This window comes from Centropristis striata, chromosome 19, assembly GCF_030273125.1.
Source record: "Centropristis striata isolate RG_2023a ecotype Rhode Island chromosome 19, C.striata_1.0, whole genome shotgun sequence".
NCBI classification, from domain to species: Eukaryota; Metazoa; Chordata; class Actinopteri; order Perciformes; family Serranidae; genus Centropristis; species Centropristis striata.
Window position 1 is genome coordinate 29,446,212 of NC_081535.1, and position 141,818 is coordinate 29,588,029.

A 141,818-nucleotide genomic window follows, 5' to 3' on the forward strand; every position below is an offset into this window, starting at 1 on the left:
TAATTTTCAATAACGTACCCTTCAAAATTGCATGTAATGTGTGTAACTTAACCCATTTTAAACTGAGAACTATTCATTGTTTTTGAGACAAACTCACACAGAAAATGATTTTTATTGAGCATTTATTGAGATTGGTGAAAAAGTTGTGGAAGGAAGATTGTCAGTAACTGATTGGTTTGTTGTGTTGAATCACTGTACAAATACAAAGACGGCTCATATGATCCTACGGACCAAAGTCCATCAGAGATCATCAACATAATGTAATATATCCAGATAAGGAAGCACATCGATCAAAGGCGAGCTGCCAGAGTCACTGACCTGCTCCACATTCACTTTAATAATATAAAACCCTGTTTAACAGTCAGTCAGTCCTGCTCAGCTGTAGTAAGTCCCTCCGTTCTTCCTCACTGAACTCACTGACTGGATTTTCTCTCTCATCTTTCGCTCCCAGTCTGTGCACCAGTTCGGGCTCCGCTCCAGGTTCTGGTAACGAGTCGCCAATTTGTCCAGCGCCAGCACGGCCTCAGGTAGGTCAAAGGTCAGGCCGGCCCTCTGCACTGCTGCCTGGAACTTGGCTGGAGACGCTGTTGCTATATAACACCTGCAACAAAAAATTAAATATGCATTTAGCTCAAAGCAATGTTGTGTCAAAGTAGGTAACAAAGCTACAGAGGTCAACAGCAGCCCCTATGTTTGTGTTCTGGTTAAAATCATTCATGATTAGTTGCGTTTTGGAGCTTTTCAGAAAGACTCATTGATTTATTTCTTCTTCTGGTCCTTTGCACTTGTTTGGATCTCTCTTTTAGCAGCATAGTATCGCGATATTTCGTGTGGCAGAATTATATTGATTCATGGCCTCCAAATATGGATATTTAGCGTTGCAACGGCCGTCAGTATTTTCAATTTTTTTTTTTCCTGGAGGCTTACTTTTATGAATATACTGGATATACTGGTGTCATATAAAACTAGAAGATCTAAGGAATCTAAAGGCACCTTGTGCATTAGGATATTGTGTTGGGAAGTTGTCGAAATATAGACTTATTTTGTTGTTTCATAAAAATAAAAAAAAATCCAGAGCAGTGAAGCTTGTTGTTTTTGAAAGTTTAATAAAATGCTGCAGTTGTTGCCGTCCATACATGTTTGATATCAGTTCAGTTCAGTTTGACTGCATACTTTGTTGGTCAGTCTGTAGGTTTGACTCTCATTGTGGAATTAAACAGTTAAATCGCAATATATTGTATTGCAATAGTCACCATATGGCAAAATGCTTAAAATCTCAATAACATCGTATCGTGACTCAAGTATCGGGATAGAATCGTACCGTGGGGCTTCTGGGGATTCACACCTCTACTTCTACATGTGGTGAAATAGATAAATAGAGCATGTCTGACCTGTTGATCTTGGAGCTGTGAGGACAGTGGTAGTGATGCCAGACAGCCACAGCTGTGTGTGGACACAAGACGTACTGGTTCTCCTCCCAGCAGCTCCTCATGGTCTCCAGGATCCCTTCATCACTCACCGTTCCAGACGATAAAACTTGTGATAACTAGAAGTAAAACAGCAGGAGAGATCAAGCAGATCAGATATATAGAAGATAAGCATGCCTGTAGAATTGGTGCAGTTAATCATTGGTACCAGTTTGCGGTGGTTTTCGGGCAGAGAGTGTCTGTGGGACTGTTGAAACTCCTCCATCATGTTCTTCACTAAAGCTCCGTCTTTACCCAGCAGCAGCCAGAACACTCGCTCCATGTTGTACGGGTCCTACAGGACACAAACCAAGCAGTGAGACACACGGTGAACATTTAAATTTATTTATTTTTATATTATATAGTCTGATAATATGAATAAGATACCCTAACAACAACTGGCTAGACTGACATTAAAAATGATAAGTACGTTTGATGAATGCTGAATTATTTGGTCTATCCTCTCGTGCAACAATTGGACCAAAATTCGCACTATAAAATCTGAACAACAGGCGCTAAAGACTCAGGGTCAAAATGTGAATTTTTCCACACAGAATAGGCAGATCAATATGAAATATGGTCAGAGGTGGAGTGTAACTCAATACATTTACTCAAGTACTGTACTTAGGCTCAATTTTGAGGTACTTGGACTTTACTTGAGTATTTCAATTTTATGTAACTTTATACTTCTGCTCCACTACATTTAGCTGACAGCTTTAGTTACTTTTCAGTTCGAGATTTAACCCAAAAAACATGATCGATTTAAGTGAAAAAATGTGTTTCATTAAACCACAAAATCTATTAAGTGACCCCTACTTTTACAAAATTAAATCTGCTTACAAAAAGTTAGTAACTTAGTTACTATGCTGCATTATGAGTACTTTTACTTTTGATATTTTAAGTACATTTTGATCCTGATACTTTTGTACTTTTACTTCAGTAAGTGTTGAATGCAGGACTTTTACTTGAAGTGGAGTCATTTCACAGTGTGGTATTAGTACGTATAATGCAGTAAGGGATCTGAATACTTCTTCCACCACTGGTTATATACTGTATATTTCCATAGAAACTCCCCAAGTCACCATGAATAAGCACTGAAACCTTTACAATCTTTAAGACTTCTAAGAAAACACACACACACACATATATATAAGCAGGTTATTCTTGGTTTTGACTTTTCAGGTCGAGATTTAACATTAAACATGAACAATTTAAGTGATAAGAAAGAATTTTGTTTAATTAAATTATATATTTGGAACATTTAAAACAATCTCGGTGTGTTCATTCTGCATAAAATTAAACCTCATAACAATATATTAAATTGTTCAAATGAGCCCTATCTTGAGAAAATAAACCACTGCTTAAATAAATGCACCAATAATAATAATAATCTAATAATATATATTTAGAATATATAAAACAATCTGAGTGGGTCCATTCTGCATAACGAGTACTTTTACTTTTGACACTTTAAGTACATTTGGATGCCGATACTTTTGTACTCTTACTTCCGTAAGTTCTGAATGCAGGACTTTTACTGTAGTGGAGTAATTTCACAGTGTGGTATTAGTACTTTTACTGCAGTAAAGGATCTGAATACTTCTCCCAACACTGACTATGGTGAACATGTTCATGTGGAGCTGTCAAGAAATAGTAATAGCACAAGCTTCTCCTAAAATATGAATTAAAACACACTGAAAAAATAATAATCATTTTTCAAACCATGTTTGAATGAACAACGTCAAGATCTTAACTAAATGCAATCTTCACACTGAGATCATTAAAACAGTTTTTGATAGGAGCAGCTGTACCTATCAGCTGTGTGACTGTCTCACCTGGATGTCTATGGCGGGGGCCAGAGTTTGTGTGACATTGCCGGCCATGGAGAAGTCCCCCGTGGTTACCGTCCTGTGCACGATGTCATTAGAATTCACCATGGCAACCAGTTTCAGAGGCAGGCCCATCTGCTTCACAATGTAGCCGCCTGAGACACACACAGACAGGGAGAGGGGAACAGCATCTAAAGGTTAATACAGGTTAAGAACAGATAAATTTATTCTTGTTCTGGAGGTGGCAAGAACAAGAAAAAAAATATTTCTGGCCAGGACATTTCATAATTCACAAGAAACTCAATTGCAGAACTCCTCCCAGGGCCCTCCCACTGCAACACACATCACATTCAAATTTCTGTCCAATCACACAATAGTTCAGAACAAAGTTCTGCCCAGGTGATGTGTCAAGATCAGAGAAATGTGTTCTCTCTGCCAGGCTGCAAGAATAGAATGATGTCATTTTGGCAACCGTGTACCTATATTATTATTATTTTTTTTAAATTATCTTTTTTATTGATTCCACATATCAACATTCCATCGACATTTTACATGTGCTGTACAGTTTTCCAACAGCAGTAGAATATTCGCATACTTCTCCACCATGGAGCAGAGACACAAATTATCAAGTAAGGTTACAGTAGAAGTAAAATGAAACCTTTTTCCACTACTCTCCTTATTTTCATATACCTCTCTTGCATTGTCCCTTTTTCTCCCGTTGGAGGGTAAACATATCAAATAAACATATGAACAATGAACAAGTTTGTAGCCTGAACCAAGGGGGTCAATAATCTACAATACACAGTGCCCTTACTGTACAAAGTCTGCTCTCAATGGAGACACAAAATCAACCCATTTTTTCCAGTATATTATAAAAGTTTGTTTTTAAAAGTCTGTTTTTAGTCTAGTTGAGAAAGTCAGCTTCTCCATTCTATATATATCCAGCATTACCTCTCGTGTACCTGTATTTTATTGAAGCCTCCTGTAGAACGGCACCATTAGACAGAATATGGAGAAGAGATGTTTCGAAATTGGATCGTTTTGACTGGACTGATATGAATCTAAAGGGTATCAGGGTCGGTTCCCAGTCGACCCACCTGCGATGTTCCCCGCCCCTCCAGTCGGCACCACCACCTCCAGCTCCGGCAGCTCCCCGTCAGCCTGGGCCTGATCCACTCCGCTGAGCTCCAGGTAGGCGAAGATGAAGTGGGCCAGCTGGACCATGACTCTGGACCAGTTGACTGAGTTGAGGCTCATGAGGCCGTGAGACGTGACCAGCTCCTGGTCGGCAAACAGACGGCGCAGAGGCTGATCGATGTCGTCTGAGCTGCCGTCAGCTGCAGGAGTTAGAACACACCACTGGGTTTGAGTGGGACTGTTTGTTTGTTTCTGGAAGAACACACAGTGGCGTCCGCTGGTTTACCTGCAAACACATGGACGTTATCCTCCAGGCAGGTGATCATGTGTTTCTCTTGGACTGGAGTGATGCGTCCTCGGGGGTAAACCACCAGCACATCCAGCCCACGGAGACCTTTAGCACTCTGGATGGCCGAGCCACCCGTGTCTCCTGAAGTACCTGCAGAGGAAAACCACAGACTGACTGATTCAGACACATTTAGTGATGCTACAATACTGTCCTGGAAAAATTAGGCAGCTTGAGAGCCCCTGGGCCAGATGAGTCAGACTATGGGCCGCCCAACTTGCCAACAACACATGCACCAAAATCTTCCCCAAACACTAAGACTTAAAAATGATAGAGGCAAAAAGTAGCAATCAATGCCCAATACCTGTTGGTGCTCTCTGTTCTACAAAGAGCTGAAAGCACAATCAATCACCATTGCTTAAGCCTTTTCGTTTAAACCAATAGCTCCATCTAGTGGGCTCAGAAAATAATGAAAATAGGTCATGATGCTTAATTGGCACATCACTAAACAGCATTAAGACTAAATCCACTACAGCCTGACAAATCATCTAGTGAGCTGTGAGAACTTTTAAGAGGTTAGGTTAGGTTTTCTTCATGTTGTAGACCAGATAAGAGTTGTGTCAGGTCTTACCTACAACAACAGTAGCTCTGCGGTTCTGTTTTTGCAGGAAGTAGTCGAGGAAGCGTACGGTGCAGGTCATAGCCAGGTCCTTGAAGGCCAAGGTGTCTCCATGGAAGAGCTCCAGGACCGACAGACCGTCCTTTAGCCGGGCGACTCTCACCACCTCTGGCACAGAGAACCCCGACAGGGCTTCAGACACCAGGACTGGGACAGAACGATGAAGAGAGGAAGTCATTAGCTTGGTGTTTTCTGCTCATCTTTAATAGAGTAGGTATTTGTTTTCAATTTCTTTTTGTGAGTCTTGTGGGGTTTTTTGCAACTTATACAGTGAGTATTTTATCATTTTAATCATGTTTACTTCTGGACCAGTTCTGAACACATTCTCTGTGCAGTGGAAACCAATAATATAACCGAGACTAACACTCCAGTAACGTTTTCAAATAATAATAAAAAAAAATACTATTTAATTCTGCATTTTTATTAGGATTTGTACTTATTTCTAATAACATTTTCTAATTTATCACAGTCTATTTTTCTGTAACTCAACACAAATTTAATTTAATTGCCCAAATAAATATTGGGCAAAAAAAAAAAAAAATTGGAATAATTTGATCTATTTCCATGTAATATTTGTTATATTATTTTCAATTGAATACTTACTGCATATTTTCTTTTTAATAAACATATATTTTAGATTATTTAGTTAGTTTTGATACATTTGATACATTTTTAGCAACCCCTTATTATTAACCCCACGATATGATTTTATCCTGATACTTGAGTCACGATACGATATTATTGTGATTTTAAGCATTTTGCGATATGGTGAGTGTTGTGATAAAATATATTTCGATTTAACGGTTTAACTGAATTTTTTTGTCCACAAAATTAAATTCAATCAAGAATTGTTTTGTCCAATAAGAGAAAATTCCTATTCATCTCACTTCAAGTATTCAGTCAAACTGAACTGAACTGATATCAAACATGTATGGACGACAACAACTGCAGCATTTTATCAAACTTTCAAAAACAGCAAGCTTCACTGCTCTGAAGTTTTTTGAATGAAACATAAGAAAAAGTCTAATTTCTTATTTTTTCTTGTGATTCTACTGTTTTTCTGGTAATTTTGACTTTTTTTCTGGTAATTTATCCTGTTTTCTTGTGATTTTGACCTTTTTTTCCTTTCTATTCTAATTTTTAGTGAAGGACGATTAACTGTTTTTCTTACAGTAAAACTTAAGATCCGATGTAAAAATATATTTAAAAAAATAAATCATTAAAATAAAAAGGTAAAAAACCCCCAAAACTTTAGCCGAACTTTGCAGCATTGTTTCAACAACTTCCCGACACGATATCCTGACGCACATGTCGGCAATAGATTCCTCACATCTTCTAGTTTCATATGATACCAGTATCTCCAGTATATTCCAAAAAATGTGCCCAATACTGAAAATACTGACGCTGCTGGAATGCTAAATATGGATACTTGGCAGCCATGAAATGATATAATATTGCCATGCAAAATATCACGATACTATGCTGTGTATATTTTGTGTCTGTCTAATTGACATGTTATGCTAACAGTGAGTATTTCAGTGGGCTCACCCTCCAGGTCCTGTCTGGGGATCAGCTGGGTGGGGATGAACAGTGAGGCGACCTCCACCACCAGCTTGGTGTAGCTCAGCCCCCTCCAGCCCCTCAGGGTGTCGGGGCTCAGCACAGGAATACTCTCGGGCATGAACATCCCCCCGTCTGGAGCGAAACCTGAAAACAGCACATCCCTGAAGTCCCATCCACGGACCCCGCCCCGAGTACTGCAGTACTGCATCGGACAATCCTGTGGACGGAGACAAGAATTATATACACACACACAAGCTTTTGACATTTCTATGCACCTATTCTCACTGCAGCGTATACTTCTACTGCATCTACAGATCTTACCCTTCATTCCCCCAAACCCCAGGTTAGGGTTTGGTAGATGCACAAAATGGACAATATTCTAATGATCACTTCAATCCGAGGTCTAAGGTTTGAAAAGAGACTTTTAAACTAACTTGCTTTGGCTCCAGTGCATATCCTGCAGGGGTCAATTCTATGAGCCATAAGTCATTCTTCCCTCTCACATTCACAGTTTTACTGCTCACATTCACATAAAATACCTCTCACATACGCAATTTTACCTCTCACATAACCCAAAAATACTGTAAACCTGTGAATGTAAGAGGTAAACCTGTGAATGTGAGAGGTAAAATTGTAAATGTGAGAGGTAAAATTGTGAATGTGAGAGGTACAATTGTGAATGTGAGAAGTAAAATTGTGAATGTGAGAAGTAAAATTGTGAATGTGAGAGGTAAAATTGTGAATGTGAGAAGTAAAATTGTGAATGTGAGAAGTAAATTTGTGAATGTGAGAGGTAAAATTGTGAATGTGAGAAGTAAAATTGTGAATGTGAGAAGTAAAATTGTGAATGTGAGAAGTAAAATTGTGAATGTGAGAGGTAAAATTGTGAATGTGAGAAGTAAAATTGTGAATGTGAGAGGTTTTTTATGTGAATGTGAAGAAGAAGAATGAATTATGGCCCATACCCCACCTCATACAATTCCATCTCTCTCTTTATTTCTTCCCTAAAGGCATTCAATTCTACCTGCAAATAGAATTTACTACAGCAAATTTATTTTGGAAAGCAACAAAGTATGTTTGCTCTAACTTTTTTTGTTATGTTAATTTGTACTTATATTGCACTACAATTTAGTATATTACATTAACAAGTAACAGCTATAGTTACTTTTCAGATCATTATTTTATGACTAAAACACCTTTAATAACTATGAAATAGCTGTGTTATAGATTAGAATACCCAAATTAATAGCTTCATGTTGACATTAAACATTTGCTCAATGCTGCTTACATGTACATGTCAGTAATACTTATGAACTTTTACTTGTTATGGAGTATCTTTACATTATTGTGTTGCAACTTAAGTCAAAGACTTAAGAACTTTACTCAAAGTCAGACTGTCACTCTGATCAGTGGTGGAAGAAGTATTCAGATCTGATTTGATCTGAAATTATTCCACTACAGTAAAAGTCCTGCATTCAAAACTTACTGAAGTAAAAGTACAAAAGTATCAGCATCAAAATGTAATTAAAGTATCAAAAGTAAAAGTACTCGTTATGCAGAATAAACCCACTCAAGTTGTTTTATGTATTCTAAATATATTATTACGTTATTTGTATTGTAGCCTTATGTAAGCAGTGTTTTAATTTTGTAAAAAATAGGACAATTGAACAACAACATACTGTTATAAGATGTAATTAAGTCTAATCACTTTAAATTGATCATATATTTTATCTTAAATCTCGACCTGAAAAGTAACTACAGCTGTCAGCAAAATGTAGTGGAGTAGAAGTATAAAGTTACAGAAAATGGAAATACTCAAGTAAAGTACAAGTACCTCAAAATTGTACTTAAGTACAGTACTTGAGTAAATGTACTTAGTTACTTCCCACCACTGATTTTAATGAACATTTAACTGTCAGTGTCAGAAAACCACCATCTCTCTCTCTCTCTCTCTCTCTTTCACACACACACACACACACACACACACACACACACACACACACACACACACACACACACTCAGTTATAACGTTATATACGTTCACTATAGGTTGCCAGGTCTGCATCTTAAGTTAACTCAAGTCACACTTCACCTCCCCGGGTCCACCTCCGTCCCTTTACCTTTAATAAGGAGTTAAACCAACCGTCCACACTGGAGGAACTGGGGATAAAACTGATGTCGTGTTAATTAAAAGTATCCTGAAATAAATGACACGACCCCGACATATGTTGTCAATAATAATCCTCTCAGCTGGAGAAGAGAGCTGTGAGTTGTTTGTTATGATTGGTGGAGCTCTTCTTCTTCTGCTCTGACAGGCTGACTGCTGCCTGCTGCCCCCTGCGGCTACTGGCCAGTACTGCAGGTAGCACAGGTGCATCTCAATAAATCAGAATATCATAGAAAAGTTGATTTATGTCAGTTATTCAATTCACTATACTATATACTATACTATACAGATCCATTACATACAGAATGAAACATTTCATCTTTTTTTAAAGATATTTTTTTGGCCATTTTTGGGGTTTATTGATAGGACAGAGTGAAGGGGGAGACAGAGGGATAGTGCTCCGAGTCGGATTCGAACCCGGGCCGCCCGCTTACGAGGACAATGCCTCTATGGTACGCGCTCTACCAGGTGTGCCAACGGAACGCCCCACACATTTCATCTCTTAATTCATTTAATTTCTTCTAATTATAATGATTATGGCTTACATTTAATGAAGACTTAAATTCAGTGTCTCAAAAAATGAATATTAAAAAGACCAATTTTAAAAAGTATGTTTAATATGTAAATGTTGGCCTCTGAAAAGTATGTCCATCTATATGACTCAATACTTGGTTATGGCTATTTGACTTGAACTACTGGATATTGACTTTTCCATCATATTCTAATGTATTGAGATACGCCTGTATTAGCATAATTTTAGTCCGCATAAAGCTACAATCTGGAACAACAGGTATATTTTACATAATTTACAATATTTATCCAGGCAGCAAAGTTTTAAGAATGAGGTTTGATTTAGACAGTAATGAATGTACATTCTGTCATGCCAATATTGACTCTCAAGAAGTCCACAAGTAGAGTGGTTAGTTAAAAAAACATGTAATACCTGCTTAGAGTATCATATAATAAAATATGGTGTGTTTAAAAAAAACAAAGAGGAGGAATTTTTGTGCAATAGTATTTTTATAATAACTACATTTTTTATTCACAAATGTAGATTTTTTAACTTAAACATGTTTTTCTGTCTTTAGGAAAAGTGGAACAAAGTTACTGAGTTACTGGAGTTATATTATATTTAAAGCCTCCTTCCCAGGCTACTTATGTACTTACTTGTTTATCTATTTATTTTAAATTATTTAACTTCAGTTTAGGTTAACACATTGTACCAGCATACTTTGATGTCAAAATGCGTGCCTGCTACACTAAACACTACTACTGCTAAATGCAACCAGGTTGGTTGGTCTGACAAAGGAGTTAAAACAACTTCCCCTTGAGCAGCTTCAACAGTGAAATGCTGCTTATAGAACATTCAATTCAAACAATGAACATTCAACCCTGTTAAAATGTCACTTTACTCTCATACCTGCTCAGTCACCAGAGATTGTCTATTAACACAGAGCATGTTCAACACTTACCACTCTGCAGTATACTAGATTTAAACAGAACCCTTCCTCTTCAGTTTACTTTGAAGTAACAAATTGACACACAATGACTGCTCGTTTATGCTGCCACACTGCCGACTGCCACCAGGAAGATCAAAGTCGGACCTGAACTTTGAAACAACCAACCCAAGGAACTGGTTAGTTATTATTAAGAAGGTTTACTGGCTTATGTAAGATCTCATGTCCATTAAGTCAAAGGTTAGCTTTTAGGTTCCCAATATTTTGTATTATATTGTTGCTTTTATAAACGCATGGTGTGAGCTGTCAGATCATGATCATATTCTACCATTCAATCTTAGAAAGCATCGTAAGATATGGGCCATAATTCATTCTTCCCTTTTACATTCACAATTTCACCTCTCACATTCACAAAAAATACCTCTCACATTAACAATTTTACCTTACATTTTTACTCTCAGATTCACAATTTTACTTCTCACATTCACAGTTTTACCTCTCACATTAACAATTTTACCTCTCAGATACACAATTTACCTCTCAGATTCACAATTTTACCTCTCACATTCACAATTTTACCTCTCACATTCACAAAAAATAACTCTCACATTCACAAAAAATACCTCACATTCACAATTTTACCTCTCACATTCACAATTTCACCTCACATTCACAGTTTTACCTCTCACATTCACAAAAATAGGTTATTTTTTTGTGAACGTGAGTGGTAAAATTACTGACTGAGCTGCATCTCAAATCATTCTTCAGGTTCACAGCTTTCAGATGATGTCACCACTTCAATGTGGCATTTATTGTTGACCTGCTATCTCCCCCTAAATATCCACTGCCCACAACCACCAATTCTCAAAAAAAGGACCTGAAATGGTAAAGAGGTTATCCCACTTTCAAAGATATCATTTAAGTTTAATATCAAATTAAGTTATATTTAGAGCAAGGCCACTTTGCCAAATAAACATTTATTGTAGCATTGCAGTCAAAACACAGAGCACAGAGGCCAAAACCAATGGTGCAAACAGTAAATGAAAAAAACTACATTTTATTAAGACAAAACTACATTTTATCAAGACAAAACACCTTGACGATTACTGTGATTATTAAAACTGTAACTGGATGTTTCATGATGATGTTTCATCATGTTTAACTTCAAAACATGCACAACAAGATCAACCATTTACTGCAAACAGCTGTTAGAAACAGACAGTCAGCCTGATCAGACACCTTCAATCATCAAAACAAACACACACAATTAGACTGGAAACCTAAAACGGAAACTACCTGCAGCATCTGTGCAAATTATAATGCCAACTCGATTTGAGAAACACGACATATTAGCAGCGGCTTACGTTTCCAACAACTACAGAACTATAGAAACAGATAAAAGGCATCATATTTTGACAGTTTTCTGGAAATGATGTTGTGGATTCTGTGATCGCTCCATTGTGCTCTGTTTTTAAAAGCAACAGGAAGTAATTCATATGGATGAACTTGTTGTTTACAGTGACGTTTGTGACCTCTTCTATGGCGCTCGTCATATCTAAAGCTATATGGTGTCGGCAAAGACACAACCCACAACATGTCAAATTCAACATGAATCCAATCCATAAGGGCGATCTGTTTTCTGCTCTCACTACAACATATGTTGGTTGGTGGATCAGAAACATGCTGAATTAGAGTTTTTTCGCGGGTTAACCTGTTCTACTGTTGAGGCTACTGATGCACAGACATAGCAACACAAGTTGTGTATTAATACTAATAGTGCACAGTGTTTAGCTTTTTGGAATTAACACAAAACTTTGGTTGTTAACTCATGTCACGGCTACCAAACCGTGTGTGCAACAGTGTGTTTGGATCAATTCTTTTTTTTTTTAAGATATTTTTTTGGCCATTTTTTGGGCTTTATTGATAGGACAGAGTGAAGGGGGAGACAGAGGGGAAGACATGCGGGAAAGGGCTCCGAGTCGGATTCAAACCCGGGCCACCCGCTTACGAGGACAATGCCTCTATGGTACGCGCTCTACCAGGTGTGCCACCGGAACGCCCCCAACATTTCATCTCTTAATTCATTTAATTTCTTCTAATTATAATGATTATGGCTTACATTTAATGAAGACCTAACTCAACCAGGTGTGCCACAGGGAACGCCCCTGTTTGGATCAATTCTGATCAATTGATTCTGATACAATTAATATAACTTTGTTACAGCATCATTAACTTTATAATTCAATCAATCTTTAAGGCTTTGACACTTTTTAAGACTTTTTTAAGGCCTAAAATTCAGATTATTGGATTTTAGACTTTTTAATGGCCCATGGAAACTCTGCTGAAGTCTAATGTTGTAAAAGTGGCGATGTTTCACAGCTGCAGTATGTGTGAGCTGGAAGTGACTAATTATGGCCGAAGCAGCTGAAATAAAGCACCAGAACATCTACAATTTTTTTTGGAAAGATTGGAAATCTTGTTACCCACAACTATGATTCTCTCAAAGTGTGTTTTGTCACATAATAACACAGCTAATGTATGTAATGTATGACTAGAAAGCTTTAGAGTTAAGGTTATTATAGTCAACTAAAACTAATGAAATAACAGAAACTAGTATTGAAAAAAAAAAGTTTGTTAACTGAAAAAAATAATAATTCAAAACACCCGGAGCTGCAAGATTTAATAACCTTATTGGGGCTGAGATGGATAAGGCAAAGGGAATAAAGGCAACATTTATTGTGACCTTTATGAATCTCTCACCCAACAAATACCCCATTACAAAAAAAACTAAAACTAATAAAAACTAAACTAAAACTAAGCATTTTCACTAGCAAACTCACTCTAAAACTGATTAAAACTAACTGAAATTCAAAACAAAACTTCACAACTAATGAAAAATCTCAAAAACTATTATGACCTCGCTCCAGACAGAGTAAAACAGCTTCAAGCGTTGTTTTGGTCGACAGCTGACATTTAGGATTCATCATCTCAAACTGCATTTCATCTCAAACTAACTTTCATTACTTTTATGTCCTCCTTAAAGCACCCCCCCCCCCCCCCCCCCCCCCGCCCAAAAAAAAAACACACAAAAAAACAAAAAAAAACAGCAAAGTCACTCTAAAAGCTAGTTAAAACTAACTGAATTTGAAAACAAAAATCACAACGAAATTAAAAGTAAAACTAATGAAAAATCCGAAACTATTCTAACCTTGCTGCTCAGGTTAACTAAGAGTTTAGTTAATCTGTAATGTTTGGAATGTGAACTCAGTTTGATGCTTCATTGGTCAGTTTATCATTAAAAGGCTACATAGTAAGGATTAAAAGTGCAACGATCAATGACTTTTGTACCTATAACTACAGGTGCATCTCAATAAATTAGAATATCAAAGAAAAGTTTATTTATGTCAGTAATTCAATTCAAAAAGTGGAAATAACACATTATATAGATCCATTACACACAGAATGAAACATTTCATGTCTTTATTTGTTTAGTTTCTTCTAATTATAATGATTATGGCTTAAATTTAATGAAGACCTGAAATTAAAAAAGTTAAAAAGTATGTTTAATATGGAAATGTTGGCCTCTGAAAAGTATGTCCATCTATATGACTCAATATTTGGTAGGGCTGGGCGATATATCGATATAAAAATATATCAATATATTTTTAAATGTGATATGGAATTAGACCATATCGCATATATCAATACTGTTCAATTTTTTTCTTTCTTTATATATAAATGCTGCCGTTACTTATAAATATATTTATTTCAGAAAAAGATATATTTTATTTAAATGTGCACTTTATGGAGCTTTGACTACTTGTGAAAGTAAAACTACTTGTGACATGTCATATTTGACTATGACTGAACATTTTGCCCAAAAAATATCAGGATATATATATATATATATATATATATATATATATATATATATATATATATATATACATACACATATAGGATAGAAGTTTTTGGCCATATCGCCCAGCCCTAATACTTGGTTGGGGCTGTTTGACTGAATTACTGGAAATGGACTTTTCCATCATATTCTAATGTATTGAGATGCACCTGTGTATTAGAAGAGGTAGGTGGTAGTTATGAATCAAGTGTTTAATTTAAATCAAGGCACGTAGAAATAATCTGGTCTCTGCTTGTCGGCTGTCGGTACTCTAGACATCGTAGACGTCGATGTGAGCTCCTGAGGTGAAGCTGTCCTCCAGCAGCAGCTTCATCATCTTGGAGCAGGAAGCCTCACAGGTGAGCAGCTTGCCCTGAGCGAACATGTCTGAGAAAGTCTTCCTGAGGTTCGGGTGGGCCGTTTCTGATCGGGCCACCACCTGCATGGCCGTGTCCAGAGGTCCTGGAACAATACGGAGACAGAGATAAGAGAGGTTCAAGGGTCAGAGGAGCAGAACAAACACATGAAGAGAGTGTTTGTTACTGGTTAGTGCACGACAGACTGCAATGTCTGAGTCTGAAGCAGGGTTATAATAGTTTTGGATTTTTCATAGTTTTAGTTTTAATTTTGTTGTGAATTTTTGTTTTCAAATTCAGTTAGTTTTAGTTAGTTTTTAGAGTGAGTTTTCTATTTTTAGTTTAGTTTTTATTAGTTTTAGTGTTAGTTTTAGTTTTTTTGTAATGGGGTATTTGTTGGGTGCGTGATTCAAAGAGGTCATAATAAATGTTTCTCAGCCCCAATAAGGTTATTAACTCTTACGGTTCTGGGTGTTTTGAATTTTGGTTCTAGTGTAGACATCCCAGTCTCAGTAAACATATTTACCATGTGTTGCATGTTCAAATAAATACACTGAAAATGAAAATGAAAATAGTTGACAAAAACGAAAACTAAGGACATTTTAACCATAATTTTAGTTAGTTTTAGTTAGTTTTGTAACCACACAATACAGTTTCAGTTAGTTATCGTTTTTTTAAAAAACTCTAGTTTTTATTTTTATTTCAGTTAACGAAAATGTTTTTTCAATTCTAGTTTTCGTTATTTCGTTAGTTTGCGTTAACTATAATAACCTTGGTCTGAAGTATGTCCTTTTCTCCGCATGTTATGTTTGGAAAGTCGTCTCCGGAAAACTGATTTCAGAGCTTCCCAGTTGGACCAATTTCAATGTATGTATTTAGCAGTAATCTCAGAGGATAATGTGGAGAATTATCAAGGTAACCATCCAACCAATTTAATTTCAATAAACATCACTGCACTGTGTGTACGGAAGAGGTTTAGGGCCAGGTAGGAGAAAAAAATCAACCAGACTTTGAGAAAAAAGTCTAAACACAATGTTGAGAAAATACGTATATAATATACAATATAATACAATGAATGTCTAAAAAAAATCACATCAATTACAAAAAAGAAGATTTTCTCCTACTTTCTACTACCAAGAATATCTCATTTATATGTCGGGGGATTTTAGTTCTACTTGACCCTTAGATATTGTAGTTATTGCTCATTTTATGATATTTATGAATGTCATCATTTTTGTCATAATATTCTCTGAAAACAATGTTTCTCTAAGGACTTATTGACACAAATCTGTGAGTATCTTTCCAACTTCACCAAAAAACAAAAAGACTTTATTCTCGTTATTTTTTCTCGAACTGCATAATGAAAAAAAAAATCCTCCTTTCATTAGTTTTTTCTCCTACCTGGCCCCCAATGCCCTTTGGATGTGTGTGTGTGTGTGTGTGTGTGTGTGTGTGTGTGTCACCATGGATACCAGGCAATTATACATTGCGCATGCAAGTGAGTAAGGACGGGAAAATGGGAATAAGATTTATTATTCCATTTTGTTTTCCTTGTTAATTATATTTTCCGTTTTGAGCTGAAAATAGGAAAACAAACACCAGTTTTATTAAAATAAAATAATACATGACCTAATAAATGATCATATAAATCAATACATACAAAATACCAATATATAATATAAATATAATAATATATACAATATAACCAAGACTAACACTACAGTAATAAAGTTTTCAAATAATAAAATTAAAAAATATTATTTTATTCTGCATTTTCATTATGTTTTGTACTTATTTCTATTAACATTTTCTATTTTATCACAATCTATTATATCTATAAATATTGGGCTAATTTCCTTTTTAATGCACATTTATTTTATTTTATTTTATTTAGTTTTCATACAGTTTTAATCAACCCTCATTATTATTATGGAATTAAAAATCAATTATTATTTAATTTTTAACATCTTGCATGGTTCTTCAGGCCCTCCATATTTTCTCAACCTTTAAAAGTGTTTGACCGCGTTTCCAGTTAGAGCCCTGTATTAAAAATAATAAGAATCATAATCATAAGAATGCTTATTCTATTATTAGACTGCTCAGGAGCATGAATATGTCAGGAGGACCTTCAGGCTCGGGGTGAGTGCTTGGACTGTAATGAGCCCAAACAGACAGTAACAGACCTGGAGAGTAGCTGAGCACCCGGAGGTCCGGCTCCTCTTTGGCCAGCACCCTGAACATCATCTCCCGGGCGGCCTTCCCGGTGCAGTACAGCACCCAGGAGCAGAAGGGCTCCAGGGCGCACAGCGAGGTGACGTTGACCACGGTGCGCCGCAGACCTGTACGCTGAGGGAAAGCCTGCAGGACTCTGGCTGTGAGGCACAGAGAGGAGCTGACGTTTAGAGACAGGTAGGAGTCCACTTCTGCCATATCGGTGAAGCTGTTGAAGTAGCGGGAGACGTCACCCAGAGTGGCTGGAGACAGAGGGAGAGAGGGAGAGGGGGGGGGGGGGGGGGGGGGGGGGGATTACAGTATTGTTTTAATGCATACAATGGCATGTTGTATATCTGTAATAACCTATTTCATGTTATCTAACCTTATAGTCTGTATGCTTTCAGATTTTTATTTTTGTTTCATTTGCCTATTTATTTGTTTGTTTTGCTCGTTCAGTTTTTCAGCCTGTCATATAAAATGTGCTGTATAAATAAACTTGACTTGACTTGCTCTAGGGTACACCTGAGCAAATTAGCTAATAGTAATAATAATAATAATAATATCATTAAATCTTGATTGTGCCATAGAAAAGCATTTTTAAATTATGCGTTTCCCAAAATAACAATTAAAAACAACATTTTGTCTCATTTAACTCTCTATTTGTATCTTTTCATACCAGTTGTACTCTTTTTGTTTCCAGATACTGATGTCTCTCTATAAATATCAATTTAAGTTTTTGCAGTATTTGAAAAATGAAATATGAAAACTCAGCAGCAATATATCTAGGCAGTAAGAACTTGCTGTCAACTGTTTTTATTCAAACTCTTTGTACTGAAAAAAAACTCCCTATAAACAGCAGACAAAGACGCACTAAATTGATGGTACAGTGAATGAATGACATGAATATATGAATATACTAAGTGGCGAGAGAATGAGAAGGTATCTTTTCTATTTACTATTTATTGAGATGTGATAAGAATGTATCTTGTTATTTACTATATATTATGCTTTTTTATATGAGTCCAGTACCTGAGTGCATTGAATTTCGTTGTATTTCTGTGCAATGATAAATAAAATCTAATCTAATCTAAAGAGAAAGAGAGAGGGAGAGAAGGGGTTAATAGTGCATGTCTCCATCCTTCTAGTTAGTGCAAATATTCTCAAGATGAAGCTGCAAGAGCTTACATTCAAATCCTGCATGGGGGCCCCAAATTAGCTGAGACCTATCTTTCTCTCAGGTAGATCATCAAGTAAAGGATTCCTTATGAGACCAAGAATAGATTCAAAATCAGCTCATGGTGCTTTTTGTCTCTCGAGAACTTGAGGACAGAGGCTTTCAGAAATCTGCTACTTTTTTCTCAGAGATTTGCCACTTTTAATATCATAAATCTGCTACTTTCTCTCGTTTTAGCCACTTTTTTCTCATAAATCTGCAACATTTTATTTTAGTTTTGCCTCTTTTAATCTCATAAATATGCAACTTTTTTCTCCTAGATTTGCCACTTTTAATCTCATAGATCTGCTACTTTTTCGTCATTTTAGGCACTTTTTTTCTCATAAATCTGCAACATTTTTATCTTAGTTATGCTTCTTTTAATCTCATAAATCTGCTACTTTTTTCTCATAAATCTGCAACATTTTTATCTTAGTTTTGCCTCTTTTAATCTCATAAATCTGCAACTTTTTCTCCTAGATTTGCCACTTTTTTCTCATAAATCTGCGACATTTTTTCTTTGATTCTCCACTTTCAATCTCATAAATCTACTTTTTTCTCGTTTTAGCCACTTTTTTCTCATAATCTAGAAACATTTTTATCTTAGTTTCCAGATACTGATGTCTCTCTATAAAATATCAATTTAAGTTTTTGCTGTATTTGAAAAATGACATTTGAAAACTCAGCAGCAACATATCTAGGCAGTAAGAACTTGCTGTCAACTGTTTTTATTCAAAGTCTTTGTACTGAAAAAAAAACTCCATCTAAACAGCAGACAAAGACGCTACTATTGAATCATTCAGAAAGCTGTGTGCTCCACTAATTCACTTACTCTCACTTCAATTGGTTTTATTGCATGAAATGTTAGACAAACAACAGTGCCAAAGCCTCAAAGTACAACACAAAACCATTGAGACAACACTGAAATGGATTTGTGTTATATATAGTTTGTTTTCTGCATGAATTTAACAGTAATCTCAGAGGATAATGTGGAGAAACATCAAAGTTTCCCAAAAATGCTTTTTTTCCCTCTTTCTCCTACTTGCCCCAATGCTCTTCTTCGATTTTTCTTGTAAATTTGTAAGTTTTTTTCATAAATTGTGATTTTTTTTCCCCCTCAAATTTGTGATTTTTTTCTTATAAATTTGTGATTTTTTTCTTATGAATTTGTGATATTTTTTCTTGTGAAACTGTTCCTTTATTTTCTCCTAAATTTGTATGTTCTTTTCTTATAAAATGTGAGTTTTTTTCTTATAAAATTGTGTTTTTTCTCATGAATGTGATTTTTTCCCCGTAAATTTGTGATTTTTTTTTCCCTCTTAAATTGAAAAGTGATTTATTTTACTCGTAGATTTGTGAGGGTTTTTTTCTTGTAAATTTGAGGCAAATCTGTGATTTGTGATTTTGGGCTATATAAATAATAATATATAAATAATAATAATTAAAAAAAATCCTATAAATTTGTGTTTTTCTTTTTCTTAATTTTTTATTTGTTCTCTCAACTTTGTGTGTGTTACATATTGCATTCCCTGTGTAATAAGCATGTCCCTGCCAAGGTTATTATAGTTAACGAAAACTAACAAAATAACGAAAACTAAAATTGAAAAAACATTTTTGTTAACTGAAATAAAAATAAAAACGATAACTAACTGAAACTGCATTGTGTGGTTACAAAACTAACTAAAACTAACTAAAATTATAGTGAAAATGTCCTTAGTTTTCGTCTTTGACAACTTTTTTCATACATAATTCAGTGTTTCTATTTCAACATGCAGGAACACATGGTAAATATGTTTACTGAGACTGGGATGTCTACACTTCAACCAAAATACAAAACACCCCGAACTGTAAGAGTTAATAACCTTATTGGGGCTAAGATGGATAAATGAAGGCACATACCCATTACAAAAAAAACTAAAACTAACACTAAAACTAATAAAAACTAAACTAAAACTAAGCATTTTCAAAAACTAAAAACTAAAGTAAAACTAGCAAACTCACTCTAAAAACGAACTAAAACTAACTGAATTTGAAAACAAAAAATCACAACGAAATTAAAACTAAAACTAATGAAAAATACAAAACTATTATAACCTTGGTCCCTGCTGCTGCCTGCTGATGAAACTTTTCCCCGGTGCAGGTTTCTCCTTACCAGCGTTGTTGACCAGTATAATGTGATCCATCTCCTGAGAAAAGGCGTCTCGAGCTGCTCTGATGATGCTCTCCAGTCCTTCCGTCTCACCCACATTTGCCACCACACACTCCACCACCAGGCCGGCCGGGGCTGCCTCCGACCCGGCCAGCTCCGCCTGCAGAGCCCGCAGGTCGTCACCGGAGCGGGCCGCCAGGACGAGCGCCGAACCCGGCTGCACCACCCGGGACATCTCCCTCGCCACAGTCCGGCCGAAGCCCCTGGAGGCCCCGGTGATGATGCAGAGCGCCCGGCCCAGGTGCGGAGACTCTGTGGACGACATGGTGCTACTGAACGCTGCACAGGATCCCGGACTGATCCAAGGAAGGCAGATCCCTGGAATGTTTTCTTCTTCTTGGATTGTAGTGGTGAAAATCCACTTGTTGCCCTGTCGCCATCTCCGGTGCCACACTAATCCACACGCATGATGTAATAATGACTCAGCATATCCGTTTCATAATCCATTCATCTATCTCTCTGCATATATTTAAATACATTTAATCATTGATGTTCATACCATTAAATGCAGTGGTGGAAAGTAACTAAGTACATTTACTGAAATACTGTACTTAAGTACAATTTGAGGTACTTGTACATTACTTGAGTATTTCCATGTTATGCAAGTTTTTACTTCTACTCCACTACATTTAGCCGACAGCTTTAGTTAACTTACAGGTCAAGATTTAACATTAAAAAAAACCCCACGATTTTTAATTAAAACTCATAACAGTATATTGAGTAGTTAAATGAGCACTAACTTTTATTTCAGTAAGTTTTGAATGCATGATTTTTACTTCTAATGGAGTAATTAGTGTAGTATTAGTACTTTTACTTAAGTAAAGGATCTGAATACTTCTTCCACCACTGACAACATGCAACAACTTTAAAAAACCCCAAAAACAAACTATATAAAAAATATATTCTAATAATATAAAATGCCAAATAACAAAGATGTATAATGTGTAATATGCTTTATTCTGTTGCTATATCTCTGTGTCTGTATCTTCAGCTGCTGTGACAACTAAGTTCCTGACATGCAAGATAAATATATATACAATATAATATAGTATATATAATACACCTTATCTTGTCTTTATCTATCTATCTATCTATCTATCTATCTATCTATCTATCTATCTATCTATCTATCTATCTATCTATCTATCTATCTATCTAATCTATTGTCCATCCGTCCGTCTATCTGAATCAGAAAATGGGAACATGAGCAGATGCTTCTTGTGAATAACAAACTCAAAAAATGTTTTTTACAGGTCAAAGTATCTCTAAACCTCACTCAAATCTTGTTCCATTGATTGGACTCCATATCTGCTAACTGTTTCGTGGGTGTGTTCAATAAAGACATAAAATATTATAATTGTTAAAAGTAGACATATGTGTAAAGAGGAGACTTTGGGTACCCATAAAGCTCGGTTTCATTCAGATATCATGATACAAGAAGTATGTAGTTGAGACAATACCGTCGTACCAATATATAATACCTCTTGATGTTGCCTGAACTTTGGGCTGCTGTTTGTTACGGCCGTTTCAGATTTCGGATTGCAGATAAAGAGCAGCACGACATTGTTTGCAAAACATGCCGCAGAGAAATTGGGAAGGGGGAAGGTTTTGAATTTGATAAAGTCTTTAAATAAAACAGGTTGATGACGATTACTTGTGACATTGAGTTAAAACTAAACACTTTTTACGTTTTTGTTTAAAATACCAACATATATCGCATATTGCTATTTGGCCTAAAAATACTGGGATATGAGTTTTGGTCCATATCGCCCAGCCCTAGACAGAGGTCCCATAACTGCTGCGAATATCTAAACTAGATTAAAGTTTCCATAGAGGTGGTTGGTAATTGTCTGGAGGTTCATCAGTGCAAGTGGGCCATTTCACATTACATATAGTAATTTCATTTAATGTCATAGTAATTTAATGATTACAAACGCTCGTATATAAATTTACATCCAGACAGAAGTTAATATTTTCCCATTTTTAGGTCAACATTTCCTCAATGGAATACATCATTATCTGCTTTTCCCATATTACTAGACCACCTGAAAAACAGGGTGGTTTGAATCCTACTTGAAGGACAGGGACTACTTTGTGTCAATAGGTAATTACACATCTGAATGTGCAAAAATGACATGTGGAGTTCCCCAAGGCTCCATTCTGGGGCCTCTTCTGTTTAACATCGACATGCTCCCACTGGCTCAGATCATAAAAATCAACAAAATATGTTACCATAGCTACGCAGATGACACACAAATTTACTTAACAATGTCACCAGGAGACTATAGTCCAATACAACTGCCACTGCCTTTCAGTAATGCTGCACTGTAACTTATAATCCTTTGATATTTGATGTTTTAAAAAAAATATCTTTCGCTTTCAATTTTAACATTTTATATTTAAATGTCATTTTTATATTTTTTCTAAAACATTTTATCTGCTTGTTTACAGTCTTAAAATGTTATATTTGAATGTCATTTTATATATGTCACTTCCGAATGCTTGAAATGTTTTGTGTGAAGCACTTTACAGTATGTACATGTTTACTCATGTTTGCTCAGAAGTCTTCTCCCTTTCTGGCCGTCCTCTAAGAATTTTAAAAACAAATCATAAAAAGTATAATTTGAATGTTGAGAGTCAAAAAACAAACAAACTACACAGTGTCACCCAGGGCAACAGTCTGGCTCAGTGATGTGCTTTTAATAAGAAGATAAATCATGCTTTAATAGACACACCAAACTGTCAATCTGTGAGCCTGTACCACTGAAACATAAAAACCACAAATGCATGTAATAACTTGTAACAACCACAATATTAACCTGCTAATGTTGTGATGGTTAAAATCAAAATATAGTATTTTTCTTCACATTATAATCTTCAAAAGCTCCGTGGTTAATATTAAAACAGCAGTTTTTAAATCCTCCATCCAGCACATATCTAACCCTACTTTCACCTCCATGTCTACACGAGGTGAGAAGTTAAAATATTTATTAAAGTAGTAAACATACAAAACACTTGGTCTTATTTGAAACAAGCTGACAAATAAATATACTAAACAATGTCGTCATTGTGATTTGGGATGAAAGAGGAATGTAAGAAATTCACTGTTATAAGGACATGATAATAAAGGAATGTCAACAAATCAAAAGATGTGAAATAATGACAACAACACACAATAAGGTCCATTTTCCCCAAACAGAACTAGTTGTAAGTGCTTCTACATGAGGGTTGAACTACATGTTTGATTCACTGTGAGCACGTTTGTCATTTTCAAAATCACTATCCTGGGAGATGAGCTTGTAGGGTTTCTTCCTCTCCCTCTCCTCCAGCACAGAGTTTCCCATCTCTACGTCTTTGCTGCGGAGCTCGTGTCGAGACAGGAACTCCACGATGCCGGCTCCGATCGAGTCCCCCAAAACGTTGGTGGTGGTCCGCAGACGGTCTCTGCACCACAGCATGAACAAGAAGAATAAAACGGCAAAGTGGGAAAACATGCTGCATACAATAAGGTGAATTACGGCCAAGTATGAAAAAAAAATGGCGATTAAACACACAACAAAAATTTGATTAAAAGTGGCAAATCTAGGGGGAAAAGTTGCAGATTTTTTACATTGAAAGTGGCAAATCTACAAGAAAAAAGTTACAGATCTATGTGATTACCGGTGGAAAATCTAGGAGAAAAAAGTATCAGATTTATGAGATTAAAAGTGGCAAATCTGGGAGAAAAAAGTTGTAGATTTATGAGATTAAAAATGGCAAATCTGGGAGAAAAAAGTTGTAGATTTATGAGATTAAAAGTGGCAAATTTTGGAGAAAAAAGTCACAGATTTATAAGAATAAAAGTGGCAAATCTACAAGAAAAAAGTCACAGATTTACAAAATTAAAAGTGGCATGGATATAACCAGTATTTGTAGTTCCTGATGCAGAAAAGTTCTCACTTCATCCAAATTAGTACAGTGTTTTCTTCTGAATAGGCCCAATTCACAGCAATGTCTCGTCAGAGTCCAGATACTTCTGATAATATGGTGATTCTGGGCTAAAATCACAAGTATTTCCTTATAGCTAAATCTGATTGTAAAGTTCAATCTGATGAGGTCTTCCCCTGCAGACGTAGTACACAGCATGCTGTAGCTTCTGTGGTGATAAATCTGCTACTTTTTTCTTGAAGATTGGCCACTTTTTTCTCAAAATATTAACATTTATTACTAATATTATTATTAAGTGCTAACCAGGATTTAAAAGTTAGAATTTCAGTGATACTTATTTCATACTGTTTTCAGCTTACCGTTTGCATTATTTTTATGTTACTATATAGCCTGTTATCGCCAAAAAGCATGTGAATAACATTCATTTCTTAAGTCATTTTGTATGTTAACCTTATGACTTTTTACTTTTTTTAGTTTTAATTTAGTCTTTACAGACTGATATTGTGCAGGAAAATGCTCAGTCAGGTGATGTAGAACAAAGAGTGATAAAGTCCGCGTAGGGAGGAAGGTGGAGAGGCTAAATGGGTCAAACAAACACAAGACTTTCATCCTGGAGACAAATGTTCTTATTTTAACCTAGACCATTGTATTTTTTGTTGCCTAAGCATAACCAAGAAGTTCTGTGTATTTAATAAAACTGCTGCAGTAGTGGAGTTTCACTTGTGTAGGGCTACCGAATGATTTCCAATTAATCACTTCTCTCAAGCATAACCTGAGCATACCATGATATGTTTACCTGTAACAGTACAAATTGAAAAAATTAAGAAGTTTGGGTACTGTTCTTGTTGGCTTTCTTGTTGAGAATTAGTTGAGAGGATGTGTTCCCTCCCCAGTGGACTTCTTTATGATTCATATCATGAATCTGGCATAGATTTATCTTAAGAAGAAATCTGAGACAAAAAACTTAAAATGATGTTGGGCAATGAAGTCCAAACATTGTTTGAATGATTCTTGTTAAGGCCAAGGTGAAGCTTAAAAAACAGCCTGTCTGGTATCTTAGGCCAGACTTCCAAAGCTCCATTATGAAACATAATATTCTGAAAAAAGTCTGATTTACTGGAGTAAGCCTGATTCACTGATAATCTTCCTTCATAAAACACACTCTACTTTCTTCTGTTCACTGTGAGTGGAGCCTGTCTTCATGCTGGAAGACTCAGATTTGGTCCATCCTACTTAAAGGAGAGAAGTTTTTTTTCTTATTACCCCAGTTAGCAGAGTAATTTCTGGGAAGGGTATTCTAATTGAAACGATTAATTTGGGAAACCTAATTATGTTTCTATGTTAAAACTCATTGCAAAAAATATTCAATACAAAAGGGAAGATGTAGAGCGAGACTCCAGGGAGAAAGGGGAAGTGTGTCACTAGGTGGTTGTAGATACAAATCTGCTTTTGACCTTTAAGATGACAGTGAAGATTCATGCAGGGATTTAAATTCAAGTTAAAGCGTTTCACAGAGCAGCATGTCTCACACGCACGTACGCTTCATACTCACAGGAACCAATCAACCGCAATGATGAGAGTGATGTCATCAGTAGGGAGTCCGACAGAGGTCAGTACAATCACCATGGTGACCAGGCCGGCCTGGGGGATGCCCGCCGCTCCGATGCTCGCTGCAGTTGCTGTAATACTGGATTGAAAAGAAGCAAACACTGATGATTTTCTCTCTGTAAGCTCTACTAGATCTATTTTGTTTCTACAAAGCATTTTTCAGGCATTTAAGTAGAGGATCAATCATCAACAGAAGCTCACAGTTCTGTATAAGGGGCCGGATAGGTCATAATTCACTCCTCCCTCTCACATTCACAAAGAATACTCTCACATTCACAATTTTACCTCTCACATAAACACATTTTTGTGAAAGTGAGAGGTAAAATTGTGAATGTGAGAGGTGAAATTGTGAATGTGAGAGATTAAATTGTTAATGTGAGAGGTAAAATTGTGAATGTGAGAGGTGAAATTGTGAATGTGAGAGATTAAATTGTTAATGTGAGAGGTAAAATTGTGAATGTGAGAGGTGAAATTGTGAATGTGAGAGGTAAAATTGTGAATGTGAGAGGTAAATTGTGAATATGAGAGGTAAAATTGTGAATGTGAGAGGTAAAATTGTGAATGTGAGAGGTAAAAGTGTGAATGTGAGAGGTAAAAGTGTGAATGTGAGAGGTGAAATTGTGAATGTGAGGGGTGAAATTACGAATGTGAGAGGTAAAATTGTGAATGTGAGAGGTAAAATTGTGAATGTGAGAGGTGAAATTGTGGATGTGAGAGGTAAAATTGTGAATGTGAGAGGTAAAATTGTTAATGTGAGGGGTAAAAGTGTGAATGTGAGAGGTAAAAGTGTGAATGTGAGAGGTAAAATTGTGAATGTGAGTGGTGAAATTGTGAATGTGAGAGGTAAAAGTGTGAATGTGAGAGGTAAAAGTGTGGATGTGAGAGGTAAAATTGTGAATGTGAGAGGTAAAATTGTGAATGTGAGAGGTGAAATTGTGGATGTGAGAGGTTAAATTGTGAATGTGAGAGGTAAAATTGTCAATGTGAACAGCATAGGCTAACATTATCCTCTTTTGTTCATTGTTACCTGATGGTGATGATCTGACCAAAGTTCATCTCCATGTTGTTGACCTGGGCGATGAAGATGGCAGCCAGAGCCTCGTACAGAGCCGTTCCATCCATGTTGATGGTGGCACCCACCGGCAGCACGAAGCGTGTGATCCGCTTGTCAATTTTGTTGTTCTCCTCCAGACATTTAAAGGTGACAGGCAGGGTGGCTGAGCTGAGAGAGGGATGGAAAGAGGTTAAAAAAAGCTGTCCAAAGGAGCAGTCTTACATTTAAGGAAATATGCTTCACAGGTGAATTATTTCATTCTGTTCGGTTGACAGTCATAATCAGTCGTTTTTTACTTGTGTCACTTTTTCCTGAGTTAAGCACTGGTGGAAAAAGTATTTAGATCCCTTACTTAAGTAAAAGTACTAATACCACACTGTGAAATTACTCCACTACAAGTAAAAGTACTGCATTCAAAACTTACCGGAGTAAAAGTATAAAAGTATCAGCATCAAAATGTACTTAAAGTATCAAAAGTAAAACTAAAAGTAAAATCTGAAACTGAGGACTGAGAACTCAAAGCTTACCCTGAAGCTTTCATTATCCACAAAAGCAGAAAGGCCAAAAAAACATTTAAAAGATAAAGAATTAAAAGTAAAACTCAGATTGTTATATATTTCAAATGTATCAATGCATTTATGTAAGCAGTGTTTTAATTTAATAAAGACAGGGCTCATTTAACTACTTACATTTAATTAAAAAAAATGTCTAATCACTTTAAATTGATCATTTTTTCATGTTAAATCTCGCCTGAAAGTAACTAAAGTTGTCAGCTAAATGTAGTGGAGTAGAAGTATAAAATTATAGAAAATGGAAATACTCAAGTAAAGTACAAGTACCTCAAAATTGTACTAAGTTACTTTTCACCACTGGAGTTAAGTAAACACATCTCATTCAAATTCACATCATATCAGATTTCAGTCTAGAGGTGTTCAGTGCATGAAATCCTCCAAATCACCTTCGTCACTAACCAAATCAGTAGAGCTCCTCACTGAGACAGTACACTACATTTAGTTCAGTACAAACGTAGGCCCATAACAACTGTTGTTAAGGTTAAAGGCTCAGTGGTGAACTCACTGGCACCATGTTATGATATATGTCACCAAAAGCTACTGATTCAGTTAGTGGTGATGATTTAACAGAGTCAGTCAGTCAGTCAGAGTCAGCCTGCCCTTAAACTCACATTCAGACAAGAAAAACGACTTTTGTAGTCGACCATGTAGTGCCTAATTTAGCACAGACTGGAAACAGGAGGAAACTGCCTCCAGCAACCCCAACACTGTCTCAGTCATACTGTATTTAGGCCAAATAATAATAGTAAAGAATATAGAATAACTGTGTATGTAGGCTATTGGGAAACCAATGCAAGAATCACAGATTTGGCTCCATCAATACACAGCCCAAATTTAGCAAATTACCCAAATTGCATGAAACTCAACAGTAAAACACCTTTGCTGCGATCTAACTACATTCCCCATTCACACACCGACTGAGATGCTCCACAAGTGAAAACACAAACTAAAGCATGGTGAGTTACGTTAACTTGAGTAGCTCCAACACAGCATTAACACAGCAAAACTACTACATTTAGAAGCATGCCGCCATAGAGAAAGGCATGAAGTTATAATCATTCAAATGGTGCCACTAGGGCACACTTTGAGATCCCTCTCTCTCCTCACAAGCATTCAGAAATAATTTTGTGAAAGGAGTTCATATCTTACTTTCACACAAAAGGTGTTGGGTTTATTCTGATGAAGCATGCTATCACTTTTAGCGAGGGTATGCGGGTGGATTAACATCTCAAAGAACTAAATGTCCTTGCTTTACATAACTTGTTGAGTTGTCTGTGACTAAACCGTCAACCCCATCAGGTTTAACTGGATGAGGAGGGGGGTGGACACCCAGCAGGACAACAAAAAAATCAAAAAAGACCTGTCAAAGGGCGGATGAGCTCATCAGGAGTCAACGGCCATCCATATCTGGAGATGAGATGGACACCACCAGATTATCTTGTCTATAGACACACTTATGTCACACTTATAACTTGTCTATTGACACACTTATGATGATCACACCAGAGGACCACAAACCGGATCTGTCGTGGCCCGGGTTAACAATGACCCCATCCTCCTTTGCATCGCAGGATGATATTGAAATATGACGCCGCATAACGCAACAAGAGCTGTAGAAGATCGATCAAATGGAAAGAACTGGTGAAAAATATCATAGTTCACCTACGGCCACTTGGCTACTGATTATGATGATGATAAAGCATGAAGAATAACTGATATGCAGTTATATATTCTACATATATTTCTATTGGGAAACCAATGCAAGAATCACAGATTTGGCTCCATCAATACACAACCCAAATAAGCAAATTACCCAAATTGTATGAAACTCAACAATAAAACGACTTTCCTGTGATCTCACTACAATCCCCAATCGTGCATCTGTTTTCAAGCCGTTCACAAACCAACTGAGATGCTGCACAAGTGAAACCGCTTTAGAAACTTTAGCAGAGTGATTAATGTTAACTTGAGCAGCAAGTACCAACTGCTCCAGCTCCAAGACAGCAAAACTACTACATTTAGGAGCATGCCGCCATAGAGAAAGGTGTGATGTAATAATCATTCAAATGGAGCCAACGGTGCACACGTTCAGATCTCTCTCTCCTCACAAGCATTCAGAGATAATTGTGTGAAAGAAGTTCAAATCTTACTTTCATGGGTAAACAATGACCGCGTCCTCTATTGCATCGCAGGATGGAAGTGAAATATGACACCGTTTAACGCAACAAGAACTGCAGAAGATCGATCAAAATGGAAATAACTGGTGAAAAACATCATAGTGCACCTACGGCCACTTGGCTACGGATTATGATGATTATGATGATGATGATGATGATGATGATGATGATGATGATGATGATGATGATGAAGAATAAAGTATAACTGATATGTAGGCTATTGGGGACTCAACAAACTCAACAATAAAATGCCCTTATCTCACTACATTCCCCAATCGTATTTCTGTTCCAAGCTGTTCACACACCAACTGAGATGTCAAACCACAAACTAAAGCATGGTGAGTAATTTTAACTTCAGGCACCCAACATCTCCAGCTCCAACACAGCAAAACTACTACTTTTAGAAGCATGCCGCCATAGAGAAAGGCGTGATGTTATAATCATTCAAATGGAGCCAACAGGGCACACTGTCAGATCTCTCTCCTCACAAGCATTCAGAAATAAAAGGTGTTGGGGTTCTTCTGATTACTAGACAGGCACTTACTTTGAATCATGCTCTCATGTTTAGCAAACAAAGCAGGTTTTGGGTAGTTTAAAGGCCTGTTTTTAACATTGGACAAAGTTAGATGTTGCTGTTTCCACCTGCATCCAGTCGTGTTAAAATTGAAAAAGCCTAGATAATCATCTAACTGTGGCGGGAGCATAGTTTCCGAAAAGCAAGACTGTTAATGTTGGACATGACCCACCTGGAGGAGGTCCCCAGGGCCGTAACCAGAGCCTGCAGGAGCCCAGCGATGAATATGAAAGGGTTTTGCCGTGTGATAACAAAGTAAAGAGTTGGAAGAATGAGAACTCCGTGGATCATTAAGCCGATGATGACTGTGATGGTATACATGCCCAGCTGGCCGCCCATCTGGGTCAGATCATCCATCTCCACGATCTTTCCTGCAATGAGGAACAGGATACCGATAGGAGCGTACCTGAGAGGAGAGGAGGAAGGGTGAGTTATTGAAGATAAGCGTGACACGAACATGAACCCCTGTGACTGAAGTGAAGTCTTACCACATGATGATGGCAACCAAGCGCATGATGGCTTCATTGAGGCTGTCAAAGAAGTCCCTCAGGAGCTGGCCCTGCTCCTTCATGCTGCCAATAATTAGACCGAAGCACATAGAGAAGACCACCAGCCCAAGGGCATTAACCCCGTTCACCTGACCCGGCACTGGGATCACCTCCTCCCGGGTGATCTCCATCACCTCCTGGGTGCCGTTGGTGGAGTTGAAGAGGGTGTCGTTCACTGTGACAGTCACGTGGACTGTTCGCTTTCCATATTTGGTTTTGAACTGGAGAATGAGAAAATTAAGGGATTTAGGTTATACCAGTTTCATAGAGGTGAAATAGACCACTGTACGAATGTCATATTACAAAATCGTACTGCACCAGAAACAAAGTTCTATACGGTATTTAAAAAAAAAAATTTGAATAGTTTTGAAGAAACAGTTTGGATTGCTGAATTTTCAATAATTTTAGCTCCAGTTATCCATGGTGTACAGACAATGGATCTCAGATGTAATTAGAGACCCAGTGACCTTTGTTAGTACAGTATAATAAATAATAATAAATACATAAAATAAAAAAACTTGCTGGATTGTGGAATTTGTTGTAGATGTTGCATGGCTTTCATGGCATCCATCCTCTCAAAATCATTCATTTTTGCCATAAGGCCATGAGGATATTGACATATTCATCCTGGGTTTGAACTAATTTGCGATCCATACTGTGGCTGATGCAGGTTTAATACATATTATCGACAAGTTATTTGTTTAAAAGTATAAATATGTTAATAAATTAATTCACTAACCCAAGTTGTATCGGGAACACTGTGGTAGTGTTTTGGTTGAAAATGTGATGCTATATGCTAACTCGTTAGCCATATTGCCCTCCAGTATGATTTTCTCGCTGTAACCTTTTTTCCATTCTTTTTCTACAAAGCATTTATCAGGCATTTCAATAGAGGATCAATCATGAAAAGGAGCTCACAGCAGTGTATGTAGGGCCGTATAGGTCATAATTTACTCTTCACCCTCTCACAGTCACAAAAAATACCTCTCACATTCACAATTTTACTTCTCACATTCACAAAAAAATGTGTGAATGTGAGAGGTAAAATTGTGAATGTGAAATTAATTGCATATTTCGGCATTTTGATTTCAATAATAAATGCCCACTACTCCATAGAAGGATTCAGTGTATTTTAGATTATTTTGGCTCTGATAAATCCACTGTACACTAAAGATCAGACAGACACAGCTAGAGACTGGCTGCTGAACAGAGTGGAGCATTTAAAGAGAAGTCCACCACTTGGACAGAAACTTGGCCAAATAAATGCTAATGTTGCTCAGTGTCTGTTGTATGTATAGGCAGGCTGTCACCATTTAACAACTTTACTAGGTGATAATATGTCAATGTTGTGTTTTCCGCTCGTTTCGATCTACCCCAAGTAACCAAATCAATTAGTGCTGTTTCAAGCTTTAGATTGCAAGTTAAACAAAAAGCACACAGAAACAAGAGCCAAGAATCACAGACCTATGATACGGTCTTTAGTTTATAAGGAAACCTTGTATTAACAATACAAAACATTGTATAAACTGATGATAGGTCAAAAGTCTGCACCTCAGGGTAAAGGGAGGGAGACTATAAAGAATGTTGCATATCAACAGACTGGCTTTGTGTTCAAGTTGAAGGATGAAAAATGAAAAATGTTCAGAGCTGCAGGCCTCAGCTGATCTGTGGCCTGCAGAACCAACTCATGTGGAGACACTCTGGGGCAAAAATGTCAAGCCTATAAAAGTTTTCTATTCTTGACTTCACTATTGACTTTTCATGTCTCTGTCATGGGGGGGAATGAACACTAGCACACTGCAAAAAAAGGAGTGTCTAAAAACACTAAATCTGAGGGAAATGATCTTGCTGCATGGACAGATAATTTCACTTGACAAGATTTCTTAAATTAAGATTGTTAAATCTAGAAGTAAGCATGTTTGCAACGCTTAAAATAAGAAATTAACTCTTAAAACAAGATAAATTATCTAACACTTCTAAATCTAAAGTTTTTTTTATCTTGGTAAGAAACAGATAATTGTCAGTGCACTCTGCTCGGGCCAGTTCATTGCTGCTTGCAGCTTTAATTTATCTTGTTTTAAGAGTTAATTTATTATTTTCAGCATACAACATGCTTATTTCTAGATTTAACAATTAATTTAAGAAATCTTGTCAAGTGAAATTATCTGTCCATGCAGCAAGATCATTTCCCATTTTACCATTTTACCATTTCATCTTGTTTTTAGACACACCTTTTTTTGCAGTGCAGCTTATCAAAGGATTACCTATTTTAAGACTTCATGGATACACAAGATCAAAGTATACTCACCTGTTGTGTGCAGGCCTGGACCAAGTTTGGTGGGAACATATTTCTAAAATGAGAAATTACAGTGATGAAGAGACGGCCAGCTTCAGTCAAACTTTGGTTTAAACTGTGACTGTTGTTATGCATGGTACCTGATCAGATCCAAGAAGGCATCAGCAGGACTGACTTCTGCTATCTTCTGCTGCTTTCCAAACTCTTCCTTTGATCCTTTTCCCGGGTGGATGATGAGGACGATTATGATGCCGATGAAGACGGCGATGAAGGTTGTGGTCATGTAGTAAATCACAGCTCTCATGCCCATCTTTCCTGAGGCTTTGCTGTCCAGAGCTGCCATTCCTAACGGACAGATGGCGGAAATACAGTTCATATCTGAGTATTAACACATATTAAAAATGTTCATTACAAATTAGAGCCCTGTCAGCGCCTGTTGTTTTCTGTCCATTAAGTTTATTCTTGATCAATATGCAGATTGTGAATAAATTATCTATAACATCTTTAACCCTCCTGTTACGTTTGTTTCTCAGCAACAGAAATAATGTTCGTGGGTCAATGTTTAATTATCCAAAAGTGTCAGAAACCAAATAATCCCAATAAATATTGTTTATATTTCATTATTAACTCCATTACTAAACATTTTAATCAATATTTAGTGGAACAGCGTTGTTTACCTCTCACAGATCAAAGAGGTTCAATGAGGATAATTCACTCGTTTTTCATTTTAAAAAATGCATGTTAAAACTTTTTTATGTACATTGGAAATATCTGAATATAAAAAATAATGGTTATACACGTTGATTTTTTTAATTTAATATTTTTCTTTTTATGAAAAAATACTTTTAACTTTTTAACTGCATTATAAACATTGAGGTCCATGGTTGGAAGAAGAAGAAGAAGAAGAAGAAGAAGAAGAAGAAGAAGAAGAAGAAGAAGAAGAAGAAGAAGAAGAAGAAGAAAATTACTTTATTAATCCCACAATGGGCAAATTCAACCTCTGCATTTAACCTATCCTTTTTTACACACAAGTGAACACACCATGCAAGGAGCAGTGGGCCACTGACTGCCCCCAAATAAATAATAGAAATATGTTTGATATCAATTGATTATTAAACTTTTATTTTATTTGCAAGTACAAGTCTATTAAATTATTAATTGTGAAATTTTTAATCCAAAATGCCCCAATTATGTTTCTGCTTTTTTAAGAAAGATCTAACAAAGGAACTTGCCGTGCAGATATAGCGACAATGCTGAGATAGGATATATTTATAAATTGTCAATTTTGTAAGAGAGCATTTAAGGGGGGCTGAACGTGACATTAGGAGTAAACAATTGTTTACTATATGAAGATAAAGTGGAGTAATGGTGACACCATTACATAATTCGAGCTTCTCTGTTCTTGACAAAAAAAATCTGAATTCCATGTGCAGCCACCTCAACAGGGAGAGCCAGACTGGTGACTAAAGGACCTGACTGTCAGGATCTGAGCCTGGCAGCTCCTCCTTCCCTCTTTTGTTTGTTGTTGTCTTCCCTGTTTGTCTGACCCAGCAACCAACCCTCACAGTATAAAACCCTCAACTTCTCTTCACTCATTGCCAGATCGTTTCGTCACCAAGCGTGGTGGATCCTCAAACCTTGGCCTCTTCAGTCTGTTTACTATCTCCTGGTGTTTATTAGCTTGTATGTTAATTATTTCTGTGTTTTCTGCATTGCTTTAGATCACATGTGTCAAACTGATCCAGGAAAGGGCCAAGTGGGTGCGGGTTTTTGTTCCAACCTAGCAAGAGCACACCTGATATGACAAATCAAACAAGGGAAGACAGCCCAGGTGAGAAAAAAGTTGCTAGATTTGTCGCTAGTCGCTTTTTTGAAAAAGCGCCTCTAGAGAGGTCTGGAAAGTCGCTTAATATAACGATAAAGTCTCTAAGTTGGCAACACTGCTTGCTGCGTTGGTCTGTATGACATTTGAACCCCATTGGTTAGCTGCTACGAAAGTACCTGTATGGAACAGAGGCTGAGGGGAACTAACTAGTGGGCGGAGCCAAAACACTTTGAGTACTTTCCAAAAAGTACTCAGTGGAAACACGTCTTTAGTTCTGTGACCCTGCACCTCACCTGCCACCGTTGGATCCTGGGAAGACACAGATAAAAGACTGTGGTTGCACTGATACTGGCCTTCTGAGTCGTGCATTTGGGTCCAGACCTCATGTGGTTCTAAACACTGAGTGTAAGTCGGCTTAGTGGAAGGCAAAGTCGTGATATTACGGGAAATGTGGTGGTGAGACCAAAATCACTTTTTCTAATTTGGAAATCGTTCATATCCCGTGACTTTTTCTAAATGTTAATAGCAGAGGGCACTGCCTTGGTAAATTTGAGGTTCAGTGTTGTAAACCAGGAGGAAAGACTGTGCAGCTGAAGGCCACAAGAATGAAGCACCTTCTGTAACTGATCTGAAATAAGTATTCTCAGTAGGGGATCTCTTTATCAGCAGTCTGGGGGTGAGGGGGGCCTCAGTGTGGACTTGGTTGTAATCATGACCTCCCTGTGAGCTGCCTCTTTCGCAGGACCAGTCCAGTCCAGTTTCCATGTCGTTACACCCATCTGAGGCACTTTTGATCTTTTCATAGTGTAACTAATACTCATTACCATAGTTCTACTTTGGTCCTCTGGTTTATGTATAGTATCTATCACCAATACATTCAGTCACAGAGCTAAGGATCTGTTTTCTCCACCTTCATGTCATGTGTTTACTTTCAAAGTGTCATTTTCTGGTATCAGATAAAATCACATGAGCAACTGAACACAGAAATGACTCGTTTGTTTTTTGCTTTTTGCTTGACTGCTTAGTCACTATGTCATTTCTAAATGAATTGAAACTGCAGCGATGCAGCGCAGTTTCTGATAAAACACGACACTGTAGCGTCGTTCCATTAGAGTCGAAGTGAATTTTGAAGCAATATTTTGAAATGTTGCTTTCAAGAAAATGCAAATTTGTGAGTCTCCATCAGCTGGTTTAGAGCGAAAAAACAAAGCTGCAGTAACGTACTTTGGTCAGAAGATGGTAGTGTGATGTGTCACTGTAGGCTAATCTGTCAGTAAACCGGAGAAGAAGAAATGAGAAAACAACAACATAAAAGAGAATGCTAATCGGACAACTTTGGCAACCCACGAGAGAAAATGGAGAGAAGACGCCAACAGCAGAAACAGCTGATCAGTCATATGAGTTAAATGTTCGATAAGTCAAGCTTATTTGGAAAAAGCTTTTCCGTCTCCCATTTAGTGCATTTACTATTTTTCTAAAAAGAAAAAAAAAACACCTCAAGCGAGCATAAAAACTTTTATGCTCATTTTTTAAGAGTTGTATAAAATGTTGGTGTTTCCATCGAGCTTTCCTTGTGTGAATCCTCAAAAAACACATTGAAATATACTGATGGAAACACGACTACTGACTGATCAGATAACCCTAGAAGACTAGTGAAGAGAAACTGGATCATAACCTGAGAAAACATTAAAAAAAAATGCAAACTAGTTGTATCTGCTGTCATAATGAGTGACTATGTTGTAGAGGTGTGAATCAGTGTATTTGCCCCATGATACACGGGTCACAATGTGATACTATTGTGATTTTAAGCATTTTGTCGTATGGCGAGTATTGCAATATTATTGCAATAAAATCAATCAAGAATTGTTTTGTCCAATAAGAGAAAATTCTCAGTCTATTCATCTCACTTCAGTCTTTTTATTTCTCCACAATGAGAGTCAAACCCACAGACTGACCAACAAAATATTCAGTCAAACTGAACTGAACTGATATCAAACATGTTGGACGACAACAACTGCAACTTTCAAAAACAACAAGCCTCACTGCTCTATATGTTTCTGAATGAAACAGAAAAAAGCCAAACTTTGCAGCGTTACTTCGACAACTTCCTGACACGATATCCTGACACAATATCCTGGTGCCTATAGATTCCGTACATCGTATAATTTCATATGATACCAGTATTTTCAGTATATTCATAAAAGTGGCGAAAATACTAACGGCCCGTCGGAGCGCTAAATATCGATACTTGGCACCCATGACTCGATATAATATTGCCACGCAAAATATCGTGATACTATACTGGAGCGATTTTTTTTCTCCCACCTCTAATGTGTTGTACCTGTTATTAGACTGGAGACCAGTAAGGGCAGGACGAGCATCTGAAGCATCCTCATCAGCAGCTCTCCGGGGAAAGAGAAGTACTTCACTTCCCGATAGGTCATCTTATACGGACGGAGCGCGAATCCCAGAACAATACCTGCAGAGAGAGTCACAGTGTGGGTCTGTGCATTAAATATCTGTGTCTCAATGCAACTGAGACACAGACTGAATGAAGTCTGAGACGTTTCCATTTGAGGCATACTCACCTACAATCACTGACCCAACTGTAAAGAGCACGAAGGCGTTCTTCTTGAGGAAAGCCTGCACGTCCTCTTTGGAGATCTCCTCCACTTTCCTCTTGGCCTTCATTGTTCGTATGTGAATGCTTTCCCTGATTCGCTGCATCCTGCTGTTAAACCAAAACATGTCCATTAGTTCAAACATCATGTCTTTAGACTTCCCAGGCAGGCTAACAAATTCATATCAAGCCCAGGTGGGTTTTTTGCAGTATTTATCAAGGATCTTTTGGTTTGAAAAAAATTGATTTTTATCTTTTTCAATTTTGACTTAACCTGTCCTAAGGGTAAAAAATGACCCACCTTCACTAAACCCCTTAAATTAAGCAGCTTGATTGAATTTTAAATACCAAATCTATATTGCATGAAGAAACAACCAGTCACTCATCACAACCTTAAATATATATATCAGGATTTCCCTTTTACAGTGCAGAAAAACTGGATTTAATCAGTGGAATTTTTAGCAAGTATGCATACGTACGTGCACACATGCATGCTTGGGGTTTTATGTTTTTTGTGGTATGCAAATGATTTTTATAGCTGCCTAAGACCAGAATTGTCCACTGTTGGTGTTCAGGAGTCATTCTAGGAAAAGTCATCAAATTTCAATTTGAAAAATAGATCATTAAGGGGTGTTTTCCTCCGCCATTAAACACAATGGAGGGTTGGTGTAATGTCAGAAGCATTGAGAATGAGAGGCAACAACCATCTGACCTTCTCCAGGACCACATACTGCACCTTTAAGATAACACTCAAATGTACATTATTGCAAGTAGTGGGCTGCATTCAGGTTGGGCCACCGTTTGTTTAAATGCAATTACACCTAGCCTCTGTGCTAAACAAACTCCTATATACAGGGGTTCTCCATGAAATTGAGAGTGAAATACAGCAAAGCAATGTGTAAGTGAAGTGGTTGGATGCTGTGTACGTGTGCAGGATATGGGAGTAGGAGCAGCTACAGCACCATCTAGTGGCTGTAGTGGGGAAACAGATTGGCCAACAGGGTCAAGTCAAGTCCAGAACAGCTGTCCCACAGAGCCTGTCTGTCTGTCTGTCTGTGGCCTTTGTGGTTCATCAGAAATAAAATCTGATTAGCGCAAATACAATCATTTATTACATGGGGGAAAAAAGCAAAAAACTTGAAACAAAATACCAAAGAAGAGTGCAATAAATGTCAAGTAGGAAGGAGAAAGGTGGCTGGGAAACATCAGAAGAGAAGAGGGCCAAGAGGCATTAAAATGGAGAACGCTTACTGAGATATTTAGTGTTGAACCACCTAGTGAGACTGTGGAGGACGGCCAGGAGGAGGAGGAGGCTGAACCTACAGTTATTAGGGTTCTGTTGCTATTGACCGAACAAAATTACTTTTGGGTTTTGGGGAGCAAACGTGCTGTCAGTCTCTCTCTCTGTGGAGATCTCGTCCAGTAGGCACAGGGTTTAGTGTCTTGACACGCTGGCAAGTGGTTATTTAAACATGTAATTGGTTGTGGGCCTAAAATTTGGAAAAAGTCCTGGGCCTTCTTTGGTCCCAGTCCGTCCCTGTTAGCCAGTAAAGGTAAAGAGTAAGTTTGTTAACTAAACTTTGAACATGCTCTAATTAACATGCAGGGCAGTAACAGAGGATTGTCTGCAACACGTGAAAGTAACAAAACAAGGAGCTCTAACACATTTACACCTGATTCCATGACAACTTCACCAGATTATACTGAATACACAGTATATATATTGTAATGCTGAACCAGTTTCTGCAGAGGAGGACGCAGCAATAGGAAGTTATTAAGTTCACGCTATTATGGTTTTAAGTGTTAGTTATCAATAAGAAAAATCTCTAAAATTGCTTTAGCTGTATTGAAGGAATAAATATTTTCACCAAGATGTACTAATTAGTTCAGCTGGAGGTCTGCTCCCCTGTCTGACAAGTGGTGTTGGATGTAAACACTAGAAGTAGAATCTAAAATATTGGTACTGACAAAAAATTAATATTCTGAAACTGATATTGCATAATTATGAATAATTGCCAACAGTACTACATCTCATACAGGCCACCAGAAAAGACAAATACAGCTTCCAGTAACTCTTTAAATGTACAGATGTGAGGATTGTTTTAGCATATAGGCTTGAATAGAATCAGGACCCAGCAGCAACAATAACTTATAATATAAAGCAAAATTTGATAAAATACAGATATTGTTTTCGCATTTCATCAAAAGTAGAACATTACTGATATTAAATTATGACATTATAAATTCATGGTAGGTCTAGATAGGCCTTCTGTATTTTTCCTATATTACATATGGCATATTCCACTTATACTATACTGTGTACATCTCTGCATATATTTAATATATTTATTCATTGATGTTCATATCACTACATGCAACAACTTATTTAATCTATTTAACAGGCTAAAATATATTGTCTCCAATGTGCAATAGCTGTAAAATGCAATCAAGAAAACAAACAAACACAAATATGTATTAATGATAAATGCCAAATAGCAACAATGTATGTATAGAATGTGTATAGAATGTATGTATGTCTTATTTTTTATATTCTTTATTCTGTCTTTTACAGTCATGGAACAAATTATTAGACCACCCTTGTTTTTTTTCAGTTTATCGTTCATTTTAATGCCTGGTACAACTAAAGGTACATTTATTTGGACAAATATAATGATAAGAACAAAGATAATAAAATCTTATAAATAATAACCAAAATCATTATCAAGAAAAACATGGAAAATGTCTAGATATCAGCTCTTAAATTAAACTCTTATCAGCTATCTTTGTTGTTACCATTATATTTGTCAAAACAAATGTACCTTTAGTTGCACCAGGCATTAAAATAAACAAGAAAAATTGTGGTCTAATCATTTTTTCCATGACTGTGTATATCTATTTGTCTGTATCTTGAGCTGCTGTGACAACTAAATTTCCTCACTGTGGGATAAATAAGGTCATATCTTATCTTATCTCATTAATGGATATAATATGTACAGTCTACAACATTCATTCTGCCTTAAAAAAAAAACACAGTTTAAGGGGTGAATTAAGCCCTATAAAAAGACAGATATATTTTTTTATTGTTTCCAATAAAAGAAATGTTATCAAAATTAGATCACCAACTTCTAACACTCACTGTAACTATAAGAAAGACTGTCCCAGCAGGTTATTTGTCACATACCTCTTTGGATTGGTGTTTGTTGTTCAGATGCAGTGCGCGGCACGTCAGTGCTGGACCTGGACCTGGACCTGGACCTGGAGCTGGATCTGGCTAGCCTGTGAAGCAGCAGCAGAGGAGGAGCAGGGCACTGGAGCTTCTGGAAGAAGCTTCAGGAGAAGTGAGGGATGGGGAGATGGAGCTGGGAACATGAAACACTCGGAGTGTGTGTGTGTGTGTGTGTGTGTGTGTGAAAGTGGAACTGTTGTAATTAGAAGACAAGGGGAGGGGAGACATCCAGAGGAAAGACAGAGAGATGGATGGAGGGAGGGTATGAGACGGAGGAGACAAATTAGAAAATGGTCCTCCCATAATAACACTGTTAGCCCTGTGACACAGTTTTAGGTAAAGCCCAGATTTCTGAAAAACTTTTCTGAGACGAAGAAGCAATACAATTGAATTATTCATCAAATGTTAGATATAACTTCTTATATATAAGAAGTTGATATAGCTTCTTTTCCTCATCATCTTCTGTCTGTTATATCTTTTAAATTCTGTGCATTGTATGGACACATAAGGAATTGTTTCGGGGCGTAAAAACAATAACCAGGTTTAATTGATACACATCAGCTCACTCGGGACGTGTTATAGTTCGCCGTAATCCCACAGAGTAAATGACACACCACAATTAGCTAAAAAAAGGAGAGCTCGTGCAGTAATAAGTGACCTCACTGTATGGAAAAAATATTCCCTGGTGAAGTTGAATATAATTAGTGAAGAATACCCCTCGAATCAGGTCACGTAGCCTTTTACAAACACTATTCCCTACTCACTGTCACACTGATGAACGAAACACTTCTGGAGATGTTTGTTAGTGAGCCAAACAATCAGAAATACTTGTGTTAGTACTTAAACTTGGTCTATTTATATCTACAAACTGGTTTATGAAGAGCTGGATTAAGGTTCTGGTTCTGTTTGGACCCCAAAGTTTATTGTGCAGGCAGGTAGCTTCTTGTTTATAATACCAACAAAGATCAGAGCTGGATCAACCTTAATCCCATGCAATCAAAACATTGTTGTCTTGATTATCATCAAGTGGCCATAACAAAGTAGACATCTTAAACAAAGTCAACTTTGCATTGAAAGTGTCATAATTAATTGAATAACTCTTATTGACAGCAGTCATAAAACTTCAAAAGACTTCATGATTGTGTAACGTCAGTCTCATGCACAGCCCTTTAACCAGCAACTGCTTCTATCACCTAATGGACAGGGCGGTCCCTGATAATGTATTGATATTAGTTTTACAGAACAGTTGATGTAGTTACGTTAATAAGCACATCTGATAATGAAGATTACATTTGCTGGTTTGTGGTTTATGACATCAAGACATTTTCCAGAAACAGTGTATTAAATTATTGGATTTGGCTGTGGCGCTTTATGGCTGTCAAGATGCTTTTTTGCTTCCATTTTCAGGGACCAAATTGATAATTTTGACATAATCTGCTGATACAATAGTGAAGTCGGGTAATATCAATAATAGTCCCAGTCTGACACCTACTCCACATATATTTAACAAGAATTGCAACAAACAACAAGTTAAAAGTCACAGCAGCCTTGTGATGTTTTCAGATTTACAGGATTTATTGTGTCATATATTTAACAAACAGTCACAATTACAGCTCAGTGTACTGCTGCACTATTGGTCCATCCATCTGTTAGCCTTTACCGAGTATCCGAACTGGGGTCGCAGGGGGCTGGAGCCGATCCCAGCTGACATTGTGAGTTTTGGTGTACCACATGGCTCTATCCTTGACCCTTTGTTATTTTGCATCAACTTTATTACCTCTTGGAGAAATGATTCACAACTACAGCATTGATTTTACTTCTCACATTGACAATTTTATCTCTCACATTCACAACCCATCCACTATCCTTAACCGCTTATCCGAACTAGAGTTGCTGGGTCTGGAGCCGATCCCAGCTGACATTGGGCAAGTGGCGGGTCCACCTTGGACAAGTCTCCAGACTATCACAGGGCTGACACATAGAAACAGACAACCATTCACGCTCTCATTCAGTCCTATGGGCAATTTAGAGTCACCAATTAAACCTAAGCTGCAGATTTTTGGACTGTGGGAGGAAACCAGAGGACCCAGAGAGAACATGCAAACTCCACATAGAAGATCTGCAGAAACTTTGGTCCATTATACTGTATTTATCACCAGGTTTAAAGCTTCTTCAAGTTAGTCCAGTACTTCATTTTCGTTTTTTACATGGCGGTCTCCAGTGACACATACAGACTGCGTTCAGTAAGTGTAAGAAAGGCTTAATATCAATTATCAAGTAAGGCTGAAAGGAGGGCTTTCCTTCCATCTGTCCTTCATCTTATCTTGCTAGAAAAAAAGGACCGCAGCAGGTTCAACTTCTGTTCAGATCGACGACTCAGCACCTCAATACAAACCAGAGTTGACCTAAGGATGGAACCTGGGTCATGTGATCGGCCATGAGCCAGCTCAGTCTGCTGAATAAAGATGTGGATGGAAGCTTTGTGAAGCCTGGAAGTGTCGGCTTTGAGCTCCCGTGCTCAGATGTCGACACGTGGGTGAACCCACTTTGTTCCACAGCAGATTGTATCGTGCCGTCAGCAGCTTCTTGTTAACTATGGGGAGTAGTGGGTTGGGGTCGTGTGATCAGGACCAGGTCTCGCTCTGGAACTGGCCCCTCCTCTCCATGGCATCCAGCATCTGCTCAGCCTCCTCCTTGGACATGCCTCCCTCCTGCTGGAACGCCTCTTTCAGAGCGTCACACACACTGGTTGGCATGTCTTTAGCACTCCTGCATAGAAAAAAAACAAGGTTAACACTGTTCACTAGCAAAGAGAACCTCAGCTACATGGTGGATTTATTTATTGAGGAGTGGAGCCCCATTAAGTTACTTCTCAAGCTTTAGTGAATGTTTAGCACAATTACGTCTTGAGACACGACATATGTCTCTCTAAATGTCAGAAAGGCATCAGATATTCCATTTTATTTTTGTCAGACAATCCCACGTGCAGAAGCAAATCCACAATGAATATGTCTACTAACGAACAATATGCATCAAAGCCTGATATATCTTCTTCCTCTGTGCCATAGAGCAGAAAACACATGAATGAGCCACAGTGTTGCCCTGGGTAACATTCTCCTTCATGAACCATGAACACACACACACTAGTTTATATAATTTTGAATCCAGACTAGGATCAGGGTCTCTGCAGGTTTCAACAAGTCAAATTTAAGACGTCCTCGAAAACATTTAAAGGTGAGACTGAAGTTTATGCATTTGTTCTAAATAAAAGTAACCTTAATACATTTTTAGGACCTTTCAAAATCGTATTTGAAACATTTTGAGATTTTAAGAGAATTTTAGACATTTTAAGGATTTAAACTTAAATTATTGGATGGGTGGATGGATGGATGGATGGATGGATGAATGGATGGATGGATGGATGGATGGATGGATGGATGGATGGATGGACGTATGTATGGATGGGTGGATGAATGGATGGATGGATGGATGGACGTATGTATGGATGGGTGGATGAATGGATGGATGAACGTATGGATGGATGAATGGATGGATGGACGTATGGATGGATGGATGGATACTAAAGAATCTCAGCCTGCAGAAGCGTCATTGCCTGATATTAGTGTCAGATAAACTCTGAATAATGACTCCTCTCTTCCTTTGGAACCTCTTCATGAAAGTATCGCTTAATGTCCAGTACAAAAAGGCAGAATGATCGAAGATAATATGGGCAACTGACTGCCGTTTGGAAAATTGTGAACCTATCCTAAACACCCAGACTTGAACAAAGGGAGAGGTTTTCTGATGGTGCACTGAACTTACCCAGCAATGTAAAAACAGGCACTTCTATTGACGATCAGGTCCCACAGGAGCTCAGCGTTCTGCCTCACACGGTGCTGCACGTACACCTTCTCCTCCTGAAACAAGACGTATATGGAGTAATTGCAATCCTCTGTCCTTTCCTGATCCTTAATATGTGTATGGAGTGAGTGTGTGTTACCTGGTCTCGTGAAAAGGCAGTAGAGAGGGTCAGACGTCCAGCCTTTACCATGTCCTCCCACTCAGACCTGAAGTAGAAGTCCTTGGTCTCAGAACGACAACCGAAGAACAGGACGTTGGCTAAACAGCAGGAAGATAGAAAGCAGAAAGTGTGAGGCTTTCAAATCTTCTACTCTACATAGAGTATCACCACTTCAACATATTGAATTAAAAGAAAATTGTGACAATGCTGGACTATGAAGGAGCCCTTTCCTGCATGAAGAGAATCTGAACTGCTCTTTTCATGGCTGCCACTTTAAATATTTCCAGGTCATTTCACTCAGTTAGAAACCTTTCTGAGCCAAAGGACTATTTGACGACAGCCCAATCAGAGAGGTAAAGGTCTCACCATGTTTCCCCTCAGCACTCCTCTCCTGTAGAGCCGACCTGAAGGGGGCCACTCCTGTTCCAGGCCCAACCATTATCACAGGGGTGTCCTTATCTTTGGGGAACTTCATTGTTCCCTTCTGCACCCACAGAGGCACAAACACCTCCCCTACAGTACAACACACACACAAAAAATTGTCATATAACCTTTGTAATGAGTTGGAACTGAGAGTCAACTTTTTTGGCATGTGGTGTTTTTATAAAGTGTGGGACTGTTAACATTGGGGTTATTTACCATGTCAGCAATTACAGAAACACATCAAAATGTACACCCCATAATTTTTTTTAACTTCACTGTAACTTGACTTAACGTAATCATCTCTGTAGAATTGTGCTTGTACCTTAGACAAGACTTGGAAGTATTAGAAAATTGGTGAAAGGAACAAATTTTCTTGAATCACTTGGATGTGAAACTGAAGAGCGACTCTGTTTGTACGAGTGGTTCTTGTGATAAAACGTCTATTTAAACAAGAGGGGAAACACGGACATAAGATCTGTAATTCTACTGTAATTAAGTAACGTCTGTGGCTGGGTTCAGACCACTTGTGCGCTGGTGAGTGATAAGAGACCTTGTGCAGGGTCCAGGCTGGATAACCAGGTGGAGCAGAGGCCTCTTCGTGGTTTATACAACTTGGTTTTGTATTGAACCACAGCGACCAGGATCTGCAGCCTGTCTGGGTGAACCTGTGAGGAATAAGACAACATTCATCCTTCATCTGTCCGTACTACTCAGTAGAATTAATGTACAGGTTTCCTTGTCATGCAGTTGAACACGCAGCATATTTTACCTGAAGAGAGGAGGCGATGGAGAAGGAGCGAGGCTGGATCTCAGGGAATAGATCCATGAGATAGTCAGCTTTGAGTTCAGCTGTAGTGTGGGGGAAATCTGCCAGGACCTGGAGCAGCAAAAGCACAGCATATTTTGTTTATTATTGATCAGTGTGTGCACAACTAAACTGCAACTACTTGCTTTAGCTCTGAGTCATCACCTCCAGCGCGCTGCGTCGGGGCCGGTTGCAGTAGCTGAGCAGATCATCCTGGCCTTCTGCCGAGCTGAACTCCAGCAGCTTTTCCTTCTCCAGCTCGTTGGTGGCAAAAGTGGACAGCAGCTCAAAGAAAGAGCGGCGAGGCACGGCGGCGATGTCCAGGAATCTCTCCACCAGGTGGAGCACATTGCAGGGCTGAGGGAGCCTGGCTGGGACTGAGCACACAACAACATGGTTAACCCTCTGAAATCTTCGGCTATTATGTCCGTTAAAAAATCTGTTAAAAATCTTCACCATGCCATGTTGGTATCAGTTTTTTCGTCATTACCTCACCTGTATGTCCTGATAACTGATGTTTAACTTTGACTTACTTGATCAAAATTTTGAACCCAAAGGAAACAAAGGAAACATAAATTCTGATCTTGAAAATGATGTTTCACACGCAGAAATGTCGATGTTGCAAATATGAACACAGGTTGCATATATAACATATACCAGGTAAAATGAGGATAATATCTAGTTCTATATCTTTACACTAAATATATTTGACATTATCTCCAGTACGGAGTTTCAAGCCAGAAATTTAGAAGGAAGCTGATGGCAAGACTCCAAGTTGCTTCATTTTGATGTCTTCAGGTCATGAATAAGTAATGTGCAGGTTGATTCATGGACTCCAGAGGGTTAAGGTGTTTCCTCTAGGATTTTTTCCAGCAGCGGGGGTGAAGGGTTATTTGTCCCCTGCATGGTGTGCACATGTAAGTGTCAACCAGCAATTAAGAAAGTATAAAAATGACTGCAAAACAAGCTTTATAGAACCAGTGTTTCCCACAGGATTTTCCGAGACTATGATGGTGGGACCCAAACAAAGTAGGGGGTTCTGTTGCATGCTCCCCTTGGGAAAATTTTTGCCTTAAAAGCTTAATTTTGGTACCTCTTGCACATTCTAATGCCACTATTCCATCTTAATAATTGCATGTTTTAATGAATTGTTGCAAAGGAGAATAAGGGTTCCTCTTATTTAAGCGACTGAATGAATATAGCGGAAACCCTGTGGTTAACACTCTATTCAGACTAGGTCATTATGGTTTTTAAAGTGGGAGTATGCACAAAGCATGTGAGTGCACTTTTGCATAGGAACATGGAAGTTCTACGGATAACAAAAAGTAGCGCCAAATGAAACGTCTGTGGATGGAGCTATTGGTTAAAGAAAAAGGCTGAAGCAATGGTAATTGAACATCTAATGGGCTCAGAAAATAATGACAATGGTTCATGAAGCTTCACTGGTACACCACTACTGAAAACTAACACTGCTGAAACTTCCCATGTATCTCAAGTCAATTGAAGACTGGGATTTGGTAATGTAATGGATAATGCACGGAGTGAAAACACACACACACACACACACACACACACACAGCCTACCTGAGGCGTTGCCTGTGGGCCTGAGGGTGAAGCTGGCCTCTGGATCTAATCTCAGCAGCTCACAGAATTGCTGAACGTTATCTGAAGTGTTGCATGGATACATCATCACCACGTCACCAGCTGCAAACCTGCACAGCAACACCACAACTAATGTAAAGAAGAAACTCATCACAATGCAGCTCCAGTCTGAATGTTGGTAGTACTGTACCTGTAAACTTACTTAATGTTGGATCCAGTGATATCGAACTCAATGTGCCTGACATCCTGAAAGTGTGACACGTCCGTGACTCTCCTGTTGAACACCAGTCTGGCAGGAAAGGGGAGGGACTGTGTGGGGACAGTTTGCTCTGTGGGAATCCTCAGCCGGTCATCTGTCTTCTTTTTCACATCATCCAGTAGGTGGAAGGTAAATGTTGGAGGGAGTCTGCCACAGGAATCGAGAAAATATGCAAGGATTTAAAACACAACCCAAACAGGAGTTAATAACAGGCTTTTGAAGAACACAACCAATAATTAAAATACACTCACCGGCCACTACATAAGGTACATATGTTCAACCAAATATCTAATCAGCCAATCACATGGGAGCAACTCAACTTTAGGCATGTAGACATGGTGAAGCCTGAGGGGAGTTCTCCGCCTGAGGGGAGACCTCTACCTGAGGGGAGACCTCTACCTGAGGGGAGACCTCTGCCTGAGCGGAGACCTCTGCCTGAGCGGAGACCTCTGCCTGAGGGGAGACCTCTGCCTGAGGGGAGACCTCTACCTGAGGGGAGACCTCTACCTGAGGGGAGACCTCTGCCTGAGGGGAGACCTCTACCTGAGGGGAGACCTCTGCCTGAGGGGAGACCTCTACCTGAGGGGAGACCTCTACCTGAGGGGAGACCTCTGCCTGAGCGGAGACCTCTGCCTGAGGGGAGACCTCTACCTGAGGGGAGACCTCTGCTTGAGGGGAGACCTCTGCCTGAGGGGAGACTTCTGTCTGAGGGGAGACCTCTGCCTGAGGGGAGACTTCTGTCTGAGGGGAGACCTCTGCCTGAGGGGAGACTTCTGTCTGAGGGGAGACTTCTGCCTGAGCAGACCACAGTGGAGCATCTTCTGATGGCCACCTCCAGCAGGATAACACACCATGTCACAAAGCCAAATCCTCTTAAACTGGTTTGTAGAACAGGACAATGAGTTCCCTAACTCCAGTGGCCTCCAAAGTCACCAGATCTCAGTCCAACAGAGCAGCTTTGGGATGTGGAGGAACGGGAGATTCACATAATGGATGTGCAGCAACTGTGTGATGCTATAATGTCAATATGGACCAAAATCTCTGAGGAATGTTTCCTGCAGATTGTTCATTCAAAGCCACGAGGATTTCAAGCAGTTCTGAAGGCATACTAGCAAGGTGTACCTAATGAAGTGGCCGTGGTTGTACACAAACACAAAATTAGACACTGTGTCAAATCAACAGGATACTCACAGTTCATCATCCCTCAGTGGAGTCACACTGGCCAGAGACGGGTGTAGAGCAAACACTTTCTCCCAAAATGATTTGCACCAAGGGTCAATGACAGCGTCGGACCTGGTGCAAACACATGCAACGTCCATGGTTCAGTTTCAGCAATATGAATGTTTAATGCATGTCATCCCCCCTTTCTTCACATATCACGTGTCTGGACTCACTCTACTTTGCAGATACATTTACATCCCTAAAAAAACAGTTTGCTGCTCTGATTTTTGCTTCTCTTTTAATTGAGAGTCAAACCCACAGACTGACCAACAAAGTATTCGCTGCTCTGAATGTTTCTGAATGAAACATAAAAAAAGTCTTGCAGCGTTATTTCCACAACTTCCCAACACGATCCTGAGGCACAATTACTATATTTTTTCTTGTAATTTCTACTTTTTTCTGGTAAATTTGACTTTTTTCTGAAAATTTTGACTTTTTTTTCTGGTAATTCTACTTTTTTTTCTGGTAATTCTACTTTTTTTTGAAAGGGAGATTAACTGTTTTTCTTACAGTAAAACTTTAATTTAATGTGAAAATATATTTTTTTTAAATCATTGAAAAAAAGGTTAAAAAAAATGCAAAACTTTAGCCTAACTTTGCAGCGTTACTTCGAAAACTTCCCGACACAATATCCTAACATACATGGTGCCTATAGATTCCTTAGATCTTCTGGTTTCATATGATACCAGTATCTCCATATTCTTAAAAGGGAACCTGCTTTTTTCTGAAATTAAAGATGCAATATGTATTTCTCTTGCAGAGTTAATAAGGAATGTCCACGTGCTGTCTCTTACCCCAGGTCGTGCTGGTCATCTGCCAGCCCGGCCGCCAGCAGCATGTTGGCTCCCAGCTGCAGGAGGCGCTTATGAAGCTTCTTGGCCACAAAATTGAACCTATGAGTGAAAGTAGTTGATGCTTTTGTTAAGACCAGGAGCCATGGTGAGTGTTGTATTCTGTGAGACTTGTAAACCTGAAAAAGACTGACTTAGGATAGGAGGAGTCTCCCAGGCCCAGGACGGCACAGTCCAGGCGACTCAAAGAGCCAACAGGCAAAGACTTCCTAAAGATAAACCTCCAGAAGCTCTTTGAACAGAAAACCACAGTGAACAGAGTGAGACCGGTTTTCCAATGCATTATATGTGTTTTGACCAATCCAATACGTCTGCTATCTTATGGTTTAACACAATTTATGTAAAGACTTTTTTATGTTTTATTACCTTCATGTTGTCTGGAGGGTCTCCTTGACCAGTGGTGGCACAAACAAAAACAACCAGAGACTCTGAGATCAAGTTGGCCTGAGAGGAAACAGAGTTTAAATGTGATTTATGGAACTTATCCGAACAAATATCAGCCATCACTGCAGAGAGTTTTATCAAGGTTTCAGGTTCTTTGATTGGAAGCCCAAGATCAAACCCAACTGGAGAAAAAAGACTGGTCTCAATTAGGGGTGTTGAAAAAAATGGTGTAATTGATGCATCGCAATCCATATATGGATGATTCTGCATCGATGCAGTGACAGTCCATAATCGATAATCAGACAGATAATTTGGGTAGTAGACAGACTAGGCCTTTACTATTTAGTTTGGTTTACAGATTTTTTTTGTTATCAGGAATGTCCTCAGAGCAGTAGGAAGTTGTTAGGAGTTACAACTTGACTCCAAAAGTCGGCTATACATTTTGTAAAGACTTTAAATAATAAAAAAGTGAACCCACATGTATCAAACCTGTAGTTTTAAATGATGGAAAAGTAACCATGTGTTGAAATGTAAAAAAAATCGAGGATGTAATGCAACGTGATGCATCAGGTAATAGAATCAAATCCAATCATGAGACCAGTGAAGATGCACAGCCTTAGTGTCAATGCAAGCTTTTTATTTAGGTCACAGGTAGAGTTAATCAGATCCCAGTCAGAATGAGCCCCGATTGCTGTAATAATTCACATTTCATCTTCGACAGAAGTTGGACTTACAAGCAACCGAATTCTATTGGCCAGTTACCTTTGATATGGACAGACCAACAGCTGTTCAAGTCTGTTTCGAAGGTTGTGATACATAATATGTGTGTGTTGTTCTTACAGGTGCGTATCTATGAGCTACAAAGCCTGAACATGATATCACAAACTGTCTCAGGTCTGTCTGTGGGAAAAGCTACAGTGGATCAAAGCACCTTAGCTATCTGCCTTCTTATAATTATTCAAATATAACAGTTTAAACTCCAGATCTGATCCCCTCTGCTCACCAACACCACACTCACCACGTTGTAGTGATCCAGAGGCAACACCTGAAACTGCAGGTGTCTTCTTTGTGCCTGCCGTGCGATCCTCTGGGCCGTGTCATGGGCCGTACCAGTCTGGCTCCCATAGAGCAGCAGCACCGTGGGCTTTGACATGATCACTGTGAGAAACAAAGTCACAAATTCTCTGTTATTTTAGAAGAAAAGGGACTAGTAAAGTAAAAGAAGTAAAAAAAAAAAAACTCACTAGAATAGAATAGTCTTTATTGTTATTGCACAGTGTACCACAAAACTATGGGTGCTGGACCCAATCAGTGCATAGGACATTAAATAGATAAAGATAAAGGTGAATTATATATATAATAAAGACAATACTGTAAAAAATAAGCCTAAGTAACATGAAGTTTCCCTCTTCCAACTAATCTGCTGCTAAACTAACTCCTCTCCTTTTCCATGTAGTGTTTTGTACCCTGTCAGTCTTTACATTTTTTTTTTCAATGATGTGTGCTCTTTTTGGAGTGGCGCTACATGTTTCATGAGGGTTTTAAGACATTTTTATACTCTATTCTGACAATTCATCAATTCACACCTACAGTTGTGTTGGTTGATGATTGAAAATAATCGGTATTGGCTTTAAAAAACCTGAATGGGTCGACCACTAATAGAAAGTTTCCTACCTTAAGCCAAGATGTTACTTAGGTAACTTCCACTTTCCGTAACAGAACTTAAAATTACATCATGACAGTGTGGCCAGCACAGTTAACTGCGACTCTTACTTTGAAGAGGTGTGGTCCCTATCTCTTCCTATTGAGTGACGTGCTTTCAGTGTTTTGAAAACAAATATTCATTTTACAGTTATTCACCGACCGTTCGTCCTCTTATTTTGTAAATGGAAACTTCCGGTCGCAGAATAGGAAACAACGGGCTTTTTTTTTATCATAACTAAAATCAAATACATTTTTAAATGTAATATATCCCTTTCTGACCCTGATACAGAAAAACGGCTTGTATTTCATTTTTAATGTTTGTATTTTGAAACGAAAACAAAATAACTATTGGTTGTTTGTTTTAACGGAACTTGACATAAACGTTACATGACAGTGCGGCTAGCTACTAGCAGGTCACTTAGCTGCTGGCTTGAATGGCCATTATGTTAGTCGGTATTTATTTTCCTACTTCATGAATCAACATGTCACCTCGTATCAAGGAAACAAGACACTTACCACTGCTGCCTTTGTCAACAATAACCCGAAAATCTAAGAAAACGAATGTATAACTACTGTAAGTACAGCATGTAGCTCCCCATTGTCAACGTTACATCTTACGTCAGGACCTTTTCGCGTTGTGATTGGCTCGTTGCTTTGGTGTTACATTCAAAGCCATAAAAAAATCAGAGATTCGGGTATTCTACTCGAAAATACTGTCAACCTTGAACAATAGTATCACCCTTGAAAAAAAATCTAAAATGCAGTAGATCGCCATAAACAGTGATGGAAAAAGTATTTAGATCTCTTACTTAAGTAAAAGTACTAATGCCACAGAAATATCAGCATCAAAATGTACTTAAAGTATCAAAAGTAAAAGTACTCTTAATGCAGAATAAACCCACTCAAAATGTTATATATATTCTAATTATATTATTATAGTGTTATTATTGATGCCTTTATGTTAGTTTTCTCAAGATAGGGCTAATTTTAACTACTTAATATACTGTTATGATGTTTTGTTTATAAAAAAATAGCTGATCACTTGACATTTATAATAATTTATATTTTTTTATGTTAAATCTCAACCTGTAACTGTCAGCTAAATGTAGTGGAGTAAAAGTACAATATTTGCCTCTAAATGTAATGGAGTAGAAGTATAAAGTTACATAAAATGGAAATACTCAAGTAAAGTACAAGTACCTCAGAATTGTACTTAAGTACAGTACTTGAGTAAATGTACTTAGTTACGTGTATTTTACTTGAGTATTTCATATTCCATTATATATAACTGTTTACTTGTACTCCACTACATTTAACTGACAGCTTAAGTTACTTTTCAGGTTGAGATTTAACATGAAACACGTGAATATTAAACTTTTTTCAATTAAACATTATAGCAGTTTATTAAGAAGTTAAAATGCTGCTTACATAAATGCATCAATAATAATAATAATAATGCAATATTTAGAATATATAAAACAATCTGAGTGGGTCCATTCTGCATAATGACTACTTTTATTTTTGATACTTTAAATACATTTTGATACTTTTGTACTTTCACTACAGTAAGTTTTAAATGCAGGACTTTAACTTGTTGTGGAGTAATTACACAGTGTGGTATTAGTACATTTACTGAAGTAGGAGATATGAATACTTCTTCCACCACTGCTGAATACTTTGTAAAATAAAATAAAAAACCCCTCACAGTTAGAACTGTTCACGTTGTGTAATTTGTCTTCCCTGTGAACACACTACAGTGATTTCATCTTTTTACCAAATGCTGCATGCACCTTACAGATTTGTTTTAAATTCGTCACACGTTTATAGAAGCCCATTTCCACTATTTTACTCAAAATTATGAGTTTGACTCCCTAAAAAACAGACTACAAACAAACTAAGCTCTTTCGTAAAAAGTAACATAGATTCACTGAATAATAGTCTGTAGTATTGGTACTTTTATTTCCATAATGGATATAGTATTTCTCTGACAAACACGTTTATATTGCACCTTCCTACAGACTGTCAGATACTGATGCTTTGGGCTGGTGTAACCTGGAAAATGAGACTCAACAATCAACTATCTTTCTCCAGAATCACATACTGCAACTTTAATGCAAATTCCTATTCAGAACTTAAAAGGTCAGTTAAACCAGTTGCAAGAGATTATTTATTATAATTACTCCATGAAAGCAAAGTAGGATATCCAGTGACAGCAGGTGTCCATTTACACAAAAAACACGTGTGAAACTGTGTTTAAAGGAGCTTCAGCAACAGAAATCTTTCACATTGACCACACGGTGAACACAGCGAAACATTATTTTATGTCTCAGTGTCGGGGTTTATATAGAAGTCTTACACACTACTCTCGCTACATTTAACAGTCATATACAATAAGTACAGATATTTCCTGAAACATGCTGGGATGTTGTAGTTAAGAGCACTTGAGTATAGAAGCGTTAATGATGGCTACAGACAGGTGACGTATTAGTTCATACATGTACACAGACGGATTATAGCAAGTCAAATGAGAATGGGATCAAAAGATATGCAAGAGACAACTGGGACATAAACTAAATTGTAGGGAAGTGACAATGAAGCTTTGTGAACCGTTTGCTTTCTTTTTTTAACCCCACTAGATGGCGCTCTTGGCTTTAAAAAAAAAGTCTCTAGCGATGGTAATTGAGTGTGTTTCAGCCCTTTGTTGAACAAAGATCGCAATCTCAGAAAATAAAGAAAATGGTTCACAAAGCCTCATTGTCACTTCACTACTCAATTGAGGTCTTGGCGGAATATCCATCCATCTATTCCAATGGACCCCAGAGCCAAAGGAGTCACCAAAGGTCTTACGTTTGTGGGCTTTTTTAGGGTTCACTCCACCAGCTATTTTTGTTGGCAGTGCAAGGTTTTAGTTTCCAGGGGCGGACTGACCAATAGGAAATTTTGTCAATGTCCAGAACAGCCGTCCCACAGACCCTGTCTGTTTGTCTGTCTGTGGCCTTTTTGGTTCATCAGAAAAAAAATCTGATTAGCGCAAATATAATTTACATTTATTACGTGGGGGAAAAAAAGAAACTCAAAACAAAATAACAAAGAAGAGTGCGAGAAATGTTAAGTAAAAAGCGTAAGGAGAAAGGTGGCTGGGAAAAATCTAAAAAAAGAGAAGAGAGCCAAACCGTTAGAGACAGAGGCAGTGATGTGCCAGTGAAGCCTCATGAACCATTTCCTTTATTTTCAGAGTCCACTAGATGGAGCTCTCTGATCAACAAAGAGCTGAAAACACCTTCAATTACCACAGCTTCTGTCTTTTTCTTTAAACCAATAGCGCCATCTAGTGGGCTCAGAAAATAATGAAAATGGTTCATGAGGCTTCATTAGCACATCACTAGATGGAGGCATTAAAATGTGGACAGCTTACAGAGATATTTAATATTGAACCACCCACTAAGTCTCATTGGCACATCACTAGTAATTGCATATGGTTCGTGGGCCTAAATTTTGGAAAAAAGTCCAGGACCTTTTTTTAAGTCCCAGTTCGTCCCTCTCCGTGTCGGTTTAATGTTGCATTAAATTCAGATGGATGTGATAGTTTGTAGCATTTACTTAGTTGGCTAGGCAGGTTAGTTGAGGCAGATGGAGTGTTATAGGTTAAAAATTCTGCCTCGTATCACACAAAGAGGATGCTACATTTCCCTGATTTAAAAAAGCTCCTTCTATAAGCACAGCAAAACATTTTATAAGTGAAGCGACGACGAAGCTTTGTGAACAATTTTTTACATTTTCTGAGCCCACTAGATGGCTGAAAACACCCTTAATTACCATCGCTAGAGCCTTTTTTAAGCCAAGACTGCCATCTAGCAGACTCAAAAAATAAAGCAAATGGTTCACAAAGCTTCGTTGTCACTTCACTACATTTTATGATTGTACAGAATGAGTAGTACTCAAAACCTAAACATAAAAATTGAGGTCAGGTTTGGGATGATAGTGCACATTTATACAGCTCTTTGTGTTTCAGATTATCACACGAGAAAACCTGGGGCCATGCAATGCGGTACATATGGTATAGGGATTATAATACTGCAATATCATACTGGGAGTTGGAGGGTCTGGGGGTACTAAATCTTGGTCACAGGCGGAAAAGTGGTTTTTCCCTCAAATTGCCTTGATATGCATTGAAATAATCCCCCATAACAGTAGATAAATGATTCTAGACAACGAGTGTGATGGATTAAAGAGCATCAGTGATGAAAGAACAACCAGCAATGATAGAAAAAAGCAATAACAATCAATAGATTATGTGTTAGTTCACATATTATAAATGTTGGGACAGACAGGTGTTACTTTGGTTGACAACAGACAAATAGTTTATAAGAGACTTCCAGAAAAAGGCACGAGTCAATTGAGAAACTATATTAAGGCAAAGAACAGTCAGTCTTCTACCAGTGAGAGGTGGAGTCCACCTGGCTGTAAATATATATTTCATTAAAAAAAAAAACACTTTAAAATTATAAAAAACAACAAACTAAAAACAGGCTTGGATGCCAGAATTGACAAACAAAAAAAGCACAACACTTTAAAATAATTGTATCGTTTTTCTGCATTTACATCACAAAGTACAGTTTTGTTAAACAGGGAAAGTGACTCAGCCTTTTTTTTTTTTAAATTTGCTAAAAGCTTTTTTTCTATACATGATGATGTTGGCTCACAGCAGTTTGATGATCATGCATAAATAAAGAGAGATGCAGTTGGTGCGGCTGGTTCTAGCTGTGGTAGAGGCGTATGCGCTGGGATATGTTGCTACGACACAGAGGGCAGTTCTGCAGGGCGTCGCTGCAGACCAGGCAGCAGCACACGTGACCACAGGGCAGGAAGATGACCTGAGACTGGAGAGGAGGAAGACAAGACACAATCAGTCGCCTAGAGGAGTGTAATATTTGCACTTCATTACTACAAAGATTTTAAAGGCTTTTTTCCTGGAGTCAGTAGCTCCTTTCAGACCGCCGTTTCAAGCCGCGATATTTACGCCTCTGTGACGTTTCGCCTGCAATCTGAATGTTCCAGAGGTATCTTGGGGGGACCGACTCTGTACCGCTATCAGATATGACTGGATGATATGGCAAAAAAATGTCATAACATTTTTTTTTTTTCATATCGTCAGATGTCGATTATAATCACGATTTTTTTACGTTGTTTTATACAGTTTTAAAGCATCTGTACTAAAAACTAAATAATCTAAAGAGTAACTCAATATTTTATTAACTTACAAAGTAAATAACAAAGCAAATTAAATAAGATGACCATAGAAAAATATATAAAATATTTTTACTCATCAGTACAATAAATGTAGAAAGGCATAAAATAACACAGTGAAGTGTTTTTGAAGGTATGCAAGAGCCAAAAGAAACAAATTGTGAGATGTTTTGTTTTAGAAAGCCGACGCTGTTAATGTTTTTACTTGTTTATTGAACTAAGTTCCATTCAGTAATAACTTGTTTTCTGTAAGTTATCATATGTCCCATGCTCTTGAACGCACCATAGCCCTTCCAACGCTATTGAATGCACCATACCTGTATGAAGTGCCGTGCTGTGAATGTTAGTTTTCTCTCGATACAGCAGTGGATAGATTGTAATTTGATTTACTCTTTCCCAACATTCAGCTGCCCTCAGCTCTGCATTTAGCTCCATGTTCGGGCTTTCAGTTTACTTTTCCGTCAACTTATAAACAGTAGTGGAGCAGGAAAAGTTAGACTCTAATTGGCTGTTGTCACGCACATTTCTGACATGTTTGATCGAGTAAATATGCTCACAGCTGATCACTGTAATCCACCTGAAATTTCTCACAATCACTAATTGCCAGGCCTACCTTCAGAGGTACACTACAGGCCAAGTTGCGAGTCTATGTCCGCAGACAAACTGGTGACCGTCTTAATGCACCATGCGTAACACTGACAATAAAGCATGGAGGTGGTAGTGCCATGGCATGGTGAAGTTCTGCAGGTGATAGAGTAGGAGATGTGTTTGAAGTAAAGGAAGTATCATGAAGAAGGAACAGTACCAATCCATCCTCCAGCATCATTCAGTTCCATCTGGACTAAGACTGGTCAGTCGAAAAAAAATTTTTGGAGCAAGAAAATGACCCTGGTTTTTTTTAAAGAAATTATGGAATAATTAAAATATTTATACTGGCGTATAAAGGGTTAAAATCCTGAAAATGATTGAATGTTTTGTAGTTTTGAACAAGTCTGAAGTTGTTTAACAGATTTATGGGAAAAAGAGGAGAAAAAATATTGATGTATGGTGATTTAATACCAGTTTTGTGTGCTTGGAGACTTTTGTCACAAAGGTCATGAGAGGGTAGTAAATTTGAGGAGGGCACAAGGGTTGAATATAATTTTTTTCAGACATTTTCACGAATAAAGGCCTTATGCCTGATCCTTGTTTTAGAAAACGTGTCTTTTCACCTGTAAACAATGTTGATATGAGACAACAATAGCAGTTGTAGTATTGAGAATAGCTCAGAATGAAGGTATCAGGACTTTTCTTACCCCGGTCTCCATGCAGACGACGCACTCTGAGCTCCCGGGTCCATCCACGGGGCTGGGGGCTGAGGGGGTGACCGGAGTCCCCGGGGTGAGCGGTGGGCTGGGCATCTGGATGTTGCTGGAGGTGCTGGGGAGTGTCAGAGGGGGGCAGGGGGACGGAGCCGTGGGGGCGACTTCTTCATGAAGCTCCTCCTCCTGCTCGATGGCCTTACAAGCTCCTGGAGGAGGAAGAGAGGGTATAAGGAGACAGCAAACTGACGGGATTTAATTCTCCTTATTGTAGAAAAATCCATAGAAAGAAGGGAAACGACAGGTACATTTAACAGGAGACTCTAACAGAGAATTGTGTTCGAATTTAACATGAAGTATTTAGTGCTTTTCTTTAAGTACTATTACATTTAGTATTATTGTTAATTATTAGTAGTGATTTTTATACCAAATTAGGCTGTTTTGTTTACTTTCCTATAATAAATAACGCTATTTTATGGAATATTAGACATTATGCACCTTCATATGATGATCCAAACAGTCTACCCTCTGTTGTCGGTTTCCTTTAGTTTCTTTTAAAACTAATTCAGCGGTTCAGGTTTTATTCTTAAAATATTTGAATATAAGTATGTAACCATTTACAGTGTGATATACTGTAGAATCACCTGGATTGATGCCATCATGTAAACAGCTGCACTAAACTATTTTATTGTAATCTTTTCTACCAATTAACTGTTAATAAAATATAAGACAATGATCTGATTTTCCAAAGAAGCCGATTTGCGTTTGTTGAAATTTTTGAGCTGCACTAAAAGGTAGAGCAACACTTTTAACGATGACCTTAAAATAAATATATAATTGAATTTACACATTAACAATGTCAACAAAAACTGAACATTATGGTAAATGGACTGCCTTTATACAGCACTCTTCTAGTCCTAGCAACCACTCAAAGCACTGTTTGGTGCTGTATGTTCTTTATTAGACCTTACATACCACGCTTTCTGATAGAATATGCGTAATGTACCTTCAGGGTAGCGGTCCCGAGCCCAGTTTAGAAGAGCTTTCTGGATTCCCACTTCAATGATGCCGAGCTGAAAACAGAGAAATAAACATTGTGCTCATTCTCTAATAGTTAAAGTCAAACATGGACAACATGATAGCTTCCCAAAAGTGAAGCCAAAACATCTCCATTGCCCCCTGGTGGCTGGCTGCAGTATGGGTCAAAAACCCAGCCCAAACTAAATTAAAAAAATAAAAATAAAAGTGCATGTCAAATAACTTTTTGTTTGTTCTAGTGTTGAGGTTGACAGTAGGGCTCCATAGAGATACTGGTGCAGCTGCTTGAGCCAACTCTTCTGCAGAGAGGTTGTAACTGTCTCAGAAACATTTTATTTTGTGCTAGTTGTTTATGTTTCAGACAAATTCATAATCATTCAAGTTCATAAAGTCATTAAAAGGTGATTAAAAATGCAATAGATAAGATGTTAAAAAGGTTTATAAACATGTCTAAAGGATAAAATGTTTGGTTAAAAAATGTATTGCCTTTATGTGGGACTTTTATTGTGAAGTATAACAGGGTCACAGTTTGATTTGAGGACATTGTGGGAAAAGGCCGGGTCAGAGCAACACGGCTGTAGAGAAGAGCATGCAACTCCAGAGTGACAATGTGTTTTTGAAACTTTTATGTCTTTATTTTGTTGTAGTTTTCACGGTGTCTGCAGACGTACAGAGAGAGACAAAAATAAACCTTCAAGACAGTATGACTGTATGAATCGTGGCCATTAATTTCGCTGGACCGTAGTAGTTACAGAGGTGACTTTGTGTTGACGTAAACAACACAGCCGATAACTGAATTCGGGTGTTGCAGTATGCAGGTTTTTCCATTAATAACTTAGGCTCTGGCAGCCCGCTAGACTCTAATCTGTCCTGCCAGACTCTCATGTACTGCGATAACGTCACATTTCAAGCTACTGAAAGTTATTTTGCGTTGTGTTGCCGTTGGTCAGCAGAGTGTCTGTCACCCGTCAGTCAAACCCAGACCAACCTCTCCGTCCTCCTCCGAGACATGAGGCGCATTCACACACTGACACAAGCACGGAATTTACCGAGCTGCCCTCCACACTTCTCCGCTTGAAAACATGATATACAACGTGCCTTCCCGTCTGTATCAGTCCCGCACCCACATGATTGCGTCGTATGCATGCGCCAAACTAAATCCTATCAACCTGTCCGGGCCGTCAGATCCAAACACACTGCTACATTATGCCGCTTGTTAAATTGGCTTTTAAAGTTGTTTTAGTCACAATAAACTATGACCAACTGTTTTGAATAACTTCCTGTCACTAAATGCATACAGCTTTCAAAATAACAGCACAGTGTCGACCGCAGAATTTACAAGAAGACTGTCAAAATAAGATGCCTTAAAGAAAACATAAAAGAACCCTTATTCTCAAATTTGGGCTTTTATGGAAAAAAAATGTATCCGGGGCAGCATGCCCCCAGACCCCCCTAGCCAGCTATTTTTCCACACTGGCTGGGTGCTCCTTGTCCTAGTGGAAAGCATGTTGACGGCAATTCAAAATGACACAGTAGCATAACGACAAAGATTCTATAATACAGTATCTCCGGACTGTGAAAGATGTTATGTGAGGTGTTTGCTCTCATTTAGCTCTCAAAGTGAACAAGATTGATGTATTTTACTAGCCTGGGTATACCCAGACTGCCTTGCGCGCTCGAATTTAATTTCGAACCTCCAGACGGTCTGGCAACCACGGGAGTTTCTTAGCCCTGTTTTAGGGATCCAATCACAGAGCGGAGAGGGACGGCAAGACGATGACGCGTACTACTCGGCACTTGGAAGCTTTCCGGATCCAACATGGCTGCTGCAGACGCGAAACTCTCTTTAGCTGTAGATGGTGTTTTAAATAGTTTAGAGCGAAAGTTGAAAGGCGAAAGGTCTCTCGGCGGCTCCGCTGAGATCACCGGTGTTATGGTAGCGGGGCTATTAGCGTCGCTAGCGGCTATTAGTGCCGCTAGCGGCTAATAGCTATTAGCGTCGCTAGCGGCTAATAGCCCCGCTACCGCGGACAGCGGAGCCGCCGAGAGGCCCGCAGCAGCTTGTTTATTGCCCATAAAATCAGTGGATGTGTGTGGCTGAATGACATGAGGGGGAATAAAGCGTGAAAATAAATAATCTTGCAGAAAGCGAGAACTGGAGAAGCAAAGCAGCAAACAACACTCTCTCACAGACACACACACAACAAACATCCATCTCTGTTGCTCTACTACGTCATCTGGTATAACTGATCTGATTGGCTAAGAGCTACCTACAGACACTATGATAGACATTCTAAGCGCCCAATAAACGGCTCCGGAGGATCGTAAACCACACCTCCTCTACGGAGAAATGAACGGCTGGATTCCAGACCTAATCTCCAATGAGATTTGGTCTGGTGTTAGCCAGGCTAGTATTTTAATTAAAAAATGTCCAAAATTTTCTCGCCGGACCACCTAGATGGTTCTGTAACCCCTCCACAGACTCTGATAAAATCCTGTGGAAAACATTGTTATGTAATGTGTCAGTACTGATGCTGCTGGCGTACCTTCTTGAGGTCAGAGGAGTTCATGTGGAGGAGGGCCTCTGTTGTCACTCTGTGGTGAGCCAGGATGGGCAGGTAGTGCTGACCTGACAGTCTGCACAACAGGTTGACCAACTCTTTCTCCACACCCGCTTCCTGCAAATAATAACATCACAGTTCAACATCAACACGGTTTGTTTTTCTGATCCTTCTGTGGGTCCTCTCTGCTCTGTGCTGTACCTGCATGCGCAGCGACAGCGGCTTGGCATCCAACAGTCTCTGGTACTGGATCATCCAGTAGTTCTGCTGGTTGGACTCAGACTTCAGCTCCATCTCAGCCTGGAACAACAAACAAATTATGGAAGTTAATTACTAACAGGGAGCAAATGTGAGTAATCTCTGACTCCACAATAGCCCCATTTAAAGGCATTATACTGAAAGATTCCCAACAGCAATGGCATGTCCAGACTTGTTCACAGGGATGGCCTAAGAGGGGCTAAGTATTATTTTGGGCTGTGGCAGACTGGGTAGGGTTATTATATCTGTCTGCACAACTCACATGAATTACTAACACTGCAGTATCTCATAGTTTATTACAGTTCTGTGTTTAAAATTGTGATTAAACTCGTCATACAGTTGGTACAAACTAAGGTTCTGCCCCTGATCAGGCAGACAGCCCATCATTTCATCAATCAATAATCAATAATGGGGTGGCACCTCGGCTGGCCAATCAGATTCCAAGGGTGGCCTGGAAGTGCCTTAAGCCTGAAATCTTTCAAAAGTCTAACAGGGGTCGCCAACAGAAGTCCGGTCCTATCTATCTCAAAACAAACTGAGACAACTTGTCACTTGATTTATTACTTCAGAAAAAGTTCTCGTGGCAAGATTCTGGTCTCAATCTCTAGTTTCAAGTCTTCTTCAAGACATTATGATGTTAAATGTGTAAATAATGGTCCCATTTAGAGGAAAATAGATGTAAAGCAGGGTCTGATTTGGGCCGTGGCTACCTTGTGATTGGCAGGTCACTAACAGGGCGAGCGGTCAATCAGGATAGAAGCAGAACAAAGCGTATCCACGGCAACGTGTACATCTAAACAGCCGTGAACTTCTTTCATTTTTTCAGAGAGGAAGACATGAGGGAATGGCTCAGAGTTGGGTTTGAACATGGGCCAAGATCCGCACAACTTCACCGGTTAGCGGCTCAGAAAGCACCTGCCTCAGGTTGGTACTTTCTGAGCCGCTACTGACTAGTCAACGCTGACTGGATACGGTTGAGGCGGCTGCTTCATGCATGCATGATTCAGGTGCAGACTTTTACAGGCTGGACGCTGAGGGGTTAACATCTCCTGCTCTGACTGCAGCTGGGAGAGACTCCTGCAGGAGGACTGGACCGCTTGTGAGTGCTTTGGGACGGCGCTTTCTACTTGTTAAGAAGAGTAGGAACCAGTCTCCAAAAGTCTCTAATAACACCAGGAAAAGTCATTAGATTTGTTGCTAGATGCTTTTTAAAAAAAGAGTCTCTAGAGGGTCTGAACAGTCGCTAAATATAGAGATAAAGTCAACACTGCTTGCCACGTCAGTCTGTTGTCAAATCCAAACTCCTTTGGTTAGCCGCTACAAAAGTACCTGTATGGGAACAGGGGACGAGGGGAACTCACTAGTGGGTGGAGCCAAAACACTCAGCCACTTTCCAAAAAGTACTCAGTGGAAACACGTCTTATAGTGTTCATGTGAAATGTAGGATTACAAGCAATTTTGCCAGATAAAGATTACGTTTCCCAGAAATTTAAAGCCCTTCTATTGTGCCACCTTATATTACCGTACCCAGTGAGGCCAGTTTACAGCAGCTGTTTCCTTACCAGAACCTGCCGCAGCTCCTGCTCTCTCTGATCTCTCTGCTTCAGTAGCTGCTGCAACATATCACTAAGAGCTGTACGCTGGCCCACCAGAACCTCCTACACACACACAACACACAACACACACACACACACACAGTGACAACAGTGACAACACATTGTAATTATTAAATACTTTGAATTCTGTTTTTGAAGCTCAGCCCTCAGCATGTGTAATGATACATTGTTGCCATGGAGCAATGACATGACAACAACCAAAATAAATGTTATTGTAATCAACAGGACAAAGTAAAAAACAAAGTAAATGTGGGAAGGCAATGAAAGAAGGCAGTGATACCCACCTGCAGGTTCTCAGCATCCAGATTGCGTCTTTTAATCTCCAATCTAGTCAGCTGCATTAATTCACCCTCTATGAGCTTGATCTGGGGATAGTGGAGAAGCAAACATGAAGCTAGCAAGCTAGCAGGGAGAAGGCACATGCTGCCGAGTCAGGATGAAAACTCTGATGAGATGATATTCTGCCTTATTACACAGGGTTTTAATGGGTACCTGATTAGTAACCAAAGATTTTTAAAAATGAGTTAGCTTCTGGTGGGCTTGGGTGACATAAAATAAAGAGCAAAACTGGGAAAAAAATGATAATAAAGCCCATTGTCAGCATAATTAGTAAGAAAGTGTGACCAATCATATCGCCATATGTGGTTTGATGATTTCCCTTATTCAACGTTAACAGATTTTGTGGCCACTAGGAGGCAGAAAAACAACACATTTAAAGTTGCAATCCTCTGCACATGCACTACTGGTACCCAGATGCTGCAAACCACACTGTGAAATTACTCCACTACAAGTGAAAGTCCTGCATTCAAAACTTACTGAAGTAAAAGTACAAAAGTATCAGCATCAAAATGAACTTAAAGTATCAAAAGTCAAAGTACTTGTTATGCAGAATGGATCCACTCAGGTTGTTTTATACATTTCAAATATATTATTACATTATTTGTTTTGATGCATTTATGTAAGCAGTGTTTTAATTCTCATTAAACTACTAAATATACTCTTATAAGATTGAATTTAAAAAATGTCTAATCACTTTAAATTTATCATGTTTATGATGTTCATGTGCTTAAAAATGCAGTGAAGTAAAAGTAAAACGTTACATAAAATGGAAATACTCAAGTGAAGTACAAGTACTTCTAAATGATACTTAAGTACAGTACTTGAGTAAATGTACTTAGTTACTTTCCACCACTGGAAATGTATGAACTACGCAAGTTAGTACATATTGTGCACAGTGTACAGCATGATAGAGTATCCAGATTCAGTTCTTTTTAAGGTTGACATGGCAACATGTTTGCCCTGTCTACTGGATGCTTAAAAAGGAACTGTTAGCTTTTTATTTGAAGTAGTGCTCATGTTGACTGAATGAATATAAGTCTAACATTTACTCTCCTTTTAGCTCGGCTTTTGGTCTCTATCAACTCCTGAAGGAAATATAATATAACAAGGCTGATGTGAATTACCTTTATCAAGGTTCTTTGTGGTGTATAATATACCTTGTTTTTCCATGTTTGTATATTTTCTAGTTGTTTTACAATGTTGTGATGCTTTTATTTTGAAAAGGTGCCATCCGGTGTGAAACGGGTGCCTTTATTTTGAAAGGTAGTGTCAGGAAATAAGAAATCGGAACAGTAAAATGAATTACCAATGGTAATTATTAAATATAAAGTATCAAAAAGGCTTCTAAAGTGCCTGGCTGACAGGTGCACAAGGTTTGTTAAAGTTTATTTTCTTCTGTCATGGATATAAGTGGCTAATTTTGTTGTCCTAACCATTATAAAAGTGTTTATTTGCTATTGTATCGTGACTCAAGTATTGGGAAAAAATCGTATTGTGGGGCCTCTGCGGATTCAAACCTCTAGTTATAATATAAACTTATCAAACTGCTTGCTAAACTTATAATGAACAAAACATATGTGACTTTGAGCTCCATCAGTGTCATAAAAAACAACATAAAGAGACCAGTGACAGGTTTAACCCGAACCCCACCCACCTCCCCCCATGCACACAGACCTGGTTGCGGATGTATCCGTGCACAGCGTCTTTCTGCAGCTGCAGAGCCTGGAACGCTGCTTTCTGCATCTCCTCCTGCAGGGAACAACCACAGGACATGACAACAGGTGAGATTTTTTGATTCCTCCACCAGGCTCGCCGAAGACATATACAGGAACCACATACCTCCTGTAAGATTTGGGCAATGGCTTTAGATTTGTCCAAAACCTGGAGGGACAGCATCTTATCAAACTTCCTGTCCAAGTTCTCCATACTGATAGAAGAAAAGGGGAGAGAAACCACATGCAGAATTTAAAATGTTTTTTTATTTGTTGTTTTTGCATCTCAGATCTGTGTGTGTGTGTGTGTGTGTGTGTGTGTGTGTGTGTGTGTGTGTGTGTGTGTGTGTGTGTGCGTGTGTGCGTGTGTGTATACCTTCTGTAGGCCTCAGACACCATGCTCCGTCTGCGGAAGTCGCTGGCCTGCTGCAGGAGGCTCATGGAGCAGCTGTCTGACAGCATCTTCTGCATGGCCACTAAAACAGAGAGAGAGAGACGAGAGGGAAGAGAAGGTTAAAGTTCTGAATGTAATGACCAGCATCCCATTCTAGCTGGAATAGGTTCAAAACAAACCCTCTGTTCAGAGCTCGGTGTAGGATGTACGGCCACGAGGTCATTTAAACCTACAAGGTTTAACCCACTCAGGAGTTAAAGGTGGGAAAAAATCGATACAGACTGACTCGCTGTCAGTCCTGGTTTCCATTTCAGACCAAACTGTGGTGTGTGCCTGTTTGCTGAGGCTACATTTGAAAGTTAAAGTCCTCTCTGATGATACTTATATGTTGTACTGAGGTACGAACCAGGCGACAACCTCCCGGTCTGAGCAGTGAAGCAAACCTGGAAGTGTCTTCAGCCAAAAGTCCAGCAGGGGGCGCCAACAGTGGCTGCAAAAGAACTCCGGTCCTATCTATCTCAACACAAACTGAGACGACTTCTTACTTGATTTATTACCTCTGAAAAAACATTATGTTCTCAATCGCTACTTTTAAGTCTTCTTCAAGACAATATGATGCAATATAATGCTATACCGATTCATGGCCGCCTCACTTTTAGGAATATACTGGATCCAAGGAATCTATATTAGGATATCGCTTTTTCGGGAAGTTGTTGCTGCAAAGTTTGGCTAAAGTTTTGGGGTTTTTTCAAAAAAAATTAATATTACTTCTTTTTAAAATATTTTTTCCATTAAATCTAAAGTTTTAATGCAAGAAAAACAATTAATCCGTTAAACAAGGTTAAATTACCATAAATTACCCAAAAAAGCCCCCTCAAAATCGCCAGAAAAAAATTTAGAAATTTTGCGTCAGGATATCGTGTCGGGAAGTATTGGAAATAATGCTGCAAAGTTGAGCTATTTTAATGTTTCATTCCAAAAATCAGAGCAGTGAAGCTTGTTGTTTTGGAAAGTTTGGTAAAATGCTGCAGTTGTTGTCGTCCATACATGTTTGATATCAGTTCAGTTCAGTTTGACTGAATACTTTGTTGGTCAGTCTGTGAGTTTGACTCTCATTGTGGAGAAATAAAAAGACTGAACTGAGATGAATAAACTGAGAATTTTCTACTATTTGACAAAACAATTCTGATTGAATTTAATTTTGTTGGACACAAAATGCAGATAAACAGTTAAATTGCAATATATTGTATCGCAATACTTACCATAAGACAGATAGTTTCAACAATAATGACAAAAACGTATTCACACATTCAGGTTACCAACAGTAGCTTTAAAGTGACGGTTTGCTCCATATTATTGTTAATATGTACATAAATGTAAATAAGTTTGGTTTTATTCAAGTGACAATGGATGGATCACTGTAATCTGTTTTTAGGAGCAGGTCATTGGCTGTGACAGACTTTACATATAGAACAGTGTTTAGGTAAAGCTGCTCACCTGCCACCTCCCTCTTCCTCAGTGAGTTGGCCTCCTCCTGTGTGATGGCAGTCAGATGCTCCATACGGATCCTACAAGGGAACACATCCAAGACATGTTCAGTTTTTTAAAGGGTAAAAAAAAAGTAAAAATGTCCAAATTGTAATACAAATTCTCTTTTAGGTCTGGCTCCTCGCTATTTAACAGAATTATTAACTCCATAAGACCTACTTAAATCACTTCTTAAAACCCATCTTTATAGACTAGCATTTATGTAAAGTTTTCTCATTTACTACTCCTTTTTACTTTTTTATTCCTTTTACCTTTTATTTTCTGTGCATCTGAGAACATCTTGTGATTTTTCCTGCTCTGTTTTTTTATTGTTTTTCTTTTAATGTAAGAATTGTTTTTAGCCTTATGACATCAATCTGTGTAATGAACTGCTCTCTGTCGAACACTTTGTAAGCTGCTGTTTTAAAAAGGTGCTATAAAAATAAAGTTATTATTATTACAAGTAGCGACCATTCAAATCGCTTTACACACTTCAGATGTGAGCGGTGCGTTCACTGCCTCGGTCTTCTGTCATGTTAAGTGAAGTGTAATCTGCATAGACAGCTGTTAAAATCACACAAATATCCTGCTCTATATGTGTTTTGAAGTTATTTACCGCGGCCTTCACCAGGCTGACTGACAGCCAAAATGAACTGTAATTACGTGATTTACTGGATAGTTTTCATGTCTGCGTCATGAGAAGAAATCAACAATGTTTGCATATATTGGTTGATTGATTTTATTTTTCCCGCCCACTGTAGCGAGTTAAATTTCTTTTCTCTATGGCTGCACAGCTAATCAATCATAATTTGACTGACATTAGAATTTGGATATGATTCACAGTGTTGCATTAGTCTCTTTAGAATAGAAAAATATAGTAAAATGATCACGGTGCGTTGTTGTTTTTGCAGGGATCTGTACCAAACAAAGAGTTTTTGTAAATGTGTCTATAAAATATGACATCTCTGCAGCACAACAATAATTAAAACATGTTTCTAAAATACCATTCCGAATTGCCTTTGACAATTATTGATAGGCCTTCTTTCAATTTGGATTTTGCACTAATTTTGATAACATTTTGATTACTTATGCAGCCCTAATTATTATGCTGCTCCATGCTGACTCAAAGTTTTGCTTTGATGTTTTAAAGGCCCTGTGTGCTGTCATTGCATGTATATTTTCCTTCCCCTCAGAAGCACTTTGAGCATCTTTACTTGGAAAGTGCTCCATAAATAGACTCGGCCTGATAAGTGGGAAACAATTGGATAAGTGCTGCTGATATGTTGCAGTGCTTTCTATCTCTCGGCTGTAACAGATCAGGAGGTCTGTCCACTCACCGGTCTTCCTCCATGGATTGAAGAAACTCAGCACTTTTTTTCTGCCTGAAGAGATTAAAAAGAATATACAGAGCAGTTAGCAGAGACTCATCTTTGGAAAATTCAATTCAATTCAAAGAACTTTATTTTTTCCGTTAGGAACTTCACATGTGGAGGAGCAGAAACAATACAACAATACATACAATAAACAATAAACAAACATACAAAACGCACGCGCACACACACACCCACACACCATCAGCCCACACTAGACATATGGCAGATAATAAAATCTTTGCTGAGCCTAGTGAAATAAATACGTTATTAATACCTCCATAGTATTAATACACTGTGTACGTGTGGTTGTGGGAGTGGGTGCACATGTGTGAGTAAGTAAGTGTGTATGTGGTGAATATGGCATAGCTTGTCTACCTGCACTCTTCAATTAATTTGTAATTGATTTTTTTTCTAATTGTTTGTATTTGCTTGTTTTCTGTTGTTTTGTTTTGTTTTTTAACTGTAATTATGTATATCCATTGTGAAGCACATTGAGTCTGCCTTGTGCATGAAATGCGCTCTATAAATAAAGTTGAATTGAATTGAATAGTGGAGGTGCAATAAATAATTAATAGTAGTTAAAAAAATATATAAAAAATAAAAAGAGTCCAGGTGTTAAAAGAGAGTTCAAAAAAGGGGGCTCAGCCATTCAAAAGTCTTATGGATGCCGAGACAAAGCTTGACAGGGCTCTATTTGTCCTTAGTTTAGGTGCTCTGTATCTGTGGCCTGAGGGTAATACTGGCTGTGGCAATACTGGACAAAGCTTCTATGATGTGACACAGATCCACACACCAACAAAACAAAGCGTCCCACCTGTTGTTGTCCATCAGCATGTTGCTGATGCGGCTGCTGATCCCGTCTTCAGCTTGTCTGACCTTCTCCAGCACCAGCAGCCTCTCCGCCTCCTGGGCTCTCTGCTGCTGGCTGACCCCCAGCTCCAGGCGCTCCTGCTCCTGAGTATCACATAGATTTAACACACCCATTTAGCTGAAATCAACACAAACAAACCACTTTAAAAATGATCATGCCAGTGTTTCATCGCCAAAAGGTAGCCTAACTTTGGAGTTCCCTCCCAGACAATCCAGCATGGCATGTTTGGTACCAATGGTATCCTCAGGTCTTTCAGTTACATCTAATACTGTTACAGTTACATTCTGATATCTGATACAATTTCACTGTTCGTATGCACATAGCTCATCTATCTGATGCTGGTGCAACAGAACATGTTTTGTACCTGTCGGACTGAGTGGAGGATGTTTTCCTTGCGGGAGTGGTTCATGAGTATAAACTGGGTGTGCTCGTCCTTCTTCTGCTCCAGGTGCCGCTCGAAGTCCAGCTTGGCCTGGTGCTTCTGCTCCTGAAGGTCAGAGGGACAAAATCAGAGTCAGAGTCTTTCTAATCTGACTTTTAATCTCATAAATCTGCAATTTTTTTCTCGCAGACTTGCCACTTTTTATCTCATGAATCTGCTCCTTTTTTTCCTCATAGATTTGCCACTTTTAATCTAATCAATCTGCTACTTGTTTCTTGTAGATTTACCACTTTTAATCTTATAAATCTGCAAAAAAATTCTCGTAGATGCTACTTTGTTGTTATAGATTTGCCACTATGAATCTCACATCTGCTACTTTTTTCATGTAGATTTGCCACTTTGAATCTCATAAATCTGCGACTTCTTTCTCATAGATTTGCCACTTTGAATCTCATAAAACTGCTACTTTTTTCTTGTAGATTTGCCACTTTTAATTTCATAAATCTGCTTATTTTTTCTCGTAGATTTGTCACTTTGAATCTCATAAATCTGCTACTTTTTTCTTGTAGATTTGCCACTTTTAATCCCATAAAATTGTGACTCTTCTCATAGATTTTCCAACCTAAATCTCAATAATCTGCTACTTTTTTCACATAGATTTGCCACTTTTGATCTCATAAATCTGTGACTTTTTTCTTGTTGATTTGCCACTTTTAATCTCATAAATCTGCTACTTTTTTTTCTCATAGATTTGCCACTTTTAATCTCATAGATCTGCTACTTTTTCACGTAGATTTGCCACTTTTAATCTCACAAATCTGCTACTTTTTCCTCCTAGATTTGCCAAGTGTTTCCTGTAGATTTGCCACTTTTTTTTTTAAATATTAAATTTTTTTAATACTTGGATCTCATACGCCATCATAGATATAGTCTTTTTACAGTATTTATTTAATGTAGGTTGCTCAGGATTTGCAAATAATTGCGTTCTGTTTTTACGTCAGCTGGCCAACTCAGTGCTGTGACTAGTGGTCAAACAGAATATAAACACATATCAATCGTTTCACTAGAGTCCCATACCTTTCTCTTCTCGTAGTCACTGAATTTGTTCTGCAACAGAAAGTGAGGACAATATAATTAGACTTCCAGTATAATCAACAGAAAGTTGCAGCAATTTACAAGGTTCAAATGAAGTGCTACATAGCGGGTTTGCTCCTGTGTAGGGTCTTGCATGTGACAGCTACTGTACCTGCCAGGCCATGTCCAAGCCATCCAGACAGTCAGTGTTCTGTTTGCCACAGTCATTCTCCAGCACCGGCAGGAGGTACTGGGACGGGGGGCAGTACTCCTCTCCCAGCTCTGAAAATCACATCAGCCAAAAAAATCCAATATTATTCTCTCATACAGTCTTATATATTGGCACATGAATCCTAGCCTGGGTATACCCAGACTGCCTTGCGCGCTCGAATTTGATTTCGAACCTCCAGGCGGTCTGGCAACGAGGCGATTATCTTAGCCCTGTTTTAGGGATCCAATCACAGAGCGGGGAGGGACGGTGAGACGATGACGCGTACTACTCGGCACTTGGAAGCTTTCCGGATCCAACATGGCTGCTGCAGACGCGAAACTCTCTTTAGCTGTAGATGGTGTTTTAAATAGTTTAGAGCGAAAGTTGAAAGGCGAAAGGTCTCTCGGCAGCTCCGCTGTCCCCCGGCTCGGAGCGAGATCACCGGTAGCGGGGCTATTAGCGCCGCACGGGCGGTTTCTGCGGCTCGTTGCGCCGAGCCAGTGAGACCGCCGGTCACCGCCGGTGATCTCGCTCCGAATCGGGGGACAGCGGAGCCCCCAGAGACCCGCAGCAGCTTGTTTATTGCCCATAAAATCAGTGGATGTGTGTGGCTGAATGACATGAGGGGGAATAAAGCGTGAAAATAAATAATCTTGCAGAAAGCGAGAACTGGAGGAGCAAAGCAGCAAGCAACACTCTCACAGACACACACACAACAAACATCCATCTCTGTTGCTCTACTACGTCATCTGGTATAACTGATCTGATTGGCTAAGAGCTACCTACAGACGCTTTTGATAGACATTCTAAGCGTCCAATAAACGGCTCCGGAGGATCGTAAACCACACCTCCTCTACGGAGAAAAGCATTGAAGGTGTCCAGACCTAATCTCCAATGAGATTTGGTCTGGTGTTAGCCAGGCTACATGAATCCCATGCATTTTGGGGATTTTCATTCTCTTACTTCTACTGACTCTCTCCAGTCATACAATTCAATGAAAAATGAGCTGAACCAACGAAGATTATGTCTTATATCATGTTTAATCATATTAAGGCCTAAGTTAATACCTGTTGCACAGAGTTTTTAATACATGAAAGGCAGCGGTTTGTTGTATCCAAGTTTCAGTGCTAAAGAACTTTGCTGTCATCAAAACACTCATTGAGTTTGAGAGATCCTAAGGGACAGAGGTCATGGTTTAAACAGACATGACCTGCACAGACAATATCCACTATAAAGAAGGAGCATAGTGCTATAGTAGTACTCCTTGATGTGTTTAAATAGGTGAATATCAGACTTGTTCTTCAACAGCATAATTGTGTAGGATGCATGATTCTATAGCGCATAGCATTTTGTATTACACTGTGTTATGAGTTGATAACCCGTGTTTTTGCAGCACTTAGACCCAAACAAGCAATCACTTGCATGCACACAGCTGCATGTTTAAACAGCAGAAAATAGATAAAGCTTAAAAATAGGTTGCATTTACATTAAGTAAGAGCCGAACCAGTTGGATTGATATTGATATTAAATAGAGTTATAAATGTTCTTTATAAACCCAGTTGGAAAAAACTCAAACTGACAAATTGAATCAGTTTTAGTGAATAGGGAGAAATTGATTTTTTTTTATCAAGCAGCAAGAATATCTATACATATATATTAGAGTTGGGAATCAGCGTGTCGGCCCTACGATACGATTTTATCCCGATACTCGAGTCACGATACGATATTATTGCGATTTTAAGCATTTTGCGATATGGTGAGTATTGCGATACAATATATTGATATTTAAAAGGTTTAACCGAAATGATGTCAATGTTTTTTAATGAAACATAAAAAAGCCGAACTTTGCAGCATTATTTAGACACGATATCCTGACGCACAATTCCTACATTTTTTCTGGCAATTTAGATTTTTTTTTTCTGACAAATTTAAAATTTTTCTAGTAATTCTACTTTTTTTCTGGTAATTTTTACTTGAGCCCAACTTTTGCAGCGTTTTTCATATTCCTTAGATCTTCTAGTTTCATATGATACCAGGATCTCCAGTATATTCCTAAAAGTGATACAAAAATGGCAAAAATCCTGACGCTAAATATCGATACTTGGCGGCCAGTGATCGATATCAATTCTTCCCTAAATGTGGTATCTATAATCAGTCTAAAAATCGGTCATGAGTTCTGAGTGTGTGTGAGATGTGAGAACAGTAGAACCTTACCGCTGCAGAGGAAGCGTTGGATGCTCTCTGTGCCTTCTGCACACACAGACGCAGGTGGGAAGGTCATCATGGCAGCATCAAGTGTACAGCTCTGCAAAAACACACATACAGGGGTTTGTTTAGATCTGTAGTCTTTTAGCTTTCCTGTATTCCTGTGAGTTTAAATCCCAAGACACACACCTCTAGAGTTCGGATGTTGACAAAAGCTTTGGGCAGCTCGACGATGTTGTTGTCGCTCAGGTCCAGGGTGCGCAGGCTGCTCAGAGAACCGATGGAGGACGGCAGCACACTGAGACCGTTACCTGTACAGGTACACAGTGATGTGAGAAAAACAAAATTTGACTTGTACAGGACCAGAGTGAGCAGGAAAATCTGTGTATCATTCGTTCTTTCCATTTTCAATTGGCAATCAAAAATCAAATAATGAAAAATTGACTGGTTATTTTGTTATTTGCTTTCGATTATAACACAAAAAACGAAAAAAAATGCTTGTTTTTTCATATTTCAATATTAGGTTAAGATCAAAAATACGAAATGAAAAAACGGGCACAAGGACTGAATTTGATTTTAATGTTTAATTGTTCGGGTTTACGTGACCCGGAAGTTTGACTGCGGTCAATTGAGCCCTCACTCACTTCTCTGTAGTCAAACCAGCCGTCCCTATATAATGTAGTTCGCCCGTATTGTGATATTTACGGTAAATTCATTGAAACTGCTCAGAGCGAGCTGATATGAAGGATAAACACTTTACGGTCATTCTTTCTCCCTTTTTTTTTACCCGCAGAGAGGAGATGAAGTATTAAATTGACCACGTAAAATTATTAAATTGCGTTGCGCCGAAAATGTATTTGTTGTGTCGACGTGCGGTTTTCAGTTGCGTATTTCACAATAAAGTGATAACACAACCAGGCCAAATACCAGATAAATATGGAAATAAGATTAATTGCATGATATTCACAGAACTGTTCACTGTGGATTTTTAAAAAATAAAACGTATTTGGACCGCAGTCAAACTTCCGGGTCACGTAAACCCGACCAATTAAATATTAAAATCAAATTAAGTCCTTGTGCCCGTTTTTCCATTTCGTTTTTTTGATCCGAGCCTAATATTGAAATATGAAAAAACAAGCATTTTTTCATTTTCGTGTTATAATAGAAAACAAATAACAAAATAACCTGTCAATTTTTCATTATTTGATTTTTGATTGCCAACTGAAAATGGAAAGAACGAATGATACACAGATTCAGGAAGCTTCATACCCTTCAAATTAAGAGTCTGCAGAAGCCGCAGATCTCCGATGCTGTCAGGCAGGGCCTTCAAACGGTTCTTCTCCACATTCAGGATCTGACAGGACACAAAATGTACACACGTGGAAGGTGAGCGGCATTTATTCACACTCATTCTCCCTGCAGTTTGAGTACAGACCGAGCTTTACCTGCAGCGACGTCAGCCTCCCGATGTCTTCTGGGAGAGAGGTGAGCTTGTTCTCATGCAGATCTAAAACCTTTGGAAGCAGACAGAGTCAGTCATGGCTGCTGTTATGAAGCAGGAGTCAGAAATTCTAGCAGAAATTGCAGAAGTTGCACAAACAAATTAAGATTTTCCTTTAAATCCAAGTGAAGGTTTCCTTAAAATAAAATCAGAAGCACAAAACATATTCAAGTCTTCTCCCTAATGTTTTCTTAAATTTTCCTCCGTATCTTAGACTTATATTTCAGGAATTGTGTTGATTTTTGTTCAAACCAGTGGTGGAAGAAGTATCCAGATCCCGTACTTAAGTAAAAGTACTAATACAACACTATGAAATTACTCCACCACAAGTAAAAGTCCTGTATTCAAAACTTACGTAAGTAAAAGTACAAAAGTATCAGCATCAAAATGTACTTAAAGTATCAAAAGTAAAAGTACTTGTTATGCCGAATGGACCCACTCAGATTGTTTTATATATTCTAAATATCTTATTACATTATTTGTATTGATGATGTTATGTAAGCAGGGTTTTAATTTTGTAAAGATATGGCTCATTTAAGTACTTAATATACTGTTATAAGATTTGATAAAATAAAAAAAGTCTAATCACCTTAAATTGATCATTTGTTTTATGTTGAATCTCGACCTGAAAAGTAACTAAAGCTGTCAGCTAAATGTAGTGGAGTAAAAAGTACAATATTTGCCTCAAAATGTATTGGAGTAGAAGTATACATTTACAGAAAATAGAAACACTCAAGTAAAGTACAAGTACCTCAAAATTGTACTTAAGTAAAGTACTTGAGTAAATGTACTTAGTTACTTTCCACCACTGGTTCAAACCAAAGTGAGTAAAAAAACGTAAGGTACCTCTGCCACTTAACCACAACATTGCTGTGTTTATGTTAGCTTCATTGTTTTTTTGGGCTATGGCACATAACGTATCCATTAAGGAGAGAATCTTCATTATGAAGGATTTATGCAGCCTACAGAGAATTCTTTCAGGCGTACAGTAAGTCTAACCTAAGGATTAACTAAGTTAACTTCAGTAAAATGTTATTCCATCCTGTTTTGTTGGACTTCTTATTGTCAATAGTTATTTTGTTTTTGGCCAGAACAGATGGACCACTTAACTTCTGACTTCTTGAATACATTTTTGTTACTTTTTCCTTCCGCATTCGTTGCTTCGTGTATGCTGTTATTATTGGATCAATTTTACTTTCAGAGTCTTTTTAATTGTTCTAGAAGTAGGATTTTTTCCTCCTCCGACTAATTTTCTTTTCTTCTCTTCTGCCGTTTCAGAAACTTATCAGGCAGACTGTGAGAAAGGATAAAACTAACAGTCTCCACAGAAATTATAGAACGTTACTACTGTAGATCTTAAGATTTCAGTGCTTAAATCTCCCATCAAGCTTGTATTGTGTTTACAAACCTTTAAAGTGGCAAGAGTGCCTATGTCACATCCTTTGGGGAGCAATGACCTCAGCTCATTGTTATGGAGGATAAGGACCTGAAGGAGGCACACAGAGAACATGTTGCAGAATGAGTGTAATGTATTTACAAAAAAATTGTTTAACTTTGTCAGTTAGAAATATTGTCTTTGTATTCAATGGCATGTTGCTCTCAAAGGATTTGAAAAATTATTGCATTCTGTTTTTATTATGTATTTTTAACAGCAGCCCAACTGTTCTGGAGTCTGGGTTGTATAAACAGAATGCATCAAATTCTCAATTCAGTGTATAATTACAAAAAAACTAAACTTTATCAGTTTAAACATTAACTAAATTGTCTTTGTACAGTTTTCAATTAAGTGTACGTCAAAAAGGACTGGCAAATATAACATTCTGGTTCATTTGCTTTATAGACAATATCCCAACTTTTTTGGGAATCAGGGCTGTAAATAGAATCAAAAATAACCTTACCTTCTTCTGTAGCACCCTGCAGATGGAAAAGGCACTTGAGGGAACCTGTGGCAGAACACAGCATTCATGTTATCATCTGCAGACCTAACCACTTACTAATCACATCATTTGAATGTATAAGAAAACAAAGGTTAAAACCTGGGGTCTATTCCAGAAAGTGGGTTTAACAAAGTCTGAGTTCAACCCTGAACTCTGAGTCGACGAATCCCGACCTGGATAACCATGTTTCCATTTCAAAACAGCTGGTCAGACTAAGTTCAATCAACTGTGACCCACACCAGACTATCACAGGGCTGACACACAGAGACAGACAACCATTCATGCTCTCATTCACTCCTATGGGGCACCAGTTAAACCTAAGATGCATGTCTTTGGACTGTGGGAGGAAGCCGGAGAACCTGGAGAGAATCCACACTAACACGCTGAGAACATGCAAATCAAGGTTATTATAGTTAATGAAAACTAATGAAATAACGAAAACTAGAATTGAAAAAACATTTTCGTTAACTGAAATAAAAATAGTTTTTAAAAAAAACGATAACTAACTGAAACTGTATTGTGTGGTTACAAAACTAACTAAAACTAACTAAAATTATAGTGAAAATGTCCTTAGTTTTCGTCTTTGTCAACTTTTTTCATACGTAAACCTTTTTGGTTGATATGAAATCTATTTCATCTATCTGGTTTTATGACTTAGTAAATTTATTGGGGCTGAGATGGATAAGACAAAGGAAACAAAGGAAACATTTATTGTGACCTTATTGAATCTGGCACCCAAAAAATACCCCATTACAAAAAACTAAAACTAACACTAAAACTAATAAAAACTAAACTAAAACTAAGCATTTTCCAAAAAATAAAACTAATCAAAACTAGCAAACTCACTCTAAAAACTAATTAAAACTAACTGAATTTGAAAACAAAATTGACAATGAAATTAAAACTAAAACTAATGAAAAATCCAAAACTATTATAACCTTGATGCAAACTCCACACAGAAGAGCTGCAAGCCGGAGTCGAACCCATGACCCTCTTGCAGTGGTACGAAAGTGCCGAGTAAGATAATTATTTTTTTCGATCCTTTGTGTCATCATACCAACTCAGATTAGGGTACTTAATATGTGCAATGCACATGCAGAAGTGGAACTCTGAACTGAGGATGACTTACTGTGTAATATTTGAAACCAATGGTGGCAGAAACCGCTGTCCAAAGAAATTACTGATGGCGAAGTTGGGAAACTAATATCCAACCACATGTGACATACAGTAAACTGCTTGGTTACGGACTGAATCAATGAGGAAATGAAACAGCGTGTCGGGTTCTGTGAGAGTGAGGTTAAAGAGGCTCTTTCACATTCAAACTTTCTCTCATCTCGGGGTTAACAAACTCAGACTTCAGTTAACCTACATCCCTGGGAGTCAACATCCACACACATCAGTCCTGTTCATAAACGAGGCAGTTTTTGCTCAGAATTGACTCTTTTTTATAAGGTTTAATCATTATCAGTCATCCACTGACATCAACTTTTTATTTTAATGAAATCTCCATTGACATAAGAAGCAAAGAACAGGAGTTTGGTAGACCAACAAAAATATTTATACTCACAGAAAAATGGACTGCACTTATATAGCGCTTTTCTCCAAAGCACTTTACATTAAAGACTGCGCTCATTCACACACACATTTATGCTGGTGTCAGTTAACCCAACCAGGGCAAGATGTTCAACTACTCGTTTAAGCCTTACCGCATTTCTACCATTAAAACCGGGAGCGCTGTTGCCTTATTCTACCATTAAAGCCGGGAAAGCGGATACGTCGTTTTGTAGTATTTGTAGTTTTTTCCACCTATTTTTTGTCTCTTGGCCAATTAAATGCATCAGAATACATGTGGGAATGTCGCAATGCAACATGGGACTTTTCCAGAACTGAAATCATGGCGGAAAACGATTATAGCGGAGGGAGCTCAGATATAACAGCTATAAACTCTCAAATACTTTTTGAATTTCATTTCTATCTGCTACAGAGGCTGAAAAATCGATTATTTAGTAGGAAGCGTTTACACTTGTGTTGAATTTCCAGAAAAACTTCAGGTTTTAGGGGGTTATTTTAAAATCGCCCAGAGGTTTTACAGGCATTTTTTACAGGCGATTTAAGCCTAAATGGGTTAAGATAAACTCATAGTAACCTTTGTACAAACATGGCTAGAAGTTTGACAAAAAAATAAACATTTGTTGTACATTCAAAATACTTTTTGTCACAGTCCTCACCAATGACTTGCACTCAGTCAAAGAAGTGAAATGTCGTATTGCAACAACTACTGCAGCATTGACCAAGCTGAATCCCATTTGGAAAAGTAAAGCTATCACAACCAAGACAAATATACAGTTTATGAAGGCTTTTGTGATATCAACTATGGCATATGGTTGTGAATTATGGACACTGGACACAGATACTGAAAGACGAGTGAATGCATTTGAAATGAAGTGCTTTAGAAAGATCTTGCTTATATCATCCGCAGCACCAAACTAATGAAAGTGTTAAAGATGAAATTGTCTAGAAAAGTGGAAACCACTAAGCTTTACTCTCCACCATCAAACAAAGAAAACTGAGATGGTTTGGACACGTCACTCGTCATGGTGATGAATTGAGCTTGACTCGTACTATATTACATGGCAGAAAGAAGTGGCTCTTAAATATTGCAAATTGGACGAATATGACACCATATAATGCAACAAGAGCTGCAGAAGATCGATCAAGATGGAAAGAACTGGTGAAAAACATGATAGTTCACCTACGGCCACTTGGCTACGGATTATGATGATGATAAGTGAAACACGGCTCACACCTGCTGACAGTAACATACTCACATCTGAGAGCTCACAAGCTGAGATGTCCAGGATGTCATCAGCTCCTGCCTCCTTAGACTGAAGAGCAAAGAAATAACAATTTGTGTAAGATTTGTGTAAAATACACATTCTTGGGCTCACACATTCAGATAAATGCTGGAGAAGTTGTGGTACATACATTGGTAACCATATTCATATATTTTGGACATGCCCTAAACTGAAAAAATTCTGGGATGAGGTTTTTGATGCACTTGGAAAAGTATTCCAGAAAAGTTTGAATAAAGATCCCAAAATGGTAATGTTGGGACTCATACCAAATTACATAACTGGAAGGGGGAAAAAATATCTTTTACAAATATTACTGATTTCAGCTCTTAAGTGTTTCACTGTTAAATGGTTAAAACCAGACCCTCCAACATACAATATGTGGATTGAGAAGGTCTGGGAAATGTATCGCATGGAACAAATAACTTACTCCTTGAGGCTTCAAAAAGATATATTTGTTAACAGATGGAGACCTGTCATGACCATACTAATGCAATAATTTCATGTTACCTTTATTTTATTTTACTTTATTTCACTTAATTTAATTTGATTTATTTCCATTTACACAGTTTATTATTTAATTACTTATTGTTTGTTTGTGTTACTTTGGTTTAACCATATCATTTATACATACTTAACCTGATGTATATGCTTTAATGCTGTATTAAGCAGATCACAAATGAAAAACAGCAGACTAAATGTGAATTTGTATTTATGTTTGTATATGCTGCAAAAATTGAAATAAAATTTAAGTTTAATAAAAAAAAAAATACACATTCTCTCTATTAGACAGTTAAGTATATGAGGCAAATCAAACACCATGCCCCCCTCATGGACAGGTGCAATATTAGTTAGATTAGCTTGACTCTGTGCACTATATTTATATGTTTATATCTTATTTATACAGCTACAGATTTTATTTTTCACTTCGTTGTATTGTATTGCATTTCATTTTACTTTGTATGTTTGGCTTGACCGGGCCTCAGTACTTAATTTCGTGCCTCATCATGTGCATGCATGTGTTGTTGGTATGACAATAAAGAATTCTTTAATCTTTAATATGTACCTCTAAGAGGGGTGTGTATACTCTCCTTTATATTCCAGTGGTTTTTGGCTGATTGGTGGGTATACTGTACACTAGCAGAAAAAGAGGTGGATATACCCTCCACTACACCACTACCAGTAATAACTAGGGCTGGGCGGTATATTGGTATTACGAGTTACACCAATATATTTCAGAAAGAGATATATATATTTGAGACAATACCACCATATAAGATATAACATATATAATATCTTTTGATGTTGCCTTAACTAATGAAGAGCATCTGAATCTGATGAAATTGCTTCAAAAGATGTAAGGTTTAAATTTAATAGAAGGTCTTTAACCCTCTGGAGTCCATGAAACCACCTGCACATTACTTCTTCATGACGTGAAGACTAAAAATGAAGCATGTCTAGCCTTGTCATCAGCTTCCCTCTAAAGTTCTGCCTTGAAACTCCATGCCAGATTTTTTTTGATGATATTCAGCCAAGTAAAACTGGAGATAATGTCAAATATATTTTGTATGAAATATTGAACTAGATATTATCCTTATTTTACCTGTTATGTTATATATGCAACCTGTCATTCATATTTGCAATTTTTTAAATTCTGTGTGTAAAACATAATTTTCAAGATCAGATTTTATGTTTCCTTGGTTTCTTTTGGGTTCAAAATTTTGTTCCAAGTCAGTCAAAGTTAAAAATTAATTATCAGGACATATAGGTGAGGTAACGCTGAAAAAACTGATACCAACATGGCATGGTAAAGATTTTTTAACAGACATAATAGCCGAAGATTTCAGAGGGTTAAATAAAACAGGTTGATGATGATTTCTTGTGGTGTTGAGTTAAAACTAAACACTTTGCATGTTTTGTGTAAAATACCAATATATGTTGTATATCGGCCTAAAAATAGCGGGATATGGGTTTTGGTCCATATCGCCCAGCCCTAGTGCTAACATAAAGCCACTCTTCTTACCCGGCACAGCTGATATTCCAGTCTCTTCTGGCTGTCCTCGCTGGGTTTCCTCTTTCTGAAGAACAGAGGCATCCTGAGTCCTGCCTGTCCTGCTGTCTCTTTGCCTGCTGGGTTTCCCTCGTGTCCCTCCACGGCAACCAGAGCCCCTCCAGAGGATCGATGGGCAGGTTGGAACGCACTGGCAGTGCCTGCACACTGGAAAATAATGAAGTTTTGACTAATCAGATGAAGCTTGAAGTCATGTTCACTGAAAGCTACAATAAAGATGGTAATTACAAGTTAATACCAACTGAATAGATCTTTTAGAGAGTTAAAGGGAGCAGCAGAACAAGCTTAAGACACAAAACTGGCATTTATTAATATAATTTCTGGACACTTTTAGCAAATGCACCATAATAATTACTCAGGAGCAGTGTATCTGGCCTTCTGATTAATGTAAGTCCAATATTAAACTTATTTTTGGTTTCTACCAACTCAACAATGTTTTCAGCAGCTAAATGCTTTACTATGTTCACCAGCCAGTCCCTTACTTTATCTTTCAGCTGTTTGGTTGAGTACAGTGTTTTTGTTAGTTAAAACAGCTGCCTGGTTTGTTACTACAAGTTACAACTTTGTACATTTTTGTGTTTCTGCTCCATTATTTATTTATTTCTCTGCTCAGATAACTGAAGTGTTTTATGGGTGAGGTGGGGCATTTTCCCGGAAATAGAGACAGCTTCTGCAATCATGATAAAAATGAATGTAAGATGACAAAATAAAACATTAACACCCTGGAAGAAATCAGGGGGGCTATTGAATGCCCTGAAATGTAGTCAAGTGTTTAGGATATGTTAATAACCCATTTTATAATGCAACAAGATGTCAGGTTCTACATGACTTCCCACTTCTGCTTCCTGAGACAAGCCTGTTTTATTTTTTATTCATTCAGCCACAAGGGAAGCTGCTGTTTTCTTATCAACTTTCATTTGATGAATATTTCAGTATGTTTTGACCACAGAGTTATTCTTTGGACTACACTTCATTGCTGCAATAAGTCAACACTTCCTGCAGCTGCTACATAGTAAAAGCCAACCAGCATGTTTTTATTGGATTTGGATGTACAGGCATACAGTACTTTTACAGTATTTTTTGTACAGTAACAAATCACTAGGAACGGGTCTGTAATACAACCCTGTTGGATTGCTTGTATTATATTTTTTAAATTGTTAGTAGGACTGAAAGCCAGCACAGTAAACCAAACTGTTGATGCTGGAGCAAACATATGTCAATATAACAAAATATGGAGATGAAAAACACCAGTTTTACTGTCTTAAGGTCCAGCCTGATGAGACTACCTGAAAGGAGAATTTTGATGTAAAATTGACGACACCCTTTAACTGTTGTCACTAAAAAAGATGCTTCAGAAACTGTTGATTCTGCATATTAGCTTCACATTTTAAAGCAGAAACAGTTGTTCATTCCAACTATGCAACGCTGCAATCAGCAGCCAACACAGCTGGAAGCCAAACACAGATGTAAGAGATCCAATAACTAGAACAAGTGATATACAGTGGTGGAAGAAGTATTCAGATCCTTTACTTCAGTAAAAGTACTAATACCACACTGTGAAATTACTCCACTACAAGTAAAAGTCCTGCAATCAAAACTTACTGGAGTAAAAGTACAAAAGTATCAGCATCAAAATATACTTAAAGTATCAAAAGTAAAAGTATTCCTTATGCAGAATCAGATTGTCTTATATGTTTCAAATATATTATTAGATTAATCAGACTGATGTATTTATGTAAGCAGAATTTACATTTTGTAGACAGGACTCATTTTAACTACATACATATACTTTATGTTTATGTAAATAAAAAATGTCTGATCTTTAATTTATCATGCTTTTATGTTAAATCTCGACCTGAAAACGTACCTGTAAAAAGTACAATGTTTACCTCAAAATGTAGTGAAGTAGAAGTATAAAGTTACATAAAATGGAAATACTCAAGTAAAGTACAAGTATCTCAAAAAATTGTATATCAGTATATATATGTGGGTGACTGGTCACACCAGTTTTTCTCAAGTACATAAGTCTGTTGTTCAGTGTCCAACAGCTACAGTAGCTTGTTGAGAAACTGTCCAATGAGGCAGTGTTATTTATATTTATATATTATTGATTTATTATTATTTTGTTACTTAACTTAACTAACAAATATGAAATGGAATTTGTTATTAAAACAGCACTATTAAAGTCACAATTATGATATATGTTATGGAGATGCAAACACAAAGGCAAATGGTTATTTGTTTTTATTTATTATTGATTTATTATTATATTGTTACTTAAAAACAAATCTGTCACATTAATGTTAATGTCACAATTTTGATATATGTTTTGGAGATGGAAAAAAAGGCAAATGGTTATTTGTTTTTATTTATTATTGATTTATTATTATATTGTTACTTTAAAAAAATCTGTCACATCAATGTTAATGTCACAATTTTGCTATATGTTGTGGAGATGCAAAGAAAAAGGCAAATTTGTGTTTCTGTAAGCAGAAAATGTGTCTAGTTTATTCATTTTAAATTAAGAAATATCATAAACAAAAAATTAATAAATGCCCAATGTAACATATATGTCACATTACAGATCTTTGACATTTAGTGGTAATATTTTTCTTTAAAAACATCATAAATGTGTTCTATGTGGTCCACTTGGTCTGTGGTATATCCCCCATCATTTTCCTTTAAGAATAACTGGGTCTGAGTCAGGAGCATTGATCCGGGGTAGGGTGTGGATCACTGATGTGTGTGTGTGTGTGTGTGTGTGTGTGTGTCTGTTTGTGTTGTGGGGGGAAAGAGGAGGGGGAGGATAACCGTAAATGACGTAGTAACGTCAGGCATCCCAAGACCGTAACCATAGACTGTATAAAATAGCACAAATATTGCCACCGGGTGATTATCAACATATCTAACATTTCACTTTGACCAAATATAAACTGCTGTAATAATAATTCACTCGCTGTGTGTAACGTTAGCTAAGTGAGTTAGCTCGCATCATACGGATAAAGGCAGTTAGTGTTAGCTTCCCTATGACAACCTGCCACTCTGGTAGTTAACACTAGCTTCCAATGCTAGCATGCTAAACAATAACAACACGAGTTAATAAACCACAAATCACAAGGTTAAACCAGCTTTCATACTCACAGGCTGTTGTGGTGTCGACTCCCTACTCCTCACTCTTCTGGGTAGCAGTAAACATTTAAAGGGAACTTCCGTTGTTTGCTTACATTAATTTTTAACATTGGTATGTAAGGCCGAGTCAGTCAGTCAACTGTAACCTGTAAGTTATACAAACATTCCGCTCTAGCCTCCTAGTTTACATCGGTACGATACATCCAGCTGTGGTTCTGATGTGAGCCTGCTCCAGCTGTCACCCTTACCGACACCGATTTATGGTGTCATAGCCATAACAATAAGCATTATATGCATCTTGTCTTCTTCTTTTAGTTATCAGCGGATTTCAACCAGCCATAAGAAGCATATCGGCCTCTACAGGACGGAGTGAAGCACCAGGACTGCTGGAGAGAGTTAGAGGGTTCTTCTTCTTCTTCTGAGGTTTATTGGCGGTTGGCAGACCAACGTACAGGAGCATTACCGCCACCTGCTGACTGGAGTGTGGAGCAGTAGATTGACAGGATAATGATAGATAGATAGATAGATAGATAGATAGATAGATAGATAGATAGATAGATAGATAGATAGATAGATAGATAGATAGATAGATAGATAGATAGATAGATAGATAGATAGATAGATAGATAGATAGATAGATAGATAGATAGATAGATAGATAGATAGATAGATAGATAGATAGATAGACTTTATTTATCCCAAGCTGGGAAATTACAGTGTAGCAGCAGCATTACACACAGAGACAATAACAACACAATTAAGTAAAAAGAACAACCTAGGCATACTTCAAGCAATAAAATATAAAAATACAATAAAAATACAATAAAATATAAAGTGTCTAAAGAAGGAGTGGAATGGAATTCCAGTGCAGAATAAATATGAATATAGAGTATAAAAATGCTGGTGCTATGAAACAAATAAGGTGCAATGAACAGTGTGCATAAAAAAAACATAAAGTGCATAGACAGTATGTAATGAACCAGGCTATTATTTGTTATTGTACAGTGAAAAATAAGGAGAGAAAATAATAATACTGATAAACAAAAACAAAGTAATAATAATAATAATTAAAAAAATAAGATAAATAAATGATTTAACGGGAAAAGGGGGAAACAATAATGTAAATAATAGTATTTTACAAATATAAATAATTAATTACATAACTAAATTATCTCTATAAGTCCTGTTTTCCTCAGGTAATTAAATAGGGGCTTGTTTTCTTTGCATGATTTTTTCCCAAGAAGACTTTCCTGTGTTTCCCATCCTCTAGAAGTCTCTTTCTTTCAGCATCATACATCTTACTTTCTACCAGCACATGTTTGACTGTATCTGGTTCACTGCAGTGGCTGCAAATCCCTGTAGGGTGCTTGCCTATTCTATGGAGTGTTTGGTTTAATCCTGTGTGTCTGATTTTAAGGTGTGAGATGGCTATCTCCTCTTTTGGGTTCCTACTCCTGACTCCGCCCGCCTAAATTATAAAATTATTTTATGTGGAGGCTTTAGACACCGTGACAGAGTAAAACGATAGAAGCAATGGCATAGTATTCAAGATCACTTCTGTGGGAAAACTTTTAAAAGAAATCTGTAATGAAGCGAAATTAATTGACGTTTGTAGACCAAAATATTTTATTTATTTGGGTCCAATTTATTCAGTTTGACTCCAAAACTAAAACTGTTGACAGAATTTATGTATCTGCAAACTTTAAAGTAACCCATTATATCACTGTTTTAAATGAATTCTCTGGTCACCTGTTGGTGAAAACTTGCCAGTCCTCTGGACAGTGGCGGTTCTAGACCAGTTTTACTGTGGGGGCCAAGGAGGGGTCAGTGTTTAATCAGAGGGGCACATAAAAATGCCAAAGATGATATTTAAGCATTCAAAACCTTTATTTTAGCTTATTTAAAAATCTAATTTAAGAATATTTGGAAGATACATATGCATTGATTGAAACAATGAGACTTAATACCAACAATAACAATTAATTTCGTATTATAAATGACATTTCTCATTTTTGTGCACAATTACTTTTATTTTGAAAGTGCAGTACATAATAAAAAGTAATAATAATCTTTTTTTATATATATAAACAGTCTTTGATTGCACAATTAAACTATAATACAATGTTCACATTCTGGGTTCCTTTTCTGTCCAATGAGATATTGTTTGAACAGAAAATAGGTAAGAATTGTTCCGTTGTTCATCATTATAAATTGATAATTTTATTATTTATTATTTATTATTATTATTATTATTATTATTATTATTATTATTATTATTATTATAACACTCAGTGTCTTAAAAAATACTGACTTATTGATAGAACTTAAATCAGAAATTCATAAAATAATTAAAATCCTAAGCAATTAAATATCCTATCCAAATCTGGTATTAAATTATGCAAAAAACTAAAATGTAGATTACAAGATTTTTTTCAGATTTAAATGCAGATTTGAATATAATTAAAAATATAGAATATGATGCTTTGATGAAACAATATATTGGTCTAAAACAGATGAAGGTAAGGTCAAATAAAGAACTTGAGAAAAAAAAATGAGGAGACAGACACCGTTTAATGACTGCAGTCAGGCCAGCCGCCACTTGTTTTTGTGGTGTGGTGCATGTATGTATGTACCAGGCGCCATGGTAAGAATGTGTAGTAAGTGAGTTTTATATATTGCAGAGGTGCTTTAATAACAATAAAGTAACACCTAACGCTCCCTTGAACCCCTGACACTTACAAAAAGAAGGAATGTCACTGAAAGTATACAGAATCACACTTAATGCCTAAGTAACACATATGTTAGTAATAAACAGTGGTGGAAAAAAGTGTTCAGATCCATTACTTAAGTAAAAGTACTTATACAACACTCTGAAATCACTTTACTACAGTAAAAGTCCTGCATTCAAAACATACTTAAGGTAAAGTACAAAAGCATCAAATCAGTATCAAAATGTTCTTAAAGTATCAAAAGTAAAGGTATTCACTATGCAGAATGAACCTACACAGATTATCCAAATTTATTATTCTATTATTAGTTTTGATGCATTTATGTAAGCTTTAATTTACTGTTGTCAAGATAGGGCTAATTTTAACTTAATATACTTTTATTTGGTTTAATTAATAAAACATGCGTAATCATTTTAAATTGATCATGTTTTTCATTTTAAATCTTGACTGTCAACTAAATGTAGTAAGAGTAAAAAGTCTAATATTTGCCTCTAAATGTAGTGGAGTAGAAGTATAAAGTTACATACAATGGAAATACTAAAGTAAAGTACAAGTAGCTCCAAATTATACTTAAGTACAGTACTTAGTTACATTCATTCAACCACTACCTGAGAAACACATCTGTTAGTAATTAACACCTGTGAAACTATAACAGAATAACAGAATACACACACACACACACACACACACACACACACACACACAAACATACATCAGCATGAGACTTAGGTCCATGAATCCATCACCCAGTAAACCAGGGGACAGATCCCTGAACGCCAAAGTATAAATATGGGCCAAAATATTTGTATGAGTCTTAATTTGAAAGGTAACATCTTTTAGTTTCTGCAGTTTAGCATGTAACTAAAACCTACCCGAAACTTCACCAGTTAATAATAAAAAGAAAAGGGTTCCCTCAGCCCTCCTCCTGCTAGCCGATGGGAAGGTTAAGAGGTTAACTATATTGTTTTTTGTACAGTCATCAATTGTATTAATGTCACAAAGGATTAGAAAATTATCGCATTCTGTTTTCTTTACATTTTTAGAAAACGTCACACATTTTTGTGTTATAATGCATGAAAGTACTGTGTATTATGGCAAGCCATTTGAGCATTTATTCCATATCAGAATCAGAATCAGAATCAGAATCACCTTTTTTGTCATTGCACAGAGTAACAAGTACTCGGACAACAAAATTAGCCATCAACCAGTCCAAGCATATACATAACATACATACAATATGACAAAGGGCAGGGCAAGACAGGGAGACAGGGATGAAAGAAAAGAAATACAGTAAAACGTAAGGAGAGGGAGGGAAAAAGAAAGAAAGAAAAACCTCGGCAACATAAGCACATAGTAAATACACTTCACAACATGAGCAGACTTATGACATGTCACAGGGGAGGGGGGGCAGCATAGGCAAGCAGCATCCAGTCCTGCAGCTATTGAAGCGCTGGTCAGAGACCCGCTTGTCACACTGGGGGTACTTGGTCAGGCACCAGACAGAAGCAGACAGTCAACAGGTGTCTGTAGGAGGTGGAGGAAGGGTGGAGGATGGTGAGGGCGTTTCACTGCAGTGTTCTTCCGGGGGAATTTGTTTTTCCAGTAAGGGCCTTGAGGCCAGAGCTGTTGAGGGCGGCAGATCAGATTGGATTTTTGGTCTTAGGCGAGTGGCAGCATGGAATTTACACGGCTACCCGTCTTGTCCATACTGGTCTCCAGATCAATCCAATTGCCTTTGCAAGGCCGTCAATTTCTCCAAGATTTTATCCATATTGCGGTTTGTGACCAACAGCTCTGCCCGTCGCTTCAATCATGTCGGGCAGCCTACTGGGCTTTGGACAGCTGTCACCGTTTTCTGTATATCTCGATAATATCAGACTTTAGTGTCCTCAACTAGATGGCTCTTTTTCAGTATTAGTTGGGCACTTGTTTGTACTAGTTGGACATTTTGTTGTACTAGTTGTACATGTCACTTATTCCGAGCAACTAGTGGAACATTTGTCTAACTAGTTCCAGCAGAATCCTTACTAGTGACGCCGGGCAGCGTACTAGTAGCACCAAAGTCCAAACTAGTCAGCTGGTTGAAGCACTAGTGGTCCTGTGGACCGAACTAGTAAGGCTACAAGTCCTACTAGTTAACTAGTGAGCTGCAACAGCTCTCACATGTTAACTAGTAAACATGGATTCAGCTGACTAGTTTACTAATGAGCTACAGTTTCCAGCACTAGTTAACTAGTGAGAGACAAAATTACTTACATGGAAACTAGTGAGCAATTTTGTCTCTCACTAGTTAACTAGTGATGGAAACTGTAGCTCACTAGTAAACTAGTAAAGTCCAGAAACAGTCCAAAAAGTGAACTTGTGATTTGTTAAATTTTTTAAATGTTACTAGTTATTTAGTGGAAGAACTGGACGTCTGATATCAATGATGTGGAATAAATGCTCAAACAGCTTGCCATAGTCTGCAGTCAACATGCATGTTAGCAGTTTGTCCACCAGAGGTCAGACTCTCCACATTTTTTGCAAGGCAGAAAATACATATAATTGCCTGCATGTGATAATGATTACCGTCTCAGTTTTTGTTCTTTTCCTTACTGACTGTGCTCCAACATGTCAAATGAAATAGAAATGTAAGTAGCCTCCACCCTTTTATAGCCAGGTGATTGTAGTTTTCATCCTTACTGTTTCACCTCAACTTTTTGCAGTTGGAGCAAATAACACAGTCTCACTTGTGTTTTATTATTCTCGCCCGTTAACTAAACAGATTGGTTCCCCAAAGTCTTCACATACAGGCCTATTCCGGTTAATAAGACTATTAACATTACCAGACAGCCTCTGAGACTGTGGATCCCTGAGCAGCACTATTCCAGACAGTAAAACTCTGCTGTGCTTATTACAGAGCTCTGCAGGTGTGATGTAGGACTGTGACTGTTCAGGCCATGAGCTTAGTTAGACCACAAGAGGCACACAGAGCAGGCTATAAATAACCACATAATTAAAGGCGTTGACAGGGAACTGACATTGTGGTTAGAACAGTTTTCTCCCGAGTCCCTCTGTGGTTAAAAAAAAGTCTCGCTGCACTGCAACCCCTAAAAACACTGGTGTATTGAAGATGTGCTTATGTAAACTGTGCAGACACAAAGCAACAGTAGTGTGTGTCATGTTTCTGACCTCCTGACAAATGTAAATTCACTCTCCTTATAGCTCTGTGACAGACTCCCCCAACTCGTAAGAATAAAAATCTGTTATCCGTTATGTTCACCAGCTAGTTTATTGCACATCTGTCCATCCTGGGAGGGGGATCCGTCCTCTGTCCCTGAGGTTTCTTCCTTTTTTCCCTGTTAAAAGGGTTTTTTGAGGAGTTTTTCCCTGGCTGATGAGGGTCAAAGGACAGAGGGTGTCGTACCATGTACAGTCTGTAAAGCAAGGCCGGCTCTACACCCCCTTAAATAAATGTCTTGCCCCCTCAAATAAAAATTTTAGGAGTTGAGAAAGCACATTTTAATATACTCACAAAATTAATATACATTACAATTTGACAAAATTATCTGCAGTAGTGGAAAATTCGCCGAAAAAGGGACACACGATACACGATTGTTGGTTGAAATCTGGATGAAGGATTTTTTATTTTATTTTATTAATCTATCTTATTTCAATTTTTCAGTTTCCCCCACCGGGATTGCCACATTATTGTGGTCAGGGGGTTTGCGTGCCTCAGTGACCTTAAGAGCTAAACCAGCAGGAGCTCAGTCTTCAGGTGGGACACCTGGACATGTCTGAAGGTAGAGGCCTGACAAAGTGCAATCCACTACTCCAGGTTGGGGTTGGACACATAGATCCCTTTCAATGAAGAAAGCATCGTTACTATAAGCACAGAAAAAAAGTGCTGGAGCCTGATGTGTACACATGATGCCCCCTTCACATTTCTGACTGCCCCCTCATATATGCTGCCTAGAACTGGCCCTGCTGTAAAGCCCTTTGAGGCAAATCTGTGATTTGTGATTTTGGGCTATATAAATAAAATTGACTTGACTCTAACTCTGTCTGTGAGCTGTTGTTGGTGTGGAGCAGGTAGTGAACAGTGGGTTCACCAGTGTTTTCTGATATAAAGATAGCAGCCTGCCTTCAATGCATTAACCTGGAGGATAAACCAAAACACAGCCTCACAGCAAGAGGGTCGTCAGTTTGAATCCAGCCTGCAGCTCTTCTATTTGGAGTCTGCATGTTCTCTCCAGGTCCTCCAGCTTCCTCCCACAGGCCAAAGACATGCAGCTTAGGTTTAGTTTAATTGGTGCCTCTAAATTGCCCGTAGGAGTGAATGAGAGTGTGAATGGTAGTCTGTCTCTATGTGTCAGCCCTGTGATAGTCTGGAGACCTGTCCAGGGTGACTCTTGCCCAATGTCAGCTGGGATTAGCTATCAACCCCATTATGTTTAGTTATGTAAGTAACACAAAGCCCAAGCTTAGAGGGCCTGTTGCTAAAATTTGGATAACTTTATGAATAGTTTGATGATGTTAAAATAACATGTAAGTAAAAAATATAGAATTTGGGGCTTTAAGATATTCCTTAATCGATTGAATCTTAAAGGTGATATTTAAATCAGTTAAATTCCATAATTCCTCCAGTTACATGCTCGATTCCTAACCCAGGACTGACAGGTAGTGATGTGCCAATGAAGCCTCATGAACCATTTTCATTGTTATTATTATTTACAATAGAACTACTGTATTTTTCTTTACAGTACTGTTTTTTATACTGTAAAATAAAAACAAATACTGATTTTAGTTTTATTTACAGTACTGGTTTCTTTCCTGTAAAATAGAAAACAATTAAACACAGATTTTTTTAGTTGTGTTTACAGTACTGATTTGTTTACTGTAAGAATAAAAAATGATGATTTTTTTAATGGCACTGTATATGGCAATATGGCATGATGATAATAATTTCATCATTATTTTTTATAGAAATAACTAGTAATTGCAAGTAATTACTCTATACACTAAAGAAAATAATAATTAATACATTTTCTATTTTACATTTGATTTCCATACTGTGTTTTGTATGAAAAACTTTACTTTAAGTGAATTATTTAAACAGCATTTGTATAGGACTGATTCTGATCAAAATTATGATAAAATGGAAAAATACAGTAGTTTACTTTTCATACTGTCTACTGTGTTTTTTCTACAGTAATGTTTTAACTACTGTAATTTTGTCACAAGGACCGATTTTTATTGTAAATTATACAGCACTATACTGTAAAAATCAAACACAGTGATGAACTGTGAATAATACAGTAAATAAATGTAGATTTCACAGCGATTATTTACAGTGTGGTGTGTATAAAAGGATGGGTTAAAAGCAGAGGTTTTTTTTATTAATAAGGGAATCTTATTCTAATAAGGTAATCTATTATTATTTTTCATTTTATTTTATTTTCTTATTCGTATTTTTATCTCTTATTTTTATTTATTTTGTTGTATTCCTTGTCTGCGTGCTGTGCTGTTTGTTTGTTTTTTGCCTTTTTTGTGTGTTTTGTTATGTAAGTGTTTTTTTGTGGGGGAAAAAAATATATATATAAAAGAATAAAACATAATAATAATAATAATAATAATAATAATAATAATAATAATAATAATAATAATAATAATAAGGTAATCTTAAAGTAGGCAGAACTGTCCCGGACAAGAGCCACAACCCCTTTACAGCGTCAGAGGGAGGAGGAGTTATAAACCCGTTCAAATGACTGAAGATGACTTCCCTCTGTTCTGTGTTCAGGAGAGCTCAGCAGCTCTACAGACAGTCAGACATACAGACAGAAGCTGAAAGGACTGTTAGCAGAACAACCGTCAGTGATGTCTCAGTGTCCGTCCACAGCCGCAGATCCAGATCTCTGTCTGTGGGAGAGGAGAGGAGGAGCTGTCTAACGCCGCTCAGCTCTCCACCACACGGACCTTATAGCAGCTGAGAAGTTTACGGCGCTTTTTTCTGCAACATCTGGCTCTGTACTGGAAGCTGGAGGAGCCGCAGCAGCACTTTTTGTCCGATAAATTCCAAGTTCAAAGCGGCAAGGTGAGTGGAATAAATGTCTTATTCATAAACCTGCATGCTTCCTGTAGCGTCCCCAGGTGTTATGTTAGGCAATATTTGAAAAAAGCACACATTTTCACACCCTAACGGAAACGGACGGACGTTGGCGTCTGTTTCATAAATCGAATCGTAAAAAATCGAATCGAGTCTGTGCAAACAAACACCGGATTTGACTCCGGTTGACTTACGCTCAGTGTACAGGGGATAGATTTAAAAACATTTAACAAGAAATTGAAAAGTTAGAATAATATTTACAAGATGCAACTGACAAAAAACACTATAATGCATGTGTGATGTTACTTTTGGCTCACTAGAGAAAGAATGGTGAAAGAATTGCTAGAAAATGCACCCAAAATATGTTTTTTTGAAGTTGAGGTTATTATTAGGCCTGGTGTTGGTAGAGGGACCACAATGAAATAAAAAAAGATAGTGACATTTTAAAAAAAATATTTTTCGCTGTGTGGGTCTATAATAACAATTAAAGGACATGATTGACTGCAACTGTAGTAGGAAGTGGTGGAAGAAGTATTCAGATCTCTTACTTCAGTAAAAGTAATGGTACCACACATACTCCATTACAAGTAAAAGTCCTGCATTCAAAAATAGTACAAAAGTATCAGCATCAAAGTGTACTTAAAGTATCAAAAGTAAAATTACTCGTTATGCTGAACGACCCACTCAGATTGTTATATATATAAATATATATGTATTGTTATTATGTAATTATTTTTGATGCATTTATGTAGGCAGTATTTTGCTGTTGACCAGGTAGGGCTAATTTTAACAAATATACTGTTATGTTGTTTAATTTATAAACACACATAATTGGTTTTACCTTGACTAAATCTTGACCTGAAAGTAACTGAAGCTGGCAGCTAAATGTAGTGGAGTAGAAATATAAAATTACATATGTGGAAATACTCAAGTAAAGCGCAAGTACCTCATAATTGTACTTAAGTACAGTAACTGAGTTAATGTACCATCACTGGTTGCAAGCTTCTGCAGAAGAACACTTGTACCACAGGAAGGCACTTTGCCTTTGGTGTTAATTAAAAAAGAGCTGTTAATGAAGCAGCACGTCTCGTTTCAAGAGAAAAAAACGAAGTGTGCTTTTTCGTCTGACCATTACGGTCTGTGTTACTGGAGGCTGTGGTGTCTCTGCTGCCTTCAGAGGTCAGAACAACAGTATACTTATTAGAACATATTTTCTCTGAGTCCATCTAAACATAAGACATCAACCAGTTCGGCCATACACTGAATGGCAGTTGCAATTTACCATTGATCCATATTGCCATTGTTGCAGATTTAAGTTTCCGTTGACATATCAATTAATTAGCCCTGGTTTCCACTGGTACATTTACTCAAGTACTGTACTTAAGTACAATTTTGAGGTACTTGTACTCTACTTGAGTATTTCCATTTTCTGTAACTTTATACGTCTACTCCACTACATTTAGCTGACAGCTTTAGTTACTTTTCAGGTTGAGATTTAACATAAAAAACATGATACATTTGAAGTGATTTGTTGCTTTTATTATTTACAGTATATTAAGTAGATAAAATTAGCCCTGTCTTTAAAAAAATAAAACACTGCTTACATAAAAGCATCAATACAAATAATGTAATATTATATTTAGTATATATAAAACAATCTGAGTGGGTCCATTCTGCATAACGAGGACTTTTACTTTTGATACTTTAAGTACATTTTGATGCTGATACTTTTGTACTTTTACTTCAGTAAGTTTTGAATGCAGGACTTTTACTTGTAGTGGAGTCATTTCACAGTGTGGTATTAGTACTGTTACTTAAGTAATACTTCTTCTTCCACCACTTCTGGTTTCAGGGCAAATTTTAATACACATAAGATTTATTGTCTTCATCCTGGAAACAAAAAACCCTGCATGCCGAAAGGGTCAGAGACACTACAATTAATTACTCTACATGATAAATGATTAGATAGAGCAATACTACAGAGTATCACACACTGCCCTGGTCTCATCGGACCTCTTATCCAACAAGCTTTTGTCCAGAAATAGGCTTGTTAACCAGTTACCATTCAAGGTCCTTTTTTTGAGAATTGGTGGTTTGTATTTAGGGGGAGATAGCAGGTCAACAATAAATGCCACATAGAAGCTGTTACATCATCTGAAAGCTGTGAACCTGAAGATTAATTTGAGATGAAGCTCAAGTTGTGCTGGTCAAAAATATTGAATAAATTGACTTAGTTATCTATTTACTTGAACATACTCGGTGTATAAAGGGTCATAACATTAATATATGTCCCTTTGAAGTCCATTGTCATGTGTCCCAGAAGTTGTTGCAGCAATTTTTCGGTTAATACCATTAGTTACACACATTTGGTCCTGAATTATGCAATTTTATTCACGGCAAGAACATTTGATTGATTTGGGTACAAAAACTTTGGTCATTTTGGAGATTTCTGTATTTTCAGCGATTTGATGACGAGTACTTCTGTTCTTTAAACTGCTGAGAAACCTCCTTATTGTCAATATACCTAGGAAAGCTGCACATCCTCTGAATGCTCTAGGTCTCTAGTTTGTGGTTGTGTTTTGTGAGGCTGTGATTATCCTAGAGGTCACAGCAGCTCATTTTATACAGTGAGGTCGAGACTCAAGAAAAGCCCTCACTGCAATGAACTGGCTACTACTGATGACTTGGATGGGTCTCAGCTTTCCACGGCTACCCAGTTTATGTAATCCAAAGCCTGTTTAGGGACCTCGGTGTGCACAAATATTAAAATACTGTAGACGGAAATGGTAAATTTGTGCTACATGACAAAAACTTTGTGTTTTTTGCCTTAAATTGCATGTCATCAGCATAAAGTAGGCATGTATGTAAAGAGGAGACTTGTGGGAACACAGAGAGCCACTTTCATTGATAGCATGACATCAGAGGTCACATGACCACTTTGAAAATCGCCAAAATCGCCCAACTTTGCAGATATCACACAATATCCTGACGTGCTTGGTGCCTATAGATTCCTAAGATCTTCTAGTTTCATATGATACCAGTATAACAGTATATTCCTACGCTATGGCCTCCGGAAAAACAAAAACGGTGGTGGGCAGTTGGAATTTTAACAGGTTCAGATATCATTTTATACCCCTAAACCCATGACCTTTTTATACTGTTGTTTTGGAATGCATAATTTCCCTTGGGATAGAAGTATCTATCTATCTATCTATCTATCTATCTATCTATCTATCTATCTATCGTTCTATCGTTCTATCGATCTATCTATCGTTCTATCGTTTTATCTATCTATCTATCTATCTATCGTTCTATCTATCTATCGTTCTATCGTTCTATCTATCGTTCTATCTATCGTTCTATCTATCTATCGTTCTATCTATCTATCTATCTATCTATCTATCTATCGTTCTATCTATCTATCTATCTATCTATCTATCTATCTATCTATCGTTCTATCGATCTATCTATCGTTCTATCGATCTATCTATCGTTTTATCTATCTATCTATCTATCGTTTTATCTATCTATCGTTCTATCTATCTATCGTTCTATCGTTCTATCTATCTATCGTTCTATCATTCCATCCATCCATCCATCCATCCATAACAATACTATAGTTCTTCTTACGTGAGAGGTATCAGTCAGTTGCATTCAGGTTGGGGAAAATGAGCCATAATTGGCTCTGTCAACCTGAAACTACATGCAGTTCATCAGGGTGCCCAGACTGCAGTTGACTTGTGTTTCTCTTCATTAGCTTCTGTTTCTATTGACCGCTTCATCAGTCAGTTTATCACCAGGGCAGAACATAAGCAGCTGCCTTTTGTTTTGGCTGCATGGTTGAAATATGGAATGAACACAGAACAATGGTGATTAGAACAGAGGAGACTTGGTGGGTATGTGATAAATTGAAGGTTAGTTTTTCAGACAGTCCCTTCTCAAAGGCTTTTATAGTGTTGCACTTGGTCGTTGAGACGAGAAGCGACAGAAATAGTTGTGTAAGAACTGAAAGGAGACAGAGAAGTTAAAAATATGAGGGGCGGTATAGGCCATAATTCATTCTTCCCTCTCACATGCACAGAAAATACCTTTCACATTTTCAATTTTACCTCTCATATTCACACATTTCTTTGTGAATGTGAGAAATAAATTTGTGTAAAGTGTGTATGTGAGAGGTAAAAATGTGAATGTGAGAGGTAAAAATGTGTAAAGTGTGTATATGAGAGGTAAATTTGTGAATGTGAGAGGTAAAATTGTGTATGTGGGAGGTTAAATTGTGAATGTGAGAGATAAAATTGTGTAAAGTGTGAATGTGAGAGGTAAAATTGTAAATGTGAGAGGTAAAATTGTGAATGTGAGAGGTAAAATTGTGTATGTGGGAGGTAAAATTGTTAATGTGAGAGGTACTTTTTGTGTATGTGAGAGGTAAAAAAAAGGGGAATGTGAGAGGTATTTTTTGTGTATGTGAGAGGTAAAATTGTTAATGTGAGAGGTATTTTTGTGAATGTGAGAGGTAAAATTGTGTATGTGAAAGGGAAGAATGAATTATGGCCTATATGGCCCTCATATAAAATCCTGCTCACATTCCCAACTCCACACACCTGACCAAACAAACATCGCGTAATGTGCGTGTGATTGTCAGTTTTGGAGAGGAACAAAAAAGTTGTATGATACAGCCCTCCAGGGTTTTGAGCTGCTGTTACATGATCCAACAAGCATGTTTGTCCTATGTAAGGTAAGTAAATAAATGGATGAAATGCCACACGGAAACATCAATATCACTGCTTCTACTCACTAAGGCTGATGACGCATTTCAATGTTTTGCATCGCAGAAGATGATTAAATCTAGGATTTGCATTTTAATTTTATTAAAAAAAAAAAAAAAGAGAGAGCTTTTTGGCAGACGTCTTGAAACTTCTTGATGTGACACAGGTGTTGAATGTTAATTACACTGGCTGCTCCTCTGCAATTAGTTTCACACATGACCAAGAATATTTAAGATTATGGAAATGTGTCACTGTTAGTCTACATGTCGTGTTCACTTTTGAAGATTTAAGGATCCATTATCCTCTTATCCTGTTTGCCTGAGAACTGACTGCATTATCTTCCCCTTAATACTTCAGTATACATCTAAACATGAAGCATCCAGACTACTTCTACCAGCTGCCATCTATATTAGTGTTCATGTCCATGTAGATGCTAGTAAATAACAACAGGAGAGACAAACTGCAAGGTATAAGTTTTCACATTGGTGGATGAGTGTTTGATCCATCCAAGAAATGTTTTAACTTTATTTTACAAGTATAGAAGCTCTGGTTGGTATTATACAGACTCAGCCCCCTGATTGATTTCATGGCTGGCGATGAGCCGCCCGAAGGGAATCTGGACTGAAAATAGATGGATGGGAAAAATCAGCAAGTCTACTGGTAAAACATCCACTGTCCCCCTTATAAATCTAGCAGGAGAAACTGATGTAGTGTTTGGCTCGCTTGTGCTGATCAGATTGGAAATCATGGTGAACGAATGATCGCTGATTGTTTGGTTTTTCTACACTGATATTTAGGTGAATTTAACTTCCTGGCAGAAAAATAACACTAACTTTAAAAATCTATAGACTCTCCGCCCAACTGTACATTTAAAGATGTTTGTGGTAGATAGGCATGTCTACTAGAGGTGGGGGGAAAATCAATACAGCATATTATTGTGATATTTTGCATGGTGATATTATATCAATTCATGGCTGCCAAGTATCCATATTTAGCATTGGCGGGCCGCCAGTATTTTTGCTGTTTTTTTGTTTTTTTTTAGAGGCCGCATAAATACTGGTATCATATGACGAACCTGGTCTCACAGAAATCCGTGAAATAGCCACGGATTTCGCTTAACTCAAAATCCGTGGAATAGCCACGGAATCGCTCAAATTTCCGTGAAACTGACACGGATTTCGCTACAATGCAAGTTAAAGACAGTCATATCCCGTGGCCATCCCATTTATATTTTTTCCTATTGGTTTGTTCCAAGTTACGTGACTTTCAAGGTTCCGGCGGTCAGAACAAAAAACATGGCGGACAGTTCTCTCATTTTTAGTGAAAAAATTAATATTTTGACTTTGTTTCTGCATAAAAATGGATTTTGATCACATTTATAGCAAGAAATATATGTTTTATTTTCTAAATATTCACTCAGTGAATGTACATAATCACTTTGTGGTGAAGATCTCGCCAGAAAAATATGACTGTCATTAACTTGCATTGTAGCGAAATCCGTGTCAGTTTCACGGAAATTTGAGCGATTCCATGGCTATTCCACGGATTTTGAGTTAAGCAAAATCCGTGGCTATTTCACAGATTTCTGTGAGACCATGTTGCATATGACACCAGAAGATCTGAGGAATCTATAGGCACCAAGTGCGTCAGGATATCGTGTTGGGAAGTTGTGGAAATAATGCTGCAAAGTTCTTTTTTTATGTTTCATTCAGAAACATATAGAGCAGTGAAGCTTGTTGTTTGTGAAAGTTTGATAAAATGCTGCAGTTGTTGTCGTCCAACATGTTTGATATCAGTTCAGTTCAGTTTGACAGAGAATTTTGACTGAGAATTTTCTCTTATTGGACAAAACAATTCTTGATTGAATTTAATTTTGTGGACACAAAATTCCGTTAAACAATTAAATCACAAAATATTGTATCGCATTACTCAACATATCGCAAAATGCTTAAATCGCAATAATATCGTATCGTGATAAAATCGTATCATGAGGCCTCTGCTGATTCACACCTTGAGTCTTTGCTGTCTTATTCAGTCATATTGGTAGTTACCTGTAGTTATTCCATATGTCCGAGCTATCAGGACCCCTCCACTCACTCATGGACTCAAGTTTCTCAGCCTCATGGGAAATGCTGTTCATTGAAGGCATTATTGGATTTATACATATGGAGTAAACCACAAGACTTTCTTTCAGACATATTTTTAGTTACTTAGTTTATCATAAATGTCTTGGGACTTTGAATTAGGATTTCCTATTTCTGTAACAGAACCCCAAAGCTTCACTTTCATGTCCACTCCCTATTCACCAAACCAACAACCAGTGAGGCTCATGGGAAGGATCGTGTTTTGTGCTTCACATACAAACTTATTTCCCCAACAGCCACTGTACTCTCAGTTAAGGTTCATACCTACTCTGCAAGAACAGAGAAACAGAGAAACAAGGACATTTCATACTTCACAAGAAACTCCACTGCAGAACTCCTGTGTTGTCCTCACAGGGCCCTCCCACTGCAGCACACGACAAATTAAAATTACCGACCAATCACACAATAGTTGTCGGACACCACGCAAGAAAAAAGTTCTGTTCAGATGATCAAGAAAAGAGAAAGTTGTTCTCTTTCCCAGGGCTGCAGGCTGCAGGCTCATGTTGTAAAACACAGAATCTGGAAAAACAAAACTAATTTCATGGGCCCTACATTAGCATTTATCCTGGTTTAATGAACACACATATGCTGACTGGAGTACTCCAATAAAAAAGAGGATGATGCGGTACATAAATAAACTGATTTTTAACACCTAAAAGCAGAAATAACACTGAAATTCTGACACCGGTGATGCAGAGGGCTCCTGTCATCCATTCCTGCTAATGCAAATCAAGTTTAGAATTAAATTCTTCAGTAAGTGAAGTAAACTGGGTTCACCCCAACTGCAACAGCAGTCAGAAAACTGCACACTGTCTGCAGGAATATGTATAATCTGATTTCTTGCAGGAAACCAGGAAAATATGTTGATTTTTAAAGATGTCTATTTCTAGATTTAGCCCATGGTTCATGCTCAAAAACACATTCAGCCTCTATAATAGAATAATTTAATGCTAAAATTGAGAACACAAGGATTGAAGTGGTTTAATTTGAAAGTTACATTTGTGAATGAGATAGACTGACTCACTTTTTTTGACTCATTCACGAATAAGCCTTGACTAATAGGAGCGTTTGGACCTGGTGCACGAGGCTGTTTGTGGTTTTAATGCAGCCTTGGGCTTCTTAACATGGTGTTCCTGTGGCTGATTAGAGCCAGGTGTCTACTCTAGAAAATGAGGGTATTGAGGGCAGCCTGCCTGCTCCACTGCAGAGGAGCAGCTGCTGCAATCTCACATAATCTTGTGGGAAGGCTAGTCGTAAAGCTAAACATGCCCTTGCTGAAATTAGACGCTCTAGAGGACAAATTGTGCTGCTGTTGCTCATTTGGAAAATGAAATCTAGCCCTGCAATTATTTTATGTTGTTGTTGGCGCTAATTATAAATCATGGAAGCGGCTGAAGAGGCAGTTGTTGCTGACTCACTGCTGAGTAGCACACACTGCTACGGTTGTGATTCAAAAGCAATATTACTCCCAGCTGTGCATGAAATCAGGTTAGTTTTGTAATGGAAAAACGAAGAAAGGAGGAATATGGTAAATGTGAAACACTCTTTCCACCAACAGTTATCACTTAGAACCATTTCTGTTTTAAACTGTTTCCATGATGTTTCAAAAAAAGTGAAGAAAAGAGCTGTTAAATCAGATGAAGTACATCTGCAGAAAGTGTAGTACTCTGCAGCCCTCTAAGGGCTTTCTCTGGGGACGTGTTATTAAGTTCAAATAAGAGTTATTTGTGTGGTTTTGTTTGAGTTGGACATGAACTCAACTTTGTTTGGTGTAAAATAGCAACTCATGTCTGTGTGTGTGGTGGGAGGGGGTTGATGTGTGTGTGGGGGGTTGTGGGGGTTTCATGTTCCCATACCCCCACGAGTAAATTTCCCAAGCTTTTTACCAAGAAGGTCCAAAACCAATCGATTGGATCTGGTGCCAAGAGACACATTTGGGCAGAGAGTGAGTGACTATTTCTCTGTGAACTCTCAGTCTGAGGATCACATGGAATAACTTGGATTAACTGTTGCTAAAGTTGTCTCTGAAAGAAACCTCTTCCCATATGTTGATTTATTTGTGGCAGTCCATTAGAGGTGGGGGAAAAAATCAATACAGCATAGTGTCGCAATATTTTGCGTGGCAATATTATATTGATTCATATCGGCCAGGTATCAATATTTTGTGCCAGCAGGCCGTCAGTATTTTCGGTATTTACGCTGCCTGGAGATACTGGTGTCATATGAAACTAGAAGATCTATAGGCAACCAGGTGCGTCAGGATATTGTGTTGGGAAGTTCGGCTTTTTTATGTTTCATTCAGAAACATATAGATCAGTGAAGCTTGTTGTTTGTGAAAGTTTGATAAAATGCTGCAGTTGTTGTCGTCCATACATGTTTGATATCAGTTCAGTTCAGTTCAGTTTGACTGAATGCTTTGTTGGTCAGTCTGTGGGTTTGACTCTCATTGTGGAGAAATAAAAAGACTGAAGTGAGATGAAGTATCAGTTGGTGCTTCTATCTACATCCGGGGCCATCCTTACAATTAATAGAAATAAATCAATCGCCTTGATAGTTGTGGGCAGTGGATTTTTAGGGGGAGACAGCAGGTCAACAATAAAAGCTGTGAACCAGAAGATCAAGTTTTTCTGGTCATAATTCTCTCATAAAAATGGCTTAATTAATCAATTAATTAAACCTATTACAGTGTATAAAGGTTCAAAACATGTCCTTTTCCAAGCTTAACAGTAGCTCCTTTCAGACCGCTGGTTCAAGCCCAGTTATTTACGGCTCTGTGACATTCTGCCTTTGGTCTGAATGTCCACTGAACAAACCAAGTGAACAGGTTGGCTTGATGACGGACAGTTCTTCCACATCGTTTTGAATTAATTCGCTGCCGTTGTTGCTTATTATAGATGCACTGATTGCTCTGTTGCACACCACTATTGTCTCCTCCCACTTCTGTCTGCAATGCCAGGTGTGGATGGACACCAATATTACACTGTTGTTGAATCACTATGAATGTCCTAAGGTGAAATGACAGCAGAGCTTGTTACGGCACTTTTGCGGAAACACAGTATGAAAAGGTCTCATTAGTTGTTAAAGCAATTTTTCGGTTGATACCATTTGTTACCCACATTTGGTGCTGAATTAGGCTTTTTATATATGTATATATATCAAGAATGGATAAAATGATTAATCTTTCCAGAATGTTACACCAATACACCAAGACGTTTGGAACAGCAGAGAAGAATCCATGCTGTGATTTGGTTTCAATAATGTCATTTGGGGGATTTTTATAGAATTTTTTAGACTGCTGAGAACCCCCTTTATTTTAAAGGTACCTGGGGAAGCCCTGGTTCTCTAGTTTATACTTGTAAATATATCATTATTTTAGAGGTCACAGCATCTAATTTAATACAGTGAGCTCAAGTTTCAAGAAATGCCCTCACTGCAATAAACTGGCTACTACTGATGACTACCATCATCCCACATGAAGAAAACTGGACTCATTGAATCCACAAGAGTCTCAGCTTTCCACTGATACCCAGTTTATGTAATTCAAAGCCTGTTTAGGGACCTTAGTGTGCACAAATACTCAAATACAGTAGGCGGAAATACCACATTTGAATGCATGAGAAAAACTATGTGGTTTTTGCATGCTACCAACAAAAACTAGACCTGTATGTAAAGGAGAGACTTGTGGTTATCCATAGAGCTCAATTAATTCAGGTATCATGATGTCAGAAGTCACATGACCACTTTGACCAACAAACACTTGATAAAGATGAGAACCATTCATTTAAGTTTGTCAGATAAAAGTTTATCTACAGGTCAGATGTTGACCAAAGGTTGGAGCTTTTTATTACCTGTTGCTAGGGCAGGGCGATATGGCCCTAAAAGAATATCACGATATTTCAGGCTATTTTTGCGATAACGATATTCTTGACGATTTTACGAAATACTTAAAAATAAAATGTTTTTTTTTTAGTCTGTATAAATAAATAAAAATCGAAAATGTAGTGTGAAGTGCAAATCTCAACAGTTGCCAAATAAAAAAAAAATGTATGAGAAAATAATAAAAATAACCATTTAGGAGTTTCGGGGGCATATTTTAATGACATTTTGTAAAGGAAAATAAAAGGTTCTTGTATGTTTTATTCAAGGCATCTTATTTTGACAGTCTTCTTGTAAGTTCTATGGTGGATTCTGTTAACACACTGTGCTCTTATTTTGAAAGCTGCATGTGTTTTTAGCGACAGGGAGTAAGTAGCTTTTTGCGATTAAAACAACTTTAATTGTTAGCTAATATTAACCTTACGCCACTACATCAAGAAGTAGGAATGTTGCCAATATCATGATATGCATTTTTTTTAACCATGAAAAAAATATACCGATATTATCGTGAACGATACGATATGGCACACCCCTACCTGTTGCATTAAATATTTCCTCATATGTTTGTCCTCTCTTGGTGTCCAGGTTTCTATGGTGAATAGCAGGGTGGAGGCGCCCACCGTGGCGGTGATGGGCGGCGGCGGCGGCGGGGGGGCAGCGGGGAGGTTGTGTGCCGGATGTGGAGGTCGGATCGCGGATCGATTCCTGCTCTTCTCCATGGAGCGCTACTGGCACACACGCTGCCTCAAGTGCTCCTGCTGCCACGCTCAGCTGGGAGAGTACAGCAGCACCTGCTACAGCAAGGGAGGCATGATCCTCTGCAAGAACGACTACATCAGGTGAGCCCCGGTGGTCTCTGGAGACCCAGGTCTATGAAATGTCAGATAATAGTTTCAAAACTTCCATCACCGTTTTCTTAGGTCCTTAGATATAGTTTGCTATAGAATAGAATAGAATGCCTTTATTGTCACCATACACATGTACAATGAGATTTGAGAGCTGACTCCAAAAGCAGTGCGACAATGAATAAAATATATATAAAATATAAAAATATACAATATAAACATAAACATACTTAGGCAAGTAAATGTAAAGAAAAATAATGTAAAATACGAAAGAAAGGGAGGTAAGGTGCACAGTCTTCAATTCAATTCAATTTGCCAGAAGCAGATATGATGCTATGCAGTGTTCATAGATATATTGCACGTTGAAGGAAAATTCATTGCACAAATTATTTCACATTGCCAAGTATAGTATATTCTCTCCTAATCTATCTATCGAATTATTTAATAATGTGAATATTAATAATGATCATTAATAATGCTAATAATTATGTCTAATCATAGTTTTGTGAGTTGATATAAATGTACAGTAACTGATTGTCTCATGTCTCTCATGAGTTGGATCCATTCAAAATCATATCCTAGCAGAATTTGTGATATCAGCTAATAGTTTTCCAAAGAATCAATATTCCATCGTGATGAGACTTGTGACTCAAAAGAAGGACTTAAGAGAACAGCGCAGTGCAGGATGTGAATGCAGACAAAAACATTTACATGCTATTGCTCAAAAACAATAGATGTATAGATTGAAAAAAACCTCAGATCTTCTGCAGCTCTGCAGCATATATTGACCTATGGCTAAGCCCCGCCCCCTCCACTCACTCGGACAAACTGTCAACATTCGGTGATGGGCGCTATGGCAGCTGTGACAGTCAGAGAAATTTCACAGGAGGCAATTAATCACTTTTGGAGACAGAAAAATGAAATATCATCTCGAAGTCACCAAAAGGGCCTTCATTAACAGGTTAGAGGTTTTCACTCATCTTTTCACCCCACTGACACCGCTCATTCCGGTGCTTGTTGTAAACAAACAGAGATCGCTAAGTGAACACCTCCTGCAGCAGCACATACACACTGTACTGCTACAGAGCTAACTGTAGCTAACTGCCGCTAACCGGCCGGCTCGTTAACAAGAGGCTCTTGTTAACGAGCCGGCCGACCTCGTTAGCGCTCGTTAAGACGGAGTCGCTGGATTTGATATTGATAGATATTGATTTCTTACGGCACACTTGTGTGCCACGGAACAGCGGTTGGGAATCACTGCCATAGGGAACCGGGTTACTGCTCCCATATTATTGGGCTATACCTTGTGTCAGAGTTGCATGTACCCCATGCACACCGTTTGACCATTTTAAACTTAAAATCTCAACAAAAAACACATAAAAATGATTGAAAACGGACTAACTCCAATGCATTTCAATGGATGTGGAAGCAGAGAATGTCCGAGTGTATTGAGTTAGCTTGCGCACTGTGATTGGCTCATCGCGTTTGGGGGTGTGGCTTAGCCATAGGTCAATTGGTGTCATGGAGCGAGTGCACAAGAGACTTCATCATCTTGCAGATAGTTGTGATGTGCAAAAGGAAACTGATGCTGATTTACAAGTGTTTTTTTCTCATTGAGAGTCTATGGGAAAAGACTTTCTGGGCCTGGAACCTGGTAATTTGAATCCCACCATTTCAGCACTATGTCAAATTGGCTTCAAAGCTCTGCAGTCTACCCGGGGGCTTGTGTACAACAATTGGGGTGTACATTTGGAAACATTATGGCAAGTGGAAATGAATCAGCACAGGTGGACGACCCTCCTGCAGGTTCACTAGAGTGTAAGACCGGAGCAGTGTGGGCACTGCTCCGCTGTTGGGGGATCTGAATAGAAGCACATCAAGCCAGCTGCTTTGAATATTATACTATAGCCACAGTTATGTCTTCATGTTGTGGCATGTTGGAAACCTCCAGTCTTAAAGAGCAGCTTTCATGGAGCAGAGAGACCAGGAGAGAAGGCGGGACTGTTTCTGATAATGAACACTTTGAAGACATTTAAACTCTCTTCAGATTCACCTGAACACACATATATTGTCATTTATAGGATTTTATACTTCATAAAAGTCCAAACAAAGGTTTTGAAACAAATTGTGTTTTATGATTTCAATGAATTTTAAACATATAGACAAAGTAATTTATTCCTGTCTGCAAAAAATTCTGCTACTTTGTCTGTTTAAATATTACCATGGCCTCTTACGGACGCTAATGGACACTGATGTTGTTGTATGGCTGTATTTGTATTTACTTGTATTTAATTGTTTATGTTAACTGTGTTTAAATGTTGTAACTTGTCACTTTTTATGCTGCTTTCTTGGCCAGGTCTCTCTTGGAAAAGAGATTTTTTTAATCTCAACAAGACTTTTTACCTGGTTAAATAAAGGATATATATATAATGTTATAAGGTCATATTTTTAGTGCCACTTTTCCACCAATATCATTGCAAACTGCATCCATATCTGCTGAGGACAAAGAGCTAGATTGACATGCATAGCAGAGTTTCGAGGACACCTGCTGTCTCCTCTGTGTGCGCCTACATAAACAATCATAACTAGGACACTGAGTTCTTCTTAATCAACAGAGACTAAACTTACAGGACTCTGAACTTTGTGCCAACGCTGATTGGTCAGCGGAAGATTTCACAGATGTTCAACACACATCCAGCTTTAGTATCAGCCTCTTCCTACAAGAACTGAGCATTCATGAGATTTTCAGTTATTACAGAAAATAAATGCTGTACGTATAGATTCATGACTAGACGTTGAAGTGTTGTAGAGTCATATCTTGTTTGGGATCTATGTTAAATATCATGCCATCTCTTTGTGCTCCTGGCATTACACCATGCACATGAATCAGCCTAATGAGCTTGCCTAAAGTAAGTAAAATCATTTAAAGTAGTGGATTGTTTTGGTGTCTATGCACATAGTCCGAGACGTTCTATGACTGGAGGCTGTTAAACCCTCAGACGGCCTTTTTATTACGCTCTTAACGCCAATTAGGGACAATGCCAGCTCTGTTAATCTCACACAGCCAAACCTCCGTCTGATACAGCTCCCAGAGGGTAGCGGAGAAAATGCAGTTTGCTTAGCTGTTGTTCGCTAGTCATTTTATACAGTAATAAATGGGTGACTGGGCAAGTCAAAGTTTACTCTTAAAGTGATACTACACCTCTAATAAACTCTCTCTAGGCTTGAGAGTTGGCTGTAAAAAGTTTGTAGTTTTCTCCTTTACACAGAACAGCACGTGGTCTGTTTTGACTTCCTTTCACGGTTAGAATAGATTCAAATAGTTGCACGTTTTCCCTGCAACTGTACTTTTATTTTTGTGGGATTTGCTGAGGGTGAGAGGCACAGACAGAGACGTGTTAACACACCCAACCTGACAGAACTAAACAATAAGGACCTCACACACCCACTCAACCACCATCTACTCATTCTGCCCTCTGCGTGCAGGTACAGAGCTCTGAAGTGAGGTTGTAAGAGGTACTTACTGTATCCACAGTCATGTATTCTGTGCAGTAGATGATGGTGTGCACAGTTTGGAGAACCAGCTGCAGGCAGGAAACAGACTGCTGACGGGGCCTGTCACAAAAACTGTTTTAACTATGTTCTTTACCTCTCACATTCACAATTTTACCTCTCACATTCACAATTTTACCTCTCACATTCACAATTTTACCTCTCACATTCACACTTTTACCTCTCACATACACACTTTTACCTCTCACATACACAATTTTACCTCTCACATACACAATTTTACCTCTCATATTCACACTTTTACCTCTCACATTCACAATTTTACCTCTCACATACACAATTTTACCTCTCACATACACAGTTTTACCTCTCACATTCACAATTTTACCTCTCACATTCACAATTTTACCTCTCACATACACACTTTTACCTCTCACATTCACAATTTTACCTCTCATATTCACACTTTTACCTCTCACATTCACAATTTTACCTCTCACATACACAATTTTACCTCTCACATTCACACTTTTACCTCTCACATTCACACTTTTACCTCTCACATTCACACTTTTACCTCTCACATTCACAATTTTACCTCTCACATACACAATTTTACCTCTCACATACACAGTTTTACCTCTCACATTCACAATTTTACCTCTCACATTCACAATTTTACCTCTCACATTCACAATTTTACCTCTCATATTCACACTTTTACCTCTCACATTCACAATTTTACCTCTCACATTCACACTTTTACCTCTCACATTCACACTTTTACCTCTCACATTCACAATTTTACCTCTCACATTCACACTTTTACCTCTCACATACACAATTCTACCTCTCACATTCGCAATATTTCCTCTTACCTTCACAATTTTACCTCTCACATACACAATTTTACCTCTCACATACACAGTTTTACCTCTCACATTCACAATTTTACCTCTCACATACACAATTTTACCTCTCACATTCACACTTTTACCTCTCACATTCACAGTTTTACCTCTCACATTCACACTTTTACCTCTCACATACACAATTTTACCTCTCACATACACAATTTTACCTCTCATATTCACACTTTTACCTCTCATATTCACACTTTTACCTCTCACATACACAATTTTACCTCTCACATTCACAATTTTACCTCTCACATTAACATTGGACTGGTGCTGTGGTTTTGTGTGCAGATTGTTTGGACACAGTGGAGCCTGCAGTGCCTGTGGACAGTCTATACCTGCCAGTGAGATGGTGATGCGAGCACAAGGCAACGTTTACCACCTAAAGGTCAGTGCTATTACTTAATCATATCACTCCAACATCTACATCACCACAATCTGTGTGTTGATTATTTCACCCTGTCTGTGAAGCCCTTTGAGGCAAATCTGTGATTTGTGATTCTGGGCTATATAAGTGATATTGAATTGCGACACTGTTCTTTCTCCTAGTGTTTCACCTGTGCAACCTGTAGGAACCGTCTGGTCCCTGGAGACCGCTTTCACTACATCAACGGGACTATCTTCTGTGAACACGACCGGCCAGGAGGAGGGCTGCTCAGCGGACATCCCACTCCGATGCAGGCCAACAGCATGATGTCAGACCAGAAGGTGAGGGGCCAGGTGATGCCTGTATGCATGGCTTTATCTACTTTTTATAAGGTGCATAAAAGGGCAGCAGGGCATAGTGTTGCACTTCAAAAGATATTGTTTGCTATTGTTCTCTTTGCACAAGAGAGAGGAAATAAGTGCTAGTGCTCCTGCCTCCTTTCACAATTAAAGCCCCACCCTTGATTTCCTGCAATTTGTCTATCAGCAAAGCTGATCTCAGTCTTTCCTTCTTTCTCTTTATATTTTTTTCCAGTTACATTTTTCATGCAGCCAAAGCCGTGACACCAAACGTAACCAAAATTGTCAGGCTATAAAAATCAATTATTATTATTTTTTTTAAGTTATCTCAAAAGTGGCTTGGCTTAGAAAATTCTTTCACCATTTAAGTTTTTGATTCTTTTGCATTTGAACTCCAATGGTCTATGCTTGCTCTAAGAAGGTTAAACTATTGATGCCAAACATCTCAAAACGTCAGGATTATCTGTTGAATTGTTGATCTTAAATTGCTGAAGAAATTTCCATAATGTCAATCTGTTTCGGCTTGACAAGCCAAGGTGAGTCCGCACTGACAATCTGTAATAAGGACTTTTTGCACAACATTTTCTATTTGACAGATGTTTGATCCAATTTCAAGTGTTTGACAATACACCACATGGAAACCAGCAAAATGATGTGTGAATTGCTTTAAGAATTTTATCGGCAACATCTCAGTTTTGCACATGTGACGTCATATAATATCACCTTTGGATCCTTCAGGGATAAACCTGAGGGAGGCATTTCAGTCATCCAGTACGTTTACATGTCACTTGAAAAAACTGGATTATTGCCTTAATCTGACTATAACTGGACAACTGAAGTGAATGTAAACATGTTAGTCCAACTATTGTCGGAGTTCTCCAGCTCCGATTAGGACACCCAGATAATGCGATCGGAATAGGATTTCCGCCGGCATGTATGACAAGACAACGCATGTGCACATGCTCCATCCCCCACGCTGTAGTATGACCCCGGAACAAAAACATTCAAGAAAGCCGGTTGCAGTAGCCGGTGCATTAGCCGTTCACATAAGCCATTCATTAGCTAATCACATTAGCCACTCATTAGCCGGACGCAGTAGCTGGTCACTTTAGCCGGTCACATTAGCCAATCATATTAGTTATTATCAGTAGTAATGGCACAAAGTGTCAAACTGAGGTCAACCAGAAAGGGCGCCATATTAACCCGCTGAAACGATGCATATCGCCACCCACTGTTGAGGAGGAGGACATGTTCCCATCAGTTATTCGATTTTCTCAGTTGAACGTAAACTGGGACGAGGATAGAAGTCCTATTAGACACCAAAATCGAATTTTAAGCATAGCTTGATTAAACTGCATGTAAACGCACTGAGTGACACATTTTCTATTATTTATTGTCTTGTTTGTGAGTTATGTTATTGACCGGAGCAAAATAAATGTGCCTTTGGTGACAAGAAAGAGCATCTGTCAATCTATGATATTATATACACACAAAGTTGCGGCTGTGGCTCAGTTGGTAGAGCGGTCACCCATTGACCGGAAAGGTTGGTGGTTCAATCCCCGACCATGGCAGCCTACATGTCGAAGTATTCTTGGGCAAGATACTGAACCCCAAATGGCTCCCGAAGCTGTTCAACCGTTCATCGGTGTGTGAATGAATTCCCAACGGTGGCAGGTGGCGCCAGTGTGCCTTGGTAGCCTCGGCCACCAGTATGTATGTGTGTGGGTGAACGGGTGAATGAGCACAGTCTGTAGTGTATAGCGCTTTGGATAAAAGCGCTAAATAAGTGCACTCCATTTACAGTACTGTCAATTGAAATAGGGGTACCATCACAGAGTTTTAAAAATGCTACCCATGTTCTTACAGTACACTTATAGGTTTGTAAAATAAAGGGAAAAAAATAAAAATACAAAAGGTAGTAATCTAGCATTGATGCTCTGACCAATTTGCATATTTTTCAGTTTATGATAGGCCTAATAGAGTACATGACACACACACTTCATACAAAGTTATCCTGTATTAAATGTGATTATTATCATACATTTTTTTATTTAATTAAAGTGCTTGGTAAATTACTATTTTCTATGGCTTATAAACCACACATTTTCCATGATGTCCTTCAAATTTTTGTCTGTATGGTGTTGAAGTTATGTTAAAGCCATGCAGTCAGATCTCAGGAGGGTTTATATTCGAGTTGAAAAGCGCAGGTGAATGGAAATATAACTCTGGTGTAAAAGGCACAGGTAACATTTATCATCTCTTCTCTCCTGTTTCCAGGTCTGCTGAGGAAGAGGATTGAAAACCAAATGTGTGCCTTCTCCCCACCTTTCTCCAGTGTCTCTCCTCCTCTACCCGACCCTCCTCCGGTCTGATGGACTGTCCCTCCTCAGTCTGGATCGTCATCACTGCTACTTGTTTAGATTTTATCCTCTCTACAGAAACTGGCCTCTCTGAGTAGACTGTGAGGAGAGAAATCTGGACAAGTGCAACACTGTTGGAGGGATGAGGATGCTGAGGATGGCTGGAATCTATTTATACAGTAGACTGTTGTCTGTTGTGAACTGTGGCAATATTACTGATGAGAACTATCCCATTCGTGATTCCAGAAGAATCATCCATATGATGACAGCTACGTGACTCATGCAGGAGGTGAAATATACTTCTATAATGACACAGACAACATGCATCATATGATGACTTTTTGGTTTGAGGAAAAAATCGTACGGATCTCCTGAGTCGTGATTTCAGCAGCTGGATATTTCACCCCACGATCTGAAAGACACTCTTTCCACTCTTTCCACTCTTCCACTCTCTGTCATTTTCTTTGAAAAATTCAACAAGGAACATCTATATTGATACTTAGATAATTCCTCTGTGTAATGATTATATAGTTTTTTTTACCACAGTGGGTTGGTAGGAGTGATAGTCGCCCCCTGGTGGTTGTGTTCCCATCTCAGACAGAAGTGCTCTGTATTCTGAATACTAGAGAAAACATTTCAGACTACATCGCAGTAATAAATGACCACGCCAGGTTTTTGTTCCAGCCCATTAGCCAAGCCCCTTTATGGACCACAGCAAGAGGACAATAGAGGGTTTTCACCGTTGTCATGTTCTGGACGGTAACCATAGACTGTATATAAATAATGGACGTAGTCACCGTGATGTCACCTGTTGGTTTGTGGCCCGTTTGAGGCATCGAGTTCATCGTTACACTCGTCACCATCTTGTGTCGGCAATCTTTTTTTTCGGAAATGGTGAGCAGACCATATTTGGACTGTGGAGGAGCGAAAGGGATCTGGCTAGGAAAAAACAAAAACAAAATGTATGTTACTTACCTAAGAAAAAAGAACAGCGACTCCTTGGAGTGTTTGTTAGTCTAACCAAATGTTGAACAAGACATTTTTAATGAACAAAACGTTCAAATAAACTGTTATTAAGTGAAAATACAGTGAAAGGGTCAAAGTTATGAGACCAAACCGCTAACGTCCTATATATATATATCTATATATATATATATAGATATATATATATATATATATACACGCATTGATTTTGCTTTTCTTCTAATGATGGGAAGCCTTGTCAATCAAAGGTAGCCTTCTTCTTCTATTTTCTTCTAAATGGGGCCATTATTTACACTATTAACATCAAATTGTCTTGAAGAATATTTTTTACTAGTGATTGAGACCATAGTGTTGTCCTTAAAAAATTTCTGAGGTAATAAATCAAGTGAGAAGTTTTCTCATTTTGTATTGAAATGAATGGACTACAACCTAAAACACGGCAATGATTAACCATTTTCCTTGGCGACTTCCGGTCTGATGACACGTCGTGAAAACCTTCTATGCCTTTATAAGACACAGGCTTTTATTTCTAATTTCCACTGTTCTCCAGTTAACACTCAACCCTTCCTCTATGTCTATGTTTCGGTATATGTATATGTGTATAAATTCAATATTGTGTCCACTTCCACAGCACCATCAGGCGTTCCACTTTACCATTTTTTCCCCAGGTTAAGCCACCATGCACTCAATTTAACACATTTTACATTTTTACATTAAAAGTCTAATGGCCTTGTGGGTTTTTTTTTTCCATCATTGATTCAATACTTCCCATTTGTTGTTAGGTAAGTTAGTGCCATGGAACACATAAAAACCAATTCACACAAACTGGATGTGTTTTTTCTTGTGAGTTATTAATAATGAACATGACTATGAAAACACAGAGGAAAAATGTTTTGCAAAAATGTATCGATATGATCATTTTAAATGTTTAAACTTATTAAAGATGATTAGAAATCTAAAAAAAATATTGGACCAATATGCCAGCACACATGTACACTCACCGAGCACTTCATTAGGTACACCTGTTCAACTACTCATTAACATAAATATCTAATCAGCCAATCACATGGCAGCAACTCAATGCATTTAGTCATGTAGACATGGTGAGGATGAGCTGCTGAAGGTTAAAGTGAGCATCAGAATGGAGAAGAAAGGTGATTTAAGTGACTTTGAACATGGCTGCTGATCTAACAACCATCTCTAGGGTTTACAGAGAAAGGTCAGAAAAAGAGACACACATGGAAGACAGAGGTGAATATTTGCTGTGGACTAAAGGATTTCCTATATTTCAGCTTCACAGTTAGTGCCAATGGAAACCAACTTCCTGCTGCTGCTTCACATTTAAAGCTCACAAAAGTATCTGAACAACATAGAATACTTAAAGAAAATCTAACACAAGACAACAATAACTCAGAGTTAGTAGCTGTTGGTCACCTCCTTAAAACTGTATTTACATCTCCAGGCAACAGCAGAGGTACTACATGGGAACAAGATCTGTGATTGATCAGCTGGGGCTGTTTGTTTTCTCCCACAAGTTTGTGATGCACACAAAAAGACTAACATAACGTAACATACACTCGTTGGCCACTTTTGTAGCTAGCAAGGTGTACCTCATAAAGTGGCGGTGTGGTCTTCTGTCCAAGGTTGGACAAGTTGTGCGTTCAGAGATGCTCTTCTGTGGACCTTGGCTGTAAGAAGTGGTTATTTGAGTCACTGTTCTCTGACCTCTGGATATTTTCTCTTGTTCTGACCATTCTCTGTAAAACCTAGAGATGGTTGTAAGATCAGCAGTTTGTGAAATACTCAGACCAACATCCACGCGACGTTAAAAGTCCCATCATTACGTCACTGTATACATCTGTATACATCCCAGCTTCCCAGAAGACTGCATCGTCTCTCTACAGATGTTGCTCCAGGCTTTGCAAGCCTTTATTGGCATCCAAACACGACTGGTACAACACAATGGTCAATTATCAATTCAATCGACTATCGGACCAAGCAGAGTCTGATTATTTCACAAACTGCTGATCTACTGGGATTTTCACGCACAACCATCTCTAGAGTTTGATGCCTTGTTGATGGCAGAGGTCAGAGGAGAATGGCCGGACTGGTTCCAGATGATAGAAAGACAACAGGAACTCAATAACCTCTCGTTACAACCAAGGTCTGCAGAGGCGCATCTCTGAACACACAACAAGACAAGATAGACCACACCGCCACTTTATTAGGTACACCTTGCCAGCTAATTAAGTGGCAGATGAGTGTACAGTTGCCCTGCTGGCTGGGGAAGCACACCATTCTTTATGTGGTTGGATCAAGATGCTGATGGAGATCGAGGATGGATGGCTCATTGTGTTATTCATTTTCATTCATTCATTATCCTTAACCGCTTATCCACACTTGGGTCGCGGGGGCCTGGAGCTGATCCCAGCTGACATTGGGCGAGAGGCGGGGTACACCCTGGACATCACTGGGCTGACACATAGAGACAGACAATCACGCTCTCATTCACACCTACGGGCAATTTACAGTCACTAATTAAATGTAAGTGCATGTTTTTGGACTGTGGGAGGAAGCCAGAGTACCTGGTGAGAACCCAGCCTGAGAGTCCCTGGCCGGAGTCAAACCGGCGTCCCTCTTGTTGTGAGCTAACCACTACGCCACCGCACAGCCCCGAATCTCCCTTTCACAGATCATTGTGTTATTATTAGTGTTAAATGATAGATTTTTCTACAAGTCTGCATTATCACCTTTCAACAGAAATCCAACTTTTAAATTAGGTGATAATTAGAAAAAACTGATGCATGTCTGCTCAACAGTGGAGCCAGTGGTGAGCTTAACATAACCATAGCCTGATGCTCAGCACAATACTACAGTGCACCATGCTGCAGTTTTGAAACCAGACAGCAGGTCATTTCTCTCTACTTCTTCTTTTTTTCTTTTTTTTACATGTTCGCAGATCATTTTGGTTACATTACGAATGAAATTTTTAAATAACTATGCTTTTATTTTTTGTATGTTACATTATGTAGGCTTGCTGCCCTTACAGGTGCATCTCAGTACATTAGAACATGATGGAAAAGTCAACTTCCAGTAGTTCAAGTCAAATACCCCCAAACAAGTATTGAGTCATATAGATGGACATACTTTTCAGACAACATTTTCATATTAAACATACACATCCATATTAAACATACTTTTTAAAATTGGTCTTTTGTAATATTAAATACACTGGATACACTTGAGGTCTTCATCAAATGCCATAATCATTATGATTGGAAGAAATTAAATGAATTAAGACATGAAATGTTTCATTCTGTGTGTAATGGATCTATATAATGTGTTATTTCCACTTTGAATTGAATTACTGACATAAATAAACTTTTCTACGAATTTCTAACTTTGTGAGATGCACCCGTATATGGGTTTATTGGTTTATTCTCTATACTAATTCCAACTTGCCCGGCACATGCATCCAAGATTAAATAAAATGCGAATAATCAAAACCCTCGGGTGTGTAAGAATGGACTCGGCTGTCAGTGCTAGTTTCATGAATCCCATGTGGGATTTCTTATTTTACTCTTATTGCTGCATGCAAGAGCAAAAAGGCCCAATACAATTATATTATTTCTCTAAACAAAGAGAAACTGAGAGTATGAAATGTCTTTGTTACACTGATGGAATTATTGCTTTGGAAAATGAACATTGTGTTGAATTTACCATGTGAGACTTTGTGGTAGTCTGCAGGTGTTTGCTGACAATGCTTTTTTTTAGCCCCCTTCCTCAGCGATTGGCCACTATTATACATGTTTGTGCTGACTACTATTATTTGTGACCTGGCCATTACTGGAATAACAGCTTTTATATGAGAATTTACGGCACTTAGCATAACCAGCAATCATTTCCAAATGATACCACCAGAGCACCTTTGTCTTCACCTTTGTGCAGAGTAGGTAATTCATTCCAGTGAATAACTTGCTCACTATTGATTACAACAAGTCATGCAGGCATGAACTAGATGGAAGTAAATAATCTGAAACTGAATATATGTTTTGGGAAATGATCATCATATTTAACTACTGAATGGATAGTTAGTGCAGATCTTCACCTTCCTCCAGGAACTGTAAAATCTTTGGGGATCCCTCTATCACTATCATCAGGTCGTCCAGTACTTTATGTGCAAATACCTGCAAAGTTTCCAAAGCAGCCTATAGCTATAGTAATTAGCATATTAGCACACTAACGATCTTAACGAACACAGTAGACATTACCTGCTAAACACCAGCATACTTAAGAAAAATGTTGGTGTAGTGGAAATTTTTCTCTGCTGCTGGTGAAGAATGAAATAGAGACTTCTGCCGGCCACAAGGTTTTATTTCTTTGCAAAGCAAGGTCAATCAACACGCGAGCGTCACATTGTGTATCTGAGAGGTAACATTGTGAATGTGAGAGGTAAAATTGTGTATGAGAGAGGTAAAACTGTGAATGTGAGAGGTAAAATTGTGTATGTGAGAGGTAAAACTGTGTATGTGAGAGGTGAAACTGTGAATGTTAGAGGTATTCTTTGTGAATGTGAGAGGTAAACTTGTGTATGTGAGAGGTAAAATTGTGTATGTGAGAGGTAAAACTGTGAATGTGAGAGGTATTCTTTGTGAATGTGAGAGGTAAAATTGTGTATGTGAGAGGTAAAACTGTGAATGTGAGAGGTAAAACTGTGAATGTGAGAGGTAAAATTGTGAATGTGAGAGGTAAAACTGTGTATGTGAGAGGTCAAACTGTGAATGTGAGAGGTAAAATTCTGTATGTGAGAGGTAAAACTGTGAATGTGAGAGGTAAAATTGTGAATGTGAGATGTAAAATTGTGAATGTGAGAGGTAAAATTGTGAATGTGAGAGGTATTCTTTGAGAATGTGAGAGAGAATTATGACCTATACGGCCCTTCATAATAAACATTTAGCTTCTATCCAACCTGTCTGATGGCCATTACAAGCTTACCAAATAGTTGATTAAGATAAATATGATTGAGGTAACAGTGCTATTATAACCAATGGAGAGGATGGCCAGAGCTATGAATGTAATAAGCTCTTAGATTGTCATTGTGAGCATGTTAGGATACATCATGCTGAGGCTATATTTACTTCACCGCAGACGAAGTTTGGACCTCGAGCTTTACCCATCTTACAATTTGGTCCTCTTTATAATGAGCGCCACAGCCTTGAGTAGCTGCTCGCCTGGCAGTGGACTCTTGGTCTTGTTAGTTGATGAGCTAATACAGTAAAAAAAAAAAAAAAAAAAAAACACCAGTGCTGTCCTGCAAGGCAGCGATGCCACTTCCGGTCGATTAAAGTGAGCCTTTATTGCTTCTAGATATCTTTAAGAAGAAAGTGAACATCAACAAGTGAACGTTTTAAAGCAAGGACTCCAACAGTGAGGGTTCTCCCAGTGTTTTATATTTTTTCTGGATTTATAATTATTTCTAAACAATCAGAGAGATACACAATGTGTCTTGACTTTGGTAGGAATACAGTACTAGATCTGTGCTGTCCTTCCTGAATGTCTAAATATCATAATGTACCTTCTCTTCTTGATGCTTGTTCCTTTAGACATTATCTATACTTTTGGGGTTCATCCATGTTTTTGTAAGTGTGTTTGGAAAGATAATTCTACAAAAGATTTAGCAGCAGTGATGTGTACTGTACATTCTCAGTGTTTATTGCAGTAAAAAGTTTTGACAGTTAAAGCGAATCTGTTTATAATTTATGAATGAGTGAAGAAAGAAAGAAAGATTTATACACTTTGCTACAGTGTATGCATCATGTTTTTTGTGTTGCAATTTTTGTTGTGTTGCAATGCTCTTAACTGTAGGAAAAGAGAGGAAGTCGTCTCAGAAGAACTGATGAGGATTTAGCGATTTTCAATGACGGGCAATAATAATAGGCCATAATTCATATCTTACCTCTCACATTCACAGTTTTACCTCTCACATACACAATTTTACCTCTCACATTCACAATTTTACCTCTCACATACACAATTTTACATCTCACATTAACAACTTTACCTCTCACATACACAATTTTACCTCTCACATTGACAGTTTCACCTCTCACATTCACAATGTATCTCTGATTCACAATTTCACTTCTCACATTCACAATTTTACCTCTCACATTAACAATTTTACCTCTCACATACACAATTTTACCTCTCACATTGACAGTTTCTCCTCTCACATTCACAATTTTATCTCTGAGGCCGCGTTTACACGGGAACGCTTGCAGGTAAAAATGACAAAATATTTTATCGGAAGTGCCTTTCGTTTACACGGTGACGGCGTTTTTGGGGCTTAAAAACGCAAAAATCTGAAACCACCTGGAAAAGGTGGAACAGTGGAAAAGTTGAATCCACTCCGTCCGTCTACACTGACAAGACGCAAAACTCTGCTCAGATCTGCTCACGTCACGTATGTGTTTACGTCACATACATGCTCCAGTACAGGGAAATAAACAAACATGTGGGATTATTTCCATGCGTCGGACCTTCAAGCTGCTCTGGCAGCTCTAATAAACTTACAGGAGTCTTTCCACCAAATGTACAGGATATGTACAGATAGTACTAGTGAACAGAGAAGGATCTGTAATTACCTCTATCACATTTTGGATGCACCAATTGGTGGGAGGCGAGCCAGACGGCTGTGGACGAGACCTGGGAGATCTAGTGATGGTGGAGAACTTTGTGGAAGGAGTAGCTGATGAAAATACGTGGTGTGAAAACTTCCACATGCCCAAAGATGCTCTTATCACTTTAAGTGATGCCACCTGGCATGCATGCAATCCAATTCCACACACTTTTGCGTCACCGTATGCACGCAGATTTCCTCCCGAAAAAACTCGTCTAAACGCGGAATAAAAAGTGAAGATGCCACTTTTGCGTCTTCTGTTCAGACCGTCATCATGTAAACGTAGCCTGATTCACAATTTTACCTCTCACATTCACAATTTTACCTCTCACATTCACAATTTCACCTCTCACATTCACAATTTCACCTCTCACATTCACAATTTCACCTCTCACATTGACAGTTTCACCTCTCACATACACAATTTTATCTCTGATTCACATTTTTACCTCTCACATTCCCAATTTTACCTCTCACATAGAGCCATTGTGCCGTCTCACATGTGTCGCGTGCTCATTGAGGAGGATGTGGCTGAACTACAGTAAGTGTGGAGCAGTGGGTTACAGGTAGCCGATGCAGACTGGAGGAGTAAGTAAGAAATGCTTGCGGTTCTCAGACAAACATGGCTGATTACCCACAGGAATGGGATTTCAAAGGCCTGAGCCGAAGCCATTACTGAAGCAATTAAAGTGGGATGCGCTGGAGGCCTGCATGGGCTTTAGCTGCACTCCAGTATTGCAGCCTAATGAGGTCTAATCTGGTGAGCTGGTCTAATTAAAAGGGAGGGAGCTTTTTCCTGTGGGTACGAAGCAGCCAGCAGTTTGTGTTCTCCTTAGCTGTATGGGGGGAAGAAGTGCATTGTTTTCAACCATGAAAAGTTTCATATAGCTCCATTGAAGTCTGTGCAAATTAAAACGTTCAGTTTTTAACATCGTCTCTGGTCTCTGATCTTTCCAAGTTCTCTGCTCTGGATTGTCATAATTGCTTTTTGGCATGAAATGCATCTTTAAATGAGCCTTTTTTATGGATGCACATTTGGCACGGAAACTACAAGATCATCTCTTTCGTGCTAATTTTAGGATCACTCCTTTTTCACATTGTTTGTGTGGCTTTCTACGGAGCAGACTCAAAGGCTGATGTGAAGCAGGCGGGACGCACACGAGCGGCCAGCTGTGACTCTTCAAATTAACAGCCCACAGAAACTCAGCAGCTCCTCACATGGTTAGTCCAATTAGCTTCACATTCACAGTTACAATGAGGCTTTTAATGGTAGGGTTTCACGGTGCTCTTTCATAATGATGGAGGGGAAACACATTCCTCCAGTTCTTCAGTCATGACTCCAAACCTGAGTCGCACTAAATTTCCTCTGAATCCACTCTCATTTTCTTTAGTCCTGTTATTTGTTTTTGTTTTTTTGTCAGGCTGTTGCTTCAGTACATCATGACAACTGTGGAGCAAATAATGAATAAAAAGTCACATAATGTGCCAAAATTCAGCCTTTTGCCAACACAGCTTTGTGCTCAATGAAATTAAAGATCGATTCACCTCTCACATTCACAGTTTTACCTCTCACATACACACATTTTTTGTGTGAGAGATAAAATTGTGAATGTGAGAGGTAAAATTGTGAATGTAAGAGGTAAAACTGTGAATGTGAGAGGTAAAATTGTTTATGTGAGAGGTAAAAGTCTGGATATGAGGTGTAAAATTGTGTATGTGAGAGGTACCTCTCACATACACAATTTTACCTCTTACTGTGCTTCCATTTTCTATTTGGTGGTATAGGCACGTAAGATTAAGAGTAAGATTGACATTTCTTTAGCCAATTACACTATAACTTATCCACTAATATATCTATGATGGTTTATAAAGCACTGACTGGCCTGGCAGCAAACAATATTTCCATCATGTTTGCCAGGTATGAGCCAGTTGGATCTCTAACTCTGGCCTTCTACAGATTCTAAGAGTTAATACTAAAGCTGGCAAAGCAACTTTGTGCTTTTATGCTCCCACTACAATAAAACTCTACTAACAGGATAGACATCATCACACAAGATTGACTCATTGAATCCACAAGAATCTCAGTTTTCCAGTCATTCCTAAAATATGGAATTCCAAGACTGGTGGCAGAAATATTGAAACACAATATGCGAAAAAAAAACAGCATGGTTTTTGCCCCAAACTAAATGGAATTTGAATAAAGTGGGCATGTCTGTAAAGTGAGAAATTGTGTGCACCTGTAGCACTTATTTTCATTCATACATCTTGAGGTCAGAGATCAAGGGACAACTTTGAAAATGGCCATGTCCATTCCTTAACTTTGAAACTTTATTTGGCCCCTGTACTGTGGAAGCCTCTGGAAGTAAAGTGTTAGCCAGGTGCACTGGTAAGTGCTGGCAGAATTTAAATGCTCCATTATGTTCAGCAGCTAGTCACAAACTGTCTCCCTGCTGGAAGGAGCTTTTACTGAAACGAGGCTGATGGGAGCAGCAAGGGGAAAAAAGTAAATTTGCAGGTGATTAAACCAAAACCATGATCTGAAAAATGCTAGAAACATCCGTAGAGCGGAAGGTATCTCTCTGGGTGTGTGTCAGTATGAATGAATCCTTTCACATTACATTGTAATCTGACCCATCATTAATACAAAAAACTACTGCCTATTCTAAGAGTTAATACAAAAAGCTGGCAAAGCAATCTTATGCTTTTATGCTCCCACCACAATAAAATGCTACTAGGGGGCTAAACATCATCAAACATCAAGATTGGCTCATTGAATCCACAAAAATCTCAGCTTTCCAGTCATACGTCATATATGGGATTCCAAGACTGTTAAGGGAGCCCAGGTGGCAGAAAAATAATAATAACCTACTGATGATTGCAGCTTATTGCTCCAGCGCAGCATTGTTAGCCTTCCTGTTCAAAGATTTTTTCATGATTACAGTTATGATCTTTCTGCCATTTTTACCATTGATAGGGGGGAAAATAGCTTACTTTAGAACATACCAAACTGTTTTTGTACAGTATTATTCAGCATCCAGATGATACAACCATCAATACTAGTGAGTAGTCCTGATAGTCCTGATATTTATAGGAAAGTTACTTTTTAACCAAAGCAATCAGTTTGCATCATGTAATGAAAAAAGGCCATTAAACAGGCCACTCAATTGTATCTGAAGTAGAATGATATGAACTTAATGACTCAAATTTCAAAACTGAACCTGAAATAACTTGCTGGCAGATGTTGTTTGTGTTGGTGTTGTGTATGTATGTACGTAGCATGCAACCGAGTGTGAGTCGTAACCTCTGAAAACTTTTTCTTGCCTCACCTTGTATCTTTGCAGTCTTGCTAATTGGTTCCTGAATTCGTCAGGCTAATTACTGATATGCAGATGAGGCTTGATTGTTTTTGAGTGTGGTGTGGAAGTTGCACCATGGAGGGAGACTTGGAGACCCCCCTCTTTGCTTATCAAGATATGGAGATAATTGCAATTAAAGTCATTTGCATGCGCTAATGAATTTGTCTTATGCTTTTCATGATCACAGACATGGAGCATTGATTCCCTATCAGACCTGAGCATGTCACAATGCCCTTGTCAAGACTGTGTGAAGTTAATAAAATGAAACTGGCTGCATGATTCCCTTATGGGAACTTCTGCCAAAACTAATGCAAAGAAATCATTTACAACTGTGAATGTACATACAAATGCTCTCTGTGATATGTAACCTCTATGTGTATGTTAATACTTGAACTTGTTGGAGCTACACTGGTAAGGAGCATAGACTGTATAAATAATGGACGTAATTACCTTGACATCACCCGTTGGTTTGTGGCCCGTTTGAGACATCGAGTTCAGCGTTACACTCGTCGCCATCTTGTTTCTGATACGGGGAGCAGACCATATTTGGACTGTGGAGGAGCGAGAGGAATAAGACGACACTGACTACAGCCTCTCTACACCTCAACCTGAATGATTCATGTTAGCATTAACTGGGATGTTAGTTTTGGCAAAAAGCAAAAACAAAATGTAAGTTACTTACCTAAGTAAAATGAACAGCGACTCCTTGGAGTGACTGTTAGTCTCACATACACACACTGAAAAAGACATTTTTACTGAACAAAACATTCAAATAATATTCATTACGTGAAAATACACAGTGAAAGGGTCAAAGTTATGAGACCAAACCGCTAAATATAGCCACGCTCCCCGAATCATACGATTCTTTATCTTCTATAAATGGGGCCATTATTAGAACTATACACATCAAATTGTCTTGAAGATTTTTACTAGCGATTGAGACTATAGTGTTGTCCTAAAAAAAAAATTCTGAGGTAAAAATCAAGTGAGAAGTTTTCTCATTTTGTATTGAATGAATGGACCCAAATGCTTCTGCAGCCACCGTCAGCGCCCCCTGCTGGAATTTTTGGTAGAATGCAGCTTAAGGCACTTTCTGGTTTGCCTCCCTGCTCAGATCCGGAGGTTGCCGACTGGTAAGGAGAATTCTTGCCTTTGATTGGTTGTGTGCACATGTTGATCTTGTTTTTGCTATTTGCCAGGGAAATCCCAAGGTATTTGTCCTGAACATCTCCTATTCTGCCCCAAACCCCTTCAGTTATGATCATCTTTCCTCTCTTTCTGCCAATATCGTTGCTGTAGATGCTGGTGGTTTGGATCAGTGAGTCCATTTCTTGCTCATTCCTTGCAAAACAGCTTGATGTCATCCGTCCAAACTATCAACACCAAATAGTGTCAGGAATGTGTGTAAATCACTATCAACCATTTTAACCAATTTCAGCGTTTAACCATTAACCAAAACTTTAACAGCACAAATAATCATATAGGTAACTTACTGCAACACAGTTTATTAGTTCATTGACCGAATGAGCTGAAAGTTATTTAAGTTTTGCAGTATTTGTAAGATTTACGTCAGCGAGTGACTGAATTGTTATTGGTGTTACGATCGCCACCAAAGGCTCCCAATAAAGGGGATCTAACATAATTGGCACAAAGTCAGGAGTGATGCAAAACAATGATTCATTACAAAAGGTCAGAAGGTCTGGTTGGCTGGCAAAAATCCATCAAAGAAAGGGAGACTCTTGGACATCGACGGGCCAGCAGATCCAAAAGAATCCTTTCTGCCACAGAACATAAGTTAAAAGAAGAAATAGAAATAAATAACTGAAAAACTGTGGCACCAATCCCACCAGAAAACAAAGGGGAAAACCAAACCAAACAAAAGGCCTGATCACCAGCTACAGGCCGCTCATGCTCTTGGTCTTGGTATTGGTTTTGATCTTGGTCTTGGTCTTGGTCTTGGTCTTGGTCTTGGTTTTGGTTTTGGTTTTGCTCTTGCTTTTGCTTTTGCTTTTGCTTTTGCTTTTGCTTTTGCTTTTGCTCTTGCTCTTGTTTTTGCTCTTGGTCTTGGTCTTGGTCTTGGTCTTTGTCTTGGTCTAGGTCTTTGTTTTGGTCTTGGTCTTGGTCTTGGTCTTGGCTTTTGTCTTGGTCTTGGTCTTGGTTTTGGTCGTGGTATTGGTCTTGGCTTTGGTCTTGGTCTTGGTCTTGGTATTGGTCTTGGTTTTGGTCTTGGTCTTGGTCTTGGTATTGGTCTTGGTCTTGGTCTAGGTCTTGGTTTTGGTATTGCTCTTGGTCTTGGTCTTGGTCACAACCAGCAACACAGGGGGAGGGTCAACGTATAGATCCTCTAACTGCCTGCAGCAGGAGAGTTTAGTCAAACTGATTTGTTTATGATGAAGCTGAGTTATTATTGCAAATCACAGTTGAATACTAATTGGTATTTGTTATCCGAAAAGAAGAAACTCAGAATTTCAGAGATTAGAAGTCTTTATTTACAAGAAAAAAAAGCTTGAAAATTCTCAACAACAAACCCCCCCCCACATTGTTTCACTTTGCAAGGATGGGTCAACACCTCATCCCAATCCACACCTGCAACGGATGGCCTGATCAAAATATACTCTGCAACAGATTTATTAATAAGAGAATACTTGTGGTTTTAGCCCAGATATATCATGAGCCTCTCTTTACAGTCTTCCTAATGCAGCAGGTGTTTATCTATCTGCAGTTGTGCACTGTCAAACCACAATTAAAACCAGCAAAACATTTACATTCTGAGCAATCAGCATCAGACTGCTGTAAAATAACCACAAATAACCCCCCTTGTGCTCATGTGTACATTAAACATGTTGTTTTGATTAATTATTCTCCACAGTTTCTTTGCCTGCATGTAACCAGCCACAATGAGACTTTTTGACCGCCCACTTTAAAGATGTTTCTGCATGGAAACACTATGATCACTCCACTGGCTCACTGTGGTCAGACAGAAGGCATTATTCTCAGTGGGTGCATTAGAGGCAGTGAAGATCAAACTTTTACTCTACTTTTACCCCCTTTAACCACAGAGCTCAGTATGAGAAATCTGCCATGTATTGTCTGGGTCTTAGGAACCAAACTCCAGAACAATCTCTATCACAGCATGTTGTTCATCACAATCACACATCTACACCTGCCTGACGGTTATTATACTTAAAAAAGCGGAAATTGGCCAGTTGATGGATCAGCTGTTAATGTGGTGAGCCTGTGTTTAGGATAGAGACAGCGGGTGAGTGACAGGCAGGAACTGGCAGTCCTGAGAGAGTTATAAGCTGAGCCAGAAGTTTTAGGTGACTCACAATGTTTCTGAGAGCCATGTGAACAGTTTTCAATGTTTCAGTCTCAAACTGATTGTTGATTTATAGAAGAAAGTGTGCAGAAAGACCAATAAGACACGTTTGAGGAGGAACATTTGTTTTGTTTTTTACAACAGCCTAATGCTGATTGCACAAAATGCATTTAGATGACTGTAGAGAGATCCTCATGATATATGGTGATTCTGGAAAAATCACGAGAATTTCCTTATTGATGAATCTGATTGCAAAGTATATTTTGATGAGGTCATAACCTGCAGGAAATACAGATCACCCAGCAGCATCTGTGGTGTCGATTGTTTTCAAGTGAAACAGCTTTGTACGTTTCTTTGGGGTGGGGAGTGGGATAGGCTATGTCCTGAGAAAATTAATTGCCTTTTATATGTAAGGTTTTGGGCTACACGGTGGTGTAGTGGTTAGCACTCTTGCTTCACAGCAGGGTCACCGAAGAAATACCTCTCACAATCACAATTTCACCTCTCACATTCACAATTTTACCTCTCACATACATAATTTTACCTCACACATTCACAATTTTACCTCTCACATTCACAATTTTACCTCACATTCACAATTTCACCTCTCACATACATAATTTTACCTCTCACATTCACAATTTCACCTCTCACATACATAATTTTACCTCTCACATTCACAATTTTACCTCTCACATACATAATTTTACCTCTCACATTCACAATTTTACCGCTCACATTCACAATTTCACCTCTCACATTCACAATTTTACCTCTCACATACACACATTTTTTTGTGAAATTGTGAATACGTGAAGTTGTGTATGTGAGAGGTGAAATTGTGAATGTGAGAGGTAAAATGTGTGTATGTGAGAGGTAATCTTTGTGTATGTGAGAGGGAAGAATGAATTATGGCCCCCTCATAGAGATCTAGAGGCAGATACCTGTCTATTGCAACAGTTTTTTAATTGCAGAATCTCAGTTCAAGTGAAGGTCTTTATTGTTGGTCAGATGTGTGGGTGTGGACGTGGACATGCAGCACAAACATTTTTTCAATAAAGTTGTCAGGGGAAAATAGGACTAATACATCTCACTGGGGACTGAACTATTCCCATCGGCTCTCAGACCTGGTTCCCTCAGACAAATAGTCCTGCTGAAATGGGAAATATCTTATAACTATTAGTGTCGTCTTCTCGCTCACCCCACCTGAAGGTAAAATGAAAGCTGAAGGGTCTGGACACGTTATACGCTGGTGATTTGATAAAAGATTTGAGTGAAACCACAGCAGCCACTATGATATGAAATGGATATGCTGTGAACTTAAGAGCGAAGATGGGAATTTGTAGGAGGGTTTTTTTTGGTGGGTGACAAGGGGGGGATGGGGTAGTAATTTCATCCAATCAGAGGACTTTGAATAATTAAACTGATCAACTTAATTAGCTCAATTAAGTTGATTTGACCACGGAACATTGCCATATGGCGCAAGGAAACAAAAGAGGGGGGAACTAATTAAAAGTAAAATAATGAGGATTTTAATTAACTGGTTCCCCAGACGTCAGCACGCGGGATGTGGAGTTGTAATTAAAAAGTCCTGTAGTGCTGGCAACATTCTCTCCCTCTCTGTTTTAATAATGGCAAGGGCTCCATCCATCTAATTAAATCTGTAAATGAATTAGCAACATTGAGGGTCCCTGCTTGAGTTTTACACCCAACCTCCCACAGCAAACCTTCCACATACTTCTTATTATTTGTAATAGAAAAAAGAGGGAGAAGATGAATAGAGGAGCATTCTTAGCAGCAATGACTATTCACTTATCATATAGTGTGTGCGCACATACTGTATGCATGGCCTCTGACTCATTGCTCATGCTATATCAAGCTTAGGATGAGGAGGAACATCCTCGCTTACAAAGGTTTTAACCTCTTTTTTCCAACTCCTGTTTTATCTTATCTTGCACTGCCAACATAATGTAAAATTAATAGCTAAAAAACTGGAAGTGGCTATAATCATTTTGCTTTTGTTTCTAGTCTGTTTGTTTTAACCTAGAGGATGAATTTCAACTTGGTTGTGTGAGTTTAATTAGCATACTTAGAATATAGAGTCACTTAATTTTAATTGTGATTTATGGTATATAGTGCATTAAATATAAGAAAACATTCTTAGCCTCATCGCCGAGCATAACCATCACTAACAACAATGTATTTTTGTAAAAGAAAATTTGAAAAAAATGGCTAATTTAAGATAGCCTGGCTAACACCAGACTACTCACAAATGAGATTAGTCTTGAAACCAGCCATTCATTTCTCCGTAGAGGAGGTGTGGTTTACGATCCTCCGGAGCCGTTTATTGGACTCTTAGGATGTCTATCAAAAGCGTCTGTAGGTAGCTCTTAGCCAATCATATCAGTTATACCAGATGACATATGTGGAGCGACAGAAATTGATGTTTGTTGTGTGTGTGTGTCTGTGAGAGTGTTGCTTGCTGCTCTGCTTCTCCAGCTCTCACTTTCTGTAAGATTATTTATTTTCACGCCTTATTCCCCCCCATATCATTCAGCCACACATCCACTGATTTTATGGTCAATAGACGAGCTGCTGCGGGTCTCTCGGCGGCTCCGCGGCATTATGGCAGTGATCGGTAGCGGGTCTAGTTGGTAGATTAGGCTTTGGTCAAATCCTGTCAGAAGCAAGGCTAAAACGTCCTTTTTCGTGGTGAAACATGAGTGTAAGGTCAAACGTTGTTCTTCTTTCAAAATTAACTTTGGCTCTTAACTATTTAAAACGGCGTCTACAGCTAAAGAGAGTTTTGCGTCTGCTGCAGCCATGTTGGATCTGTAAAAAAACTACAAAACTACAAGCTTCCGTCTGCCGAGTAGGCGTCATCGTCTTGCCGTCCCTCCCCGTTCTGTGATTGGATCCCTAAAACAGGGCTAAGAAATGGCCATCGTTGCCAGACTGCCGGGAGGTTCGAAATGAAATTCGAGCACGCAAGGCAGTATGGGTATACCCAGGCTACATTTAAGAGGTAAAATGCAACAAAATGCTTACCAAGTTAACCCAGAACAACCACAACCTCACACTCAGTGGCCTGATCCATTCCTTAAAGCTTCCTCACAGTCACCTTCATGTCCATTAGAGGCCCCACGATACAATTTTATCCCGATACTTGAGTCACGGTACAATATTATTGCGATTCTAAGCATTTTGTGATATGATGAGTATTTATAAGACCTAACATACTTATCTACAAACAGTTTTTAGAAATAAATATATGTGTGGCATCAACCAATAATCATAGTGCGTCTAACAACAGAAACTACCTACATGATGCAAAGTGTAGGGTACCCAAACTTACCTACCGCTCAATCTCACCACCACAGAAATACACTTACAGGTCTTATTTAAATTGTCCAGCAGACAAAACACAGGTCTCACAGGCTGTATCCCAAAGTCAAGGATCCTTCCTTGGTAGGATCCTTCCTTTTGAGCCGGGTCCTTCAGAGACGAGGCCAGAGTGCTTCCTTTCACTGTGATAACGCACAAATGAAACAGCCTTCAGTGTGCAGCCGTGCGTCATTGCATAATTGAATCTCCACGGTTTAGCCGGTAAAAGCCACAAAGTGGATTAAACCTGAATATTTCACTGATCCTGGATGAATTTGTCCGCTACTTAGTTTCATAAAAGCAGCGACGCATAATTCACCATGGAGATGTGTTCTGTTCCTCTTCTTTTCATTTTACAGTACAATAACAGTTATTTATAAATAACAATAACAGACTAGGCCTGCAAGCAGGACTGAACGGGACCACACGACCACGGCCACCTCTGAAAAGAGTGTATGACAAACGGGCGATACAAGTCTCTAGGACAAACGGTTCATTAGGTATGAAAGGGGGCGTGGTTAAAGCATAAGGGGCGGGACTTTATGAAATATTGTTATGTAGAACTGGTCAGTGATGATCCATCATCATGCATGACAGGTTTGAGGCAGATTGGACAACGTATGGTCAAGTTATACAGTCTCGTGTTTTATGGAAAAACGCCATATTTTGCCGGCATGCCACGCCCACATAGTGTGACGGTCAGCGGACTGTCGGTCTGTTAACACAATAAACAGATGTATAACTTTCTGAAAAGCTGCGTATACTTTGCACATAGTACATTATCATCTGACGCATATATACGAATTAACAATTAATAACTTTAGCGGACTGAGACGCATCAATTAACTTTAAATTAACGTTTATCATCTTTTAGCTAAATATACTGTCACTTGTTTATGCATGGTTTTGCTTGACTTTGAACACAAGTATTTGAACATTCAAGTTTTATAAGTTATGTGATATCAAATATTCAGTGTAAACTGAAAATACTTTGATATTTAAATTCATATTGTGCCGCCAATGCCAGTTGCTGTTTCTTCGTTCGCCATTTTTAAATCTCCCGGTAGACACATGCATCCTTGGAATTTGGACAAAAGAAGGACTCTGGGTAACGTTTTATATTAAGGTCTTGTAATAACCATTAATTAACAAGTAATAAAGCATTGTTCTCGCTTTAGATCCCTTTAGCTGCAAAAAGCATAGTTAACTGTTAACAAGTGCATAGTTAACTTATAATAGATGAGCAATAAAGTATATTTTAATATCAATAAGCAAACAAAAGATTAATTATAGATTAATTAAAAGGCATGGCAAAGACATAATGGGTGGGTTATGGGTGTTTGTAATGCTATTATGAAGAATTATAAGATACTCATGAGGCTTTTATTAATGTTCTTATTATACATCTCTTATATCCTGCTATTAGCTGTATTATAATGCCATTATTAACACTTATATAGGCTTATAAACACACAGTAATATTAATAAGCATCTTGTAAGGACTTACAATGGCCTTATTACTTGTTAATTAATGGTTATTACAAGGACCTTAATATAAAGCGTTACCGGACTCTGTCCTCCGGAGGATCCTGGACATTGGGACGGTCCTTGGACAGGTTGATGACGTAGTATCCTTCAAATTCAGCCAGGATCCTTCCTCGACTTTGGGACACAGCCACAGACAGGGCAAAGTGAGACAAGATGGCAGAAAGACAGGATCCTCACAACGGGCCCTTTTAAACTGGAACATACCACCTCTGATTGGGCAGCTCCATGGATGGATCCCAATCAGGTCGTTATCACCTGGGAAGGAAACAGACAGGAGGGGGGAGGAGAGGCAGAAACACACACACAACCAGCCCTCTGGCTTTGCTTGGCACGTAACAACCACTCTCATCCCTACTCAAACTTTTCCCTGAAACTTCAGTTTTAATACAGATATTCATGGTACCGCTGGGATGGATCCTACTGACTGTTGATTCTCTGACTTCTCAAGTTTTTTTAGTTTCGATCTATTGGATTGTGTTAAAATAATTGATTATTTTCTATATTGGTAAATGATTTTATGCTTGATTTCTGCTCCTCTGTTGTCTGTCTCTGTTCTCTGTCTCTGTGAGTGACGCAGGTCAAAGGTCAAACCTTGAGTGTAATATCTCTCTCTATGCATTTATATTAAGTCAGACAATATGATTTTGATACAATGATTATGTTTGTGTGTTAATTTTGGTTTAGAAACTTTGACTACATATATTTCATTGTCTGTTTCATAGTTTTTAGACTTTTAGAATCTATGTTAGACAGTAAAAATCATTTGGCCCTGTAACACACACTATCTTTGTAAGACAAAACAAGGCAGTAGGTTTTTTGTTGAATGTTCTGGAGAAGAGGCCACGTCAGGATGGCCTTGTCCGGGGCAGCAAGCAACCAGGTGGCATTGACGTGCCGTTGTATTAATTAAAACTGGCGAATCAGCGATCAAGAAGGCGGGACTTCCTGGAGGAAATCGCCAAGCATGTTTTGTAAACAAATGTTAGTATTTTAATGGGTATAGGGAGAGAGTCGTGGTTCAGACTTCACGAACTGAAACACGTCTGTTTGTATTCAGGGACATGAGTTTTTGAACCCGGAGAATCTCTGTGAAGTGCACATTTTTTGACGTATTGTAATAAACTTTTGTCAAACTGAGAAACTTGGACGTCTCCAGCTCTTCATTACCCCATCAACGAACTGCGCAGAAAAATGGTGAGGTTTTTTCTGTTGGTGACAGATTATCAATTTTCAAGGTTTCCTCATGCAATTTTATTAACAATTGCCATGGAATATGGTACCCACATTCATGTTTCCCTCAGGATGATATATAATTACTTTGGTGATCCCTTCCTTTTTTTCACCATCATCAACTTAAAAACATTTTTTTCCAATACTTTGCTTTATGGCATAATAAAATGATAATCATGTTGGCATTCAGCATAACTTCACCTACAAACTTTTCCAGTTTGTAGGTGGTTCAAAAAATTAATGAATTTCCTTTTCACCATAATATTAACCAAAATGATCATGTATAAATAACATGCAGGTAAAAAGAAAGAATAAAAATAAATGGGTAATTGTAAAGTCAGTCCATTGTATATTATCATCATATACACTGATTTGTGTGACACGATATCCTCCTACATGGTGCCTATAGAGTCCTTAGATCTTCTAGTTTCATATGATACCAGTATCCCCGGTATATTCCTAAATTAAGTCTGCTATGGCCATGAATCCATATAAAATCGCTACGCAAAAATTTCGCAATACTATGCTGTACTGATTTTTTTCCACACCTCCAACATTTCCATTAGATTCTTCACAATAAAAACATTGGTGATTTGCTGGTGAACAGCATTACAGGTAGTCTAACTCTATAAAACAGTTTCAAATACTAACGGGTGTTGTCGACTGCATTCTGAACACTGTTTTGAAGTTCTAATGGAGATCTGGCTGCAGGCTGGAGCAGTCAATGACAGCCAGAGGACTGCAGAGTGGAGAGAGCGCAGCAGCTGTCTCCCCATGATCCCATGGTCAGCTGCTGCCCATCACCTCTCTCTCTGTCTTCATCCGTCTCCAGTATGTACTGTATGTATTTCACTTTGTTTATGACTCTGTATGTGTCATCAGTCTCCTCTCTGCTCTGAGTGGCAGAGGCGAGGTGCCAGGCCGGTCCTCTGCAGGCCCACCAGGAGTACAGGCTTTCATTAGCACTCTGTAATTAGGAACAGATGCAATTTGCAGCACGGCACTCAGCTCACACAGTGGCTCACACACACAAACCTACACACATACTGTACTTCAATCACTGACACAGACCGGTGCCCTGCTTCACCTCAGACTCACAGCCATATAAAGGCTGTTGAGAGCAATATGCTTATTTCCTGTTACTTTGAACATGACTTTCATTAATCAGGAGGAAATGCAACTGATTAAGTCAATACATCTTGAATATGCACTGAACTCCCAGAATTTAGCCTGAATGTGAGGGGTAAAGTTGTGTATTTGAGAGGTAAAACTGTGAATGTGAGAGGTATTTTTTGTGTATGTGAGAGGTAAAATGATCTATGTGTGAGGTAAAATTGTGTATGTGAGATAAAATTGTCAATGTGAAAGGGAAAATCGTGAATGTGAGAGGTATTTTTTGTGAAGTGAAATTGTTAATGTGAGAGGTAAATTTGTGAATGTGAGAGGTAAAATTGTGAATGTGGGAGGTAAAATTGTTAATGTGAGCGGTAAAATTGTGAATGTGGGAGGTAAAATTGTGAATGTGAGAGGTAAAATTGTGAATATGGGAGGTAAAATTGTTAATGTGAGAGGTAAAACTGTGAATGTGGGAGGTAAAATTGTGAATTTGAGAGGTAAAATTGTGAATGTGAGAGGTAAAATTGTTAATGTGGGAGGTAAAATTGTGAATGTGAGAGGTACAATTGTGAATGTGAGAGGTAAATTTGTGAATGTAGGAGGTAAAATTGTTAATGTGAGAGGTAAAAATGTGAATGTGGGAGGTAAAATTGTGAATGTGAGAGGTAAAATTGTGAATGTGAGAGGTAAAATTGTGAATGTGGGAGGTAAAATTGTTAATGTGAGAGGTAAAATTGTGAATGTGAGAGGTAAAATTGTGACTGTGGGAGGTAAAATTGTTAATGTGAGAGGTAAAATTGTGAATGTGGGAGGTAAAATTGTTAATGTGAGAGGTATTTTTTGTGTATGTGAGAGGTAAAATGATCTATGTGTGAGGTAAAATTGTGTATGTGAGATAAAATTGTCAATGTGAAAGGGAAAACCGTGAATGTGAGAGGTATTTTTTGTGAAGTGAAATTGTTAATGTGAGAGGTAAATTTGTGAATGTGAGAGGTAAAATTGTGAATGTGAGAGGTAAAATTGTGAATGTGAGAGGTAAAATTGTGAATGTGGGAGGTAAAATTGTTAATGTGGGAGGTAAAATTGTCAATGTGAGAGGTAAAATTGTCAATGTGGGAGGTAAAATTGTCAATGTGAGAGGTAAAATTGTCAATGTGAGAGGTAAAATTGTCAATGTGGGGGGTAAAATCAAATCTTGTTGTGTTTTCATGTTTGATATCATAGAGAAGATTCTCCTAATGTGCTTTATAGAGACCTGATTTCATAATCTGTTACACTTCTAAAACTCCTGTTGTCCTAACTGCTTCAGAGGTGCTGGTTGGGGGATTTTGTTCCTGTTGGTTTGAGTCAGACCAGCAGTTTCCATCTGCTTCCAGTCTTCTGTGTTAAGATAAGCTTCGCTTTGCAGTAAACATGTTTCTCATAAGTACCTATGAAACCTAGACAGACAGAGGTTTCTCCTTTAAGCATTTATAATTAACACATTTTTATTTATTTTTCTTTCTCTCTATCATTTCTGGAGCCGACACAAACATGTCTGCAACCCTACACCCCTGACCTCCCAGTGCCCCCATGGCCTGCACTACACTTCACAGTTCCCCTCACATCTCCTGATAGTCCAGATATTCCAGATACAATATCACTTATACTACTAATTGCCTCATTAAATTGACACACAAGCCAGAACTAAGGCTTAGGCAAGGACCCTAATTAGACACCTAAACATGAAGCCAAGGGCGTTTTATGGAGGGGCACTTTGGGGAATGTTTTAATGAGGACATGGTGCTGAGAATAGCTTTAGAGTCATTTGTTGACATAGGAGCTTAACCCGGTGGCCAGCACTCCCTCACCTTATTCAGGCACACACACACACACACACACACACACAGTAAAATAAGGACAAAACTTCAAGCCTTAAGCCCTTGTTGGAAACCTCCACATAGTTTAGTTATTAAATAGTGGCTGTCCTTTTTCAGATTTTTATCAGGTTGATAGCATTTATCCTTCTAAACCTTGCCATGAAATAAGGGCTCTGTCAAAATCAGACATTGTTGGCACTCTGAGAGTATCAGTTGACTTTAAAGGTGAGTTTGTGATTAATGGTAGTCCTCAACATGAAGGGAGTGGACAGTTGGGGAGGTGGAAAGACAGCACCTCTCACATTCACAATTTTACCTCTCACATTCACAAAATATGTGTGTATGTGAGAGGTAAAATGTGTGTATGTGAGAGGTAAAATGTGTGTATGTGAGAGGTAAAATGTGTGTATGTGAGAAGTAAAATGTGTGTATGTGAGAAGTAAAATGTGTGTATGTGAGAGGTAAAATGTGTGTATGTGAGAGGTAAAATGTGTGTATGTGAGAAGTAAAATGTGTGTATGTGAGAGGTAAAATGTGTGTATGTAAGAGGTCAAATGTGTGTATGTGAGAAGTAAAATGTGTGTATGTGAGAGGTAAAATGTGTGTATGTGAGAGGGTAAAATGTGTGTATGTGAGAGGTAAAATGTGATGCCTGTGATGTTTCTGGATAAGCCAAATAAATAACACCTATATCAACCATCGTTATCAACACACCCGAACCGTACTTCTGTCCTTCACAATAAAATACAGTACAATAAAAATACACATGTACTTTTCAGATCGTCGCCTGAGTGTCGCCTAAGCGTTCTTACTGCTTTCTCTCATCAGAGTTAGTTTTGTATTGTAATTAGACATGTAAATCTCAACACATAAATTAATTAATTTCACACATAGATTATTAAATATGTATAAATCAATTATACCTACACTGGTGGTGGCGACCTTATTGAAATGAGAGTGCGGCATTGCAGATGTGTCCGATCAGGGATATAAGCGCCAAACAGTGTCCCATGTGGGATACAATTACTGTAATTAAAAAGTAAATAAAGTAATTTTGCCACTTAACTTGAATTGGTGAATTTAGTTTTAAGAAAACATTTGTTATGATGTCACTGTGGCTCTTCCTGCCCTGCAAAAAGTGTTCCACTCATCTGTGATGTGACTAATACTGGTTTCAGAGAGCTAAAGGGCAAATGATAAGGTGATATCTATGACAAACAAAGTTCATTATTTCCATTCACCTCTTAAACACTGACCAGCCCGGTCTTTATCTGACCCGGTGTCAGCAGCCTGTCAGACAGAGTCCAGGTACCAACTCAGGATACTTCAGAGACATGTTGAGAGCAACTGCAGCAGAGAGAGAGAGAGAGAGAGAGAGAGAGAGAGAGAGAGAGAGAGAGAGAGAGAGAGAGAGAGAGAGAGAGAGAGAGAGAGAGAGAGAGGAGGGCACAAAGAGCCCATTCACAGGGGAAAAACAGGAAAGAGCCATGCAGCTTGTTTCCTCGTGGAACATGTTTTGATCCCAATTCTGCTAAATATGCAAATAAGACTTCAGTCTAGAGATGAAGTATTAAACTTCCTTACACAACAGATCACTTTTAGGTAGGTTTATTCTATAATGGTACTATTTGATTATAGTCAATAAAAAAATACCTCTCACATTCACAGTTTCACCTCTCACATTCACCATTTCACCTCACATTTACAATTTTACCTCTAAAATACACAATTTTACCTCTCACATTCACAATTTTACCTCTAAAATACACAATTTTACCTCTCACATTCACAATTTCACCTCTCACATTCACAATTTTACCTCTTACATACACAATTTTACCTCAAAATCACAATTGTATCTCTCACATTCACAATTTTACTTCTCACATTCACAATTGTACCTCTCACATTCACAATTTTACCTCTAACATACACAATTTTACCTCAAATTCACAATTTCACCTCTCACATACACAATTTCACCTCTCACATTCACAATTTTACCTCTCACATTCACAATTTTACCTCAAATTCACAATTTTACCTCCCACATTCACAATTTCACCTCTCACATTCACAATTCTACATCTCACATGCACAATTTTACCTCTCACATTCACAATTTCACCTCTCACATTCTCAATTTTACCTCTCAAATACACAATTTTATCTCTCACATTCACAATTTTACCTCTCAAATACACAATTTTATCTCGCAAATACACAATTGTACCTCTCACATTCACAATTTTAAGCTCATAACGTTTTACGCTCAGAGGCATAAAATTACACAAATCATCAAGATTTATTTTAAATAAAATAAAATAATATGGCTTAAAATAAAGTATAATAGTTTCATCTCACATAGACTTGCAGCTGTTTCCTCTTAGTGAATCCTCTGATATGCTCTACATTTTCAGCCATAACATGTATTTTCTAACTTTCAGGCTGGAATGTGTGTTAACCCAAAGCCACATGACCTGACCTGACTCTATAAAGCAATTCAAAATGAGCAAGCCTGCAAGATCCAAAGAGAGCCCGTTTCATATTTCCCCAAGATAAGGCTGCCATCTGCAGACTAAATAAACTTCTTCACTGGGTGTGAAGTAACGCAGTTTAATTTGATGTAATGTGATAGTCATCCGTAGGAAATTGCTTGTGAGCATCAAAAGCCACAGAAGCATAATGAGAAAAAGCAGCTGGGTGACCAGATGAGTTTGCATCTCAGGAAGAGCATTCAGTTTCTATCATGTTTCCTGTTGTAGGTCTTTACTGATCAGCAGGGTGTGAAATAATCAGAGCTCAATAAACTGAGGTGGAACTTTACTTACACATGGCATCCTTCTGTTTTCTTTACCAACAATTTAGGAGTCATGACCTAAAGAAATAGGTTTAATATATGTATGCTGTAGAGGGGATTACTCACATCTACATGTATAAGTAATTGAGAAGCTTTTGATTATAGTGTTCAAATTGTAGACATTTGAATATCTTTTATTCCTGAGCTGGACCTCATGGTTAGATGGTTTTGCATGTATCAAAAGTCAACATACAGTCATGGAAAAAAATATTAGACCACCTTTGTTTTCTCTAATTTCTTGTTCATTTTAATGCCTGTTACAACTAAAGGTACATTTGGTTGGACAAATATAATGATATAGCTGATAAGACTTTAATTGAAGAGCTGATATCTAGACATTTTCCATGGTTTTCTTGATAAGGATTTTGATTATTAATCAAGAAAACCATGGAAAATGTCTAGATATCAGCTCTTAAATTAAACTCTTATCAGCTGTTTTTGTTGTCATCATTATATTTGTCCAAACACATGTATCTTTAGTTGTACCAGGAATTAAAGTTAACAAGAAATTAAAGAAAACAATGGTCTCATCATTTTTTTCCATGATCTCAACAAAATATGTTGGTGCTCTTTTCCTTGTACCCTCCCCCACTTCCTTCTTATTGTACTTTTCTTTCCCTGCCCTGCATGGACACGCACCAAAAACATTTTCATGCCTCAAACCTGATATCTTAACTTTTAAAAGGTAGACACTTTGACTTTTTATGTTGACCACATGTGATTATTGAGTTCACAAGTTCACTGAGGCCTTTTATTTTGGTCGGTGTCCTTCTATATTGCAGCTTCTTCTCTGTTTTGTTGAAAAGTGTCTAGGTCTTGGATAGATACTTCTTGTCATCTTTTCTTTTATATGATTCCCCAAGCCACGGGTCCCCAGAAGGCTGGCCTGACTGAATATCAAAAAGAGCAATTTGACTGGGCCTTTGAAATGCTTGGCTGTAATGTCAGTCCTGGGCTCTTTCAGATAGAAAGGAGAGGGAAATGTCAGTGCAGATTTTTATCTGCCAAGTCAATAAAGAGGCCCCTCTTGGTGGCCAGCTGGGCTTGCCAACGGGACAACTGCCCTTTTATTGCCCACACTTTAGGCCTTTTAGCCAGGATTTGGAGATACATTTTTACATTCAACGTGCAAATTTCCCCCTCAGGGAGAAAACTGGAGGACACCAAAACAAAAACTCTTGTGTCTGAAACAACGTTCACTTGTTGGAAAGGTTTACGTCTTATCTTGATGTCTGTCACTGCAGAGTAAGGACAGATTCTCCTCAAATAGGACAGTTTACAATATGTTTTCACTGCACATTAGTCAATAATAAATCCCATTTCATTGTTCTTTTGGTAAACATAAGCAATCGTGTCATTCACAACCAAGGTCTTTGTCTAAGTCACCGTGCAGGCTTAAATGCATTGTAGTAGGAGGTGATCTGTACTGCATGTCGACTGACAGGTCATCTAAGGCCACTTTAACACAGACTTTAACCCTACATTAAAAAAAATGTTTAAATCCCCCGCAGAACTATGCATCTGGCAAAGATGTTGAACATGGCTGGTCTTTTGCATTGGCCAATAAAAGCAACATCCACATTCCTAGTAGATTAATTTGTAATGGGAATCATGAATTCTTACTAACCTATGTTCCCTCAATCCTATGTTCCCTCAGCCCTATGTTTCCTCAACCCTATGTTCCCTCAATCCTATGTTCCCTTAGCCCTATGTTCCCTCAGCCCTATGTTCCCTCAATCCTATGTTCCCTC

The 141,818-nt window shown here is 38.2% G+C and overlaps 6 protein-coding genes across 8 annotated transcripts; 1 reads left to right on the plus strand and 5 right to left on the minus strand.

The window, feature by feature from the left end:
• Positions 1–108: 108 nt before the first annotated feature.
• thnsl2 (threonine synthase-like 2) lies at positions 109–9,306 on the minus strand. 3 transcript variants are annotated; one of them, XM_059358172.1, is made up of 9 exons: positions 9,105–9,306; positions 6,946–7,177; positions 5,350–5,544; positions 4,719–4,871; positions 4,393–4,632; positions 3,302–3,450; positions 1,636–1,761; positions 1,392–1,546; positions 109–601 (listed from the first exon to the last, which is right to left on the minus strand). In XM_059358172.1, the coding sequence occupies exons 2-9, from the start codon at positions 7,166–7,168 to the stop codon at positions 376–378; spliced, it is 1,467 nt and encodes a 488-aa protein (XP_059214155.1). In that variant the 5' UTR covers positions 7,169–7,177; positions 9,105–9,306; the 3' UTR covers positions 109–375. The 3 variants fall into 3 exon arrangements, with proteins under 3 accessions (XP_059214155.1, XP_059214154.1, XP_059214153.1); XM_059358171.1 differs by having other exon boundaries at positions 9,082–9,237; XM_059358170.1 differs by lacking the exon at positions 9,105–9,306 and having other exon boundaries at positions 6,946–7,619.
• A 4,360-nt stretch (positions 9,307–13,666) lies between these two features.
• spra (sepiapterin reductase a) lies at positions 13,667–20,818 on the minus strand. Its single transcript, XM_059358523.1, has 3 exons — positions 20,419–20,818; positions 17,023–17,313; positions 13,667–14,945 (listed from the first exon to the last, which is right to left on the minus strand). Exons 1-3 carry the CDS (start codon positions 20,738–20,740, stop codon positions 14,755–14,757), a joined length of 804 nt encoding a protein of 267 aa, XP_059214506.1. The 5' UTR covers positions 20,741–20,818; the 3' UTR covers positions 13,667–14,754.
• Positions 20,819–23,149: 2,331 nt separating this feature from the next.
• LOC131992109 (excitatory amino acid transporter 1-like) lies at positions 23,150–40,991 on the minus strand. Its single transcript, XM_059357535.1, has 10 exons — positions 40,858–40,991; positions 37,645–37,787; positions 37,398–37,535; positions 33,372–33,576; positions 33,244–33,286; positions 30,876–31,156; positions 30,560–30,793; positions 27,038–27,232; positions 25,955–26,089; positions 23,150–23,919 (listed from the first exon to the last, which is right to left on the minus strand). The coding sequence occupies exons 2-10, from the start codon at positions 37,781–37,783 to the stop codon at positions 23,709–23,711; spliced, it is 1,581 nt and encodes a 526-aa protein (XP_059213518.1). The 5' UTR covers positions 37,784–37,787; positions 40,858–40,991; the 3' UTR covers positions 23,150–23,708.
• A 943-nt stretch (positions 40,992–41,934) lies between these two features.
• Positions 41,935–52,798, minus strand: ndor1 (NADPH dependent diflavin oxidoreductase 1). Its single transcript, XM_059357534.1, has 15 exons — positions 52,689–52,798; positions 51,487–51,626; positions 50,451–50,528; positions 50,219–50,316; positions 50,028–50,126; positions 49,204–49,305; positions 47,956–48,159; positions 47,736–47,863; positions 46,317–46,528; positions 46,116–46,223; positions 45,897–46,011; positions 45,290–45,436; positions 44,903–45,021; positions 44,725–44,819; positions 41,935–43,671 (listed from the first exon to the last, which is right to left on the minus strand). The coding sequence occupies exons 2-15, from the start codon at positions 51,619–51,621 to the stop codon at positions 43,527–43,529; spliced, it is 1,785 nt and encodes a 594-aa protein (XP_059213517.1). The 5' UTR covers positions 51,622–51,626; positions 52,689–52,798; the 3' UTR covers positions 41,935–43,526.
• Positions 52,799–54,250: 1,452 nt separating this feature from the next.
• On the minus strand, positions 54,251–86,144 carry lrsam1 (leucine rich repeat and sterile alpha motif containing 1). The gene is made up of 25 exons (XM_059357532.1): positions 85,784–86,144; positions 82,595–82,789; positions 80,548–80,604; positions 77,681–77,725; positions 77,191–77,268; positions 75,727–75,795; positions 75,551–75,635; positions 74,471–74,592; positions 74,291–74,381; positions 72,038–72,147; positions 71,869–71,898; positions 70,774–70,896; positions 70,353–70,492; positions 69,503–69,547; positions 68,136–68,206; positions 66,621–66,720; positions 66,372–66,459; positions 66,207–66,281; positions 64,478–64,558; positions 64,140–64,235; positions 62,521–62,619; positions 62,305–62,436; positions 59,727–59,793; positions 58,715–58,929; positions 54,251–57,052 (listed from the first exon to the last, which is right to left on the minus strand). The coding sequence occupies exons 2-25, from the start codon at positions 82,664–82,666 to the stop codon at positions 56,930–56,932; spliced, it is 2,214 nt and encodes a 737-aa protein (XP_059213515.1). The 5' UTR covers positions 82,667–82,789; positions 85,784–86,144; the 3' UTR covers positions 54,251–56,929.
• An 8,082-nt stretch (positions 86,145–94,226) lies between these two features.
• Positions 94,227–113,995, plus strand: lmo4a (LIM domain only 4a). Its single transcript, XM_059357536.1, has 5 exons — positions 94,227–94,573; positions 105,957–106,210; positions 110,938–111,034; positions 111,196–111,354; positions 113,650–113,995. The coding sequence occupies exons 2-5, from the start codon at positions 105,963–105,965 to the stop codon at positions 113,656–113,658; spliced, it is 513 nt and encodes a 170-aa protein (XP_059213519.1). The 5' UTR covers positions 94,227–94,573; positions 105,957–105,962; the 3' UTR covers positions 113,659–113,995.
• Positions 113,996–141,818: the final 27,823 nt, after the last annotated feature.

Excerpts from the sequence above, each read along its gene's own strand:
- lrsam1 (XM_059357532.1), bottom strand. The coding sequence starts at position 82,666 with ATGCCTCTGTTCTTCAGAAAGAGGAAACCCAGCGAGGACAGCCAGAAG. Across the intron at positions 66,721-68,135 it reads GAGGAAGAGGGAGGTGGCAG|TGGCCATGCAGAAGATGCTG; the intron begins GTGAGCAGCTTT and ends TCTCTGTTTTAG. Across the intron at positions 62,620-64,139 it reads AGGAGCTGCGGCAGGTTCTG|GCTGAGATGGAGCTGAAGTC; the intron begins GTAAGGAAACAG and ends TTGTTGTTCCAG.
- lmo4a (XM_059357536.1), top strand. The coding sequence starts at position 105,963 with ATGGTGAATAGCAGGGTGGAGGCGCCCACCGTGGCGGTGATGGGCGGC. Across the intron at positions 106,211-110,937 it reads TGCAAGAACGACTACATCAG|ATTGTTTGGACACAGTGGAG; the intron begins GTGAGCCCCGGT and ends TTTTGTGTGCAG. Across the intron at positions 111,035-111,195 it reads GCAACGTTTACCACCTAAAG|TGTTTCACCTGTGCAACCTG; the intron begins GTCAGTGCTATT and ends TCTTTCTCCTAG.
- spra (XM_059358523.1), bottom strand. The coding sequence starts at position 20,740 with ATGTCGTCCACAGAGTCTCCGCACCTGGGCCGGGCGCTCTGCATCATC. Across the intron at positions 17,314-20,418 it reads TATACTGGTCAACAACGCTG|CCACTCTGGGTGACGTCTCC; the intron begins GTAAGGAGAAAC and ends CTCTGTCTCCAG. Across the intron at positions 14,946-17,022 it reads GGTGCTCAGCTACTCTCCAG|GACCTCTGGACACGGCCATG; the intron begins GTCTGTTACTGT and ends GTATTGTTCCAG.
- thnsl2 (XM_059358170.1), bottom strand. The coding sequence starts at position 7,288 with ATGAAGGGTAAGATCTGTAGATGCAGTAGAAGTATACGCTGCAGTGAG. Across the intron at positions 3,451-4,392 it reads AGGGGCGGGGAACATCGCAG|GCGGCTACATTGTGAAGCAG; the intron begins GTGGGTCGACTG and ends TGTGTGTCTCAG. Across the intron at positions 1,762-3,301 it reads CCCCCGCCATAGACATCCAG|GACCCGTACAACATGGAGCG; the intron begins GTGAGACAGTCA and ends TGTGTCCTGTAG.
- ndor1 (XM_059357534.1), bottom strand. The coding sequence starts at position 51,621 with ATGTCAAAGCCCACGGTGCTGCTGCTCTATGGGAGCCAGACTGGTACG. Across the intron at positions 48,160-49,203 it reads CCACTGAGGGATGATGAACT|ACTCCCTCCAACATTTACCT; the intron begins GTGAGTATCCTG and ends TTCCTGTGGCAG. Across the intron at positions 44,820-44,902 it reads CTGCCTTTTCACGAGACCAG|GAGGAGAAGGTGTACGTGCA; the intron begins GTAACACACACT and ends GTCTTGTTTCAG.
- LOC131992109 (XM_059357535.1), bottom strand. The coding sequence starts at position 37,783 with ATGCAGCGAATCAGGGAAAGCATTCACATACGAACAATGAAGGCCAAG. Across the intron at positions 30,794-30,875 it reads TTGGTTGCCATCATCATGTG|GTACGCTCCTATCGGTATCC; the intron begins GTAAGACTTCAC and ends CTCTCCTCTCAG. Across the intron at positions 23,920-25,954 it reads ATTGCGGTTGATTGGTTCCT|AGACCGTCTGCGGACCACCA; the intron begins GTGAGTATGAAG and ends GCTGTGGTGCAG.